Here is a 140830-nt window from a genome sequence, read left to right as displayed (position 1 = left end):
AGGCCTCGGTGCCAAGACCCAGAGCGGGCTGCTCCGGCTCCAGGATCCAGCAGGGCAGGCCTCCTGGCCTGGCCTTCAAGAGGCCGTGTGCACGGCCTCTCCCCCGACGGGGGCTGGGCTGTGGGATATGGCTTCCCACCCACCTGGTCTCACCCTCCCTCAGCCCCATCACCAAAGCCAAATGGCTTAGGAAATTACAAATAAGAAGTGAGGCAGAGACTCTGGGGGCTGGAAGGGACTTGACCATCAGAAGGTCCCACTCACTCATGATACACGTGGGGAAACCGAGGCCAGAACCCGGAGACTGCAGAGCCAGGACTGCAGCCGGGATTTTGGCTGTTGAAGAAACACCAACTCAGTGGTTCTCAGGAGGGTGGGAGCCAGCCAGGCTGGGGTCACATCCCATCTCTGTCGCTTGCTAACTCTGCAACTCCGGGCAAGTTGCTTCACCTCTCTGTGCGCTGGTTTTCCCACCCACAAAGTGAGTGTCACGCAGCACCCGCTTCCCAGGGGAGCCATCAGGATAATGGAGTCAATCTGTGCGTGAGGAGAGGCAGGCCCCGCCTCCTGGTCAGTGTCACCCACGAGTGGGATGTGGAACCCTGGATGTAGGGGGTCCCTGAGGAAGGCCAGTCCGCCCCTGTGGCAGGGAAAAGAAAAGGCAATGCCTGGGCGGCTCAGCCAGTGACACCAGCACCGGCATTGCTCATGCACCAAGCCACTATTAAGGGCCATGTGTATCCGAGCATCCCGGGAAGGTCTGCAGTTCCTGACTTGTAGGCACCGGCGATGGAATGGCAGAGCTGGAGGGGACATCGAGCCCCAGAGAGGAGATGCGACCAGCTCAAGGACCCGGACCCCAGCCCAGCCACAAGTCCTCAACACCACAGCGGGTGGGTCAGGCTCCAAAGGGCAAAGTTCCCTCCCCCTGCCTGCCTCCCATGAAGCTTAAGACCTGTCTTATCACCCCCTGAATGTCCCTTGAACGCTGTCCTCCAAGAGATGAGCATCTCAGGTGAGCCAGCGGCCACCCAGGTCATAGGGAAGGAGACCCAGACAGGTAAGGGCAGGACACAGACGCTGTCCAGACCAGCGCCACCACTACGGCAGCCTCTGGTCACGTGTGGCCACTGGACACTTGGCATGTCACTGTTGAGACCGACAAAATGCGTTTTTAGATTTTATTTCACTTCGATTAATTTAAATTTAAAAACTGAAGCAACGTAATGTGGTTTTCTGTTAAACACAACTTTATGGCTTTGGCAGGATGTTAAACGTGGAGCACCTGAATTGAGATGTACTGTCAGTGTAAAACTAACAAGGGATTTTGGAGAATTAAGTGCGTGCAAAAGAATGCAAAATACTAATAATTTTGATGTTGATTATATGCTAAAGTAATATTTTGGATAGATTGGGTTAAATAAATTGTTATTCAAACGTATTTCACCTGTTTTGTCCTACTCTTTTTTTTTTTTTTTTAATGCTATTCTTGTCTGCTTACGTTCTTTTTATTTATGTATGTATGTATGTATGTATGGCTGTGTTGGGTCTTCGTTTCTGTGCGAGGGCTCTCTCTAGTTGTGGCAAGCGGGGGCCACTCTTCATCGCGGTGCGGGGGCCACTCTTCATCGCGGTGCGCGGGCCTCTCACTATCGCGGCCTCTCTTGTCGCGGAGCACAGGCTCCAGACGCGCAGGCTCAGTAACTGTGGCTCACGGGCCTAGTCGCTCCGCGGCATGTGGGATCTTCCCAGACCACGGCTCGAACACGCGTCCCCTGCATTGGCAGGCAGATTCTCAACCACTGTGCCACCAGGGAAGCCCTGTCCTACTCTTTTAATGAGGCGACTAAAACTTTTTAAGTTACCTACCTGCGAGGTTCGTACTCTATTTCTATCAGGCAAGGCTGGTCCAGAGAGAAGAAAAGGAACCCGCTGGACCCACAAGGGTGCAGGCAAAAGGAGGCAGGCAGCCCGCTGCTGGGCTCAGCACAGCCTTTCCAGCATTTACTGGTCTGCCCCTTTTGAGGACACTTATAAAGGCAGTAATATTGAACAAGAGTAGAACCCTCTCCCAGCACCAGGTTCATTGCAAAGTTCTGACCAGGTCTCCTGAACTCTCCCAGCACCCTGACAAAATAGGTCCCGTTGTTCCACTCTCAGGGCCCAGAGAGATTAAGTAACTTGCCCTGGGTCACACAGCCAGCAGCCAAGACCTCTAATCCAACCTCACGTTTCAAGTGGAATGCTTGCAGAATCTGGGATCAGGAAATCCAGAGTTCAAATCCCCACTGCAGCCCAACCTTGAACCTGGGCTAGATTGGGGCGCAGAAGGTCAGCATGGGGAGTGATCTCGAAGATCATGGGGAACTCTGGGAGTTTCCCTCTGGTGATGATTCTGGGGCCCCTGCTCTGCTCTCCGCCCCCCACAGATTCACCAGAGCATCCCTCCTCTGCCTGTCTAGGTCGGGGCCCCACAGAAGGGTTTGTCGGCAGGCAGGGCTCCGTGGCCATCATTTCTGTCAACCACTGATGTTAAGGTGACCCGATTCGCCCCAGGTCACTGAGGCAGCAGGAGCAGATAGCGGACGGGACCCAGGTGTTCTGGCTCCATCAGGTGTCTCGGCCCCACCAAGGGTCTGGCTAAGATTGAAGGAGAGCTTCCTCTGGACACCCAGAGATGCACCAGCAGCATTTTTGAGGTCACAGACACAGGAGCCTGCTGTTGCCATGGAAAGACACAGGGAGAGTGATGGAAGCTTGTCGGGGGACCCAAATGCCTCCTGCTTAGGGTACAGGGCGCTGCCCTGTCATCCGCCAACTCAGAGAGCCTTGCTGCAGGGCGAGGGTTCCGGAATGTTTGCAGGACGCATAGCAGAGCCATGAGTCAGCCGGAGCCACGAGGAGGTGGGGTCAGCAGGCCAGTGGGTGGGGAGCGGGCGTGAGGTCAAACCCTCCATGCGGAACCGGGGTAAACGGCAGCCCGGAACCAGCCCTCGGGCATCATCGTCCGGGCCCAGCCAGATACGGTCTGAGCTGCCACCACGGAGGACGCGCGCCCTCCAGGAGAGGAAGGCACTGCCCAAGGTCACTAGGGGCGCAGGCCGGGGATCAGCGCCCTGCACGGTGCTCTCGGCAGCCAGCGCCACCTGGGCTCAGCCATCCTCGAACGTAAACTGAACTTTGTTCGTTACACAGCGTTGTAACTGCCCAGGAGGCCCGGCTGCTCAGAGGCAGTATCGGTCCACACAACGAGGCCCACCAAACGTGGGGTCAGAGAAACCCACTTCAAGACCTGGCTCTGTGACCAAGGGCAGCCGCTTACCTGCCTGAGCCTCAGTATCCCCATCTGGAAAAAGGGAGAGTAATTCCTACCTCCCTGGGCCCACAGTCAAGGGAGATAAGAATTATAGCGCCCTCTGTGTGCCTGGCACCAGGTAGGGGCTTTGTGAGAGTCACCTGATTTAAGATCCAGGTGATGGATGTGGAAACTGGCCAGCTCGCCCGAGGCCACAGCAGGAGGAAGTGACACAGCCAGAGCCTGCAGGCTGGACCCGCCGGGCATGTGGACCCACCCGACCACCAACCCACTTCGGAGCCCCTGGGAGCCCCTCGGGGCCAGCGGAGGGCGTGGGAGAGTAAATCCGCAGAGAGGGTTAGGTCTCCTCCATCGAGTTGGGAGAGGGGGCGCGGGGAACGCTCAACCAGAGACCCACCAAAGGGGAGGCAGGTGCTGAGATGAAGTGCCTGCAGATTCTGGAGTCAGGGCTCTGAATCCCAGCTGGGGTCCTTCACCTCCTCAAGCCTCAGTGTCCCCATCTGTAAAGTGGGGACGGTGTCCACGGCACAGGGTTGTGATGAGGCTTCCAAAGGAGAGCTGACACGCACCTGGCACACAAGGCACGCAAAGTAACCGCCGTCATCATTGTGGCAACAATAGACGTGACACACACCAAGGCTTGTTACAATTTACAGAACGCTCTTACGTGAGCAACGCACACAAGCTCACCCACATGCATGCACGTGAAGAGACTCACACACATGCTCACACATGCATGAGACACCTGTACAAACTCACACGCAGTCTTGTGCATATGCACAAGCACACACACGAACACGCGTGCACACGTGTGCACCACACGCCCTACCATGCTCACTCACACATGCACACACTCACACACTGACACGCCACCTGTGTGCCTGTGGTCTGAATCTTGAGTTTCACTTGTCACGTGTGCTCCCAGTGGGGCCACCTGGAGGCCCTGGTGGCCACGGGAGGAGGAGGCAGAGGCATCCAGGGCAGACAGGGGAGCTGAAGGTGCCCAAATCCACACAAGACCGAGTGTCTGAACCCTGCTCGAGGATAGCCAAGGACTGTCCCTCCTACCCTGATCTGCCAGTGAGAAGATGGGCCCAAAGAGGGGAGCCAAGGATAGGAAGAAAGTCACTGGCTGCTTTGGGGAGGGCAGTGTCCAGGGCCCACCAGGTTGGAAATCCTTTTGCCTCTGCAGGGCTCCAAGAGGGCCCCAGAACCATTCCTCCATCTGCTCCCTAAACCCTCCTCTAGTCTCTCTGGTGAACTCCTACTTACTCCTCAAAGCCTCAAAGCCTCCTCCTCCCAGGAGTCTTCCCTGATCGCCTGCCTTCACATAAGCCCAGGCAGAATCAGGTGCTGCGTCCTCTGGTGTCCTGGGCACTTTGCACTTGACTCCAAGTTCTCTTGGAATCACCTTCTTGTATGACAGTCCAAGGACTGTCGGATCCAAGGATGTCCCTCTGAGCATTGCCGGCCATCCTCACCACCACCACCCCCCCAGGGTCTCTGGTGATTTGGTTGAGATGGATGGGTCGGGAGGGGTGGGGGGCACACCGCCCACCAGCTGCCTTTTGGCTCCTGCTGTGGCCACACCTCTCTTGGCCCACTTTTGCCCACTTGGAACAAAGGCCAAGACCAGCAAAAGCCAAGCGCAAAGGGCAGAGGCCAAGGGCAGGAAGCAGGCAGAGCTGGAACAAGAAGCCAAGGACATGGAGAGAAGCTGGCAGGGGGGTGGTGCGTGCAGGGGCTTGGGAAAGATCAGGGCACGGGGACCCGAGACATGAAAGTCCCTGAATGTCCCCAAGGAGGACAGAGATGTGATTGTGAGGACCAGCCGGCACACCTTGGGGGAGAAGCCCAGAGGTGGCCACTCCTTGGGAGACACTTTGGGCCTGAGACGGGCAAGACCAGGAGATGGGGTGAGGGTGGGGCTGCCTGCGACCCAGTGACAGGGCAGAAGCCGGTGCCAGGGACACCAGCCGAGCCCCTGGCCGCCCGGAGAAGAGGCCCCACAGCCTCGGACCAGCCGCATCACCTGTCCAGGCCTCAGTCTCCCCACCAATTAAGCAGTGGGAAGAGCAGACCCTCCGGTCCATCTACAGTGTTCCTTTGAGGGTCAGGAAGATAAATATGAAATACGTCTTTGCTGGGTAAAACCCGAAGTAATTACACAGGGGTCTGGAGACTGGATAACGGCCACTTCACTCACCACTGAGCTCCCTGAGGGCAGGCCACATCCTGAGACCTTGATACATCCCCTCATCCAACCCTGCAAGCCTCCACCGTGACTCACTGGACAGATGAGGAAACCGAGGCAAAGGGACTTAAGGAATTTATCATTCATGCAGAGCCAACAAACAGCTGCCCGGGACTGAACCTGGAGTTGTGGCTCCCGAGGCCCCACCTGGACCGCTGTGCATACTCCGGCCTGCAGGCAGGTCCTGTCCCACTCTCGGGTCTGACCCCCACGGGGTCACTGAGCGCACCCCCAGCACGTGGCAGAAGTACGTGGCAGGGATTCAAGGAATATCTGGTGAGTCCACAAGTGGGAATAATGCTACTTGAGAAATCCTCTGCCCTTAGCTTTAGCCCGTTACTTCCCTAAGCGGGACCCACAACCCCAGAGGGGCTCCGGCTTATGCAGGCACTTTTGTTCCTGGGCACGTGGAGGTGGTGGGAGCCGCACACAGCTCACCCCCCACCCTGTGAGCGGCCAGTGGAGGCCTTCCAGACCACGTTTCCAGAGCAAGTGTCTCCCTTTCTGAATCCCGACACCTTCTCCCCCAAAACACACATTCTGGGCTGAATTGGGTCCCCCCCCACCAAATTAGTGGCTAGAATCTAACCCCCAGGACCTCAGAATGTGACTGCATTTGGAGATGAGGCTTTTAAAGAAGTAATTAAGGTAAAACGGGGTCACAAGGGTGGGGCCCTAAACCTATGTGACTAGTGTCCTTATAAGAAGAGGAGATCAGGACACAGACACACCCATGAGGACACAGGGAGAAGACGGCCATCTACACGCCGAGGAGAGAGGCCTCAGGAGGCACCAGCCCCACCGGCACCTGGATCTCGGATTCCAGCCTCCAGGACTGGGAGACAGTGAATGTCTGTTGGAACTTGGTTAGAGCAGCCGAGGAGACTCACACAGGGCACGCGAGGCAAACCCCCCTCCATGGTGCTATTCCGGCCATAAGGGGACTCCTGCCAGCTGCCCTCCAATGGGCAGCCCAGTCCCCGCAGCCCCGTGCCAGCCAGGCACCCAGGCCTCGGCCATCGGAAAACCCCAAGTGGCCCGGCAGCCCTGCCAGCTCAGGTGGCTCCCACCTCGTCCTCCCACCCCGCCTGGTGCACCAGGGACCTAGTGGCCGAGAGGGTGTGGTCACCTGACCAAGGGCCCTGTGGCAGAGGGGCCTTGAGGGTGTCTGCTGGACCCTGAGCTGTCCTCGTGGCCGGCCTCAGGGACCTGGCCAGTGCACCCAGCCTGTTTTCCACCTGGCCTTGTTCTTTCTCACCCCTGCCCACTGACCAGGCATTGATAGGACCTGGGAAAGTGACAGGGACACAGACAGAGCCGCTTCCTGGTCTCTTCCCTCAGCTGGAAGCCAATTCGTGTCACCCTGAGGAGAAAGCCAGGCCAAGACTGGGGACCAGCCCATCCTCACACCGGCACCAAGCCAGGCACCAGTGTCCCCACTGTACAAATGAGGAAACTGAGGCCTGGAGGGCCCAGCACCCCTGCTCAAGAGTACACGGCTGACAAGTTGCTCCTGGGTTGCAAACCCAGCCCGCGTGCTTTCCCTGGGGACACGCTGCCCCTGGGGAACCCACAGACCCTCCCAGCTAGGCTGTCCTCCCCTGACCCTGCTTCTGGGCTGAGTGCTCCTATGAGGGTTTTGCTAATGGATGTGTCCCCAGTCCCGTGAGAATGTAGCCACAAGGACAGAACTCGGTCTGTCCTGTTCATGCCATCCCCAGCACGAGAAGCAGTGCCTGGCCCGTGGGAGACGTTCAAATGAATGAATGAATGTGTATGTGGTTGAGCGATTGAATGAATGAATGAATGAATGGGCTGGTTCAGTGGCTCCAGACTGGCTGCCCCAGCCCCCCACAACCTGCAACCAAGTCCTGGAGGCTCAGAGCCAGGGTTCTGCAGTCTTGCTCTGTGCTTTTGAATCTTAGCTCCACGGCTGGGTGGAATGACCTTGTATGAGTCTCCTAAGGCCCCGGCAACTCCAGCAGTAAAGTCGGAATAACGACAGAGCTACTGCAGAGGGCTGCTGGGGTGTTTAATGGGCGAGACCCATGTGGGCACAGCAGTACTGGCTGCACCCTCCCCATCTGACCCTCAGCCTTCAACACCAGTCTTCCCTAGGTCCTGCCCCTAGTGCACAGACCCAGACGTACCCCCAGATCGTCTGCCCCAGGAGGTCCTTGGTTAGCTCTTCCAGGCCCCTTAGAAGCATCTGACCTGCTCTCTTCATTTGCTTCAAGCTCATCCCTATACCACCCACAGGGTGTTGAGAGCCTGCCCAGATCCTCACATTCTGAGACAGGAGCCTTTGCCAAATGTATCAGTTCAGATGAAATTTGACCACAAAGAACTTTCCTATCATGTAAAAGAAGTCCAGGGACAGGCAGTCCAAGGCTCCAAGGAGTCAGCAGGATCCCAGCCTCCTTCCAGCTTACTGATTCACCACCCCCAGGGTGTAGCTCTCATCCTCATGGTCTAAGATGGCTGCAGGAGCTCCAGCTCTCACATCCACATTCCAAGCAGTAGGATGGAGAAAGGGAGGAAGGGAGGTATGCCTGCTCCCTTTAAGGACACTTCCTGGAAGAACCATTCTGCTTAGACCTCCTTGTCCGGAACTGAGTCACATACTCATTGATAGATCACGGCAGTAATGACCTCTAATTTGTTCAAGCTTCCCTGTATGCATGGAAGTTTGACTTTTTCTATTTCTCCACTCTTGAACCTGGGCTTAGCCCTGGGACTTGCTTTGTCCAAAGGGACAAGGGCAAGGATGCAAGCAGAGGCTTAAAAAGTGCTTGTGCATCAGCCTTGCGCTCTTGGTGCTGGGAACCCTCTGTCACACAAACAGGCCCAGGCTAGCCTTCTGGGTGGTGAGAGCGCCCACACAGCCCCTGTACACACGTTGCCCCCGATGCCCTGAGCCCCCGCCCCTGCCTGCCCTGCACGCCCACCCATGCAGCCTCTGCCTCTCGGGCAGCACATGCCAACCAGCTCCAGGGTCCCCTAATGCTGCAGAGGCCCAGAGGCAGAGACCCTTCCTGACTTCTCTCTCCCCCGACCCATTGCCCAGCTCAAGGTCAAGCATGACAGGTGCACAAAAACCGGGTAAACTCAATGGAAGCTTCTAAGGATGCTTCAAACACAACTTAAGAGAAAGACATTTCATCATTATTAACAGTAATAGCAGTTTCTTCCCCCTGTGTGCTGCTCTCCGGTTTATGAAAGGTTTCTACGTGCTCTCACGTAGCCCTCAAATTAAGGCAGCTCAGAAACACTGCAGGCAAGCATCGTTCAGCTCTGTAGGCAAAAAGTGTAAGTGTAAACAGCTGCTTGTCCCAAAAGACATGGGCCCATATTTGGTCATTCTGAGGGGTTACCAGCCTAACGCCAGCTGGCCTTGGGGACGGGGAGAAGAGACAGCACCACAGGAACCCTGCAGTGGCTCCATGGGACAAGAAAGGCCCCTGTAGCCCACCCACCTCCCGTGGTTAGGAGTCGGCATCCTGGGTCTGGACAAGCTGTTTGTCCCAGGGCCTGGCAGCAACCCGCCCCTGAGCCAGGGCCCCTCTGCGTCCCCTTCTCCACCTCAGTTTACCTGGGTATGAAGTGGGATGGTTAGACCAGATCAGGGGCCCCAGGCAGGGTCGGAGGGGAGGGGTGCCGTGGTGGTGCATGAGCCCCATCTAAAGGGCATGCACTTCTGCGGTCCGGCAACCTCCCACTGTGAAGGAATATCGGCCAGGTCCTCCGATCCTTTTCAAAAGAAATAGAAATCTAGACTAATTTGTAAAATCTCCAGCGGTGGGCTTCCCTGGTGGCGCAGTGGTTGAGAATCTGCCTGCCAATGCAGGGCACACGGGTTCGAGCCCTGGTCTGGGAAGATCCCACATGCCGTGGAGCAACTGGGCCTGTGAGCCACGATTACTGAGCCTGCGTGTCTGGAGCCTGTGCTCCGCAACAAGAGAGGCCGCGATAGTGAGGCCCGCGCACCGCGATGAAGATTGGTCCCCGCTCGCCCCAACTGGAGAAAGCCCTCGCACAGAAACGAAGACCCAACACAGCCATAAGTAAATAAATAAATAAATTTAAAAAATAATCTGTTAAAAAAAAAAAAAAAATCTCCAGCGGTGATTGAACGGTGGCCCCCCAAAAGGTATGTCTGAGTCTTAAGCCCAGAACCTGTAAACGTGACCTTATTTGGAAAAAAAGTCTCAGCAGATGTAAAGAAGTTAAGGGTCTTGAGATGAGACCACCCTGGAAGGCCCAGAATCTGGTGGCAGGTGTCCTTATGAGAGACAGAAGCAAGGGAGGCCACATGACGATGGTGGCAGGGATTAGAGGGATGAGGCCGCAAAGTCCAGAACACCTGCAGCCATCAGGAGCTGAAGAGGCAGGAAGGAGCCTCCTCCAGGGCCTCCAGAGCCAGCTCAGCCCCGCCCACACCTTGCTTTCTGACTTCCGGGAGAGACTTGATTTCTGTTTTGTTTTTTTATTTTATTTTATTTATTTATTTATTTATATTTATGGCTGTGTTGGGTCTTCGTTTCTGTGCGAGGGCTTTCTCTAGTTACGGCGAGCGGGGGCCACTCTTCATTGCAGCGTGCGGGCCTCTATCGCGGCCTCTCTTGTTGCGGAGCACAGGCTCCAGACGCGCAGCAATTGTGGCTCACGGGCTTAGTTGCTCCGCAGCACGTGGGATCTTCCCAGACCAGGGCTCGAACCCGTGTCCCCTGCATTGGCGGGCAGACTCTCAACCACTGCGCTACCAGGGAAGCCCGATTTCTGTTATTTTAAGCCACCCAGTTTGTGGTCACTTGGTACAGCCAGCCCAGGACAGTCCTATGTCTCCCAACTTTTATATATATATATATATGTGCGGGCTCACTGCTTTTCTTCTGTTATTTCTAAAAGACCAAAGCACACACCTCGGCAGCCCCAGGCCCTGGAAGCCCGGGCATCAAGGCCAGGACTCCAAACCGCAGTCCCGGAGGGGAGCCCGCCCAGTAAACTGTGCGACCCCGCGAGGTAACTCAAGCCCAAAGCCTTGGCTGCGGCCTTGTATCCACTTTATGGAGACAGTAACTGAGCCTCCTCCGTGGGGCCGCTTTCGGGCGGCTAGAAGTGGCCCAGCTTGGGAAGCTGTAAAGTGCCTTTCCCGTTAAGCGGAGGGAGTTGAAAGGCCCTTGGGTACCTATCTCCTAAGTGTGATGGGGCCACGAGCTCCTCTCTCACGCCACTTCCCCCATCTCCCTCGGCCAGAGATGGCAAGTGTGTGGGCACCGGGGCCTTAGGCTGCACCGACCTGCCCCGAAGGAGGGGCTGTCACGTGGCCGAGGTGCCAAGCTGGTGAAAGGCCACCCTCCTGCCCCTGGCACCGCCGCCCACTGCAAACGCCCGGCCTGAGTTGGTGCCAGCGGCTTTCGGGGCTGTCATGTGCCTGGGCTGCTGGCGGCCAGCCGGTCAAGGGGCCCTGCCCTCCCTCTCCCCTTGGCATACCTCTGATTCACAGGAATGTGTGTGTGTGTGTGCTTTTTATTCCTTCAAGGGGAAAAAGCTCTCTCTAGGCAGAATTCTTCCTGGGACCCCGGCTGCTGGCTGGCGGATGGGATCCCGGGCAGGCGGGGCCTCTGCGGGGACCCCACCCCAAGGTGTTCCCACAGCAGGGCCTTCGGAGGCCCCTCTCGTTTGGGAAGGACTTGTGGGCTGAGGTTACAGGGCAGGCTGGAGAGTCAGCCCCCCCTGGCTTCAGAGCCCACCTCTGAGACTGGAAGTCAACGATCACCTCGGGCCAATTCACCCACCCGCCGACCCTCGGGGGCCTCGTTCACCAAATGGGGAAACTGCACACACGAAACCACGGTCTTTATCATTCACACAGGGACACTTCCGAGTTTTCACTTTTCAGGGGGACAGTTCACCATGACGCCAGGTGACAGGCGTCAAGCAGGAGTGTGGGGCAGACTGGGGTGTTTGGCAGCCTCTAAGTTCAATAAGATAACGTACATGAATAAGATAACGCCCTTGGCTCGGCCTCCTGGTAAGAGCACTCCGTAAACACAGGCGATCGGCACTCTTATTTTCTCCAGATCATGGCTCCCTGCCCAGCTGCCCCTCGGTCCAGTCTGTGGAGAGCGGGGCTGGTCCCGGCTTCATCCAGTGTCACCTGGAGGTGAGCGTCCTATGGCCAGGACTTGCACAGGGTACTTTGCTCTGCTCTGTTTTTGCTTTTTTTTTTTTTTTTTTTTAATGCCACAGTCTTGCAGGGTCTCGCGGCTGGGGATCCCCAAGTTGAATCACCCCCGAAGAGAGCCGAGTATGTGAATATTGACAGAATTGTCCTTTAACACGAGTCCTCAGTTACAAATCCACTCCACCCGTCAGCGTGAATGTGAAGAAAATAAATCATTAAGATATGAATTTTGGTATGTGTTTCTAACTAAAAGTAATGTTTCGAGGTTGGAAACCAGGAAGGGCCCTCAAATCCTGTTTGAGGGCTCTTCTGACGTGAGCCTTTTTGTTTAGGGTGTTTTATCTCTTAACCACAGTTTGGTGCCGACAAAAGGAAATGATGTTTTGGGTCTGCCTTGGCACCGTTGATTCTTGATGGAGACCATGTTTCCGGGTTAGGGAGGCTTCAGTAATCAGGGCCATTGGTTCCAGAGGAGCTGGCAGTCATGAGTGACGCCTGCAGATTTTGCTGTGGTCACCAAGTGGCCCGAGGGACTGCCCAGCCCAGGGCCATAGAAGGCCCCAGTGCACCACCAAGGGCATCTCCTAGGGAACCTCCCCAAGAGCTCAGAGACAGCCCCCTCACACACATGAAAAGTGGGGACAGAGGCCCAGAGGGGCCAGGTTCTGGCCCCAAGGCACCCAGCAAGAGGCGAGGAGAGCCAAAGGGGAACCCCACGCCTGACACAGATCCCTCCCTGTCCTGTGTAAGGGCCAAGGAGGAGCAAAACAGCGTCTTCCTATAACACCCCTGCTGGGTGTCAGGTTCGCCTTTTTACTCCTGATCTGGGCACCCCCTCCACCGTCTGGGTCACCACTTTCAAACCCCATTCGCTGAGCACTCACCAGGTGCCGGGCAGGCTTGTGATTTGCACGCCCCTCCGGGAGTGCCACTGTATCTCCTGCTTCCACGAGGAAAAAGCTGGGCACAGAGAGGTTAGGTAACTTGCTTGAGGTCACACAGCACAGGTCTGGCTACTCCCTTGCCCTTGCTCTCGGCCGCCCCAGCCCACCTCTGCCTATGCGCCCTCGGCTCCTGGAGTCGTCTTCCCATGGGAGGGGGTGTGTGTGCTGTCCACACCACTTGCGCCACGAGCCTGAGGACGGGGCCCCGCACGCCCCCTCCCGCGCCTGCGCTCACCCTTTCTCAACAGCAGTGCTCAGAGCCAACTCTGGCCCTGAAACTCACAGAAAAGTGGAAGGACGTCAGGGACCCCCCCATATAACAGGAGGATCCATGGAAAGAGCCTAAGGCGTGGTGAGCGCAGGGCTGCAGGTGTGAAGGGCCAGGAGGCCGAGGCATCAGAGCAGGCTTCCCCAAGACGGGGCGTCTGGCTCAGCAAGGTGGGAACAGAGGAGGGACGGTGCTGCCACGCCCAGGGATGTCCTCGGAGCCATGCTGGGGACAGGACAGGGAAAGGAGGGGCAGGCTGCGAAGGACCGTTTAGGATCAAACCAGGAGCTGAGACTTTTCTTAGACTTTCATCCTGTGGAAACATAAAAAGTTTCAAGCACAGGGTAAGTGATGAAATCCACCCTTTAGAAGTGTCCCTGGAGGCCACGGTGCCCCAGAAGAAGAGGTGGGGATGGGGGCCCAAGGCCGGGAGGGGAGGCAGAGCAGGGAGCTGAATGGGGGTGCTGGTCTTAGGAGGTGCGGTTGGCAGACGAGCCGGCATGTTTCACGACCTCGCTCACCGTAGCGCGTTTTTTAACGTCTTGCGGTGCCTTTGGATTCTGCGAGGAAAGGACATCTCTGGAAGGTTGTTAGAAAATTCAGTGAATGCAAGAAATGAGCATCTGATTACAAGTGTGGTCCGCTAACACCCACGGCCCCCCCAAGCTGCCCGACTCTTGGTATGCAAGAAGCCGATTTGGGAGACTTTCAACACGACCGAAGCTGCCCTTTGGCGGGAATTTTTTGCAGGGAGAGAACGTCGAAAACGGTCTACAAGGAAGATACAGCAACGTCCCAGGCCAGGCCTGGAGGCTGAGCTTTTGAAGAGAGAGCGCCAGCCCCATCGTGGTCCAGGACGCAATGAGCAGAAGTGGGGACCACTAGAACCAGATCGTTTGTGCTTTCCCGGGGTGGGTGCTCACAGCCTTGGGCAGACAATGGGGGGTGGAGGGTTCATGGGGCAGCGGGACTGCCAAAAGGGACAATTACGCATTTATGCCAGAGCCCGAGGGAGCCGGGAAGGGCACAGCCAGGGCCCAGGCCCCTGGCATCAGGGGAATTTGCCCCGCCCGCTTCAGGAAGGCAGGTCCGCCCAGCCATGGCCCAATGGGTAGGCGGAATCAGCACGCTGGACTGAGCTATCTTGGACCAGAATTTGGAATGCCACACGTAGCGAACAGTTAATGATCAACCGGTCACCCCTCTCCAAAAGACCGAGAACTAATAGGGCCATAAAATGTGTGAAATATCTGCCCCCGACCAGACTAGACATGACAGCGAGGGAGTGGACATTTATTGGTCTCCCCTTTCGATAACGTTGTTCTAGAAGCAGCCCATGGGGAACCATCCCTGGGGGCAGACCACTTATCTGGAGAAGATTCCCACGCCCTCGGCTCCCACTTCCCCTTGCTGGCCGAGACCCCCCTCCCCTGCAGCACTGCTCGGGGGACAGGTATCCGTTCCCAGGCTGTCATTTGGGGAGACGGCCTGGAGTCGTTTAAACCGAGCGTGTGCCAGTCCCTCAAAGGGAAGCGGCGGGAGTGGGGGGCTTGGACAGTTGGGCATCATCTCGGGCCTCCGGTTCTGCAGCTGACACCTGGGGAAAGGGCTTTCTGCAGAGCTGCTGACCTGTGCCAGTTTATATGCTAATTCCAGAAATGATTCTTCCTACATTAAATAAAAGCTGAGGAATGTTCCAAAGGTCTGAACAGATTGTACCATTAACAAACAGGGGAGCTTTGAGCGTGTGAACCCAGTTCAGCACAGACTTGCCTAAATTTAGGCCCACGTGCTCCTTCAGCTGACTTGGCCCAAATGAAACTGCTTCGGCATCTAAAGCATCCAAGTGCCCATCTTGACCTTGAGGTCCCCTTTCAAAGCAACTTTCTGAGAAAGCAAAAGACTGCGAAACAGACCTGGAACAGCCCACGCCACCAGAGTGACTGACGGACACCGAGGAAGTCGGAGGCATCAGGAGGTGCGGGAGGTGGCTCCCCCGATCCGAGGCAGGGCCGGTCCCCCACTCCCCTCCCCCCTACACACTGGTTTTCTCTCTGTTCTTCCCACCTCCCCAAGGCCTTCCTGCTTCAGCGGCTTTGCACGTTCTGTTCCCCCTGCGCCACTCTCTTGACCTGTTTCCCCGACTCATCCCACTTTCAGGTCTCTTCCTCAGAGAAGCCCACCCTGACCACCAGAGGAGGCAAGTCCGTGGTTATACACTCAGTGGGAGCTGCAGCTTCCCTCCTGGTGATCCTCACAATTCTAGTGCAATTATTATTCGTGCAATAATTTGTTCAGTGTCTTTGGCTACCATTCGGTGGTGAGAGAAGGGACCAGGTCTGTCGTGTATCCCCAGGGTCTAGAAGATGTTTGCCATAGAAAGCAGAGGGAGGGGGAGAGGGAGGGATAGATGGATGGATGATTAAATGAATGGACAGGTGGATGGATGGATGGATGTTTGATAGATGGATGGATGGATGGATGGATGGATGGATGGATGGATGGATGGATGGAAATAATGATTGGGTGTTGGATGGATGAATGGATGGGTGGATGATAGATGAATGAGTGGATGGTCCTCTCTGAGCCTCCATTTCCTCATCTGTAAGAAGGGCATACCATGGGGAAGTGGCAAGGATTAAGTTTGGTAGCGTGCAATGCCAGTGCAGTGCCTGGTACACAGGAGATGTTCAACAGTCAACACGCATGTCGATTGATTGATTGATCTGAGACTCTGAAGGGACTGATGTTCTTCAGGGAAGCCCGGTCAGAGATTCCTTTAAACATGGCAGAGCCCTGTAAACAGAACTACCCTGGTCCCAGCACTACCTCTCGGCTCCTGGTTGGTGCTGAGCCTGACCCTGCCTTTAAGTAAACAAGGAAATGGCCACCCCTCCCAGCTTTGGTTTCAATCGTTTGTGGTGCCTGGTTAAAGGGATTGTCCTGACATCTCAGAAACGTTCTGGAGCCCAGGGTCATGAGCGGCCCCTGTGGACACTCACCTCCAGACTGCCCAGCTCACAGGTAACGGATGTCCCAGCCATCAGGGAGAGCATTAAAAATGTGCATCGGCCCCCATCCCTTCTCCGCTCGAACCCTGGAGGGGCTCCCTGTCTCCCTTTCCCACAAAGTCCCTGTGTCAGCCTGTGATCCCTCACACCCCAGAGTACCTCTGTCGCCCAGGCAGCCTCCTTGGTGAGCCTGGACACACCAAGCAAGCCCCCCTCAGGGCCTTTGCACATGCTGCTCGCTCTGGCTCTTCCCCCAGATCTCCACCAGGCTCCCTCCCTTCCTTCCTACAGGCCTCTGCTGAGATGGCCCTTCATCAGAGAGGCCTTCCCTGACCCACTGAAAACGGCAGCACCCCGGCCTGGCCTGAATCCCCAACACTGTCGGACACACCAAACAGCTCCTCTGCTTCTCTCCACCCACTCAGCCCTACTAGAACGCCCGCAGAGGCAGGCGCTCCTGTCTGTCCTGTTGTCAGCTGTACCCGCAGCCCTGGTACCCAGCGGGCACTTCAGTGGATGAATGGGTGGGTGGGTGGATGGATGGATAGATGGATGAGGAGTCATTCACTCACTCATTCATTGGATAATAATCAGACTAATAATAGTGGTCAGTAAGTGACTCCACATGGATCCATCGGTGATAGGAAAGTGCCTGGTCGCAGGTTGGCGTGGGGTTCCTAGGTGGGCGCTCAGAGGGCAGCAGGGCGCCCCTCTCTCCGGAAGTGGGGCGACACTGAGACCCAAAAGGTGCATGAGAGGGTGCATGTCAGCCAGAGGTAGTGTGTGCGTGTCCTGGGGCGACAGTCACAAGGGACCACAAAGCGGGGGCTCAGAACAGCAGAAACCAATTCCCTCCCAGTCTGGAGGCCAGAGTCTGAGATCAAGGTCCATGCTCCGCCCCCTAGGGGAGGATCCTTCCTGCCTCTTCCAGCTTCCGGGGGCTTCTGGAGGCTCCGGGCATCCCTGGGCTGTGGCCGTGTCCCTCCAGCCTCTGCTTCTTCTCCACAGGGCTCCTCCCTCTCTGCATTCTCCCCTCTTCTGTCTCTTCTGAGGATGCCTGTGATCCCTGAACTTGGTTACATCTGCAGAGACACTTTTCCAAATGAGGTCACATTCACAGGTTCCTGGGGGGCAGGGGGACTCAGGCACATCTTTCTGGGGTCACTACAAACATCCTAGACAAAAGCCCCAGTGGGGAAGGTGAGCGTGACCAGGTGTGACCCTCCCGCAGGGCTGAGGGGTGGGGACCGCAGGAACCCTGTCCCCTGGATGCGACCTGATGTGGAAGAGGCCGAGTTGCCCAGAGCAGCATCTGGGCAGGAGCCGCACCTGCCATGCTCACCACAGCATCCCAGGAGGGTGCAGTGCTGATGTGGTGCTTAGCAAACCCCGGGCTCAGCAAACACTTGCAGAGTCAATGGCAGGGCCTTCCTTGAAGTTCCAGCACAAACACAGTATCCCAGGCCCTGGGGCACCCACTGTGAGGGGCCTGAGGACCCTCCCAAACGAGCTCTTGGCATGGGGGCTGGGGGTCCTCCCCACGTGGTGTGCCCTGGGCTGCTCCCTGCGTCCCTGGGTTTCGGCGTCCCCAGTATCGGAGATCTGAGGCAGAGGTCCGCAACGGCCCTTCCTGCGTTAAAGTTCTCCTGTTCCAAGAAGGTGCGGGCCTTGCCTGTCTGGAAACCCACTCACCTGAGGTATCACCCACCACCCAGCAGCTCACTGAGCAGAGAGCTCACGCCCTGGGCATCAGCCGCCAGGCCTCCCCGTACCCCCTCCCCAGCCACACGTCCCCTCCTTCCCCTCCGCCTGGACCCGCCCTTTGACCAATCAATGGGGTTCTCCTTCTGCCGCCCAGGGGCTGCGGTCCTTGAAAATCCCGTCGCCGCTGGTTGCCGTCCCCCCGTCTTTCTGTGGCCGGGCCCCCCGCCAGCCAGATGCTGTCACTGCCCCATTCGTGAGCAAGGGCTGGCCCGGTAGCTGTGGCCGCCGGGTGGCCCCAGGCAGGATGACGGTGAGAAGGAGACCTGTGTCCACGGGCGGGGCGGGCAGGAGGCTCAAACAGGCTCAGAGAACCGCCCAGGGGCGCCTTCCCACAGAGGCCTCCCTCGGAGGCCAGGCCAGCAGGCCTCGGGGGAACTGGACAGTTCGGTTTGCTCTGCGGATCTGGACGGACTGCAAATGCGCAGCTGCGTACCGGGCGCGCCGAGCCGGGCGACCTGGAGATGCTTCAGAGGGCTGGGAGCTGGGCCGGGCGGCCAGTTCACACGGCCATGGTCACTCACGCCACCTGCCAGCCGGTGGTCCCCCCCCCCCCAGACCCTGCACACAGAGCGGGGCCTCCGAGCGCCAGCTCCTTGGCCATGGGACGCGCCCGCCAGCCAAGCGCCGGCCTCTCTCAACGTCAGATATTAATCAAACACATCCTGATAGTGATCAATGGAGGCGGCTTGGCAGAGCGGTTCTGGCAGGGCTCCAGGCCCACCTCCAGCCACAGGAAAGTTGAGGATGGCAAAAGGGATCCTTGGCAAGGGACGGCACATTGTCCCCGGGCTGTGGGAAAGCGCTCTGTGCGCGAACGTTTCCTTAAAGCCAGCTTACAAGGAAACATTTGCGATGGCCTTATTAACCACTGCCAGCCTGGCTGAACGGGACACAAATCAATTAAGGCCCCATCCGCGGCCCAGACGCTGAGAGCCTGTAAGTGGCCCGACGGAGCCTCGCTGCCCCGGAGCAGGTGGTGGTATTTCTTTTGGTTTTCACACACGTTTCCAGGTTGCCACCGGGGAAGCCCAGCCCCCTCCCACCCCAAGCGCACTAAAGCTCCAGAGGGCTCTGGCTGGCATAGATGGGCAGCGGCTGCACACGGTGGGGGGCCTCGGGGCCGCCACGCAGGAATGTCGGGGCCTGGCGCAGGTTCTGAACCTGCCAGATGGCCCTGCATCCTGGGACCCAGGCTGGTAGCCAAGGAGGAGCCCTGGGGCTGGGTCCACAGCCCTCCAGGCCTCTGCACAAAGCCATTTGTCAAAGGTGTTTCCCAAACGTCTCTCGAAGGAGCTGCCCTTTGAGAGGCTGGCTTGGGCTCAAGCCAGGCAGAGCCGTCTGGGGCTCTTGGCAAGAGTACCAGCCATCCTGAGATCCAAAGCCCCTCTCTCTTGCTTGTCCCCGCTTCTCTGGGCCAGGTGAGCAAGCCGCAGGGCACCAGGGGCCAGCGAGGCCAGGGTTGTCTGACCCAGACGACCACACGGGGGTGGGGCCCCCCCGAGCCAAGCGACCCCCCGTCACACAAGCTCCACGGAGGGGCCCCCTCAAACAGGAGCTTTCCCAGCACCCCACTCCGTGTGGGATCGTTAGCTATTTGGCAGAGAGGCCCGGAGCGAGGGGGTGTGAAGCCAGAGGGAAGGGAGACCCTGCCGGCTGACGTGGCGTCGGCATCGAGAAGGAAAGACGGTCATGCAGGCACGAGGGGGTACCGTAAAACCAACAAAATGTGAATTCCTCTCCATGGGGGCCCGTTTCTGAACAAGGAGACTAGGTGCAAACAGATGCATGCTTTTCGCCATGCGGCAGGGACGCTGGCAGCCTGGTGGTCACACGGCCCACATTTGTCTTCTGGTGGTGGCCACACTTCCACATGGCCCAGTATCCTAGCAGCCCAGCATCCGAGGAAAGACTCCGGGATGTCGCTGATGCCGGGAAAGCCTGCATTTCCCACTCCCGACGTCACCTGTGCCACCCTGCTAGGACAATTCATCTCTAAAGGTGTCTGATAATTATAATAGTTTCCCAGGTTCGTCCTGTTGGCACTCACCATTAATAATGCCAATAAAACCTATGTTGGACCAAAGTATTCGGGAGAGAGACAAGGTCCGCAAGACTCTCCTTGACCACCTCCAGGGGCTGGGACCCAAGCCACACACTCAGCGAGGCTGGTCTGTGGTGAGCGCCGGCCCTGGGCCAGGCACTGGGGGCCATGGCGGGGAGGGGGCTTCCGGCTGGTCTCCGGTCCGTCCTCACTGCAGGCCGGCCAGGTGGGCACGATCGTTATCCCAGCCTGCAGATAAGACAACCGAGGTACAAGGGGTTTGTGCAGCCACCAGGCGGCAGGACCGGGGCCCTCGGCCATTCCCCAGGACTCCGCTCCTGGCCCCACACTAACCGTCTCTTCTCTGTCCTCTCCATTTCCTTCAGAGAAGCAGGCACTGACGTCAGTGTGGTGGTGACGTCAGCAGACCCATTTTACAGACACAGACACTAAGGCCAAGCAGGCTCAGTAACTCACCAAGACCAAACAGCTACCAAACGGCAAGGCCGGCGTTGGAACCCAAATTGGGCACCAAACTCCAGCCCTGATTCCTGCAGCCCCTCCACGTTGAGTCCCCTTGTGTCCAGCACGCGGCCACTGGAAGTTCTGCTGGGTTCATTGACGTCCCCCCACCCCCGAACCTCAGCACGTGACCTTACGTGAAAACAGGGCCTTCGCGGATGTGACTAAGATGAGGTCACCTGGGTTAGGGTGGGCCCTAAAGCCCGTGAGTAGCATCCTTATAAGAAGAGAGAACCCAGACAAGGGACAGCCACGTGAAGACAAGGCAGAGGCTAGAGGGATGCAGCCACAAGCCAAGGATTGCCAGTGCGGCCCCAGAAGCTAGAGAAGGCAGGAAGGATCATCCCTCAGCGCCTTCGGGGGGAGAGTGGCCACGACAACACCTTGATCTAGGACTTCTGGCCTCCGGGCTGTGAGAGGAGAAACCGCTGTTGTTTAAAGCCACCCAGTTGTGATGCTTTGCTCCAGCCCCCCGGGAAGTTAGTACTTCACCCCAGCACCCTGTGTTCCGGGAGGAGGAGTCATGCAGGTCAGCTTCCGCCCTGCCACGTGACCTTTCTCTTCCTGCCACGTTACCAGTTGACTGGGGATGTGGGTGAGCTTGGTTCTGGAAAAAGAGAAACAGGTGCCAGAACTCTCCACCAAGGAGCACGGGTCCCAGGCCACGAAGGACGGCCGATCCTCCCGCCAGGACCCAGGAGGGGCCCTTCTCCAGCCTGGGTGGCCTCACCCCCACCCCCAGCCCCCCTCCCCCGCTGCGGTCCACCCAACAGGCAGGGGCAGAGCTCCGTACTGCACACCTTCGCTGCCATGTGGTCAAGCGGTCACTGCCCTTTAGTCACGCGGCAGGATTATGTACCCGGTGGAAAGCGAGACCATCCAGTCCCAAGCGCCCCCAAACACGTTCCTCGTGTCTCAAAACAGTGCCAAAGGCATCTGATCAGGGTGAGGGCGTTCCCAGAGCGGGGTCTCCCAGCCCTGCGAAACCCTCCTCGAGGCCCCAGTGCCGGCCGGTCTCTTGCCCCTGCCAGCCCGCGTCGGGCTCTGCAAGGGACTCGGCCCGTTTCCCTCAAGCCCCTCACCCCACGACACCTCTGGACGCCTCTGACGGTAACAATATCCCCCTCATTCTGAGCTAAAATCAGTCTCACCGGGGTGACCTCTAACCCTGGACAATCCCCAGCATAAGCGGCCAACACTTTGGTTTCCGGAAGCAGCCAGCCAGGCACGCACAGGGGGTGGGGTGTTGATGCTGGGGGGGAGGTGTTCTGGAATGTTCTCAGCCCCAGTTCCCTCCTCTGTAAGACAGAAATGAGAACGCATGAGCCTCTGGGGGCAAAAAGAGATGCCCTCGGCAGGCACCCGTCTGCCCTGATGCTGGCAGAGCCCCCAGAGGTTTCTTTAACCGTTTTTCCAAGGATGTGAGCTCGGGTCCCTTTCACTCCCCTCCTTGTTGATTTCCCTGGAGCACAGATGGCGAGCCAGAATCTCTTCCAGCCTCCGGGGTGGGAGGTTGCTGGCCCTGGACAGAGAAGAGTTGGGATCTGTCCCCCTGTTACCTCGTGGTCCATCGTCTTAGCTACACCCTGGTACCTCCCAGGCACCACTGAGCCACGCCTCCAGGGCCTGGGCCCACCTCACGGAGCCCCGTCCTTTGTTCCAGGGGGCAGGAACAGAGACAGTCAGCCCCCAGGGGTCTCTGGGCCCAGAGTAGACAGACTTGAGTCCCTCTGCCAACCAGGTGTGACTCAGCCCCGGTGCAGGTGACAACAAGCCTCTCCAGCGAGAGGCAGAGCAGATCCCACATCTGAGCACAGGACACACAGCCCTGGCAGCCGACCAGGGACCCCTCCCCGCCTGACCCCGCCTGACCCCACCCGGGCCAAGTGGCCACACCTCCCACAGTGGGGGACCCGGGCAGGACAACGGGGTGCAAGGAGGGGGCTTGGTCCTCTCACCTCACCTTGCCCCCCTCCACCCAGCCCCGCGGCTGCTCAGAAGTGGGGCGGGGCAGCCCTGGGGGCGGGGCACGGGGTCAGGCCGCCATTCATTCATTCAGTCAACAGATGCTTACAGAGCACCCACTACGTACCTAGCAGTATTCTGGACACCGGGGACTTGGCAGAGGATACAGTAAAGTCCTCGCCCTTGTGGAGTTTACATTCCGGTAAGGAAGGCAAACAACAGACAGAAACCACACTCAAGGCACCGTGGGGAGGGGTCACACTGAAGAGACCTGGGGAGGCGGCGAGGGGGGAGCCCGCCCGAGACCCAGGTTCCTGGGAAATATGGCCGCAAGAACCGAGCATCCATAGAAGCGCGAGGTCTTTCCAGCCACGACGGAGGGGCCCTCACTGCCCACCCCCAGCACCCAGACTCTCCCTCCAGGCAGCTGAGGCGGACACCTCCGGTGCCCCTGTGGGGGAGACGGGGCTCCACGGTGCCACTGCAGCGGCCGGCAGGCGGGCCCGGCGCCGGGGTCAATCCAGACCCACCCAGAGGGGTTCCTGCGGCCAGAGAGGCCTGGGCCACCACCCTGCCCGCCAGACGGCGCAGCCCGCCGAGTGTGGTCACGCCATCCCCCCGCTTTCAGGCCAGGTTGCCCTCAGTCACATAGCCTGCAGTTCAGCAGGTGTTTACTGTCGGCCCAGACACATCACTGCCACCACTCCTGTCCCCTGGCGTCCCTCAGACCACCTAAAGCAGTGACAAGTGAGCCCTAAAGGGGGGAGTGCCCACCAGAGGACGTTCCCAGCACAGGCCTGGGAGCCAGGAAGGCTGCAGGAGGAGGAGACCCTTTGCAGAGAAGGAAGGGGGCAAAGTTCCAGACTGGGGCACCTGGCCCCGGGCTGAGCGGGGCGGCGCTGGAGTTGGGGTGGGAATGGGGGTGGTCTAGGCCAGGCCTCCGGGGACCCCCGTCGCTGGAGCTCTGCTGCCCTCTGCTGGCCAGCTCTGGTACTACGTACATGCCAGGGAGCGTCTCCGGGCGTGTCCTACCTGGCCCTCTACAGGGCCCTGCCTCTGGATGCCCAGGGCCTCTGTCTCCAGCCCCCACCTGTATGCAAATCACCTGTGGGACCCCCAGCCCACTGCCAGCAGGGGCAGCAGGAAGAACCTGCATTTCCTGTCACCTGAGTGTCTGGTGGATTGACAAGGTGCCCGCTCCAGGCTCACAGGCAGCCCTTCCGTCCTATCTCGCACACCGGGCAACTAAGGCCAGAGGAGAGAAGGGGCCCCGTCACAGAGCAGGGTCCTACTGGGCTGGGGTCAAGCCCTGGCCTGTGTGACCTCCAAGCCATATGGTCACCTGTGCTCTGCTGTGGCTCAGCAAATCTCCCACTCAGTCAGTGGGCCTCCTGGGAGGTCCCCTAGATCCCCTGTGGCTTACGGGGCCACACTAGGACGGCTGGTAGCCCACGGGTGGCTGGAACGCCCACCTCCACCGCGCAGCCGCAGGCCTGACACGTGGACCCATGCCTTAGGGCCCAGGGCAGGCTGTTTGGATTGCTCCCGTGGTACCTGGACCCCGAAAGTCACCACATGCATCTTCTTCCCGGCTCACCCAGGCTCACCCTTGGGGCCACCACTTAGGAGGTCCCCAGACCCAGGCTGCTTGGGCCTAGATGTGTCCCAGAAGTTGCTTTGGGTCACCTCACTAAGAACAGCGGGAAACAGGACAGAGTATCATCTGTTTTGCTTTTTTTTCCCTTGAGCACTGGCCCCACTGGACGGGTCTGCGCCACCTGGAGCTTGTGATCTGAGGTCTCAACAAGCTTAGCAAAAAAGAAAAGCCGCAGCCGCTTCACATGTTGTCAGGGGCTGCGCGAGTGCCCTGGGGTGGCCGTGACGAGGGATCACGAACGGCGCTTTGGGCACTCCTCCCAAAGTCTCTAGGGGAGGGTCCTTCTTCCAGGGGCTCCAGGCGCCCTGTGCTTGTGGCCACATCCCTCCAGCCTTGCTTCCGTGGCCACGTGGCCACATGGCCTCTCCTCCGTGTGTCTCTGCGTCCTCTCCTCTTCCTGTACAGACACCTCACCCTGTTCAGGGTCCACCTTCAATCCAGGGTGACTTCGTCTCAAGATTCTTAACATATCACATCTGCAGAGACTATTTCCATATAAGCGCACATTCACAGGTACCAGGGGTAAGGACTCGGACATATATTTTGGGAGGGGTCGCCACTGATTTCCCTACGGTGGTGCCAGGGAAGGGAACACCCCAGCGGCTCCCAGAGTCCTGCCCCCAGCCAGCAGCAAGAGCATCCCCTAGGAACTGGTTAGAAATGCAAATTCCCAGGCCGATCTCCCCAGGCCTGCTGAATCAGAAACTCCAGGGTGGAGCCCAGCAAGCTGTGTTCCGTAAGCCCTCCAGGCATCCTGAGATGTGCTCAAGTTTGGGGACCACCTAAATGATACCAGAAAACATCCCTTCCTGCCTCACTAACCCATACGCACAAGAGTCCTGCTTGGGGTTGCACCGGGTGCCACGTTTACTGGGACTCATTTTATTTATTGGGATTGAGGAGGCATGAGACATCTCGTTCCCAGGCCCACACCCACCTGTGACTCAGGGGTGCGGTCAGTGGTGGAACAGAGAGAAAGGGCAGTAGGAACTGGGGAGGGGGTTCATTCCTGCAGGGGGACCAGAGAGGCCTCCTGGCAGAGGGGGCTGGGCCAGCCCCCCCACCCCCCCAGCCACGGCCGACATCAGAACTGAGCTACTTTCACCATGCTAATTCAGCGACCACGGGGAAGAATCCTGCCACGGTTCCGGCCTGTGAGCATGCATGGGAAAAATCAAACTCTGAGGGCTTCCCTGGTGGTGCAGTGGTTAAGAATCCGCCTGCCAATGCAGGGGACGTGGGTTCGATCCCTGGTCCGGGAAGATCCCACATGCCGTGGAGCAACTAAGCCCATACGCCACAACTACCGAGCCTGTGCTCTAGAGCCCGCGAGCCACAACTACTGAGCCCACATGCCACAGCTACTGAAGCCCGCGTGCCTAGAGCCCGTGCTCCACAACAAGAGAAGCCACCGCAATGAGAAGCCCGGGCACCGCAACGAAGAGTAGCCCCCGCTCGCCGCAACTAGAGAAAGCCCGCGTGCAGCAACAAAGACAATGAATAAATTTATTTTTTTTTTAAAAATCAAACTCCATTGCGTCATTCCCTTCTATATGAACACAGGCCACAAGCCAGGGTGACAGTAGGACCACTGGCCCGTCATCAGCAGAAATCACAGGCACATTTCTCACTGTGGCCACTGTCGCCCATGTCTCAAAACAGGCTGTGGGGCCTGCTCCGTCACACATGCGGGTCTGTGGCTGTTTTGTTGACAACTTTTCAATATCATTTCCTTGCACCCCGTGTTTTTTAGGTTATGTTTTTGGCAGGTGCCCAAGGGTCACTGGCATCACGAGGGCTATAGGCTTTAACCCTCTGTCCAATCTAGAACTTTCTAGTTCATTTTAAAGCAGTTTGCACCTACTTTTTCCACAATCAGGACATAGTATGGAGGGAAGGGTGGGCATTCAGTCCTTTCTTTAAACATCTCTCACGTTCCCGCCATCCAGAGGAAAGACCCACCGGCCCGAGAATTTCTGGGTTTGCGTCTGTGCAGACACACCAGCGGGGGATGCTACAGATGATGTTTCCACCTGCGCCCGAGAGGCGTGACATCCCAAGGTCGGAGCCGTTTGGACGTAAAAAGTATCGACAAAGGAGAGGGATTAAAAACCAGCTCCCCGATTCTTAAGCCCCCTTGTCCACTTGAGACTAGAAAGCGCCCAGAGAGGGAGTAGGTAGGATTTGCACCGCTGTGCTGCACCCCTTCCCCACATCTGACAACACCACACTGTACTGGGCTCAGGGTCCCCTGGAGGGCTGTAGCCCACAACTGGGGACCATGCACCGAGGCCAAAGCCGCACGGCAGCACCCCCAGACTCCAGTCAGTGGGGCCAGGACCACCTGAGGCTTCCTGGGGCCAGGTGTGGGTGATGCGGGAAGGGGAGAGGATGCTGGATGGAGCCGTTTGAAGACCTGTCCAAAGGGACCCCTGGGAGGACAAGGGTCTCCAGCGGCGAGTGTCATCCCCGGGGACAGGCATGGCACCTGTCACAAGAGGCACTGGACGGGTAGGAGGGACCCAGCAGAGCCCCAAGGAGTCAGCTCTGAACTTGTGCCACCTTCATCCACCCGGGAAACCGTGCCCTTCACCCGGCGCCTCCTCTCCCCTGAGCCCACTGCGGGGCAGGGCCTCCGTCCGCAAATCAGGAAGGAAGAGCCGGGAGGGAGAAAGCAGTGACCACATGCCGGAGCTCCGGCCATGGCCCGCGGGGCGTGTCCGGTGGAGCTGGGAGCACCCCAGCCTCCTCCCTCCCCCTTCCCTCTGCTGTGCACTTCTCCAGGTGCTGCTGTGAGGCAGGAGAAAGGAGGGCACGCGAGCCTGTGCTCGTCCACATCCTTGGACACAAGGTCCTTCGTGCCTCCCTCCCTTGAATGGTGGGACACCTGTATGGACTTCGGAAACTTGACTATCAGAGCCAGAGTTTTACTTTCTTTTCGGTTTTTTTTCTGTTTGGTTGGTTGGTTTTTTCTTTTTCTTTACCTTTTTCTTTTTCTTTTTTTTTTCTTTTCTTTTGGCCGTACCACGCGGCATGTGGGATCTTCCCCGACCAGGGATCAAACCCATGCCCCCTGCAGTGGAAGCACGGAGTCTGAACCACTGGACCGCCAGAGAAGTCCTATTTCTTTTTGTCTTACGTTAAGGACCTGTGAAATTTTGGAGAGGCTAAATTGACCGTGTGCCCTGGGTGTGCCTCACAACCCCGTCTATGTCCAGGGCTGGACCCTGCCTTTCTCCTAAGTGAGAAAGGGAGCTCGTGAAAGCTCACAGGTGGGGCGGGTGAAACTCCCAGACAGAGGGAGCCCACTGGCCTCAGTGACCCAGCCCAGGGGCCTGGACTCTGTCCCCAGGTGGAGGAGGTGGGGCTGACGGGGCCTCTGAGGATGTACCTAAACATTCAAGTACAGGTGATACGCTAGGTATCACCGGGTACCCGGCACTGGGCGGGGGGAGGGGAGGGGGATCCCCAACGGAAGGTTCAGCCCTTCCAGGTGGAGCCCACCCAGAGCCCCTCCCTGCCTCAGCCACTGCCAAGCTCAGGGTGACAAGGTGCTCGCCGAGTGGCCCGTTGACAGCTGAGGACATGAGTACAGAGAAGCCAGTGGTCCACTAAGACCCACAGTCATTGTGGCCGAGCCAAGGGCTGGAAACCCAGGAGCCAGCACATGGGAAATTCAGGGCCACAGCCGTGAGGACAGCAGGCTGAGAGCACCTGGCCTCCGAGACAGCCCTGGGCTCGTACTCTGCCTTGCCACCTGTGGGCTTGGGCCCCTGAATCCCTTGTGCCTCAGTTTCCCCACTTGCAAGACGGGGACAATGAACCCCACCTACAAAGAGCTCAGAAGTGCTATTTGCTCGTGTCTGAAGTGCAAGTACTGCACCTGAGCCAGCACAAGGGCTTCCTAGACGTCATTTCTGCAGCCGCCTACCCATCTCCTTTTCCAGTGAGGGAACCAGTGCCCAGGAAGGCCAGCCACGTGTCCCGGCATGCAGAAGGCAGGGTGCAGACCCAGGCCTAGATTCCGGGTGCCCTGGGCTACTTTGGATAGTGGCTAAGACGGGAGAAAGTCACAAGGAGCCCAGCCTGCGCCCTGAAGGTCACCTCATCATGCGTGCCACCTCCCACCTCCTGTGGTGACACAAGGAGCCCACCAGGGCCTCAGGGACTCTGCCAGTCCTGCAAGTTACACCTGACGCTCCAGCATTTGCTCTGTGAATTCTCCCACTGATGCACAGCGGGATGGAAACAGAGACAAGCCTGGGCCAGGAGAGGAGGCAACGCCATCACCAGCTGTGTGGCCATGAGCAAGTCACCCAACCTCTCTGTTGCCTCAGTTTCCCCACCTGTCAGGGGTGCCACAGCTGGGGACTTCTCAGGATTAAACAAGCCAGTGTAAAGTGCTCAGAAAAGCATCCGCAGAGAGCAAGCACTCAAACCGTGGTTTTTATTGTGACTAGTTATCACTGTAACTATTATTCTCCTGAGGGTTCCCTGAAGGGAAATAAAATGCTGACACCTTCTGTGTCAGACTTGAAAGGAGGTGTTTTCACATCCTTACCTCGTGGGGCCCCCATAGTGAGCCCTGAAACACGCGATGACAAAACCAAGGCTGGGGAGGCTGCAGTGGGTAGGGGCTCGTTTCCCTTTTCCCAGAGGCTGCCAGGAAGCTCGGAGCTGGCCTGCAGCAGCAGCAGGTCCTCAGGTGTGTTTGCAGCCCCTTCTCTTCCTCCTGGCCCCACCTCTTCTGTTTTCACCCCCTTTCACTTCTCTCTCCCACTTCTCTTGTTGGCTGCCGGCTTGAGTGTGGCTGCCCAGGTTCCCTGCTGCTCCGTGTGTCTTCTGGTACACAGTGGGCCCCAGGACGTATTTGTAGAGCAAATGCTAGTGTTTGACGCGGGACTCCTTGTGTCCTCTCCGGCATTAGATGGTGTGAATAGCTGCGGATTCTTTCACGCACAGATATTGGCTGCGCGCCAGCTACACGCTAAGCACCGCAGGCCCTGGGGACAGAGGAGGGAGTGGAAACACCCCACTGTGGGCAGGGGTAGTCCAGGGGGGCAGCGTGAGAACACAGGACTGTGGACCTGGGAGCGGGTGGCTGGACCCCCATCTCTCCCCACTTCTAGCCCGGGGGCCCTTGGCGCTGTCCCAGCCCACTCCACCCAGCCCACCCGAGACTGGGCGGGGCCCTCAGCGTCCAGCCGGCTCTCCACGGCCAGTCACGCAGTTAGGGCACAGACCCTGAGCCAAGGATGGGCGGCACCGTCTGCCTGGACCCTGCTGACCAAGACGTGCGTCCTGTTGAGCTGACATCTTTCCCTGAATCCTCTGCCCAGAGCGGACAGTTTGGGCAATTCTGACCACCCAGAAAGGGGTCCTTTCTGTAATAGCTCCCTCCCAAAATGTTGTTTTTTAAAAATTTACCACCAGCAGCTGTGTGTGCTCGTTACATACTTGCTAACAGAAAGCAAACAAGGGAAGGGGTGGGAAGTTCTCTACCTGTGGTCTCCGGACCGGCAGCTGCATCACCTGGGAACTATTAGGAATGCAGGTTCCCAGGCCCCGGATGCTGTGTGCTTGGGGCCCAGGACTGGTGTTAACAAGCCCTCCTCCAGGGGATCCTGAGGCTCCTGCAGGTCAGAGCCAATGGCAGAGACTCCTGCCCAACGCTCAGCCCTCAGCCGGCGCCAGGCTTCAGCAACGGGTGCGGCTGTAGAATGGCCTTGGCCATGGATTCTGGTGTCGGCAGCTCCCGTATCCCCACACATCTTCCTGCCCGTTAAACTGCGATGAAAAAGCAAAGGCCAGGCAGGTCTGGCTCACCTGGCGACAGGTGTTGCAGGGCCCAGGCACGGATTAGCCAACTGCTGTTGGACCCAGGGCAGCAGCCGGGCCGCCCGGGTCCCGCAGGTGTGGGCCAGCCGCCCTGGTGCGGCTCCGATTGTGTTTCCCAGAAGAATAGCTCGGCCAAACGTGATCAGAGGGCCGGGGGGACGCAGCATCTGCTGGCCACTTTGATGTGAGGGGCGTTGTGAGCCCCACGCCCCCTTCTTTGGTTTTTAAGAGTGGCGCAGCGTGCCTGCCTTCCACTTGTTTGTTTTAAGCGAGGAATTGTTCTCATGTTTTAATAAGAACCACCAATTATCAGCAAGGCAGGAAACCAAACCCTGGCTGTTTTGGTGAAAGACAAGATTCGGAGGAGACCACATGAAAGACCCACACCCGCTTGCTGGGACTCCGCTCCGAGGTTCCACCGACAGATCGGGCCCCGGGCCTGGACCCCGCCCGGCTGCCAAGATGGGTGGCGGCGCGTGGGAGGGGGCCCGGGAAGGGACCTCGGTGGCCACTGTTGCTCCCACGAGGAACCTGGGCCTGCTGGGCTGGCAGAAACCCCACACACAGATGCTGCTGGCCACCTCTAGGGCGCACAGAGCCCCCCAGCCCGCCCCACGCCCCCGTTGCTGCCCACTGCCCTCGTCCAGGGGGCCACGCTTGTCCCCCACTCAAAGCCAAGGCTACAGCCACTCCCCTTCTCACCCCTGCGTCCCTGGATCTTCCCCAGAGTCCACACAATTTCTCCCACGTAAATAACCGACGTTGTCTTGACCCCCCTGCCTTCCAACCATCGCTCCCATGTCTCTGCTCCCCTTGGCAACAAAATTCCCAGGGGGAGCTGCCCATACCCTGTGTCTTCAACTCCCCTCCTTTTGTGCTCTTCCGTTATTATATTTTAATATATTACATTTTCGTATGTACAAAAGAATATACAGTAAGTCCCCTACATACGAACGAGTTCCATTACGAGAGCGCGTTCATAAGTCCAATTTGTTAAGTCCAACGAAGTTAGCCTAGGTACCCAACTAACACAGTCGGCTATATACCGCTGCTTTTACACTTGCTTCTGGACATCTTGGGCTTGAAATAAAAATACTGTACTACTGTACTCTATAAAGTACACAAAAGCACAGCCACTTGTAGAGGATGCATGCACGTGACAACGTACGCCAGACACATGAACTAACTCATGTGATTGGACATGCGAACGCATATTCACTTCTTTGAAAGTTCGCAACTTGAAGGTTCGTTAGTAGGGGACTTACTGTATGTAAATGTGTGTCCATTATAAAGTTTAATTACACACCCATATCACCCAGATGGTCCTTCTCACTCTGCCCCCATCTCCCCAGCACTGACCCCTCTGCTGGATTACAGGCTGCCCCTGTGTTTCACTTTTAAGTAATCCTACTGCCAGTGTGTACATGCCCACACTATAGGGTTTAACTGTGGTTTTGAATTTTATAAATAATATGGTGCCACATGGAGTCTTCTGGAACTTGCTTTGTTCACTTGACATTGTGTTTCTAAGACTTGGTCACGTAGTTGTTTGTGGCTGGAGATCATCCATGTTCACTGCTGCATAATATTCCACTGCATGAATAAACCTCAGCGTATGTGCATTCTGTTGGGGACATCTAGGTTGTGTCCATCTCTCTGCAGGGCTCACTTTGCTCTTTTGGACATTTTACCACCTGGCACACGTGGGCAGGGGTTCTCTTGAGTGTGTACCTTGCAGGAGAATAAGGTATGTCATATTCAACTACAATAAATAAAGCCAAATTGTTTTCTAGAGAGATTGAGTCCATTTAAACTTCCTCCAAGTATATATAAAAGTTCTAATCATTCAGTTGGTTAGACTTCAATTCTGACCTTGTAGTGATAGTGAAATTATTGCCATGTGGTTTTACTCTGCGTGTCACTAATTACTGGTGAGATCGAGCATCTTTTCACATACTTGCTGGACTTGGGAGTTTGCTTTTCTGTGAAAAGCCAGTTCAAGCCCATTTTTTAAATTGGTTTGTTTGTCTTTTCCTTGCTAATTTGTAGGCACTCTATATGTGGTCTAGATACAAGTCCTTCATCAGTTGTATCTGTTACAAATATCTTCTCCCAGGTTGTGCCTTGCCTACCTTATGGCATCTTTCCTTTTTATTTTATTTATTTGGCTGCGTCAGGTCTTAGTTGCGGCACGCGGTTTCTTTAGTTGCAGCATGCAGGATCTTAGCTGCTTTTCTCTGGTGTGGGCAGCCCCGGGCCCAAGGTCCAGGCCATGGGCACCCACAGCACCCTGCCCCACCAGTGCCCCTGTGCTGCCCCACAGCCCTGCCCTCCCGCTCCAGCCATACTCCCAGGTGGGTGCCAACCCCTTCCCCCTCCCCCCGGGCCTGTCCCCCCCACCAGGCCGGCTGTCTCCAACCTATCTCCTGCCAACACCCAGCCCAGGGCTCCCCAGTCCCTGGAGACACAGGCCCCGCCTCACACCCTAACCCAGGCACCAGGGCTCCTCCAGCCACAGCCACCTCCCAGCCCGCTTCCTTCTGTCTTCATCAGGGCAGACACAGCAGCTCCCGGTGTCCTCGACTCCTGCCGCTGTGCTGGGCAATCCCAGGGTCCTACAGGGCTGAGCCCCCTGCACCTGACACTCAGCCAGAGCGCTGGGGGATGACCAGGGCCGCTGCAGCACAGGAAACAACAGGAGACCTCACCAGGGCCGCAAGGGTGTAGTGAGAAATGCGAGCACATGTTCTTTGTCAAACGCATCTTTGGTGCGGCCGTGATATCCTCCTGAGCTCCACGGAGTGCCTGGCTGGGGACAGAGGACACCGGGAGCACTGCAAACCGGGTGACCCCCACCCGCCCTGCCCCCCTTAACGAGCAGCCAAGCCCCAGCGCAGCCCTGAATTCGGCCCTAGTTCTCGTTCAGACAAAGGCTCAGAGGCTGACGTCACTTGACACAGGGAAATGACGCAGGGACGGGTGCCCCCAGCTTGTGTTCAGAAGGCACTGGCACAGCAGGCACCAGCACCGGCTTCAGTCGTGCCCCCCACCCCCCGAGGGCAGAGCCCGCGTCTCCCAGAGCCCAGCATGGGCTGTCCGGAATTATCTGCCGCAGGACAGCATAATCAGAGGGGGCCTCTTTGCACACAAGACATGGAACGTGGACCCTCTGAGGTGGACCCTCAGCTGGGACCGGCACAAGGGCAGGGCAGAGGGCACATAGCCCACGAGAACCAGGCTCTCTCTGGGTGGACAAGCTTGCAGTGAGGCCGGGCTCCCAGCCTCGGATCACAGGCGGGTCACAGAGGAAGCAGGCCTCCAGGGGGCCTGGGAAAAGCAAGGAGCTATCCCCTGGGGATCACGGGGTCCAGCTTACACTGAGTCAGGTCAACTGAACCTGAATCTACCACTAGATGGCGCTCAGACCTGGATGGGGGGTGGAAATACAGCCAGAAGGCACAGCAGCTGACCAGACAGGCCTCACCCTTGTCCCCAAAAGAGCAGGGCCTTGCTGAGGCAAGCTGGGTATCGACTTCTAAACCATGCTCCATGAGGGCCTCCCCACCCAAAAACAGTCTTCCAGGAAGGCAGCCTGCACAGGGGGGCAGATCTGGGAGAGTCCTGTCTACCTCCAAAGGTCCCCAAAACCTGAGGAATATTGGGTGAATGCCCACAATTTCAGAAAAACTCCAGGATCAGAAACCACAATGTGCTTGGATACACAAAACGTTACCAGCAGTTAGAAAACCTCAAGCAGTTGGATTTCGTGACATTTTAGAAGTGCCGTTTTTTAGTTAAGCTTTCCTCTCATCCCACTTCCCAGACAAGCTGGGGAAGATTGACATCACTTCCTGCAGCAGAGTCAGCATCTGTATCCTGATTTCCCCTTCGGTGCCCACAGCAGACATCACTAATAGATCCCAGCACCCCTTCCCATGAAGATTCCAATCCTTCTCAACAGAACCGCCAGGAGCTACCACCAACCCCTCGAACTGGCCCTTGAAATGAGAAACCCATTTATCAACCTGGATCGATGGCAGACCAACTGGCAACGTGGCCTGCCATGCACTGCTCACTTTCCCCTCCTACCCACCCCAGCCCCCTCTGTCACACACCCTGAGGACACACAAAGTAGGGCCACCGCTGACTTATACATGTCTTTATGCAAATTAGAAAAAGGTGTCCCCCTCCTGGGGTAGACAGTCAATGCCAGGACACACCCTTGCAGCCAGGTACCCTTGTGCAGTGCACAACCTACACAACCATACCTGGGGGAGTGTTAAGCCCCGACAGTTGTTTTCTTCTTTTCTGTAATGCAAGTGCCTGTCTTAAGCTTTGATTGCAGAGGCGTCCACTTCAAACACGGCTATCTCAAATAAACACATTGGCAGCCGCTCAATGAGATAAAGAGCCAGGCCACCTTCCTCCACTGAGGCGCCTTTATTTTAGAAATCTTGGTTGATTTTGATAACTGACCATTTGGACCACTTTTTTTTTTTCTTCCTTGGCTTTAAATTCCTGCTCTTATGTTTCAAATTCACCAATAAAGAGTGAGCCCCTGAAACCCTCGATCCCAAAAGCATAACCTCAGGCCCACACTCTCTCTCTCTCTACCCGAGACCTCACTGTGTGGCCCCAGGCGTACTATGTAATTTCCAGGTCTTGTAAGTAATAAACCTTTATTTTTTCAAAGTTTCCTGACGGTGGTTGCTGAAAGGCATCTTGCTAACACAGTACGAACCACAAGGGCTGGTCCAACCACAGCACTGGCTTCTGACAGGCTGAGACCTGGTGGCCCCGTTCCAGAGAAGCACAGTCGTGTCGGAATAAGGATGACAATCTCATTCTGTGCAAGACTTATTGATGGAGATGATTGGCATTCTCACCCATAAAGAAACGCACGCAATCACACTCACACGAGCCATACAATAATAAGAAGTCCAGATTCTTATCATGTAAAACCAGGATCCCAAGCTTAATGCCCTGGAAAGCTGCCGGTTGGCCTGTGCGGGCCTCACGCGGGCCTCTGGTCCCTGAAGGCCACCAGCAGTGAAGGCACCACGGAAATCACAGGGCACAGGGGGAGGGCCGCTGCCTCTCCCTTTCACACTGTCTCAAAGGTCCCTGTGGAGTCACCCTCTTTCCATATTTAGAAAAATAAGTCTCAGGGAAGCAGCTTATAAAAGAAAGTGGTGTGGCCAGCACCCGAGGGGCTGCGGAGGCGGCCCAGCTCGGCTGCAAAGCAGGGCCTGCGTCTGTCCCAGCCTCGGCGCGCACGGTGGTTCTGCCCAAGGGAAAAGCCTCGCCAGTGGGCCACAGCCGCCTCCTCCCCCGACCGGCGCCCCTCCAGAGGCTGCATCACCTGCCGCCGTCCCAGCCAGGAAGGCGCCTGGACGTCACCTGCACAGCTGCAGGTGCGGGTGGTGGCTCAGCTTCTCTATCAGCTCCTCCTCCGTGGGTTCCTCCAGGACATCCCTGCGGAATCGGGGACAGCATGGACGGGGAGCCCTGGGCACCTCCAGAGGAGCAGGTGAGCACAGCTGACGCAGAAGCCCTGTCAGCGCTCGGGACGAGGGGCCCCTCGGAACCACCCCCCAGGGACTCGGGTCCGTCTCTGGGATGCGTACGTGGCGTCCCTCAAAGCCCGGGAGGACGGCTCTCCGCGTGGCTGTAACAACACAGCAAACGCTCAGAGACGGCAGTCTGACCACCCGGGGCTGACTCTGGGACGACTGCCACTTCTCTGAACCAGCAGAGGGACACTCTCCAGGTTACCATGGAGAAGAGAAGGGCGAGGCTTCCTCGGGCCACCTGGCTACACCCACCAACAGGATCACCTGGAGACCACCGGAACCTGAGGGTGCTTCCCTAAATATGCTCACTGGAGAGCAGGACAGAGTCCCGGCCCCGCACAGGAGCGGAGGCAGACCCCGGGCTCGTGGGAACCAACCGCCCGCCCACCGCCTCCCCCCTCCACGCACCTGAACAAGAGCTCCACGGTCACCTCAGAGGTGGCCTCTAGGTCCCCTGTGAGGGACTGCAGGTGACTGCGGCGGTCCCACTTGTGAAGGAAGTTCTGGCAAGAGGGAGGGAGGGACGGGTGGCCAGTAGGCGTGGGCCCTGCGTGGAACCAGCCTTGTCCCCCTACCCCAACCCCCCAGTGTCGGCCTGGCTGAGAAGCCCACCCTGGACATCGGGACCCAAGGCCACCAGCTCCTACGGGAGCAGCTGCCTGAGAGCCCTCCTCCGGCCCCCCTCCCACAGGTCAAAGGTCAGGAGCATTCCAAGAGGCCCCCAGCAGCCAGGGCGAGCAGCCCTAAGGGAGGACGAAGCCCGAACCCACCAGGGCTGCCCGAACCCAGCACGGCCTCTTTGGACCAAGTTCCAGGTGGGCCCCCATCAGCAAGTTAGCAACTCCGACTGAGAAGAGCCCGGGCAGGGTCGCCGATACCTCCAGAATCAGAGCCAGGAACAGGTTGACCCAGATGACGGACGACACCAGCCACCACAGCACAAAATAGATCTTGGACCACCTGCGGAGAACGAGGAGGCCGCCGGGGCCGCCCGTGAGCCGAGCGCGGCTGCTCCCGCGACGTCGCCGTTCCCGCCCTCGACCTGGCCCAGCCTGGCCTTTAGGGGCACTCGGCCGGCGAGAGCAGGGGCCGGTCTGAGCTCTGCCAGCTCCAGGCTGAGCCCCTTCACCCCACGAGCCCCGCCGTCGCGGCCCCCAGCGGCCACCTGCTCCTGCACACGCCCCGCCGTCCCCGGGAGGTGTAGACCCTGACGCGCACCCCACGCAGAGCCGCGGTCGGGGCCGCCAGGACGGGTCACTCACGGGCCCGCGTAGCGCCGGAAGGCGTCCAGGAACACCTGCCAGTTGTTCACGACCATCACGTCCCACAGAGTGACCAGGGCGGCCTGTGGGGCGGCAGACGCAGGGTCCAGGAGGCCGCGGGAGGCGGAGGCAGGGGTCCCGAGGGGCGGGGGTCCCGAGGGGCGGGGGGCGCAGGACTCACGGCAAAGTCGTCGAAGTTGTTGGTCCAGTACTCCAGCTGCTCGAAGCTCCCGCAGGGCGCGGAGCCGTTGTCAGGGGCCAGGCTGGGGGGGGGGCACAAGCCGGGTCGCTGTGAGGCGGGGGCAGGACACACACCCGGGCGCCCTGGCACCGCCGCGGCCCCTGCTCGGCGTGGACCCAGCTGGGCTCCTGAGGAAGCGGGGGAAAGAGGAGACGGCCCCCGACCTCGGAGGCGCTGAGGGCAGCGAGAAGGCAAGCGCTGTGGACACACACGGCCAGCGGCCGGCCCGGGGGAGCCCTCGGCCCTACAGTTCAGGCCTGGCCCTGGACGCCCCCTCTGCCGGCGCACGGCCTGGCCTGCAGGTCCAGAAAGGGGCACGGCTGGGGGCTCTGAGCCGGCACGGGAAACACCCTCAGGGCAGGTTCTAGGGAGGGCTTCGGTGAGGGGCGGGCGGTGGAGAGGCCAAGGAAGAAAGAGGAGCCAGGAGGCCCCTCCTGGGAGCTGAGCCTCACCCCTCCACCCCCCGCCCCGCCCCGTCACCCCGGCTCCAGCGCCCCCAGAGGCGAGGCGCTCTCCGCACCTAGGAGCCCCCCTCACCTGCTGTTTCCAGGAGCCACGATGACGCCTCGGAACAGGATGATGCCGATGACGGCAAAGACGTAGTAGACCACCTAGGGAGGCAGGCGGGGCCTGTCAGCACCCCCCAGAGGGACCCCCGCAAAGCCAGGCTGAGGCCTGCGAGGGCGGCATGCCAGCAGGGATCCCCAGCTGCGGGCACTGCCGGCCTCCCCGGGAACACTGGGGCTCCCAGGCACCTGCGCCAGAGGGAAGCGGGGAGGAGCCACCGTGGGGAGCCCCAGGATAAACCGGGGGCCCAGGCGTTAAGAACTGAGGCTGTCCACCCCTCCTCCAGGGCTGGTATGGCAGGAAGAGGGTTCCACCGAGAACAGGGCAGCAAGGGCCAGGGGACGGCGTGCCGTGGAAGGGTGGCCGGGAGCTGGCCAGGTCCCTCCGGAGAAGTCCCACCACTCTCCCCACGTCCATCAGGAGACGTCTGAGTGAACCACTGGGCAGCCTTGTGCCACAGTCAGAGAAGAGGCTGCTGGCCGCCCCCGACCTGTCCCCAGCATGCCCGGTGGGGGGGGGGGAGGGGTGCAGGGGAGAGGCGCACACCCCAGGCTAACCCAGCCCCCCTCTGGGCCTGTTTCCTCCACTGTGCAAATAGGGGTCTGGGGGGCAGTGCCCGAAGCAAGGTGCCACCTCTAGCATCCCATGACAGCCCAGAGCGCCACAGGAGCCCCCTTATTGTCCAAAACAAGCAGCAGCAGGGCTCTGTCACCTTCTCTCCTGCCCTCCAAGCCTCGTGCCTGGGGCAGCGCCCCGGGTCCCTGCTCACGGGGCCCTGCCCCGCCTGGGCCACAGGGTAGAGTCAACAGCGGGCGGGAAGGGCTGACCCCAGGGTGGGGGACATCGCGGCTCTCTGAGCAAAAGTGACTGTGAGTTCTCGAAATCTCTCTGAGCAAGGATGGTTGACCAAACCCCACTGGGGGCTCTGGGGGCCCTGAGGGGTCCCTGGTGCCTCTTCCATCTTTCATCTTCTCAGTGTGGCCCCTGGCCCAGGACACAGGAGGGATTCAGAAGTGACCAAGAGGATCTCTGGCTCGGGAAGGGGTGTGGTCAGGTAATGCCTCCAGCCAGACCAGCCCCGAGCTCCTCTCTCTGGCTTCCTGCCCCGCCCTGTGCTTCCTGGGCCCTGGTCACCCGCTCCCCTAACACAGGGACCCTCCTTCCGAAAGCCGCCAGCTTCCTGTTGAGCTCTGGCTCCCCATCCAATGGTCCAGCTCCACTCCCCCGAGGGGCCAGCGCAGGCAGCCAGACTCACCACCAGGATCCCGCCGAAAGCCCGCATGTTTTTGATCAGGTCCAGGATGGTACTAGCCACCACGGCCATCAGCTGAGACAGGGAGAAAGCACAGACCCGATTCCTCCTGGTCCCACTGAGGTGACACCAACCCGCCCACCACCCAACGCTGACCTGGAAAGGCAGGAGGAGACTGGTGACTTCCCAACCCACACACCTGTACACACACCCCTCAGGCATCCAGACACACCTCACCTGTACATGCACCTGTACACACCCACAGGCCCCCATACACACCTGTACACACACACCCAAGGCCTCACGCACACACCTGTACAAACACCCACAGCCACCCATACACGCCTCACCTGTACACATACCTGTACACACACCCACAGGCCCCCATACACACCTGTATACACATACCTGTACACACACCCCACAGCTACCCATACATGCCTCACCTGTACACACACCTGTACACACACCCATACACACCTCACCTGTACACACACCTGTACACACACCCACAGGCACCCATACACACCTGTATACCCATACCTGTACACACACACGCTCATACCTCCATGCCCACCCATACATACTCACACTTGCATACACCCACCCACGCAGATGCATATACCCCCTTCCCTGCAGATACCTCCACCCACCCAGCCTCAGATGGGTCTAAGTCCAAGCCCCTTGGTGAAGCCATGGTGTGCAGGGCCGAGGCCCACACTGCCCACCAACCCACTCAGGCCGGGTCAGCTCCTTCCTGGTCTGGAGGCTCCTAAGAAATGCCGACCTGGAGACGGCCGGTCAGCCCCGGGTGACAGGGTTTGAGATGCGGCCTCAGAGACCCCGTCAGGAACCCTGGCTACAGGCCACCCTGAGCCCCGGAGAAGGGCTTTCCGAGCAGCCTGGTTACCCCACCTGGTAAGTCAGGAGGACACAGCGCTGGATGGTAGCAGGCGGGGACCATGCTGCACGTGTGTGCACGTGTGATTATGTGCATGTGTGTACATGCGTGTGCGCATGTGTGTACAGGCGTGTACAGGTGATCACGCGTGTGTACGAACGCACACGTGTGATTATTTGTGTATGTATATACAGTTGTGCTTGTATAAGCGTATATTGTGTGTGCTCTAGTGTATGATTATGTGTATGTGTGTGATTACATGCACGTGTGTATACAATTGTGTGTGGTTACACGTATACACGTGTTGGTGTATGCACGTGTATAATCACATGTATGTGTGAGGTGACGCATGTGATTGTGTGGATGTGTGATTACGTGTGCGTGTGTATAACTGTATGTGTGCTTGTGGGTCTGTGTGTGATCACATGCCTGTGTACACTATGTGTATGCGCGTGTATAATCGCACAGGGGTGTGTGTGTGTGTGTGTGTGTGTATGAAGGCCTAAGGGCAGCAGCCCCCCTCTGCACCCGGGACCCCCGAGCCCCCTTCAGATGGGAAATACCCCTGGGTGACAGGTCACTCCCCTGACAGGCCAGGAGTGCAGCTTGGTAGGAAGGACAGACATGCCCAGGGGAAGGACCTGGACACTTAGAAAGGGGTCAGATGTCCTCGCTTTCTTTTCTCCTGAAAAGTGCTTAGGAAAGCAGACGGGAGCCTCCGGGCCGGGCGGGAGCCGGGCCTGAGCACGCGACTCCCGCCTCCCCTCCCCTCAAGGTGGGTGTTACTCCGGGTGGGAACATTAAGAGAAACCGAGGCTCAGAGACGGTCACAGGCCGCCCCACTCCTGCTCTGGGGGTCCTGGAAATGAGCACCAGTAGCCACCAGCAGCCCGTGCCGAAGGCCTTCCAGAAACGCAGGATGGCTGGGAGCACAGCAGGTCCTCGCAAAGGCCAGGGACCCCAAGGAGCACGAGGCCACCCCTGCAACCGGCCGAGGGGCCTCACACGGGTCCGCCGCACCCCTCACTGTCCTCACCCACAAAGCAGGGCTGGGCACTCATACTTCCAACCGCCGCCAGCATGGCCCAGCCGCAGTGCAGGGCGGGGCCGCAGCCCGAAGGGCCCCAGGTGGCGGGGGCAGTGCTCGGCCCGTTCCCTGCCCGCCAGGCGCACCCGCTCCCAGAGCAAGGCCACGGCGTGCGCAGGCGGGGGCGGTACCTCCATGCTGGGAATGACGCGCAGGAAGCGGAAGACTACAAGCATGTTCACCAGCCGGGTCACGTCCCACAGCGACAGCAGGCCCAGCACCTCCGGCTTCCTGCGGAGACACGTGCAGACGGGTTGGGGGAGGCCGGAGGCCAGCGAGGAGCAGACGGGAGACACGGGGTCCAGAGACAGAGACGCAGAGGCTCAGAGAGAGCCACAGAAGTGCCGGGAGCGCGCCCCGCAGCCAACCCCAGCCGGACCAGCTCCATCGTGACAAGAGGGCAGAGCCTGAGCCGCCCACGCCTGCAGCCCCTGGCGGTCACGGCAACACCTTCCAGGGCACAGCCCCCCGCAGTGCCGCGGGGCTACCCGACCCCCGTCCTACACGGGAGAACACTGAGGTTCCGGACGCCCAGCTCGGGTCCCAGCAGAGCCGGGAGAGACGGGGCCCTGACCCATCCCCTATCCTCTGACCCCGTTCCCTAACCTCTGAGCCATCCTCTGAGCCCTGACCCTGTCCCCTTGGTGTCCCTCATGGCCTTGCCGGCCTCTCATTTCTATTTAAATTTAAACCCATTCTCACCCAAGATGTCACCCCCCCACCCCCACCCCAGCCCACCCCGCCTCCCCAGTGCGGGTTTTAGCGCACTTGAGAAACAAGGTGAGCCGGCCCCAAGGTGCCGGGCGGTGCAGCAGCCCCACCGCTCCCAGGGCGCAGGTCCCCGCCGAGGACCGCACAGCCCCCGTCTTCCGGACACAGACCCTTCCCGGGACCCTAAGGAGCTGCAGCCTTCCAGCTCCATCCCCATCTTGGGCAACTCCCAGCCGCTCCACTGAGACGGAAGCAGCCCAGCAGCGGAACCAAGACACCAGGGCTGCCCGAGGGCCCGAGGTCGGCACGCGTGCTTGCTGGCGGCTGTACTCTGGGCAGCGAGACCCCAAGGCTGCCACAAGCCACACTGCGAGGCGCCCTGGGACCCCTGGCCAGATGTCCATCGCTCTGCGTGGCTAGAACACGTGGCAGCGTGAGTTCAGCGAGCCCCGGGCCATCCCTGCCATCTACGGGGAGGTGAACTGACACCCAGGGTGGGAGGTGACAACCCCGGGTCCCAGGGCCTCCAACCAGAGGAGGGCCCCAGCCCGATTCCAGTGCCCCCAGGACCTCCCTGCTTCTGGCCCCCAGCACACCTGGGCCCCGCGTCCCATCCCGGGGTGGGGGTCAGGGGGCGCTGAGCCGGGGCACTGCAGGCGGCACCTCCACAGCTCCCCGTCCCGGCTCTGGGAACGCTACCCTTCTGAAGGCAGCTACGAAGCACAAGCACAGAGTCCCCAAGAGCGATGAGCCGGGGCCTGTCCCCATAGGCCTCAGCAGGGCAGGAGCCGCGGCCGCTCCCCCGACAGTCGGGCGTTTGGCTCTAGAGCTGCCCGGGCCAGCGGCCGGAAGCCGGGCGCACACCCTTCCCCGGGGCGCTAGCCAGGCCTCCCTGGGTCCTCCACGGTCACATACCAGCCCGGGTGTGGGAAGCGGTACACAGCCAGAGTTGAGATCTCCAAAACCTTTAATCACAAAAGAAAAGAAGCTCGCTACGGCAAGGCTCACTGGCAGCTCTCACACGCTGCCCCCAAAGGGGGTTCCAGGGAGAAATCAGGACCAGGGGGGCCCTATCCCTACGGTGGGTGCCACGTGGGGAAATCCTGCAGCTGAGCAAGACACCTGGTCTCAGGAGTCGGGCTGCACACATGAAGGGCAGGACTCGGGAAGGGCCGGCAGAGTCCCGGGCACGGGAGGAGCTACTCGGTCAGCTGTCTCCCTCCTGCTCCCAGGGGCCCACGGCTCTAATCCCTCATATACGCATACGTGTCATGCCAATATCGCCGCTGTGAGACGCCCACCGGGCGTGGCCCCTCACTCCCCCAGGCCCTGGGGAAGGGTGTCCCGAGACCCGCGGTGCCTGAGAACCCCTGTCCCTCCCTCGCCCACGTCGAGGCCCCACTGGCCAGCGGGGACTGCGGGTTCCCTCCGGGCCTCCCTCAGGGGTCAGGAGAGGCAGCCTGCCACCGCAGCACACTCCCACCCACGATGCGCAGATGCAGCAGAAACCAGCCTCCTGAAGCCGCCCGCCAAGCAGCTCAGCCGGGGGGAAGCCAGCCCCTGTGTCACCGGAGGCAGCCAGACGCCGAGCGCTCCCCGCCCGCCCCAGAGCGCGCCTCGGCCCGTCTCAGACTTTACCAGCAGGACGACGGTGAGGAGCCCGTCGAACACGTTGCTGGAGGAGACCAGGTACCCCTGCAGGCCCAGAGCAAACACCTTGAGCAGCATCTCCAGCAGGTAGTACAGGATGAAGACGCAGTTGAGAATCTGAAAAGGGAGAAACGGGACCCGGCGTTCAGTCCCGGTGCCGCCCGGCTCCCCATCCGCCCCTGCCCCCCGCCGCCCCCCCCCCACCGCAGCGGGGCCCAGGAGGGATCCACGCGGCTTGGACGCCACAGGGCCCCTTGCATCCTGCCCTGCTGCACACGGCGAAACCCACCACGGGAGCTGCACACGGCGAAATCCCGCCCCTGCCGGAGCCACGTGACCCTCTCCTCCCACTTCTCTGCTGCCCCTCGGCCCCTCTGGGCTGCTCTTCCCGAGCCCCCCGCACCCCCAGACACGGGCATCTTCAGCGCCCCCTTCTTGCTCCATACCCTCTCCTCGGGTGACCTGCACCCCGTGCACGGCTTCAACAACAATTCGCACGTCTGCATCCCCCGACCCAGACTCCCCCCACCATCCGACGGGCCCTCAACCCCCCAGGCCTGGTGTCTCCCAACCCCACATCATTTCTATGCTGGCAGGGCCTGGGTCACCCACACCTGCCCCGTCCTGTTCTGCCCCATGGCTCCCTCCCCACGGCCACAGCCGGAGCCCCACCCCCAGGCCTCGCTCCCCTGGCCTCCTCGGGGGTCTCCGCCTCCAACCTGGCCCCTCTGGTCCAATCTCCTGGGGACACCGGGCAGTGTCCTTCCCTCACGGAAACTCCTGGCTCTCAGCAGCCTCCTCCCAGTCGCGGGGGTGGATGTGTTTAGGAGGCCTCGTCATCAAAGCTGGTCTCAGGCTATGGGGTCACTGTCTTTTTTGAAGCCACTAAGTAAAGTATCAAGTAGCTCTTCCCTTAGAGGGGGCTACGTCGGGGTGGGGTGAGGGGGGTCATGGGGTCAGCCGAGCACGGCAGTCACCTTGCCCGGCGTCCAGGCTAAATTCTATATTCTTAGCCAATGCTGTCTCATTCACACCTACACAGAGATCACCGTTAGAGGCAGAAGAACAAACATTTCTGACCCTGCATTATGAGCAGTTATCAAGGGGCATAAAATGATGGAATTCTGCAAAGTCACCCCAAGAACCCTACGTGGCATTGATCTGACCAGAAGTCTCTCATAAGCAATCAAGCTGACTCGAGTGCTCAAAAAAACTATTGTTAAAAAAGATAAGATACAGGTCAACTGTATCCAACTTGACATTTGTCAGGAATAAAAACCAGCCACCTCTGCAATATGTTATTCACACAGAGGAGACTGAACAATTCCTGTCGAATCCAGGAAAAAAAAAAAATTAGGAAAGTAGAAAATTTGTTTTTCTTTAAGTGTAAAATAGAGGAATTTCAAATAGCAGGTCAAGAAGCCACTTCTTCAACTTTGATGCTGTAAGTTTAACTCTATGTTTAATATACATGACCTAATGTGTCATTTTTTAATTGGACAAATCAAGCTTTTCTTATATAATTAGAGAACATTCAATGGTTTTCATCAACTTAATATCATTCATAATATATTTCATTAAAATAGACTTTAAAATACACGCTTTGTGAAAGTCTGGCATTAAGTAATATGGGGGGGTGGGGGGCGTGTACAGCTTTTTGCTTAAAATCCAAAATGGAAAAATTGTTTTTAAGTTCCTAAGGAGTTTGACAAGACCTCAGAATGTTAGGAAAGGAATTCTCTCTACACAACTCTCCCTCCGCCGTCCGGCCCGCATGCCGGCTCACCCGGGGCTCCGCACGGGCTCCCGGCTGCCCTCCCATGGCCGGCACCCCAACCCCTGGGCCATCCCTGTGATGCACTAGAACAGCCCAGCCTCCCAGGGACCTGGGGCCCCAGGTGGGGAGGCTGTGCCCTCTACCCCCCTAACTCCCCATCACCTCGCACGGCTGGAGAGCTCACCCCCAGCACGAAGTCATCACGGTCCTCAGGCAGCACATCTGCATCCAACACCAGGAACACCTGCGGAGCCAGAGCGGACGGCAACTCAGCCCCGAAGCCGGGAGGAAGGGCAGGTGAGAGATCTAGGGGGTGGGAGAGACGCCAGGGCAAATCCTCACTCACACAGATGGTCACGAGGTTTCCAAGGGCCATGAGGTTGCCCAGGTAGTCAAAGTAGCGGTGGCCGAAGAGGAACTGCGCGCTCTGCAGAAACGGAGACCGGTACTCGGGCCGCGGCGGGTGCTGGGGGGACACACATGCTCAGAAACATGCCGGAGGTGGCCATGGCCACAGGGGCCCAACGATGCCTGTACCCCCTTATCCTGGGGTTTGACCTCTTCCTACCTTACTTCCTATCCCAGGCTCTCCAGCCTAAGGAAATCGTCTCAAACACAGTAACGGTGTTATGCGCAAAGATGTTCATCACGGTCTTTCTAACACCGAGAGAGGTGGAAATAACCCAGATGGCCATTGATGCTGTTAAGTAACCCGTGACGGACTATCACACAGTCGTCTTAAATGTATGCAAAGCGCCATGTGAAAATACATGTATAAATTACAAGCTAATAACTATGAAAACTCAGCACAGAATGAAGGAACCCCACACACTGTGGCCACGCTGGAGTGGAACTCAAAGGAGGGCAATTAGGCAACAAATACTAACGTGAAGACACCCGTCAGACCCAGCACTCCCATGCTCAGCACACCCCAGAGCCAGGACAGAGGCGCAGGGCGGTCACCGCAGCATGAGACGGACCACGCCTGCGCTGTCCCACGCAGGGGCCGCTCACTGCACGTGGCCACTTGATTTAAATTTAAATCCGATCAAATTAAACACTCGGCTTCTCTGTCACGATAGCCACATCTCAAGTGGGATGAGGACACCCATGGAGCTCTGACCCAGCCCCACACTCAGATGCATGGTCCCTCGGTGACAGACAGCCACAGCCTGACCCGGTAAGAATGTTCCCAATCTTCCCACAGTCCTCCACGTGGGAACTGGTGCCCAGGGGCCACCTGCCCACACTAGTACGGTGCGGGTGCAGAGGGAATTAGGTACCAATTCCCTCTGCACCCGCACCCATCCCTGCTGCACCCCAGAGGGTGGCTTCCTGCTTGCCCAGTGACTGCAGACCAGCTCCAGGCCAGGCAAACTGGCAAACGTCTCTGTCACCCTGTAGGCTGGACCACAACTTCTCCAAGGGAGTGTGAACCCTGGCCTTGGGGAAGGCGCCCCCTCCCAGCTCTGCTCTTCCTCAGGCATCTCCCTCACCCCTCAGGTACCGCAGAGATTCCTCGTATCTTACAGTTACTCTTTTATCACAGTTGACACTTCTTAATGTTAAACTTCCCCTGCTAAAGCCACTGTCTGGTTTCTGTCTCCCGCTTGGACCCAGACTGATGTATTGGCCAAGAGAGATTTCAGCATTATCCATGGTGTTTAAATGGTTACAAGAAGTATGGACTCATAGATTACCTTGCTATCAAGAAATAACAAACCTTGAAATGATTTCAGTGGTTGTCTCTGGGAAGGGGGACAGCTGGGTGGGTTTTTCTATTTTTCTCTACTACCTATAATGAATGACTGCTATGCTTTTAACCCAAAAAGCTTCTTATTAAAAGAAAAACAGACTTTCAGAAGCTGGCACAGTACCTTCTCTACAACCAGTTAGCAAGAACTGACCAGCACCGGAGGCCAGGCTGATGCACAGGGGGTGACGGCACACGGGAGGGCTCTCGTGAAAGGCTCATGTTTTCCTGGTATCAGCCTGCCTGGAGAACGCCTCTCTTCAGCAGCGATTCCAAATTCACAGGCTGCCAGGGCACCTGGGACAAGCCCCCACATGCTAACAATCCGTGAAGCACCTGCCTGCCCCCTTGCAATCAGCATTTCGGGGTAAGAGGCTGTCATAAAACCAAGGCAAGGACACCACAGCTCCCCAAACCTCTAGGACCCAAACTCCCACCTCAAATCACAATTCTGGACTTTAGACCCAGGTAGCTGTGGGAAGAGAGAACATCCCATGGACCACACTAGGAAAGGTGTGGCCAGAGCAGGGGTGTGGTTAGGGCAGGGGCGTGGCCTGCGTGTTAGACCATCCCTCAGTCTGTGCCCAGCATGTGCCCTGCTCCGCCAGTCACAACCACAGCACCTCCTTTTTGATATCATCAGATCCTGATGCCAGAAGAGGAAGGGAGAGTCGGTTTTGGAAGACCCGGACCCAGCAGCATCCTACAGGCCAGCAGGCAAGTGCCCAGGGAGAGCCTGGCTGGCCCAGTGGACCCCACCGAGCGAACCCTGAGAAAGGAGCCCGCCTTCCCAGACGTCTTCCTGCCCAGGTCAGCCTGCACCCAGAAAAGGGCTGGATCACATGACAGCTGCCAAGAGCTGCGTCCTGGGCCCAGCAAAACCTCCTGCCCCAGGATGAGGACCATCATCTAGAAAGGTGCTTCCTGATTTTCTATCGTTTGAGGACCACTGTCACAGTTTCTGCAAAATCTGCATCTGATGGCACGTACTTACTATTTCCTTCGAGTCACCTGGAAGCAGACACTGTTGCCTAGCCTCTTCCCAAGAGAGGTACGATGTGCACTAACATACAAAGTGTCCGCCTGCGTGTCCCTACAACCATCACCCGTGCCCTGAGGGTGCCGCAACGAGTCTGCTGCTGACAACAGACATGCCACGTACGCACCACCCGGAGCTCCAGGCCCAGCAGGGCCTGCCTCCAGGTGACCTGGAAAGACCTCAGGAAAACATGTTCTTAGGAAAACCACCTCTGACCGGGGCCTGAGGCCACAGAGGCTGACCACAAGACCTGGAGAAGCTGGCATTTGTTGTGGGCTAAGATGTATCCCCCAAAATTGTATTTTGACATCCTGACCCACAGAACCTCGGATGTGACTATATTTGGAGTCAGAGTCTCCTAAGAGGAAATTAGGGGGAAATGAGGTCACTGGGGTGGGGCCCTAGTCCAACGTGACTGGGGTGCTTATAAGAGGAGGAGACTGGGACACAGACACACACAGAGGGACGACCCTGTGAGGACACAGGGAGAACACGGCCATTTACACGCCAGGGAGAGAGGCCTCAGGAGGACCCAGCCCTGCCCACACCGGGATCTCAGACTTCCAGCCTCCGGGACTGGGAGGTAATAAGCCCTGTTACTTAAGCACCTCCAGGCTGTGGTATTTGTTACAGAAGCTGAGCTGACTGACTCAACGGTGACACAGAGCTGCTAGGAGGCCAATCAGCAGGAGATGTCCGATTCCACCTCTTCACTCCAATCCCCGTTCGAGTCCGGCTTGGCCCTCTGAAGGCCAAGTGGCTGCAGTGGCAGCCCCCGCCGCTGCCCCCACAGTCTGCCTGTGAACAGCTCGGCTGTCTCTCAGCACCTCTGCCACCCACCTCACCCACCCCACCCCACCCCCCCGCCTCCCACAAACCTGCTACGTAAAATGCAGGCGGTCCAGGGTCTTATGGACACAGCACTGAGCTAGATGCTGAGGCCCACTTGGTAACTTTAAAACTCAGTGTCAAGGACAACAAACAAAGGTTTTAGACAAACTCAGGAACCTCCCAGGTTAGAACACATGGAAAGAGGATAAAAGTCTATCACAGAGACGGAGAAAACTGTCTGGAAAGTTCCTCTGGGTCAAGACAACAGTCCCTGTGGTCTGTGAATTTCATGAGGTCAACAAAATCTCCCCAAGAGCCACACCATCTCTGTTCCCACGTACCATCCTAGGGACCAGAATCCCTGGGAAGGCAAGTCCTGGCATTGGTCACTAAGCGTGACCCAGATGATCAATGCCAACAGACACCAAGGACTTCCCCCTAACCCCGGGTGGCCCTGGCACTGGGCAGGTGACTCCGGTCTGGCCCGTTACCTCTTTAATCACCCTTTTGTCAAACTCATCGAAGAGTTTCTGAAACTCGTCGGCTGACAGCAGGTCCCCACTGCGGGAATGCAGCTTCTGCAAAGCAGGAAAGCACTGGTCAACCGAGAAGCTGGGCTGAGGGCAGGAGGGGGGAGCTGCCCCTGGCCCCACCCGGACTGGGCCAGCCCGGCTGATCCGCAATGACACCCACTTGACGCCCGGAGCCCAGAGGCGCTGGCAGGGGAAGGCGGGGGCGGGGGGACCGGTACCTCCGTGATGGCCTGTTTGCGGTCACTACCCAGCTGGACTTTCTGAAGCACCTGCAGGAAGTCCTGAGGCTTCACCCCGACTCTGTGGGGAAAACGCCCCCCCGTGAGCCCAGCCAGATCAGCACCCTTGGGCGCCCCAACCTCTGGCCTGAGCAGCCCCGGGCGATGACAGGGCCTCCAAGGACCGTCTCATGATCCTCCTGTCTCCAAAACCCCGAGACCTCATCTTCCGCCTTAGAGAGGAGCAGCTGAAGCTGGGAAGGGGGTGCAATCCGACAGGCCCCGCAGCTAACGAGCAGGGGGCACTGAAGCTTCCCCGGTGACACGGCCTCTCCAAGCCAGGCGGCAGAGTCGACGTGTGTCCCAGGCCCCTCTGGTCCCAACACACGAGTCACAGCACCAGGGCGTGGGAAGGGTGCCCCTGGAGGGGGACAGGTCAGAGCACACGGCCCCTCACCAGCCAGGGATCTCCAGCGGGTCACGAGGACACACGAGTTAACTCAGACGCAAGGACCATGGAAAGAAACCCTGGAGCCCAGGGACGTCTTCGTGATCACAAAGGAGGCTTGCAACCCGCTGCCAGCAGGGAGCTCAGCACAGACTGGGTGCTCAGGAAACATCCCCCCCGTGAACACCCCCTCCCAGAGCAGCCCCAGGGGAAGAGGGCCGGAGCCCCACACTCACCCCTCGGGGTGGGCTTCTCCCTCTGCCGTCATGGACGAGAGGACCTTGTAGGCAGCCCGGATCCCCAGGCGCCTCCGCAACAGTGAGGTCTGCAGAGACTTCTGCAAAGAGTATGGCTCTGAGGGGCTCAGCTCAGCCCTCTCCCCAGCCGCCCAGCCCCTTGTCCTCGGGCAGCCCCCGCCCACCGGCAGCCTGGGGAGCAGCTCCTTGCCCCGTGGGCAGCAGGGGACAACAAGGGCTGGTCCTGCCGATAGCCACTCGCTGTGTAATTCACTAAGGTATGCGTTTCTTCTCGGCAGATTTGGGGTCCCTGGCCCCCCTGCAAGGTGGGTTTGGGGTCACTGCAAGAAGACTGCAGCTCCCTCTAGAGGAGGCGGGGCAGGGGAGGGACCCCAGAGTGGCGTTGGGGACAGCACCGCCTGGGGGGCAGGGAGGGAGGACAGGCCCAGTCCTCCTCCCCCACAAGAGGGAGCCGGGGCAGTGCTGAGACCACTGCGGACCCTGTCCCCCCTGCCCCCCGCTGGTCAGCTCCCCGCCAGGCCTCCAGGGACAGCTCCCCTCACAGCCGGGCAGGGTGGGCAGCTCAGCTCACCATCAGGTAGCCCCGGAACTGATTGTAGATGATGGCCGTCAGCAGGTTCATCAAAAACAAGCTCCCTTGGAGAGGAAAAGGCCATGGTCAGTGGGGACCCGTCAGTGGGGACCACACGGGCAGGGGCAGAGTCTGGAAGGAGCACCAGCGTTGGGGGCCTAGAGGGTCGACACGGCATAGCAAGAAGGTGAGCAGCAAGAAGGGCCCAGATGGGCAGAGACAGGGCCTGGGGCCTGGGGGCCTCGTCTGCGGATGGGGGCACCACCCGGCCTGCCCAGCAGGGTCACTGAGGACAAGTCATCGGTGGTCACAGAATGAAAACCACGGACGGGCCACAGAGAGATGAAGTCACGGGACTGGGGAGGTCAGGCCGAGGTGCGGTCACAGGGTTAGGGGGTCCACTGAAGTGAAGTTGCGGGATCTGGGGAGCACACCCAGCCCCGAGTTTTCGGGATCTTGTCTGCCCCACGTGACCCTGCAGACCTGCCCAGACTCACCTATCAGGGTGAAGGCTATGAAGAAGATGGCGTAGAGCCGGTTCTTGGAATAGGCAGGAATCATCACTGAAAGAAATTAAAGGAAATAAAACACACCCACAGAGCCAGCGTCCAGTGATTCCCTTCATTGTCTCACACCGCTGCCTTCTCAACAGAAAGGCGGGCCCCGTGTTAGGAGAGCTGGGAGGTGTTCTCGTCCAACTCTGCCCCTCACGCCTCTGCGTGCACACCCACGGGGACAGGGGACTCTCTACCTCTCAAGGATGCTCATCCTCTAGGCTTCCCCATGACCACGCCTCCCAGACTGGAAGTTCAGCTCTCCCTTGGGTGACTCGAGGACTCACAGGACACGTGGGGACAGTGCTCAGGGTCCCGAGCGCAGCTCTCCCCAGGTATGAAAGCCAGTGGCTACCCTCCTGGGAGGGTCTCTATGGTCAGTGACCATCTGAGCCCAAGAAGAAAGGCCTCAGCCAGGGCGGCCAGGCCACAGCTGAGCCCCAGAGGACCGTGACCACCCCATCCTGGCCACATCCCCAGCCCGAGCAAACAGAGGCCCCCTCAGCAACCCTGACACAGTGAGAGTCACAGCCACCGGAGACCCCAGGGCCTCTCCCACGCGGTGCGGCCAAGCCTCACCCCATGGCTGGGCCGCAAAGAGGAGACCACCAGGGGCCCCGCTGAGCACAGCTTGATCCGTCACCACACAAAGAACACCGTCCATCTCTAGCTTCTCAGGACGCAGAAAACGAGGGGAAGAGGAGAAAGGAACAGAGAAAAAAAATTGGAAAGGAAAGGGAAGAAAAAGGGAAAAAGTAGGAGAGAGAAGGGAAACTAGAAAAAGAGAAAAAGAAAATCAAGAAGGAAAGGAAGGTAGGAGGGAGGGCTCCAACATCACACTTTGATTCCCCAGCTCTGGACAAAAAGGCTTTAGGGGCTCCCACCCCGAGCTGGGCCCTCAGGCTCAGCACTGACTCCGCCCCCCCCCGCCCCGCCCCGCCCCCGCCCCGCCCAACAGGGCCCCCAGCCCAGCCCCACCCTCCCGCGTCCCGCACCGTCAGGGTTGTTGGCGGTGGTCAGCAGCACCAGGAGGGAGGTCAGAGCCTCGGGCAGGCTGCGGAAGTGGGCCAGTCGCTCCCTGTCCTGCAGAAGCAGACGTGGCAGCGCTGAGGTGCTGGCTGGGCCTTAGGCCACCAAAGCCCAGGCCCCGGACCCAGCAAGCCAGGACCACCCACCGAGGCTCAGCAGCCCCAGACCCGCACCTCCCCATCACCTCCCAGCGGGCTCCGAGCTGGAGGCCGGACAGGACCTAACTCAGGACCTCCAGGCCCAAGGGCCAGCGTCCGGGGATGCCACACACCCACACGGACACCAGCCACCAGAGCAGGTGAACAGCTCTCGGCCAGCCCTGCAGAGAGCATCACAGCCCAGACACAGAGAGGGCCCCCACGCCAGCCAGCCCGCTCTCAGCCAGACTCTCCACATGCTGTGCCGTGTGCCTTACACCCAGTGTGGATGGAAGGCATGGCGCCCAGACACACATGACCACCTGATCACTTAGGGAGCCTGGCAAAGCCGCTTTCCCAGCTGCCGCCCGAGGGCCAGCCCTCCAGCAGACACCCTGGAACCCTCAGCGTCCCCAGGTCAGAGGCCCACCCCAGCCCCCCTCGCCCAGTGCACCCACCCCCCCTGTCCTGGGCTCCGCGAACAGCAGGGTCACTGGACAGACACGCGGGGCCTGAGAGTCTGTTAGCCAGTCCCACCTCACAGCCTAGGTGCCCCCGACACGCAGACACGCACACACACACACACACACAGCACCCACAGAGATATACAGAGACACACACACGCGCGCAGACACACACACACGCGCGCACACACACACACACACACACGCACGCGCGAAGCGGAACTCCTCCCGGGGGTCTGAGGGATGGTCTTCGTCTTCCCTCACGGGCAGCAGAGCCACAACCCCCGAGTGTTGCCACGAACTCACTGCAGACCGGCCCTGGCCAAGCACCGGGCACGATCCCAGGACAGAGGCGCACGACAGCCCCGCCGGGACATGAGGAAAGAACACGGGGCGGCAGATGCAAGGCAGGCCCCACGGATGACACCTCCGCACAGCAACAAGCTGCCGGGGGCCGGGCAGCAGGGCGGGGCTGGGAGGGAAGGGGGCCCACGCGGGGAGGGGAGGAAGTGGTGGGAGGTGCCCTCTGGAGAGGCGAGGGGCCATCCTGATGGCTAGTCTGAGGGGCCTCCGTCTCAGTGAGGTACGGAGAAGGCGGGTCAGCAACCGGCCCAGGAGAGAGGGGACCTGGGAAGGGGAGGAAGAGGCAGCCGGGCAGAGCCGAGTAGCCAGAGCCCAGGAGGCCCGGGGCAGACACCCTGGAGATGTGGCCGCTTGAAGAAAGATGCCTGGAGTCCAGGTGGGCCACTACTGACCTCCTGGTGACCAGGCGGGCGGGTAGCCTAACCTGGTCCCCATCTCTGCCGGCCCGAGAGCTACCTGGCGGATTAACCAGGGGCCGCGCTGTCGATCGCCCTGCAGGGAGCCTGCCCGGCTGGGAACAGGGCAGAGCGCAGAGCGCACGGTACCTTCTCGCCGGGGAAGAGCAGCATCCCAAACACGGTGAAGAGACACAGGTGGATGGCCAGCAGCAGCCCAACGCTGGCGGCGAGAGCGGCACTCAGCGCCGGGCAGACGGGGCTCCAGGACAGCCGACCTGGCCGCGCAGGGAGCTCCCGCAGCCGAGGCCCTGGGCCAGGTCCCTCCTCCGCCCCAGACCTGCCGCCCTCCCGCCCAGGGGTCCCGCTCAGCGGAAAAGCGCAACCCCAGGGGAGTGTCCCAGGACCCCCGGCCTCTCAGAGGGGGATAGGCCGCTTCCATTAACCTGGGCCGGACGGGGAAGGGTCATCCACGTGAGTCATGGGGGTGGGGTGGGCGATGGCGGGGAGGGGAGGGGTCAGAGACAAGGTGGGAAGTGCCCGCAGGATGCAGCAGGGGGCGGGGCTCAAAGCAAGGTCATTTAGGGGAACGCCCTGAGTGTGAGACACAGACCCCCAAATGCCCACCCACCGGCCTCCCCAGCTCAGGGGAGGGGAGCCCCTCCCAGCTCTGCCAGCCCACCTGACACCAGAGCCCACCTGGCCATCTCTGGCAGCGACCACCTGATGCACTTGAGCGTCTTCTTCATCATGGAGGAGTTCTGCATCAGGAAGAAGGGGCGCAGGAGGCGGCGCACCCGCACGGGCTGGAAGAGACCAGGAGCCGGGACCCTGAGAACAGCCACTGCGGGCTGGCAGACGGCACGCGGGCCCAGAGGCCCCACGCTCTGCACGAGGACGGCCACGGCCCCCGGTCTGCGGGCTCCCAGCGCGCCCGGCCTTGACCTCACAGGCTCAACACACTCCCCGCTCCCTCCTGGGGCCCAGCTGGGAACCCCCGCCCCCAGACCTGCCAGCACCGGGAAAGGGGGGCGACCAGTGTGCCCCTCCAGCACCCCACTCCTGCTCTGGCCGCGGCCGGGCGCCCTGCACTTGTCTGTGAAGCCGGCTGTCCTGCCCTCTGGGGGCTCTTCAGGCCTCCTCTCCGCGGCCCCCAGCCCCTCTGCTCGGCTCCGGGCCTCGGCCTCCAGCACAGATGGACAGAAACGGAGCAGGAACCCCACACCTCCACTCACACACACACGTCAACACACACACGTCAACACACACACACGTGAACACACACACATGAACACTCACACACGCGTGGACACGCGCGCGCACGTGAACACACACGTGAACACACTCACACACGTGAACACACACACATGAACACACACACACACACACTCTCCTTCCTCTCCTCCCTCCTGTCACAACCCAACAGCCCTCCTCCCCGTGCTCAGGACCCCGGCCCCTCAGAGTCTCCCCTCAGGGGCCCTTCCTCCCTCCCCGACGTGGACACAAACACCACGTGTTTTCACAACAAAAACGACACTCGCCCCTTTGTTCGCCCGTTTCCCGCTCCCACCCCAGCCAATCTGTCCTCCTGTCCAAGGGCAGGGGACCCACCTGCGGTGACCGCCAGGCCTCTGAGCCCAAGGTCACCTCCCGTCCTCCTGCCTGGATTGGCGGCTGCCTCGCCCCCCGCCCGGCGCCCTGGCCGCCTCCTCTGTGCCCGACCATGTGCTGGACGCCCTGAGCCCCCGCCTGCCCGCTCTCTGGCCTCACGCCTCAGGGGACATATGCGTCCTTGGGATTTTAAGGGTCACAACACGTTCAATCTCCAACCCAAGCTGTCAACACCAGACACGTCCTAATGGACATCTTGTCTCAGAAACATGAGGCTGACGGAAACATGAGGCCTGCCTGGAGGCCCAGGGCACCCACCCCTCCCCGTCCCACTGGCTGCCGCGCTCGGCACCCCCATTCCCCCCACCCCCGCTCAGCGGGCTGCTTGCACCCAGCCCTTCCATCCCGCCGTCAATGCCACCTCCGGCGCTGCGTGGGCGACCTGCCTTCTCGCCACCCGCCTCGATTTTTTTTTCCCCGCACACATCTGGTGCTTCCTGGTACCGTCAGCCCCTCTCACAACAGAACGAGGCCCCGCCAGCAGCAGCGCACAGTAGGCCCTCAGAATGTCTGCAGCGTGCGAGCCCCAAGGACTCACTCGGCCTCCCCGGGCTGCACTCGCCCTCAGAAAGGGCCCCGGCTGCCGACAGGACTAAGAAGGGAGAAGGAAACAGCGGTGAACAGGCGAGGCTCAGGGGTCTGCCCCACTCCCAGGCTGAGGGACCAGTGCCCCAGCTCACCCACGACCCGCTCGCTGCCCCTGGGCGAAAGCTCCAGTCTCGGGGCCCATATCGGGAGTCTTTCAGCCCGTCCCCCAGGCCGAGCAGGAGCTAGAGGTCCAGCCGCACCCACTCCCTGGGTTCTGGGCCCTCGCCTGTAGTCAAACACAGACCAGAGCACGGCTTCTTCCAGACGCAGTAACCCCACCCAACCCAACCCACCGAGGGCCTTCCCGATGGCTGGGGCCACATCACTGCCACGGATGCAGGGAACACATGTGAAGGGTGGGAAGACGTTCCCACGTGACCTGCCTGCAAGGAGAGCCAGCCCAGTGCCAGCTAAGCCCCTGGCGAGGCTTAAATCACACGGAGAATCACAGCCTAGGCCTCTGAGCCTTTAGAAAGAAGCTACCAACTGATCTGCAGAGAACTAGTCTCTTATGAGAAACAGCCACGGCAGTCGTGACTACGGCCTATCAGCTGACCAGCAGACCATGTGTGACCTGACCCTCCAGCCACAAGGCTGGGGAAGCAGGACTCCATCAGGTGCAAAAGGACAGGAAAGACCAGACTGGAGCAGGTCAGAGGCCCCCGTCCTCCTGCAGGCCCCAAGGCCGGGGGAGCTCTTTAAGACGAGCCAGCTGGCCACGGAGAAGCACCTTGGGCTTGGTGTGCAGACCGTTCTGGGTGATGGGCCAGTCCCAGACAGAAGTGGATGGCGTGTGGCGTTACAACCTCCACGGGAAAGTCCCCGAGAGACGGTCCCACAGGGGGAGCTTTACAGAGGGCAGGGTCCACCCTGTACGGACCAGAAAGGTAATGACTCCCAGGGGGTCAGGGCCGTGGAAAGAACAGCCTGGGCGCCTGGGGACGAGACCGTCCGAGAGGACACGTGTGGATGGGCAGAGAGTGCCCCCACCACGAGGCAGCAGGAGGAGGCTCTCTGGACAGATGACACGTCTGTGGATGTCCTCAGCCTCTCCCCTGGCCACCCCGCACCGATCTCCACAGGCCACAGGCAAAGTGGCCACAGAGCAGGGACGGGGGTGACGCCCGGGGACAGCCACATGGACCCCCCCCACCCAGGCCACTACTGGGGGCCCACCCTGCCAGAAGCAGAGCCCAGAGCCGGCCCCCAGGCGGCCCCCGCGGGGACCCACCAGCTCCTCCCCAAGCAAGGCCCTCAGCTGTCCTCAGCGCACATGCAGGCAGTCGGGTATGGGCTCTGCCTGCCCCGCCCTCCATGCCTCTCCCAGGACCATCTGAGCCTCAGGACCAATGCTGCATCCAACCGGGGCACGGCCCACAGCTCCCACCGGCCTTACCACGGCCCTACCCGAAGCAGCTGGCCTGTGGGAGGGCCTGGTGGCCCTGGGGCGGGGCAGGGGGGAGAGGGGGACAGCCCTTGTGGGGTGGGAAAACCAGCAGGGGCTCTGAGCACTAGGACAGAATGGGAGCAGCTACACCTCCACCCCCCACCCCACAATCCCGGGCCCTGCTGCTCTGGAAGCATCCGCTCCCGAGATGCTTCTACCAGGGACGCACGCTGGGCCCACTGGGCTGGACCACAACTGTTCATCAGAAGAGGGCTGGGGGCCAGTGTGGGCAAAAAAGCTCCGATCACCAAGGACAGATTGGGGTGTTGCTGCCCAGAGGGGCAGGGAGGTCTGCGTCCAACATGAAAACTTATCACAAAACTCCAGTAATAAAAAGGCAGGACCACCGAGGACCCAGGCCACTCGGGAAGGAAAGTCTGGGTCCCCGTACGAGGGGACCCAAGGCATGTGGGGCTGGGGCAGGGGGCAGCTGGGCTCCTGGGCCACGAACCAAACAAGGCCTGCGGGTCTTCATGGCCAGTTACACAGACACAGGTTTGTATACAGCCAGCCATGGCCCTCTTTCCCCTCCCCCTCCCCCTAATCGCACGCAAGGCCCCTCGGTGGTGGTGAGGGTCACAATCCAGCCTTAAAGTGACAAATGCTCAGGTGACATGAGACGGTCACTCAGAAGTGGAGCCGGCGGTGGTTAGGCTGGCGTCTGTCCCCTTTCTGGGGGCGGGTGAGGGCCTCCTCCGTGGTACGAAGGAGGCAGCACCTTCTCAGGGAGAAGCACGTGCCGTCGCGCTCCTACGGGGCCATGGCGGAGGCACGGGGGCTGCAGGGGGCACTGCGCCCTCCACCCGCCCTGCGGCCCTGCTGTGAGCTGGGCCAGGACCCACCACTGACACCTCTCCTTCATCGGCCGCCCCGGCCCAGCGGGAAGGAGGCAGGAGGCACGGGCTGGGGACCCGCTGGCTCCCGTCCTCTTGCTGCTCCCGCCGGCAGCACCCAGGGCGTCCAGCCTCCCCCTCCTCCAGCACCCCCAGAACCAGCATCATGGTCGCGCCTCCTGGAGGAGCCAGCACCCCGTCCCCAGAGGGCAGGGTCCCAGCTCTCGGAGCCCCTCCCGTGAGCTTCCAGGTTCCATAACCCCAATCTGCTTCCTTTCCTCCCCTAGCCCCAGGTTAGGGGGCCGGGGGGTTGCTGCCTGCAGTTCTGTGTTCACCGGGCCCCCTTCTCGATTTCTTGCTTACTCAAACCCTGTCTGAGGCCCTATGTTAAATTCTCTTGACTAAAGCACCTGATGGGTTTCTGTGTCCCCAACCAGCCCTGATGGCTAAGGATGTCCCCAAACCAACCGCTCCCAGCTCTGCTCTATCAAATCACAGGGCGACGCTTCTGGGTGTTCGGGGGGAACAAAGATGCTGTCGTCAGCAAGGCTGGGGGCTGCCAGCTCGTCTGAGGCAGGGCAGGAACCCCGGAACTCGCCCCCAGGGCCCCGCGCCTCCCCCAGGCCTCAGTGTCTTCATCTGCAAGATGGGAACAAGGCTCCCTGGCCCGTGGGTGACTGACGTGCTCTGGAGGGCGGGCAGAGCCGGGCAGGTGGGCCGGACGGATGCAGGGCCTCGGGACTCCCGCCCACCGTTCACCTGGGCAGCTGCGTCCCCCCAACCCCCAGAGCTCCCCGCCTCCCCCCCTCACAGCCGCCTCGCCACCTACCTCCTGACAAACGAGGCTCAGCGACACGATCCAGTCCACGAGAGACACGAGTAGCACCACGAGGTAGGCCAGCAGCCAGGGGTTCTTCCGAAACTGGGCCCACCCAACCAGGTAGCTCTGCAAGAGGGGCGCTGCTGAGCCGGGGGGTGGCCACACAGACCCCGGCCGGGCAGCCGGTCTGAGGCCCGCGATGCACGCGGGCGAGGCTAGGCAGCCTCAGCGAGCAGCACGGTCCCCGCGTGACTCAGAGCAGGAAGCTGAGCAACGGTCAGAAGGCCCACGGTCCTCGCCCAGCCTGCTCGTGACCCCGGGCAGCTCGTGACCCCGGGCAGCCCATGACCTCGGGCTCCGCACTGACCTGCTCCAGCCCGTGTCCTCGTGGGTAACGGGATCCCTGCCTGTCCTGCCTACCCAACCACCACTGTAGCTTGTGCGTAGGAGTCGTTCCGGAAAAGACTAGGAATCTGAGCAGATGCTCGGGGATGTGCCTTGGGAAGGCGGAATTTTTGTCACCTGTTCGGCTGCACCTAACCGCCCTTTCCCATCACTGACCCCCATCACTGATCCCCGCCAGAGGTCACAGCTTGCAGATAAAAACATGTGCTCTCTCTCACCTTTTGAGACTTCCCAAATGGACCAACCATTCCAAACAGGCTAACGAGAACTTCTAACCAGTTTCAGTTCCAGTTTAAAAACCCCCAGACCTCCTGACCACCTTATAGGCTAAAAAAGAAGAAATAAGAAACTGCGGGGGCCCTCAGTCACACACACATGCACCAACGTTCACCCACGTCCCTCGGGGTCAGGCCACAGAGGCCAAACCACCCTGCAAGGGGGTGCCCTGCAGGCAGGGTGTGGCCGTGCACGTGGGCCCGGGCCAGAGCGATGGAATCGCTGTTATTTGTTAGAAGTGACAGAAGGCGTGGCCAGTGGCACACCCTGCATCTCAATGGGAAGTCGCTACAGCTCTGAAGCCCTGACACAGCTCAGCTCAGCAAGCAAGGCAGGGCCCACCTCCAGCTTCTAGAAGGACCCAGAGCTGCACACGGCCGGGGGCGGGACAGCAGCCCCTCCGCCCCAGGCCAGCTCCACCCCTCCGGGCTTCTCGTCTGTCATCAGGGCGGGAACGTGGGCCATGGGGAGACGCCCGGTCCCCTCTTGTTCATTGGGGGTCCCTCCCCACAGCGGCAATGCCAGACCCTCGGCCACTCTCTCCCGGGGTCCTGCGAGGCTGTGCGCCCCCGAGGGCTCGGCCGTCCCCCGTCGATGGTCTGGGAGGGGGGAAGAGCTGTCCAAGAGGCAGCCTAGGCCTCTGCTCCGTGGGTCGAAGCGCACAGTGGGACAGGCAGCTTGCTCCAGGAGCGCGAAAAGTAAACCCAGGAAGCAGCAGCCGGGCCAGGAGGGCACGGGTCCCAACCTCAGCACCTGGGCAGCCCCCTCACCTTCACGGAGACGTCGGCCGCGAAGACCAGCAGGCAGAGTGCCTCGACGCCCTGGGTCAGGCCGCAGGGCGGCTCCCAGGGGGCCGGGCGGTAGCGCACATCAGAGGTGCTGGTGAGCGAGGAGGGGGTCTCAATAAAAGCCAAAGCCAGGATCAAGAAAATGGTGAAGCTCAGAATCCTGGAAAAGGGACCAAAACTGGTCAAAAGGCAAGAACCAGCCACACTCTGGGGCCAAAAAAGCAGATAAGCAGGCGGGACGCCAGGAAGGCAGCAGGGCAGGCGCCTCGGGTCCAAAGGCCGGAGCCCACACTGCCTGCTCCGTGGCCACTCGTGTGTGTGGTCAGATAACACGTATCGGCGCAAAACTCAATTGCCATGGCTGGCCGGAAGGTTCTGGAAAGGAACCCTCACCGCAGAGGGGCCGGGCTCTGCTCCGATAAGGAGGGGAGACGGCGGGGAGGGGAGCCTGCCTGCCCCCCGAGACCAGCCCCCTCCCCAGGCCCGGCTGCGGGGGCCCCGCGGCGCGCGCGTGCGTTCTCACCACTGGCTCATGCTGGAGTAGTACCGTCGGTACAGCCACAGAGACCTGGCGTCCACGCGGTGGTTGATGGAGCGATACTGGAAGTGAAGGTCACGCGGGGCGCGTGAGGGTCCCGTCCGTGCCACACGGCACAGCCAGCCCCGTGCAGGGCACCCCTCTCGCCCACGACAGGCCCGAGGCGGGGACACAGGCTGGGGATCGCAGGGTCCACCTCCACTCAGCACAGGGACCAGGGGCTCGTCGGGACCCTGCAGGGTCAGACCCTCCCAAGCTGCAAGGTTTCCCCAGGGCCGGCAGGTGGACAGACACGTGCTGGCTGGATGCACAGTTGTGCCCTGTCTGTGAGGCTCTCCCCTCCTCTGTGCAAGGCTGACCACCCCCCCCACCTCAGCTGTGTCACCACGCAGGACGCCCCCAGCCTCATCCCCCACGTGGGGCACTGGTGGCTTCTACAGTCTGTTTCCCTAATTAAGCCTGCGTGTCGTCTGCAGGCGGGGGAAGGTCTTGCCACCTTTGGGCATCTTTCACGGGACCGAGATCAGGGCAGCACACAACAGGCCCTCGGCAGGTGGTGAATCAGTGAAACGAGGGACGAGGGACCCAGAAGAGCACCCAGCACGTGTCTCCTTAAGGCGGACTCAAGGGGACCATGCCCCAAAGCCCAGTCACCGCAGCTACAATGACCACACGGTCCAGCAACCGCAGCCCTGGCCCCAGGATGGCAGGAGTGAAGGGGCCAGTGGGGCAGCCATCGCGCGGTCCCCACGAGCCCCAGGGACAAGCCGCTGGGAGCAGGCACCGCCCACCTGGATGGCGTCTTCGATGAAGACCACAGCCTGGTCCAAGCACAGATCCCGCCTGGCCATGGCACCTGCGGGCGGAGGGGACACGTAGGGTGAGGAGGGGGCTCGGGAGGCGCTCACCCGCTACAGGGCCACTGAGAGCAAGGCAAGAACCCGGCTGCATTCTTCCCAAGGCTCTGGAACGAGACGCCTCTTGCCTCTTGCCGGGCAGCGCGTGTGTGCACGCCCACAGGGCAGGACCCCCGAGGGCTGGGCCCCAGGTGGGGCAGGGTCTGAGCGTGGGCTCCGGGCCCAGAGGAGAAGCAGTCCCCACCCCCTGGGGTGGAGTGGCAGAGGGCACAAAGCAGCCAGTGAGACGGAACCAGGCTCAGGGGGCTCAGACCCTGCTTCCCCACCTACTGGCTCAAAGGCTGAGGGCCGTGGGCTTAAGCTCACTGTGCCCATCTCCCCCTGTCAAATGTGGGTGTTAACAGCCACACAGCTTGGCCCCCAGTGCAAGTGCAGGACTCCCCAGGGCCGGCCCGGCACACAGAACGTGCTCAGGGCCACCCTTCTGCCCCGTCCCACCACCGGCCTCCAGGTGACCTTTGTCAGGACGCTGCACCCCAGCTTACGCGACTGTAAGACGGGGCAGCGCTACCGGCCTACCCCCTCACCAAACAAGATCCCAGATTTAACACTCACACAGGAAGACGATATCTAGAAGCTTGAGGTGCTGCGTGACCCTCCATCAAATACTGAGCACTAAGAAGGACCTTCTGAGGCCATCGTGGCCCCCTGCTTGTGTCACGGGCCCACGGGGCCAGGCGACCGCAACCGAGCCACCCCGAGGGTGGGAGCCGAGGGAACCTTCACCAACCAGGGACTGGGGTCCTCGGGGCCAGGGAGGCTGCGGTGGTGCAGGTGCCTGACTACGAGGGGCCTTCAGGACAAGTCACGTGGCTCAAACCTCTGGTCTGCCACCTTGGCCTAGGGTTCTGCCCACCGCATGGTGGGCAGCTCTGCACAGAAGCCTGATGTAAAGGGCCAAGAAAGGCATGAGGAGCCGCAGCTCACAGGACAAAGGACCCCCCCAGAGAGGCCCCGGAGAGGGTGCAGCCCAGGCCCCTGGGGGAGCAGAGCCCGCACACAGCCCCCAGCAGCTCCCAGATCCGGGCTTGGAAACGAGGTGAACGGGCCTGTCACCATTTCTGTTGAAGATTCTACTTTCACATCTGCCCTTGAGCCCAGCAGCTGCCCAAACCACCCTTAACCGGTACCGAGAGATGCAGAGAGGCTGAGGCCAGAGGCGGGGGAGGCCGGGCACCTGGGCAGAGCTCCGGGCCCCTGCCCACTCTGCCTGCCAACCCCAGGGACGCAGCTGCCCCTGTCCTCAAGGCCCGGGGACCCACCGGGGACGTGGGGGACCCTGGACAGAGACGGGGGGCTGGACTCTGTCCTGTCTCTGCCATCACCTTGCTGTGTCACCAGAACCAGCACCCTCCTCTGTCTGGGCCTCAGATTCCTCCCATGGACGACCTCCATGCTCACGTGAGGGGCCGAGAAGTTCTCCCACGGAGGCTCTGAGGGTGGCGACTGCCTGCTTCCCCTGGAAGCGTCCCGGGAACGCTGTGATGTGAAGGCACCCTGTTTTGTTCCCTGCTGTACCCACAGAGCCCAGGACAGCGTGGGGCTCGGCACACAGCAGCCCGCAAGTCCCACTGATCGACTGAGTGAACAGCCGAGGGGAGCCTGGGAGGGCAGGGTGGTCTGAGGGGCCGCAAGAGGCCCCATGTCACCAAATCCCCGGGTGAGAATGGAACTCAGCCTGGAGAGATCCAAGGAGACAAGCTTCCTGGATAAGCAGAGACAGGCAGCCAGGGCCCCCAGAGCTCGCTCCGGGACCAGGACTGGGTGCGGCGGAAGGGGCTCCCTCTGGCCACCCGGCCCTCAAGGCACCAAACCTCAGGAAAGCCATCCCACGCCGCTCTGCGGCCCCGACACCGGCCTCCCTTTCCCATCCTGCAGTGGCCAGAGGGATCCTGTCACAAACCCTCAGATGGCAATCACAGCTTCCCGTGGGTCCCCACTGCTCCAGGAGAAAGTCCACACTCCGCCCACCTGCCCGCCTCCTCCCCTGCTGCTTCCTCCACCCTGTGCCCTCCGTGCCACTCACCATGAACTTGGCTCCACCAAGGCCAAGCTCTCCAAAGCCTCCCAGGCTGTCAGCCCTACCAGGAGCACTGTCCCCCAGCTTGGCGTCTAGGGACTCATTGCCTCAGGTGGCGATCAGCTGTCAGCACCCCCCCACCACTGTAGAATGTCGGAGCACAGAGGACATGGGGGCTCGAACACCTCAGCCCTGCGCTGGTCCCCCTGCCCCAAGCCTGCCCTCCCCAACATCCCAGAATAAACCCCCCTGCCCCTCTGGCTCCAGCCCCTGCCCACTCCCCACTACGTGGGTGGGGTCCTGACCAGCTGCCTCTGTGACCCTGGGCAAGACCCTTAACCTCTCTGCGCCTCAGTTCCTGCGGGCCCTACACAACAGGACTGATGGGCAGGCTGAATGGGTTACTGTAGCTAAAGTGCATGCACAGTAAGCTCTTCATAAACATTTGCTATTATCGTTATTCTCAAAGCCCCTTCTATGGCACAGCGACCCCTCGTCCTCTGACTTTTCCATAACCAGTAAGAGGGTAATTCCCTGACCAGGACCAGGAAGAGAAAACGACTACCCCCACCCTGTGGTCACGGCCCATGAGGTGGGGCTGGGTCTGGACCTGACCACCGGGCCCACCGGGGTCCACGGGGCACCCAGCAGCAGCCCTCCCCCACCCTTGTCGGTAGGAGAGTCCAGCTAGCTGCGGACAGGCGGACCCTGAGCTCAGGGCCCCATCCAGGAGCCCCGCACGGGAGCTGGGCAGAAACTGAATGAGGCTCTGCAGAGCCTGGCTGGACAGCCTGACCAGGGAAATCCAGAACACAGAGTGTCCTGTCCATGTTCTCAGAAGCCCCCACCAAGGCCACGGCGTCGGGACAGAAAGCCGTCCCCAGGGTCCCCCCTCACCAGCCACGCTGCCTGCCCCGGCTCCTGTCTCTAGCGTGGGTCTCATCTGCCCTCCATGCACTCTCCCGGGGCTGGACCTGCAGTGATCACGGTTCTCCGCCCAGAATGGCCATCAGCACTGACGCGCACCAGCTCTGCCACCCGGCCGGGCACCTGGACTCTCTCTGAATCCTCACAACGCCCCGACCACCCCCCTTTTATTGAGGCTCAGAAAGGTTAGGCAACCTGCCAAGGTCACACAGCCGGGAAGTGGCCTCCCGACACAAAGGCTGCATCCCCTGAATGCCACCACGTCCAGGGCCCCCGGAGATCTGGCACGGACTGGACGGAGAACTTTCCCAGGACAGCCTCTGAGATGGGCAGGTGGGCATGTTTTCCATCTCCTGCCAGGGACCCGCCCCAATAATCCCAGGACAGGCACACACTGCGGACCCCTCCCCAACAGAGGAGGAAAGTGAGCCCAGAGACAGAAGGTGGCCCGGAAGGAGCACCCAGTGTGGGTGGCTGAGACAGATCCCAGGGCTATGTTCTTGGACAGGTCCTGGACACTCTCTGGGCCTCAGTTTCCCCTCTGAAAACGAGGCTGAGGCCCTTCCATCCCTAACCCAGCACCCAGTGCCCTTGGGGTCTGCCAGGGACAGAAGGACTTCACCCTCCCCGCCCTCCTTGGGATTCAGCAATCTCTCTGCGGGTAAACAGGAAGAGCAGGATGGAGCTGCAGAGAAGGAAGGAAGGAAGCCGCCCCAGTCTGGGGAGGCCTGCCCCAAGCCGACGCTGAAGGAGGAGCCTCACAATTCACTCCCAGCTGGGTTCGAATCCCACCTCGGCCACTTCCTGGCTGTGCGACCTTGGGTAGGGGAACGCCCCTCTCTGTGCCTCACTTTCCCCCGTAAGAACTGGGGAAAACTGAAGTGCTTCCTCCTAGGAGTCACCAAGGCGATCCACGGAAAGCACGAGGGCCTGGGCGCACCGAGGGGGCTGCAGGGGGCTGGCTGCCCCTGGGCTGAGCGAGGCGTCTCAGCCCGACCGGTCGGGGCCAGGGCGCGACCCCGCAGAACCTGGCTGAAGCCCGCGCCCTGGCCGGGGCCGGGGTCCGCACGGCACAGCCGTCCCGCCCTCGGGAAGGCGGCTCCCTGGCGCGCAGCGCCGCCCGGGTCCGCTCGGACCCCGGCCCGGGGAGCGGGGCGCGCCCGCAGGGACAGCAGTGACGCGGTGCGGGCCGGCGGGACCTCCACGCGCCACCCCTGCGCGGCCCGACCCCTCCCCAGGCCGCGGCTCACCAGGGCCGACTTGGACGCTGTGACAGGAGGGTACGTCCGCCGGGGAATCGCGGCCACTGCCGCCGCGGGTCCGGCTCAGAAGGGGCTCCGATTCCTCCCGGGGGTCCGCCATGGGGTCACAGCCGGCCACCCGGACCTCACAGAAGCACAAGACGCGCGCGCCGAGCTCCACTGCGCAGGCGCAGTGTCCCCGCCCCCGGGGTTCGGGAGGAGGCGGGGACAGCCCTGTGATGTACGGGACGCTCCTTCCTACCAGCCAATGAAGACGGAGGTCTTGCTCTTGGAGGCGGGGGCTTAGCCGACCACGCCTCCTGGTGGGTGGGGCTCAGCTTCCTTCCATCAGGGAGGGGCTCTAAGGACCCTCCTAGGGCTGGAAGGAAGGCCTTCTCAAGGGGTGGTCCCCGGCCAGCTCCGTCGGCATCACGTGGACACGGATTAGAAATGCACATTCTTGGGCCCCCTGAGACCCGCTGAATCGGAAACTCGGGGCAGGGCCCAGGAATCTGTGTTTTGCATGTGACTTTTGGGTACATGGGAGTGAGGCCAAAGGTCATCCCCCAAAATGGAATTTGAGTTTACCCTCTGATAATGAAATTAGGGAGGTTAAAGTTTATAATGACAAATGACACATTTGAAAAAAATATTTACACTATATATAAAAAGTATTTCCAACATTAATATGTAAAGAGCTTTTTTTCTATTGCTGCAGTGACACATTACCACAAATTTAGCTTAAAACGACTCCCACTTATTATCTCTAAGTCCTGGAGGTCAGATGTCCAGTGGCTGGGCAGGGTTCTCATCTCAAGGCCTCAGGAGGCCAAAGTCAAGGTTTCAGCCCACCTGGGCTAGGCTCATCCAGGTGGGTGGCAGATTCACTGCCATGCGGCTAGGACTGAGGTACCCATTTCTTCTCTTTTTTATAAATTTATTTTATTTATTTATTTTTGGCTGCGTTGGGTCTTCGTTGCTGCGCACAGGCTTTCTCTAGTTGCGGCGAGCGGGGGCTACTCTTCTTTGCGGCACACGGGCTTCTCCTTGCGGTGGCTTCTCTTGTTGTGGAGCACGGGCTCTAGGTGCATGAACTTCAGTAGTTCTGGCGCGTGGGCTCAGTAGTTGTGGTGCACAGGCTTAGTTGCTCCATGGCATGTGGGATCTTCCTGGACCTGGGCTCAAACCCGTGTCCCCGGAAGTGACAGGCGGATTCTTAACCACTGCAGCACCAGGGAAGCCCTGAGGTACCCATTTCTTGCTGGATGTTGGCTGGGGGTCATTCTCGGCTCCTAGAGGCTACTGCATTCCTTTATTTATGGTCCCCTCCATCATCGGAGCCAGGAAGAGAGCACTGAATCCTCCCATGCTTTGAATGAGATGCTTCGAGATGCAGCAAGGTGCTTCCAATCCTTCTGACCTCCCCCTCTGCAGCATCTCTTTGCATTTAAGGGCTCATGTAATTACACTGGACATATGGGATAATCCAGGATAATCTCCTTAGTTTAAAATTAGCTGATTAGTACCCTTAATTACATCTGCAAAATCTCTTTTGCCATCTAACTGACCATAACCACAAGCATGATGGGGAGGGGGAGGTCATGGGGCCCATAATTCTGCCTCCCATAGGGCTCTTAAAAATCAGTAAGAGATTATAAAGCAGAAACTAACACACCATTGTAAAGCAATTATACTCCAATAAAGATGTTAAAAAAAAGAGAAAAAAATCGGTAAGAGGGACCTCCCTGGTGGTGCAGTGGTTAAGAATCCACCTGCCAATGCAGGGGACGCAGGTTCGAGCCCTGGTCCGGGAACTAAGATGCCGCGGGGCAACTAAGCCCGCCCGCCACAACTATGGAGCCCACGCACTCTGGAGCCCGGGCACCACAACTAGAGAAGGCTGCATGCCGCAACAAAGTTCCTGCGTGCCACAACTAAAAGACCTGAGGCAGCCAAATAAATCAATTAATTTTTTTTAAAAATCAGTAAGAAAAAGACTAAATTCCCCCTAGGTGGGAAAGGGGCAAAGGGTAAGAACCAGAAGTACACAAAAGAAGAAATATGAATAATGAATGCTCGAAGCAAAGCTCCACCTCATTAGAATACAGGCATGCAAATTAAAATAACAATGAAATCCTTGAGCCCATCACTTGGCAAGTATTTAAAAGATGATACAGCTCTGGAGGGCAAGAGTGTGGTTATCCCAGGAGGGTAGAGAGAAATCACAGGATGCGTTCATGGGTTTGGTTTGTTTTTTTCTTAAACAGTCTGCATGCATTTTAAAACCTAGAAAAGTCTCCCGCCCTGTCTCCATCTTGGAATTGGGTGGAAGAGGGAGAGGGACACTGGGACAAGACCAGGGCTGTGGTGAGGAGAGAGGCCGAGACTGAGAAGAGGAGAGGGGCAGAGGGCATCGGGACCGCCCTCAGCTACAATCTTTCAGCTGTCCTCGGGAGAGAGAAAGGGAAAGGGAGGGGGCCGGGGTGGGAGTGGGAGCTCTCACCCTCGGACTCTGGCGTGAGAGGGGCTGTGCCGTCGGAAGTCCTCGGGGTAGGCCCCCTATCAGTGGCCAAAGACCTGGGGCTCAGTCCCCTCCGTCCCGAATTTCCGGGCTTGACCCCATGCCTCTCAAATATCCGGGTCTCAGCTCCTGAGATTCCAGATATCTGGGACTCCTCTCTAAACCCGGGGCTCTGTTTCACAGGATTTCAAATATCTGGGGTTCAGGACACTGCGTGCACCAGTATCCGGGTTTCATTCCCCACGAGTTCAAATATCAGATTCGGCCTCCCCCCCGTTCAGATATCTGGGGTTCAGACCCCACAATCAGAAATCCGGGATTTAGCAACCGGCACCCTCGAGGAGGAGGAGGACGACAGGACCGCGAGGTCAGACCAGGTTGTCACCCCCTCCCCTCCAAGGGAAGCTTCCCGCCGGCCCCTCAGGAAGGGGAGGATGGGGGAAGAGGTGGCAAGGGGAAAGCTCTCCTTGCCCCTCTCCCTGCTTGGCAGAGCCGATGGTGGACCCCAGGAGAAGGTGGAGGCTCTGGGCACCAGAGTGACCCCTGCCAGGTCAAGCCCCACTCTCTGGGCCCCCAGGGGCCACCATGCCGGGCCGGGAGCCTGAAGGACCCCGACGTGGCTGAGCTCTACTTCAAGGACGACCCGGAAAAGCTCTTCTCTGACCTCCGGGAAATTGGCCATGGCAGCTCTGAAGCCATGTACTTTGCCCGGGATGTCCAGAATAGTGAGATGGTGGCCATCAGGAAGGTGTCCTACAGTGGGAAGCAGTCACATGAGAAACGGCAGGACATCATCAAGGAGGTGCGGTTCCTGCAGAAGTTCCGGCATCCCGATGCCATTCAGTACCGGGGCTGTTACCTGAGGAAGCACATGGCTTGGGTGGTGGTGGAGTATCGTCTGGGCTCAGCTTCTGACCTTCTAGAAGTGCACAAGAAGCCCCTTCAGGAGGTGGGGATTGCAGCTGTGAACCACGGGGCCCTTCACGGCCTGGCTTATGTGCAATTCCCACAGCGTGATCCGTAGGGATGTGAGGCTGGAAACATCCTGCTGTCAGAGCCAGGCTTGTTGAAACTGGGGCACTTTGGCTCTGCATCCGTCATGGCACCTGCCACCTCCTTCGCGGGCACCCCGTACTGGATGGCTCCAGAAGTGATCCTGGCAATGGATGAGGGGGCAGTACGATGGCAAGGTGGACGTCTCGGTCCTTAGGCATAACCTGCACCGAGCTGGCGGAATGGAAACCACCGCTGTTTCACATGAATGTGATGAGTGCCTTACACCACACTGCACACAGCGAGTCCCCCGCGCTCCAGTCAGGACACTGGTCTGAGTACTTCCGGAATTTTGTCGACTCCTGCCTTCAGAAAATCCCTCAAGACAGACCAACCTCAGAGGTTCTTCTGAAGCACCGCTTTGTGCTCTGGCAGCAGCTACCCGCAGTCATCACGGACTTAATCCAGAGGACCAAGAATGCTGTTTGGGAGCTAGGCAACCTGCAGAACCGCAAGATGAAGAAGATACTGTTGCGAGAGGCGCCCAGTGGCCCTGGCGCTGAGGCCCCAGAGGAGGAGGAGGAGGAGGAGGCCGAGCCCTACATGCAGCGGGCCGAGACACGGGCCGGTCTAGGAGCCCTCCAGCCAGGGCAGCTCAGTCGACAGCCTGGCAGACACCTCTGGCAAGGAGGCACAAGGCCCTGAAGCCCGGGAGACAGCCACGATGCAGGAGGGCGAGCGGGCCGTCATCTCCCACGGCTCCATCATCCACCGGCTGCCGGGCTCTGACAGCCTCCGTGACGACCCCTGCCCGCCAGAGGTGACCCCGGGCCCTCTCCAGCCCCCTGCAGCCCCGGGTCCCACACCCACCACCTCTTCTGCCTGCCGACGGGGCTGCTGCCGCAGCTGGGACCGCTCTGCCACCACCCGTACTGCCTGCCTGGTCAGCCGTCAGACCCAGCAGCGTGAGCAGGGCTGAGCCCTGCGGGAGCAGCTGTAGGCAGAGGCGACAACAGCACCAGAAACAGCTGCCGGCGTTGGAGCTGAGGTTGAGGGTTAAGCCTCAGGAGCGGGAGCTCGAGAGGCAGCGCGCTGGCTTTGGGGCTGAGGCCGAAAAGCTGTCCGGGCGGCACCAGGCTACCGGTGAGAAGGCGGCGCGAGCTGCCCAGGCTGAGGAGGGTAAGTTCCAGCGGCACGTCCTCGGGCAGCAGAAGAGGCAGCTGGCCGCCCTGCCGGAGGCGCAGAAGCGAACCTACAAGCTTCGGAAGGAGCCGCTGAAGGAGGTGAGATAGGCTGCAGCGGTGGGTGGGGTTGATGGAGGGTCAGGCGGCCCTGCCCTCCTGGCTGTCCCGCTGCCCTTTGCTAGGAGCTCCAGGAGAAGCCCAGCACACCCAAGCAGGAGAAGGCCGGGTGGTTTTGCGGCAGAAGGAGAAGCTACAGCAGTGCCAGGCGGAGGAGGAGGCTGGGCAGGGGCGGCGGCAGCGCCAGTACTTTGAGCTGCAGTGTCGCCAGTACAAGCGCGAGGTGCTGCCGGCTCGTCACAGCCTGGACCAGGACCTGCTTCGAGAGGTAGGCCACCCCCTCCCCTGTTCCCCTCCCAGATCCCAGACACCTACATCCTTTTCCACTTGCCTCACTTGTGGTTGCCTTTCCCCTCTGCCCTCACTCGTGTTACAGCTCGGCTTCTTTTCAACACCTGTTTCGCTTCTCATGCCCACCAGACCCTGCTAGAGTTCCCAGGCCCGCCAGGAGCTTGGCTCCCTTTCACCTCTCACCTGCACCCCGCATCTCCCCACCCTCAGCTCCCTCTGCCGAGGAGTCCTGGGGCTCTCACTTCCTTGACACCAACAAGGCTTTCGGACCAGTTTCTGGGCCCTGCCTCTCTTTTGCCTCAGGACTTGAACAAGAAACAGACACAGAAGGACTTGGAGCGTGCATTGCTGCTACGGCAGCATGAGGCCCCACGGGAGCCGAAGCTACGGCAGCTCCAAGCCGTACAGTGCACACGGGCTGCGCTCACCCGCCTGCAGCAGCAGACGGAGCTGGGCAACCAGCTGGAGTACAGTAAGCGGCGTGAGCAAGACTGCAGCAGAGCACGGGGCCCAGGTTCGCCAGCAGCCCGAGAGCCTCAAAGTACGTGCAGGCCAGTGTTCTGCGGGCCTCCCGCTCCCTGCTCCTGGGGCTCTGGGACCACCTAACACAGGCACCCTTAAAGAAGAGCAGCCCTGCTAATTTGGCCAGGAGGCAGACCAAAGAATCCTGGGAGGGCTTCCCTGGTGGCACAGTGGTTGGGAATCTGCCTGCCAATGCAGGGGACACGGGTTCGAGCCCTGGTCCGGGAAGATCCCACATGCCGCAGAGCAACTAAGCCCGTGCGCCACAACTACTGAGCTTGCTCTCTAGAGCCCACGAGCCACAACTACTGAAGCCCGTGCACCTAGAGCCTGTGCTCCGCAACAAGAGAAGCCACCGCAGTGAGAAGCCCACACACCGCAACGAAGAGTAGCCCGCGCTCGCCATGACTAGAGAAAGCCTGAGTGCAGCAACGAAGACCCAATGCAGCCAAAAATAAAAATAAGTAAATTTTTTAAAAAAGGAGAAGAATCCTGGGAGAGGAGGAGGAAGCAGTTCCAGAGAGGAGGATTCTGGGGAAAGAAGGGGCTGCCTTGGAGCCAGGAGAGCAGAGGATGTTGGGGAAAGAGTCAGGAGCCCCTCGTCCCAGCCCACAGAAACAGAGGAGTTTGGTTGATGAGGAAGTTTGGGGGCCACCTGAGGAGGAGATAGAGGAGCTTAGAGTTCCGTCCCCAGCACCCCAGGATGGAATGTCTGGTGAGGGACAGCCATCTCCAGGATCCCTCGGGGTCCTAAACGGAGCCCCCTCCTCCTCTTCCTCCTCCTCCTCAGGGACTGGGGCCACTGTTGGACCCTGGACCCAGCCAAGCTCAAACTCCTCATCCAAGAGGCTACCATCCTCCTTCCCCCACAACCTCCATTTCCCCAGATGCCTCCTGGCCCACGGCGCTCTGTGGCTGGCTTTTTTTTTGCTTAACATTATGTCTGAGAGAGCCATCTCTTCTGCTGTGAGTATCAATAGTTCATTCTTTTTTTATTGCTCTATATAAATATGCCACAATTTGTCCATTTTAATGACAATGGTCATTTGAGTTCTTTCCAGTTTTGAACTTTTGTAAATAAAGCTACTGGAAGCTTAAAAAAAAAAAAAAAAAAAAACAGACATCCCCCCCGGACCCCCTCCCACACATCTGAGGCCCAGGCCTACTAGCCAACCCCCTGGACTCCTGTCCCATGGCCTCTCGGCTGGACTCTCCTTTGCGGTGGGGTCCTCCTCCGGCCTCCTGCCCCTGCTACTTCTACTGACGCTCCCACTGCTGGCGGCCGGGGGCGGGGGTGGCCTGCAGGCAGCCCTGCTGGCCCTCGAGGTGCGGGGCTCCTACCTACTTCTTTGTACAGCTCTGCACCTGACCCCTGTCTATTCCTACTCCTGGCTCAGGGCACCGCACTGGAGGCCGTCCTCAGTCTGAGCTGGCGCCGAGGCCTCACGGGTGTCCCTCTGGGCCTTGGGGCTGCCTGGCTCCTAGCCTGGCCAGGCCTGGCTCTACCTCTGGCAGCTCTGGCAGCTGCGGGCAAATGGGTGCGGCGGCAGGGCCCCCGGATGCGCCGGGGCATCTCTCGACTCTGGTTGCGCGCCCTGCTGCGTCTGTCGCCCGCGACCTTCAGGGCCCTACGGGGCCGGGGGGTACCTGGGCCTATTTGCACTCTACCCCAAGACCAACAAGGACGGATGGCTTCTGCAGCCATCTGCCTGTCCCTGGGCCCCGGCGGGGTAATCCTCTCACTGCCCAACACCCACTAGCCCTGTTGGCAAAGTTTTGGGCCCCGTGCAAGGGCTGGAACTGGCGCCTGGCACAGGCCAGCCAGGGTTTAGCCACCCGCCTGCCCCCCTGGGCCATCCACACACTGGCCAGTTGGCCGTGAGCGGCCCAGCCGTATCCCGCCGCTGCTACCACGCAGCCAGCGCCGGCTAAGCGCCCCTGCTTCGCACCAGGCACCACCAGGGACTCTAGCTGCGCAGAGATCCCGAGCCCGCCGGGGGCCCTGCCTCCCTGCAGGTGACCAACTCTAGCTCCTCCCCAGCCCAAATCTAGAGCGCTGAAAATGCGCTTTATCTCCCACTACTCAGTGAAGCTTCTCCAGTCCCAGTCCTCTCCTCCCCTTCACCACTCCTTCCTCGGGATGCTTCCCCACCTCACCCCTAGCCCTTTGGGCCTCTAGACAGGCAGCGTCCTCTGCCGTGGAGTCCGGAGATTATATTTGGGGGTTCTCCTGATGCTCCCCCCACACCCTAAGTTATTGCTGTTCTCCCCCCATGTGCGCCCATTCTCACCCTCATCGACTCAGTCCCAGGGCCAGGGGTGGCAGTGGGTGGGAAGAGTCATGTGTTTTTTTTTCTCTCTCTCTTTGGTTTTGTTTTTCTGTCTCCCTTCCAACCTTTCCCCCACCAAAAAAAGAAAAAAAACAAACGCAAATAAAATACCTGAGCAGAAATGTAAAAAAAAATAAATTAAATAAATAAATAAAACCTAGAAAAAAGTAAGACATTTTTGTTCTGAAAAAGGAAATAATAGATGCACACAGCCCTTTGCAAAAATGGCCCATCCCCCAAGGACTTGTCTTTACTGCAATTAAAGAATTCCTTTGATGTTCATACAGACTCATGAGGCCTGAGTGAAATGCAGTGCCGTGTAAGCATTTACATGGACTTTATGGAGTCAGTCAAGGCTGGTTTGGATGCAGGTGGGGTTACCAGAAGGAGTGCTCATAAAAGGGGAGAGAGAAACAAGGTTTCTCAGATGCCAGTGTATGCCCCTGTACAACCAAACTGACCCTGGGGTGCAGACAGATGGCCTCTGCGCCATGTCTACTACTAGCTTTCAGTAAGTAAGTCAACCTCGCGCTTGGAGGTGCCCGTGGGGAGAGAAAGGGCTGGCGGGGCCCTCTGGGTAGCCGGGTCCTCACGACAGCCTGGTGGTCCCATGTGTGAGTCTCCTGGAGCCCAGGGCACCGACTGAGGGGGACAGGGCCAAGGAAGCAGAGCTGGCCTGGGAGTGAAACCAGAGGGGCACCAGCCTGGCCTCGATGTGACCTCAGGCAAGTCACAGCCCCTCTGCGTGCCTCAGTTTCCTCTTCTGTGTAGTGGGATCATAACAAACCCAAGACCGCTGTGAGGCATGAAGGGGATGGCACTGGCCCTCAGGACTCTCTGGGCATACACAGCCCCCCCCTAGCGGCAATGTCACCTCTGCTGAGGTCCAACCCCCGGGTGAGCTGCCTGCTCAAGGTCCAGCCGCTCTGTGAGGTTGACCAGGAGCCATCACTCAGCCAGTCCTGCCCAGCAAGTGTCTACTGAGCACCTGCTGCGTGCCAGACGCCAGTCTGGGTGCTGGGATACAGCAGTGAACAAAACAGGTGCTTTGGGATGCCGGCATCCTGACTCTGCTACTTCTTTTCCTAGGCTGGCCCAGCTCTGAGGCCGCAGGCATGTCATGCCCCTCTCTGAGCCTGTTTCCCCATCTGTAAAGTGGGGGGAGAATTACACCAGCCTCACACGGCTGTTGGGAGGATACAAGCAAGGTGACACATGTCAGGCGCTGGGCAGAGGGAGGCACTCGGTGACAGGGGCCAGGTGGCCCTCGGAGCTCCTCGTCTGTCTGGTCCGGTGGAGGACACAGACGGAACTGGGAAAGGGGATGCTGTGACAGGCTTGGAGGAAGGGACGCAGACTCAGTGGGCTCTGGCCACACCCCCCAAAAGGCCATGGGATGGGGAAACTGAGACCAGAGGTGACAAAGGCTCTGCCAACGTCTCCCCTTGTCTGCGGCTGACGTTGGATGAGGTCACCAGGCCTCCTCCCAGCTCTGCCCATGGGTCTTTATGGTGCCCCAGACCAGGAGGCAGGCCTGCAGGAAACCCGGGGTGTGACAGTGACATCACCTGACACCCCTACCCCCATCTTCCTCTCTCCTTCCCCTTCCTCCCGTGGACCTACTGTCCCTCCTCCTCAGCCCACAGGCAGGTGACGGCCACAGTCAGAAGCTGCCCTAGGGACTTCCCTGGCGGTCCAGTGGTTAGGACTCTGTGCTCTCACGGCCGAGGGCGTGGGTTCAATCCCTGGTCGGGGAACTAAGATCCCACAAGCCGCGTGGTGTGGCCAAAAAAATTTTTTTAATAAAATAAAATTTAAAAAAAAAAAAAAGAAGCTGTCCTAGAACCAGGGTTCCCAGATCCTCGGTCCCCTCAACCCACTGGATACTGGGCAACAACAAAGAGGCCACAGAGCCACTCCTCCCGCCTTGGGGATGCTACACTCTGCCTAGGCTGTGGAAGGGGGCGGTAACCGGGGTGATCTGCGCAGCCTCAGCCCCGTCAGCAGAGCAGAGCTCAGCCTGGGAGGAGGCAGCCCTTGCTGCACCCTGTAGACAGCTGCACCCAGACACAACCCAGAATCATCTCTGAACACACCTGCTGTGGCGTCAGCGACCCTCCCGTCAATATCTCAGTGCTCACAGGACTTCAGTCAGTCATCTTCTTCCTCCTCCCGATTTCTGCCGCCCCACACCCATCTGTACGTTTATTTATCCTATCGGTCTCTTCAAACTGATTTAAATGGATTGCTTTTCCCTGCTTAGTGTCACTGCAAGCAATAAATGTCCCAAACCCAATTTCACGTGCTACTTATGTTTTTCCTAAGACACATTCAATGAAATCTTTGTATTGGTTATCTATGGCTGCATAACAAGTAACCCCAAAACATTATGGTTTAAAATGACATTTGCTGTCTCCCAGTTTCTCCCAGACTGGAATCCGAATACAGCTTAGCTGGATGGCTGCCTGTGTCTCTCCAGGCTGCAGTCAAGGTGTGGCAGGGGCTGCAGGCACCTCCAGGTACCGGGCTCACTCAGCCCCAGCGGCTGTGGGCTGGGTGCAGTTCCTCACGGGCTGATAGACCAAGGGTCTCAGTTCCCTGCCCCATGGCCTCTCCATAAGGCAGCTCACAACAGGGCAGCCAGCTTCATCGGAACAAGAAAGTGAGAAAAGTCGGAGAGGACTAATGCGATGCAAATCACGGTCCTCTAGAACCTAATCTTGGAAGCAACATCCATCACTCCTGCAACGGGGCAGTCACAGAGCCTCTGGTTTACAAAGCAGATGAGAAAGGGCATCCTTGGCACAAACTCTGTTCCCTGCCCTGCGCCCAGGCAAGGAAACAGACCTGAGATTCATAAGGGGCCAGCGTCGTCCTGTCTCCTGCCACCCCCTACCCCACACACACCGTAAATGAACGAGGAATCCACCCACCACCCCCCGCAGCTGCCTTTCCAGCGTGGCTCTTGTGGTCCTTGTCCCCCGGAACCTGCAGTGGAGGAAGATGTCCTCTTGGTGGGGACACTGGCTTTGAGTCAGCCTGGGCATCCTTCATGCCATACCAGGGCCACTGTTGGCGGCTCGCAGCATCAACAGAGAGCTTTCTCTCCCAAGATACCCGCCCGCAGGACGCACCAAACGTGGTTCGAACGACAGAGATGCCCCCACGGCTCCCGAATGCTGGCCCCCAGCAGTGTTATTTTGGGCAACGTGCCAACCGTGTTGGCACATTTCTGCATCGTTTCTTAGGGTTATAGGGTTAGAGGCTGCCAGGGCATGGAGGAGGCCCCAGAGGGGCCCAAACGTCTTCCCAGCCTGGGCCCATGACCGTCAGAGGTCGGGCACCCTGGGCCTGCTTCTGACGCTTTTTGATCTCATCCATTTCCTTCCTGGTCAGTTCAGGCCAACGCCCACCATGGGGCTGGGTCTCCCCTGTCACCTGCAGGAGCAGAAAACATGTGCCCATGGTTTATGTGCCCATAAAGCCAACGTAGCTTTATGGTTTAATTCATTCACTCACTCATTCGTCCACGCATCTATTGAGGGCCTCCTGCATGCCAGGGACTGGCCTAGGTACTACTGAATAAGACAAAAGATGCTCCTCGTTAACAGTTTCAAATGATTTCTAAAAGCACATGGAAAAAAACATTTAAATCACCCGTCCTCATGGTTACAAGGGAGAATCATGGGCCTGGAATCATGCAGATCTGAATTCATATCCCTGCCCACGACCACCTTCCTGGGCTTGGGCAGCCCCACCCCCTTGCTGAGCCACGGTCTCTGCCTGCATAAAACGCGGATAATGATGGCGGCAACTCCCATCTGCAGCGACAAGGGACACGCAACAGGGCCTCAGACCCTGTTCCTCCTCTCCTGCCCCCTCCCTTCTATACCATCTCCGGGAGAAACATGACGCAGTGTTTTAAGATCACCAAGAACTCTCAAGTCCCTTGTCACACTTCAGCCTTGAAATGACCACCAAGATTAGTGCAGCAACGATCCTCCTGTTGCACTTGGGGAAACTGAGGCTGAGAGAGGCCACGTGCTTTGTCCACAGTCACACAGCGAGTGAGGGACAGAGTGGACATCAAGCCTGCCCAAGCGTGGGAAGAGAGCACGTCGGCTGAGCACGGGGCCAAAAGCAGGGGCGTTGGTGAGCAAGACCTCGTCTGTGCCCTGGGGACCAACCCCTGGGAAAACCAGATCCTTCCCAGGCAGGGCACAGGCCACACTGGCTATTCTGAGTTCTCCCACACATGACACAAGCAACAGGAATCTGGGGAGACCCGGATCACTGGTCGCATCGGGAACCGAGCTGCTCGGGTGGCGGCCAAGGGAAGGGCTGAGGGTGACAAGGGTCTGCGGGGCGGGGGCTGGAGAGCAGAGCCCAGATGCCTTCAGGGCTGGGGTACCTGCTGCAGAGAAGGCCCGTGGGGAGCTAGAGTGAGAGCCTGGGAGAGGCGGGGGCCGTGTCAGGCTGGGGAGGAATCTGGGGCCTTTCCAGGTCAGGCAGGCACACCCGTGTCCTCCTGGGCTGGGATCCTGAGACAAGGTTTGAGCAGTGTGTGTGGGTGGCAATCCCAGAAGCAGGTCAGGGAAGGGAAGGAAGCCATAGAAGTTGCCCCATCAACCCGTAGCAGCCAGGCTCAGTCCCCGGGGGGGACCTCAGAGAAGAAACCTCAGGGTGTCCCCACCGCCTCGGGGCGAGGAAGCCTAGGTGCTCCCCCAACTCCCCTGCGACAAGGCCATTGGCTGGAGCCATTCCTAGGATGTGAGTTTCCCAGCGCAGAAAGGCACAGGTGCTGGCGGGAGGGTATCGTTGGCCTGGCCTGGATCCGTGGGTCCACAGCGCTACCCAGCCGGCACCAAAAGCATCCACTGAGACAAGGCTGGGCGGAGCTCAGACCATCCCACTCGGGGCGCCCTATTCACCGAGCACCCCGGTGCACCCAGCCCTGGCCACGCACCGAGGCACAGCCAGGAGCACAGAGTCAGGGCCTCCCTCTCGGAGCCCGTGTCTCATCAAAGAGACCAAAAGTGAGAAGAGCACCACAGGGAAATGAAAAGCATACACTGGATTCGTGCACAAAGGGAGTGAGGGACGGATAAACAGAACGTGGCAGATCCATACAAGGGCATATTATTCAGCCATAAAAACAAATGAGGGGGCTTCCCTGGTGGCGCAGTGGTTGAGAATCCGCCTGCTAATGCAGGGGACACGGGTTCGAGCCCTGGTCTGGGAAGATCCCACATGCCAGGGAGCAACTAAGCCCGTGTGCCACAACTACTGAGCCTGCGCGTCTGGAGCCTGTGCTCCGCAACAAGAGAGGCCACGATATTGAGAGGCCCGCGCACCGTGATGAAGAGTGGCCCCCGCTTGCCGCAACTAGAGAAAGCCCTCGCACAGAAACGAAGACCCAATATAGCCAAAAATAAGATAAATAAAAATAAATTAAAAACTAATTCCTTAAAAAAAAAAAGGAATGAGGTGCTGAATCTTGACGGTAATTATGCTAAGTGGAAGAATCAGATACAAAAGGCCACGTAACGTAGGATTCCATTAATACGAAGTGTCCAGAAGAGGTAGATCCATGGAGACAGAAGGCAGGTTGGTGGTGGCCAGGGCCTGGGGGAGGGGAGGGTCGGAGAGACTGCTAAGGGGTACAAGGTTTCTTCTCTGGGTGATTAGAGTATTCTGAAGTTAGAGAGTGGTGATGGTTGCACAACCTGGTGAATATACTGAAAATCATTGAATTTTATACTTTAAAGGGGTGAAGTTTATAGTAAGAGAATTCATTAAATCTCGATCCTAAAAAGCACACCCGGGGACTTCCCTGGCAGCTCAGTGGTTAAGACTCCACGCTTCCACTGCAGGGGGCCCGAGTTCGATCCCTGGTTGGGGAACTAAGATCCCACATGCCGTATGGCATGGCCAAAAAAAAAAAAGGAATAAATAAAAATTTTTTAAATGAAAAACACACACAGAGGGGTCCTCTTTACGTGAGATGGTCAGGGAGGGCCTCTGGGAGGAGGTGACATTTTAGCTGAGGTCTGAAGGGTGAGGAGGAGCTGGCCATGGGGCAGGGCAGGAGGGGGCATGGCGTGTAGGGGGAGTGACGGGGGGGCTGAGGGCAGTGAGCTTGAGGGGAGGGGGCCGAGGTGCGGGGAGGGGGCGGCAGCAGACCCCATAGGGTTTGGCATCTGTGCTGAGGGGTAGCTCATTCTGACAGCAGCTGGAGGCAGCTGGAGGGTCTCAAGCTTGGGAGAGAAACATGATGGGATTTATGCTTTTAAAGTGTGGTGGCTGGACTAGAGGGGACAGGAGAACCCCCGCAGGAGACCACATGCCTCCGGGGAATCCCTTGGGACTGGGGCTTACCCGGTACAAACCAGTTCTCACCCCCATGCCCTAAGAGGGACTGTGGGTGGGGACACTTTGCTCCCTTGTGGCCATTTGTATCCTGCAGTATCTTTTTTTTTTTTTAACATCTTTATTGGAGTATAATTGCTTTACAATGGTGTGTTAGTTTCTGCTTTATAACAAAGTGAATCAGTTATATATATACATATGTTCCCATATCTCTTCCCTCTTGCATCTCCCTCCCTCCCACCCTCCCTGTCCCACCCCTCTAGGTGGTCACAAAGCACAGAGCTGATCTCCCTGTGCTATGCAGCTGCTTCCCATTAGCTATCTATTTTATATTTGGTAGTGTATATATGTCCATGCCACTCTCTCACTTCGTCCCAGCTTACCCTTCCCCCTCCCCGTATCCTCAAGTCCATTCTCTAGTAGGTCTGTGTCTTTATTCCCGTCTTGCCACTAGGTTCTTCATGACCTTTTTTTTTTTTTTTTTTCCTTAGATTCCATATATATGTGTTAGCATACGGTATTTGTTTTTCTCTTTCTGACTTACTTCACTCTGTATCACAGACTCTAACTCCATCCACCTCACTACAAATAACTCAATTTCATTTCGTTTTATGGCTGAGTAATATTCCATCGTATATACTGCCACATCTTCTTTATCCATTCATCCGATGATGGACACTTAGGTTGCTTCCATGTCCTGGCTATTGTAAATAGAGCTGCCATGAACATTTTGGTACATGACTCTTTTTGAATTATGGTTTTCTCAGGGTATATGCCCAGTAGTGGGATTGCTGGGTCATATGGTAGTTCTATTTTTAGTTTTTTAAGGAACCTCCATACAGTTCTCCATAGTGGCTGTATCAATTTACATTCCCACCAACAGTGCAAGAGGGTTTCCTGTTCTCCACACCCTCTCCAGCATTTATTGTTTACAGATTTTCTGATGATGGCCATTCTGACCGGTGTGAGGTGATACCTCAATGTAGTTTTGATTTGCATTTCTCTAATGATTAGTGATATTGAGCATTCTTTCACGTGTTTGTTGGCAATCTGTATATCTTCTTTGGAGAAATGTCTATTTAGGTCTTCTGCCCATTTTTGGATTGGGTTGTTTGTTTTTTGTTATTGAGCTGCATGAACTGCTTGTAAATCTTGGAGATTAATCCTTTGTCAGTTGCTTCATTTGCAAATATTTTCTCCCATTCTGAGGGTTGTCTTTTGGTCTTGTTTATGGTTTCCTTTGCTGTGCAAAAGCTTTGAAGTTTCATTAGGTCCCATTTGTTTATTTTTGTTTTTATTTCCATTTCTCTAGGAGCTGGGTCAAAAAGGATCTTGCTGTGAAAAGGCACCCTTGCCCTGAGATGATAAACCCCAGGGTGTGGGAGAAAAGGCCACAGCACAGAAAAGGGGCTGAGTGGGTGACCACCTCGGGCCGCAGGGAAGGTGAGCGCGAGGCAGCAGGGCAGGGACAGAAGCAGACCCCGGGGTGGGGGTGGGGGGCCGCCTGGAAGGCAACGCAGACTTTGAGCTTGCTGCCCGGCCAGCTGCTCAGGCTCCTCGGGGCGGGGAAGGGGGTTTGGGGGAAGCACGGGCCCAAGGGGCAGAGTCCACCAGCACCAGGAAACCTGACGGGGAGGGACTGGTGGTCTTCCGGGCCGGGGACGGCGGTCCTGCCAAGGATCGAAGCCAGGCCAGAGGATCTGGCAGGTCACAGTCAAGGTTTGTTCTGAGGGCGGAGGGGAAGTCCCCACACGACTCAGGAACACGTGAGCTCCTCAGAGAGCCAGTGACGTCCCAGCAGCTGGAACAGGGAAGCATCTTGGAGAAGGATGTCAAGGGAACTTCGCTGCCCTTCAGAGCTGGCTGAGGGAGCCACACTGGACCCATTCATCTCTCATCAAGTGTCTTCTGTGTGCCAACTCCTGGCAGGGCTTCATGGGAAGGCTTCCTGGAGGAGGTGACATTTGAATCGGGCCCTGAAGGATAGTGGGAGTTTTCCAAGGAACAGCAGGTAGAGAGAACACACGAGCACAGACCTAGAGGTTGGAAAGGGCTTGCACCAACCAGGGAACCGAGCAGCCCTTGCCTGGGGCAGGGGTTGGAAAGTTGGGGGGACTCCTCCAGGAGGGGGTAACCCTGGGGTCTCTCTGCCAGGAGCCCCCTCGAGCTGGGCCGAGCTAGGATGGGCCAGCGACTCCCTACCTGGTTGATTCCTTTGACTCTCCCGGCTTTGCTTGTCCTCTTGCCCCCCATCCCTGAGACCCTTCCCCAGGTGGGGATGCAGGTGGCACGGTGACCACAGAGGTGAGGGAACCCCACACTTCTACTGGGAGGGATTTGGTACAGTTCAGAGCCAAGAGGGCGTGCATTCACCTCGGCAACGGCTCCCACCATCTCAGGGAGAGGCCACTTTGCTGACCCCCTTGTAGGGAATCCCACCGCGGAAAGAGGCGTTAAAGACAGGCAGTCACGCCCTCCCTATGGTCAGGGAAACCACCAGCACATAGGGTGCATTCTCAGGGTGGAGGCTGCAGCCCCGGGACGGGACCCAGGGCTCGTGCATGAGCTGGAATTCAGTCGCACTTGCCCTCTCAGCCAAGTGCACCAAGGACATGTGACCCAAGGACAGTGCACGGTGGCCCCGCTTGCAGCTCTCTCCGCCAGGCCTCAAGGTCTGGTGACAGGGGCCTGGAAAGGCCCAGATCCCCATAGGTGTCATGCTCTGCTCTTTGGTACTGCTTGTTTCTATTGACAAACAGCCCACCTCGAGCTGCCATCAAGCCTGGGACTTTCAGAACAGACACTTCTGCTGCTATTTCATGCTATTTCAAGAGAGCCTGAAGGCAGTTTGGGGAAGTTGGAAGAGTGATGCATCTTTTTCGATCTCTCCAAATTCCCCTATAAAAATGGACAGAGCACCTAGGATAGCAAAACCCAAAACTCATGGGTTGCAGCCAGGATGGAACTAGACGGCCAGGCGGCCACGGCAGGCAAGCAGGTGGAGACGAATCCCCAACAGGTGCAAGAGCCACGTGGTGTCAGCCTCTGCAAGAGAAGACGGGGAGGCAAGTCAACAGGGCTCTGATGGTCCTGAGAACTGAGGACCCCCCACCCCAGTTGCCAACAGTTCTCACTGCAAAGCGTGGTGGTCCCATCCGAGAGCAGACGTCAGTACCTCACGTGCAGGCTTCTATCTGTGGTGACCGCAGGAGGACAGCAGTGAGGTCACACGGTGCTGGGGCAGTCTGGACCCTGAACCCACGACCAAGTTATTAAAGTACCAGAAAACTTCCATGACTGCCCTTCAAAAGCCCACATCTCTTGTAATCACAGGGTCAAGGTTTTAGAAAACCAGATCCAAACTCTGACCCCGTGGGATCAGCACGGCCGTTTGAAATCGTGGCCACACGGGTTCCCTGGGGTGAAGTCAGGGTATCGATGGGAAAGAGGGGAACCCCAAACGTTGGAACGGATCCCATTTGGAAAGATTGTGGTGCTGCTGGACCTCCAAATCCCTCAGACACTCTGTTGCCTGCAGAAGCCGTCCCAAGTCCCCCCTCCATCACTCCTAAGGGAGACGCTTCCTCTAGGGCCTGCCACCACCTCTTGCTTCTGGATCTGAACTCGAATCGCAGGAGCAGGGGTATAAAATCTGACCCAGGGGGACTTCCCTGGCGGTCCAGTGGTTAGGACTCCTCGCTTTCACTGCCAAGGGCACGGGTTCAATCCCTGGTCGGGAACTAAGATCCCGCAAGCTGCATGGCACAGCCAAAAAAAAAAATCTGACCCAGGAAGATGTACTGCATACAACAAAAGAAATGACAGGCATTACCAGTTTCCATTGGCAGAAACCTCGGGAATAAGCATGACAATGGCCCTGCGGGTGTCAGACCAGCATGGAAGAAACATAATGTTTTCTGATACGGATGCAATCGCCCATCCCAGACTCAGAGTGTTAACCCAGAGCTGGACGTGGCTCTAACAGAATGCTCATGTCATTGACTGAAGTCTGGACCCAGCAGTGGCTCCTCTTTTTTTTTTCCAAAATCAAAATTTAACTTTTTTTTTTTTAATTGAAAGAAAGATTCTTTAAATTCTACAGTGCTTTACAATTTTCAAAAATTTCACACACATACTCAGCCATAAAAAAGAACGAAGTAATGCCATTTGCAGCAACATGGATGCAACTAGAGATTACCATACTAAGTGAGGTCAGTCAGAAAGACAAAGACAAATACCATATGATATCCCTCTCCCCACTGGTAATCACTAGTTTGTTCTCTATCTCTGTGAGTCTGCTTCTTTTTTGTTTCATTCACTAGTTTGTTGTATTTTTTAGATTCCACATATAGGTGATATCGTACAGTATTTGTTTTTGTCTGGCTTATTTCTCTTAGTATAATGCCTTCCAAGTCCATCCACGTTTCTGCAAATGGCAAAATTCCGGTGGTTTTTTTTTTTTTTTTAATGGCTGAGTAGTATACATTGTATGTATATACCACACCTTCTTTATCCATTCATCTGTTGATGGACGCTTAGGTTGCTTCTGTACCTTGGCTATTGTAAATAACGCTGCTGTGAACATTGGGGTGCGTGTATCTTTTTGAATTAGTGTTCTTCTTTTTTTCAGATATATTCCCAGGAGTGGAATTACTGGGTCATATGGTAGTTCTATTTTTGGTTTTCCACAGTGGCTGCACCAATTTACATTCAGTGGTGGCCCATTTGAGATGGAGATGAGATTATGGGATTCCCTTGGTAAACTGTAAAGGACAGTTTTTTAACTTTGGCACTTTTTATATTTGGGACGAGATAATTCTTTTTTGGGGGGGAGGCTCTTAGGGGGGGTGTTTAGTGGCATCCCTGGTCCACTAGATGCTAGCAACACACCCTTCCCAGTTGTAACAACCAAAAATGTCTCTAGACATTGCTAAATGTCCCCAGGTTGGCAGGCGTTGTGTGGTAGCAAAATCCTCCCTAATTGAGAACACCTGCTGTAGAGAAAGTTCTCCAAAGACTTGGGGAAATAGGAATATTGGAGTGGATTCATTATATACAACCCACTCGCCCATGCCCTAACCATGCCCCAAGAGGGCCCTTCACCAAAGCTTTGAGAAATACAGTGGGGAGGGGAACACAGCACGTGGAAAGTCTTCGTGGCTGTTCTCTGCGGGCTAGGAATGACCTTGGGAGATGCTGCCATTGAAACAGGCTTCCTGAATTCCATGAGGATGAAGGAATCCCAACACAGCAGGGGCCAAGGAGACAAGAAGGGTGTAGTTACCATCATGGAAACATGAATAACCAGAGTAGCTCTTTGGTAGTGGCTAATTGCTCAGGAAGTACCTGGGACTGAAATGTTTGGTTTAACCCCATAAAATTGGTGATAGGCAACCATTTTTGACCTGAACTACCATTTAACATGGTTCAGACTCATAAAGGAGCAGCTAACTGAGATTTACTTGATTGGAATAAGCAAAGAAAACCCTCTAGATCTGATTCACAGGACAACAAACTGACCCACCATATCGATGACATCTGGCAGATTGGACCCAATGAGCCAGAAATATAAACCCTCCAGAAATCTTGGTCAGACACATGCATGTCAGGGGGTGGGAACTGATCCCCACAAAATGCAATGAAATTTCTAGAAGGACAATGGTCTGGGGCGTGTTGAGATAACCTCGCCAAAAGAAAATACAAGTTGCTAGACCAGCAAGCTCTTACTGCTAGGAAAGTCCCACAATGCCTGGTGAGCCTCTTTAGATTTTGGACACAACATACATCTTATAAAGTGTGCTCATCCAACTGGTCTACCTGTAAGGCTGCCTGTGACCTGTAAGGCAGGTGTGAGTAGATGCCAGGACAAGAGAAGGCTCTGGGATGCGTCCAGGATGCAGTGAAAGCTATTCTGCTGCTCAGACCAAATGACCCAGCAGAGCTGATGGAACATGAGGTGTCAGAAGATGGGGGAATTCTGTGGGAAGTCTTTAGCAGGCTCCTACTGGGGTATTGCAGAACAGACCGTTCAAATTTTGGAGCAAAGCACATCCTCTTCTGAAGAGAATTCTTCTCCTTTTGAGAAGACAGTTCCTGGCTTGCCTCTGGGCCCTAATAGAGACTAAACGTGTGAACAGAGGTTGCAAAGTCACCATCGATCTGAGCTGCCCATCCTGAACTAGGTGTTACCCAACCCAGCAAGATAGACACTGAGATGCCCACCACGGCACTCCATGGTCAAGGGGAAGTGAGACACAGCGGATCAGACCTGAAGGCACAAGTCATTGCAGAAGCAGATGCTAGACTCCCATGGTACCTCCTTTGCTGTGTCAGCCCCTCTCCCTCCATCCATGCAAATGATCTCCCGGGAGTTCCTTAGGACCAGTTGACCGGAAGAAAGACTTCAGGCCTGCACGATAAGCTGGCATCGTCTGAGGGTGGAGAGCTGAAGCTCTGCAGCTCCAGGGAGGTGGTCCTGAAGGGTCTGGGGCCAAATTTTCAGACATGTGCCTGGTTGTCCCTTTTACCTGGAAAGAGAGAGGGTCAGAGGTATGGGTCTACACTGAGACGTCGGTAGGGCCTAATGGATGGTCAGGGACCCAAAAGGAACAGGCTTAGGGGACCTCCCTGGTGGTCCAGTGGTTAGGACTCCACGCTTCCACTGCAGGGGGCATGGGTTCGATCCCTGGTCAGGGAGCTAAGATCCCGCGTGCTGCACGGCGCAACCAAAAAATAAAAAGAAAGAAAAGAAAGGAACAGGATTGGATGATTGGTCACAGGAGGTCAGGAGAAGAGGCCTGAGGGAGAACCTCTCGGAGTAGGCGCAAGGTAGCCAGATAGAGATTAACATCCCATGTAAATACCCACCAGAGGCCAACTTCGCAGAGGAGGCTCAGTGTCATCAGATGGACAAGATGACCTGTCTGATGGCATCAGCCAGCCTGTGTCCCCAGCCACCCTGCTTTGCATGGGCTCAGCAACCCAAGCTTCCCTACTCCAAAGCTGACCCAGCTCAGTCACTGCTGCGAGCCGGGGTACCCCCGGGGGACACCATTCCCCAGGGGACAGCCAGCCACCTGGTTGTGGGTTGATTTCACTGGACCACTTCCATCATGAAAGGGACAGTGATTTGATTTTCCTGGAATTATGACTTTGCTCTGAACGTGAATTTGCCTTCCCCGCCTGGAAGTCTTCTGCCAAAGCCACCACCCATGGACATACGGAATCTCCTTGGTCGTTATTACACCCCACAACGCTGCTTCTCACCAAGGAGCTCATTTCTCTACAAATGAAGGCGCATCACCAGGCTTGAGCCCACTGGCTCCTCGGTCTCACCATGTTCCCCATCGTCCTAAGCATCTTTGAATGAAGGGATGGCCTTTTAATGGCTGGGTGATGATCCTTTGCTGTTTCTATGATACGGCCTAGGCTCTGAACCAAGAGACGAAGAAGGGGGTTATTGTACCCGCTGGCATGACTGGTCCTGGTTCAGAGGGGGAATGCAGTGGAGAGACCATGCCCGGAGTCCAGAAGATTCTCTGGGGCTCTAGGCACGCGGGGTTCAGTAGTTGTGGCGCACGGGCTGAGTTGCTCCCTAGCGCGTGGGATCTTCCCGGACCAGGGCTCGAACCCATGTTCCCAGCATTGTCAGGCAGATTCTTAATCCCTGCACCACCAGGGAAGTCCCATGCATCTCCGTTTTTGGAGAGAGGATTAGTGTGTCTTTGGTTGAACAGGGGAAAATGGGGTTCTGTTAGGTATAGAAAGATATTATTGTTTTCTTTTTTTTTCATTGGAGTATGATTGCTTTACAACATTGTGTTAGTTTCTGCTGTACGACAAAGTGAATCAGCTATATGTATACATATATCCCCCCCCCCCTTGAGTCTCCTTCCCACCCCCTCCCCGTCCCACCCCTCTAAGTCATCACAGAGCACTGAGCTGAGCTCCCTGTGCTATACAGCTGCTTCCCACTAGCTATCTATTTTACACACGGTAGTGTATACATGTCAGTGCTACTCTCTCAGTTCATCCCACCCTCCCCTCCCCCCCACTGTGTCCACAAGTCCATTCTCTACATCTGTGTCTCTTCTCCTGCGCTGGAAATAGGTTCATCAGTACCATTTTTCTAGATTCCACACACATGTGATAATATATGATATTTGTTTTTCTCTTTGACTTACTTCACTCTGCATGACAGACTCTAGGTTCATCCACATCACTACAAATGACCCAGTTTCATTCCTAGAAAGACATTATTTTTTCTTTATTTAAAAGTTAAGTGAAGAGACCCCCTCACACCCATTAGGATGGCTACTGTGAAAAAAGTATAGAAAATAACCGGTGTTGGTGAGGGTGTGGAGAAATTGGAACCTTTGTGCACTGTTGATGGGAATGTAAAATGGGGAATGAAAACAGTATGATGGTTCCTCAAAAAAATTAGAAAGAGAACAACCATACGATCCAGCAATTCTGATTCTGGGTACAACCCCAAAAGAACTGAAAGCAAGGTCTCAAAGAGGGATTTGCAACGGAAACACAGAAGCAACCCAAGTGTCCATCAACGGATGAATGGATAAACAAAATGTGGTCCATCCGTACAATGGAATATCATTCAGCCTTAAAAAGGAAGGAAATTCTGACACATGCTACCATATGGATGAAGCTTGAGGGCATTATGCTCAGTGAAATAAGCCGGTCGCAAAAGGACAAATACTGTGTGATTCCACTCAAAGGAGGTCCCTAGAGTCATCACATTGATAGAGACAGAAAGTAGGATGGTGGTTGCCAGGGGCTGGGGGAGGGGAAGAGGAGTGTTTAACGGGGACAGAGCTTCAGTGTCACTAGATAAAAAGAGTTTTGGAGATGGATGGTGGTGACGGTTGCACAACAATGTGAATGTAATTATTGCCACAGAACTTAGAAATGGTTAAAATGGCAAGTTTTCTGTTAGGTGTATTTCACCACAATTTATTTGAAAAGATCCTGGAATTTAAAAAAAAAAAATTTTTTTTTAAATGAGTTGAAAGACACACACACATACCAATCAGTATAATCTGTTCAGCTGGCCCAGGCCTTGGGGGAAAATTCCAGCTCCAACAGCTGAGGGGCTAAACAATTCTGAGTTTTATCTGGAAAACAGCTACTTCTGCCAGAAAGTTTAGGAAACACGGCCTCCCACAAACAGGAGACAACAGAGCTCTCAGACTGGAGAACAACTCTGCAATTTTGCACTAGTTTCATGGAAAACTGTGACTAATTCATGTGGGGAACAAGGCATATTTTTTTGTTGTTGTTTTGGGTTTTTTGGTTTGTTTGTTTTTGAATTTTATTTTATTCTTTTATACAGCAGGTTCTTATTAGTTATCCACTTAATACATATTAGTGTATATATGTCAATCCCAATCTCCCAATTCATCACACCACCGCCACACCCGCCCCCACCCCCCCCGCCACTTTCCCCCTGTGGTGTCCACACATTTGTCCTCTACATCTGTGTCTCTATTTCTGCCCTGCAAACTGGTTCATCTGTACCATTTTTCTAGGTTCCACATATATGCATTAATATACGATATTTGTTTTTCTCTTTCTGACTTACTTCACTCTGTGTGACAGTCTCTAGATCCATCCACGTCTCTACAAATGACCCAATTTCATTCCTATTTATGGCTGAGTAATATCCCATTGTATATATGTACCACATCTTCTTTATGCGTTCATCTGTCGATGGGCATTTAGGTTAATTCCATGACCTGGTTATTGTAAATAATGCTACAGTGAGCATTGGGGTGCATGTGTCTTTTTGAATCATGGTTTTCTCTGGGTATATGCCCAGTAGTGGGATTGCTGGGTCATATGGTAATTCTATTTTTAGTTTTTTTAGGAACCTCCATACTGTTCTCCATAGTGGCTGCATCAATTTACATTCCCACCAACAGTGTAAGAGGGTTCCCTTTTCTCCACACCCTCTCCAGCATTTGTTGTTTGTAGATTTTCTGATGATGCCCATTCTAACTGGTGTGAGGTGATACCTCACTGTAGTTTTGATTTGCATTTCTCTAATAATCAGTGATGTTGAGCAGTTTTCATGTGCTTCTTGGCCATCTGCATGTCTTCTTCGGAGAAGTGTCTATTTAGGTCTTCTGCCCATTTTTGGATTGGGTTTTTTTTTTTTTTAACGTTAAGCTGCATGAGCTGTTTATATATTTTGGAGATTAATCCTTTGTCCGTTGATTCATTTGCAAATATTTTCTCCCATTCTGAGGGTTGTCTTTTCATCTTGTTTATGGTTTCCTTTGCTGTGCAAAAGCTTTTAAGTTTCATTAGGTCCCATTTGTTTATTTTTGTTTTTATTTCCATTACTCTAGGAGGTGGATCAAAAAAGACCTTGCTGTGATTTAGGTCAAAGAGTGTTCTTCCTATGTTTTCCTCTAAGAGTTTTATAGTGTCCAGTCTTATATTTAGGTCTCTAATCCATTTTGAGTTTATTTTTGTGTATGGTGTTAGGGAGTGTTCTAATTTCATTCTTTTACATGTAGCTGTCCAGTTCTCCCAGCACCACTTATTGAAGAGACTGTCTTTTCTCCATTGTATATCCTTGCCTCCTTTGTCATAGATTAGTTGACCATAGGTACGTGGATTTATCTCTGGGCTTTCTATCCTGTTCCATTGATCTATATTTCTGTTTTTGTGCCAGTACCATACTATCTTGATTATTGTAGCTTTGTAGTATAGTCTGAAATGCAGTGGCCTGATTCCTCCAGCTCTGTTTTTTCCCATCAAGACTGCTTTGGCTATTCGGGGTCTTTTGTGTCTCCATACAAATTTTAAGATTTTTTGTTCTAGTTCTGTAAAAAATGCCATTGATGATTTGGTAGGGATTGCAATGAATCTGTAGATTGCTTTGGGTAGTATAGTCATTTTCACAATATTGATTCTTCCAATCCAAGAACATGGTATATCTCTCCATCTGTTTGTATCATCTTTAATTTCTTTCATCAGTGTCTTATAGTTTTCTGCATACAGGTCTTCTGTCTCACTAGGTAGGTTTATTCCTAGGTATTTTATTCCTTTTGTTGCAATGGTAAATGGGAGTGTTTCCTTAATTTCTCTTTCAGATTTTTCATCAGTAGTGTATGGGAATGCAAGAGATTTCTGTGCATTAATTTTGTATCCTGCAACTTTGGCAAATTCATTGATTAGCTCTAGTAGTTTTCTGGTGGCATATTTAGGATTCTCTACGTATAGTATCATGTCATCTGCAAACAGTGACAGTTTTACTTCTTCTTTTCCAATTTGTATTCCTTTTATTTCTTTTTCTTCTCTGATTGCCGTGGCTAAGACTTCCAAAACTATGTTGAATAATAGTGGCGAGAGTGGACATCCTTGTCTTGTTCCTGATCTTAGAGGAAATGCTTTCAGTTTTTCACCATTGAGAATGATGTTTGCTGTGGGTTTGTCATATATGGCCTTTATTATGTTGAGGTAGGATCCCTCTATGCCCACTTTCTGGAGAGTTTTTATCATAAATCGGTGTTGACTTTTGTCAAAAGCTTTTTCTGCATCTATTGAGATGATCATATGGTTTTTATTCTTCAGTTTGTTAATATGGTGTATCACATTGATTGATTTGCGTATATTGAAGAATCCTTGCATCCCTGGGATAAATCCCACTTGATCGTGGTGTATGATCCTTTTAATGTGTTGTTGGATTCTGTTTGCTAGTATTTTGTTGAGGATTTTTGCATCTTTATTCATCAGTGATATATTGGTCTGTAATTTTCTTTTTTTGTCGTATCTTTGTCTGGTTTTGGTATCAGGGTGATGGTGGCCTCATAGAATGAGTTTGGGAGTGTTCTTTCCTCTGCAATTTTTTGGAAGAGCTTGAGAAGGATGGGTGTTAACTCTTCTCTAAATATTTGATAGAATTCACCTGTGAAGCCATCTGGTCCTGGACTTTTGTTTGTTGGAAGATTTTGAATCACAGTTTCAATTTCATTACTTGTGATTGGTCTGTTCATATTTTCTATTTCTTCCTGGTTCAGTCTTGGAAGGTTATACCTTTCTAAGAATTTGTCCATTTCTTCCAGGTTGTCCATTTTATTGGCATAGAGTTGCTTGTAGTAGTCTCCTAGGATGCTTTGTATTTTTGTGCTGTCTGTTGTAACTTCTCCTTTTTCATTTCTAATTTTATTGATTTGAGTCCTCTCCCTCTTTTTCTTGATGAGTCTGGCTAATGGTTTATCAATTTTGTTTATCTTCTCAAAGAACCAGCTTTTAGTTTTATTGATCTTTGCTATCGCTTTCTTTGTTTCTATTTCATTTATTTCTGCTCTGATCTTTATGATTTCTTTCCTTCTGCTAACTTTGGGTTTTGTTTGTTCTTCTTTCTCTAGTTCCTTTAGGTGTAAGGTTAGATTGTTTATTTGAAACTTTTCTTGTTTCTTGAGGTAGGCTTGTATTGCTATAAACTTCCCTCTTAGAACTGCTTTTGCTGCATCCCATAGGTTTTGGATCATTGTGCTTTCATTGTCATTTGTTTCTAGGTATTTTTTTATTTCCCCTTTGATTTCTTCAGTGATCTCTTGGTTATTTAGTAATGTATTGTTTAGCCTCCATTAGTTTGTATTTTTTACAGATTTTTTCCTGTGATTGATATCTAGTCTCATAGTGTTGTGGTTGGAAAAGGTACTTGATACGATTTCAATTTTCTTAAATTTACCAAGGCTTGATTTGTGACCCAAGGTATGATCTATCCTGGAAAATGTTCCATGAGCACTTGAGAAAAATGTGTAATCTGCTGTTTCTGGATGGAATGTCCTATATATATCAATTAAATCTATCTGGTCTATTGTGTCATTTAAAGCTTGTGTTTCCTTATTAATTTTCTGTCTGGATGATCTGTCCATTGGTGTAAGTGAGGTGTTAAAGTCCCCCACTATTATTGTGTTACTGTCGATTTCCTGTTTTAGAGCTGTTAGCAGTTGCTTTATGTATTGAGGTGCTCCTATACTGGGTGCATATATATTTATGTTTATTTTTATTTTTTAAAATGTATTTATTTTTGGCTGTGTTGGGTCTTCGTTTCTGTACGAGGGCTTTCTGTAGTTGCAGCAAGCGGGGGCCACTCTTCAACGCGGTGCGCGGGCCTCTCACTATCGCGGCCTCTCTTGTTGCGGAGCACAGGCTCCAGACGTGCAGGCTCAGTAGTTGTGGCTCACGGGCCTAGTTGCTCCGCGGCATGTGGGATCTTCCCAGACCAGGGCTCGAACCCGTGTCCCCTGCATTGGCAGGCAGATTCTCAACTACTGCGCCACCAGGGAAGCCCTATATTTATAATTGTTATATCTTTTTCTTGGATTGATCCCTTGATCATTACATAGTGTCCTTCCTTGTCTCTTGTAACATTCTTTATTTTAAAGTCTATTTTATCTGATATGAGTATTGCTACTCCAGCTTTCTTTTGATTTCCATTTGCACGGAATATCTTTTTCCATCCCCTCACTTTCAGTCTGTATGTGTCTCTAGGTCTGAAGTGGGTCTCTCTGGGTTTTATCTTGTTCCTTCATCTGGTACATAGCCCTCTCCCTTCTCATCTTGTCTATCTTTCTGTGAATGTGGTTTTTGTTCCACAGGCTGCAGGACTGTAGTTCTTCTTGCTTCTGCTGTCTGCCCTCTGGTGGATGAGGCTATCTAAGAGGCTTGTGCAAGTTTCCTGATGGGAGGGACTGGTGGTGGGTAGAGCTGGGTGTTGCTCTGTGGGCAGAGCTCAGTAAAACTTTAATCCGCTTGTCTGATGATGGGTGGGGCTGGGTTCCCTCCCTGTTGGTTGTGTGGCCTGAGGCGACCCAACACTGGAGCCTCCCCAGCTCTCTGGTGGGGCTAATGGCAGACTCTGGGAGGGCTCACCCCAAGGAGTACTTCCCAGAACGTCTGTTGCCAGTTTCCTTGTCCTCACGGTGAGACACAGCCACCCCCTGCCTCTGCAGGACACCCTCCAACACTATCAGGTAGGTCTGCTTCAGTCTCCTATGGGATCACTGCTCCTTCCCCTGAGTCCCAATGCGCACACTATTTTGTGTGTGCCCTCCAAGAGTGGAGTCTCTGTTTCCCCCAGTCCTTTTGAAGTCCTGCAATCACATCCCTCTAGCCTTCAAAGTCTGATTCTCTAGGAATTCCTCCTCCCGTTGCCAGACCCCCAGGTTGGGAAGCCTGACGTGGGGCTCAGAACCTTCACTCCAGTGGGTGGACTTCTGTGGTATAAGTGTTCTCCAGTCTGTGAGTCACCCACCCAGCAGTTATGGGATTGATTTTATTGTGATTGCGCCCCTCGTACCATCTCATTGTGGCTTCTCCTTTGTCTTTGGATGTGGGGTATCTTTTTTGGTGAGTTCCAGTGTCTTCCCATCGACGACTGTTCAGCAGTTAGGTGATTCCGGTGCTCTCGCGAGAGGGAGTGAGCGCACGCCCTTCTTCTCTGCCATCTTGAACCAGTCCTCCAAGGCACATTTTTATCTTATGTGTCCACATGCACCCGTGGCAGGCCCAGCGGAAACACAGAACCTAGTGCAACATCACCCCTTGCCTACCTCCCTCCTGTCCCCCCAAATCAGGAGTGGGTTTACACCAGTCTCCCCCCAACAACTGGACTCAGCCTGTCTCTTCCCGCTCAAGCCACCCGCCCTGGGGGACCTGCCTATGTCTTGCAGTTGTCACAATGGCACACTGATGGCGGCTGGGGCGCTGGTAAGCTGAGGACCAGACCTCTCAAAGCCAGGCAGGAGCGAATTCTCAGGATTTTTTTCCTTCCCTGCCTCACTTCTCCATCTTTGTGTAGTGTTTCCTGGGATCATCTCCCAAATAAATGACTTGCAGCCCCCCAAGAAGTTAAGAATAGTTAAAGGGGTGGGGAGTGGGCTGGGCTGGACTCTCTGCCCCCCCACCATGTCCTCTCTGAGTGATACTGGGTCAGCGCTTCCCCAGCTTCTGCCCCGGCACTGGTGGGTGAGTGGCCAGTATCCTGGAAGCTAGTGACTGCTTCTCCCATCCTCTGGTTCCAGGCTTCCAGACTTCCATGGCCCAGCCCCACCCACATTCCTGTATGAAACCCCTTATTTCCCTGATAGTGTGGTGTGTCTGTTTCCTGATCCAACTCAGAGAGAGAGAGAGAGAGACAAAGACAGAGAGAGATGTTGCAGGGGAACCTATAGTTTAAAATAGGGGAAAAGAAGCATATCAACCAGTGCATCTAGTTGGATCCTGATTCACACACACAATCCTGTAAATAAACCAATAAATAAATGAATGTGGACACTGCATATTTGTTGATTTTAAGGAATTATTGTTCATGACTTTTAGAAATGATCATGGTGGACTTCTAAAATGAAAATGTAGCCTTTGAAAAGTTTCCTTATTTTTCAATCCCATGATGAAACAGTCACGGATCAAATGATGTGATAACTGGGATTTGGTCCCAGGATGCAGACGTGGAGGGAAGGGAGCAGGGACGGACCACAGCTGGTGTCAAGGCTGATCGAGGAGTTTAAGGTGGGCAGGGCGGCGGGGCAACGATGCTGGGGTCCCTACGGGCTGAGTGACCCACATTAAGGAGTCTGATGAGTGAGCAGAACGCACAGTGGGACAGTGCAGTGGTCGTGGTGCAGCAAGGAGTCCAGGTGGGAGGTACAACAGGCCCGCACCAGCGTAGCGGCCGTGGGAAGGGAGAGAAGTGGACACGGCTGGAAAATGTCTGGGCAGCAGGAAAGTGAGGAATTGGAAGCTGGGCAGAGAGCCTCAAACTAGGAAGATGGGACACCAGCCAAGGCCCTGCTGCTGGGACATCCCATCTCAGGCGCCAGGAGATGGCTCTGCCCCTGGGCTTGCAGGGGCTGGGGGCCCCGCCCACCTCCCCAGCCTCATCACACACACCCTCCCATTCCTGCCCTCCTACCTCCCTTTCTGTTCTTCTTCTTTTTTTTTAATTTATTTTTTGGCTTCAGTGGGTCTTCATTGCTGTGCGCGGGCTTTCTCTAGTTGTGGCAAGCGGGGGCTACTCTGCATCATGGTGCACGGGCTTCTCATTGCAGTGGCTTCTCTTGTTGTGGAGCACAGGCTTTAGGCATGCAGGCCTCAGTAGTTGCAGCACGCGGGCTCAGTAGTTGCGGCATGCAGGCCCTAGAGTGCCCGGGCTTCAGTAGTTGTGGCATGGGCTCAGTAGTTGTGGCTCACGGGCTGCAGAGCACAGGCTCAGTAGCTGTAGCGTATGGGCTTAGTTGCTCCGCAGCATGTGAGATCCTCCCAGATCAGGGATTGAACCCGTGTCCCCTGCATTGGCAGGTGGATTCTCAACCACTGCACCACCAGAGAAGTCCCCCTTTCTGTTCTTCTAACACACCAAATCCTTTCCTACCTCAGGGCCTTTGCACCTGCTGTTCTTTATCCTGGACTATTCCTGTGAGCTCAGTGGGTATCTGGAGCCTCTCCTTTCCCTCCTCAGGCCTCAGCTCAAGCAGAAAGAGCTTTCAGCCTGGTCTTGCTGAAAAGGCTTATCTACCATTCTTAGTTTTTCTATTGCTGCTGTAACAAATGACCACAACCTTGGTGGCTTAAGACAACACACATTTATTCCCTCTCTTTTCTTTTTTTTTTTCTTTTTTTTTCTTTGTTTTGGCTGCGGTGCGGCCTGCATGTGGGAACTTAGTTCCCCGACCAGGGATCAAACACGTACCCCCTGCAATGGGAGTGCCAGGGAAGTCCCTACACATTTATTCTCTTGTAGTCCTAGAGATCAGAAGCCTAAAATCAAGGTGTAGTCAGGGCTGGAGCCCCTAGGGTACAATCCATTTCCCTGTCTTTTTCAGCTTCTAGAGGATACTGCATCCTTGGCCCACGGCCACTTTTTCACATCCCTCCAACCTCTTTCTTCACTCATCACGTCACCTGACTGATCTCCTGATCATCTTCCATCATCACATCTCACGCTGACCCTCCTGCCTCCCTCTTGTAAGGACCATTGCAATTATACAGGGCCCACCCAGATAACCCTGGATAATCTCTCCTTCTCAGGATCCTTAACTTCAGCACATCTGCAGTCTCTTTTGCCACATAAGTTCCTATAGTCTCAGGATCTGGGGATTAGGATTTCAGCATCTTTAGGGAGCCATTATTCCACCTACATCACACCCTCTCTTCTTCTACCACATAATTTTCTATCACCACACCTGTTCATTATCTTCACTGCACTGATTCCAGTTGGAATTCTTATGTTCATTTGTTTCTATTTATCACCTGTTCTTCTCTTCCTTCATGTCTGATTCCTCCACAATTCTTTCCCCAGCACCAACAGTGTTGGTGTTCAGTAAGTACGTGTGGAATGAAGGTAAGAACGGATGGATAGATGGATGGATGGATGGATGGACGGAGGGATGGATGGTGGATGGATGGATGGATGGATGATGGATGGATGGGTGGTGGATGAATGGATGTTGGATGGATTATGGATAGAAGGATAGATGGATGTAAGATGGATGATGGATGGATGATGCATGGTTGGATGATGGATGGATGAAAGGATGGAGGTAAAATGGATGATGGATGGATGGATGATGGATGATGGATGGATGGATGGATGATGGATGAATGGCTGTTGGATGGATGATGGATGGATGAAAGGATGGATGTAAGATGGATGATGGATGGATGGATGGGTGAGGGATGGATTGATGATGGATGATGGATGAATGGACGGGTGATGGGTGGATGGATGAGGGATGATGGATGAATGGCTGTTGGATGGATGATGGATGGATGATGGATGGATGGATGGATGATGGATGAATGGATGGATGGATGGATGGATGGATGATGGATGGATGGATGATGGATGAATGGCTGTTGGATGGATGATGGATGGAAGGGATGGATGGATGTAAGATGGATGATGGATGGATGGATGATGGATGGATGAAAGGATGGATGTAAAATGGATGATGGATGGATGGATGGGTGAGGGATGGATGGATGATGGATGATGGATGAATGGACGGGTGATGGGTGGATGGATGAGGGATGATGGATGAATGGCTGTTGGATGGATGATGGATGGATGGATGGATGATGGATGAATGGATGGATGGATGGATGGATGGATGATGGATGAATGAATGTTGGATGGATGAAGGATGGATGGATGAAAGATGGATTATGGATGGATGGATACTGGATGGATTGATGGATGGATGATGGATGGATGGATAAATGAACAAATGAATAGTCTTCCACATGCAGGACCAAGGAGAATGTAGGCTTCTGCAGAGATTCCTAAGATGCACATTCCATCACAGATGCTCCGTCCTGGCTGGAGGAGAGGAGGAAGGAGGGAGGAGGTGTCCTACTCACTCTTCCCCATCAGGAAAACCAGCTAGACCTTGGAGAGACCTTTTTAATCTCAAGGGTTGAAACCAAATGGCCTCAGGAATTAACCTGGGAGACCCAGACCATGTACACATTTGCCTTGTCTCCTGGAGGACCTTAGCCAAGCAGAAGAGAAAGAGGTTTTGGACCCTAAAGAACTAGCCTATCACCATAAAAAGGAATGCTGCACTGATATGTGAATTCACAACATGTAAGAACCTTGAAAACTTTATGCTGAGTGAAAGAATCAAGACACAAAAGACCTGTGTGATTCCATTTCTATGAAATGTCCAGAACAGGTAAATCCACAGAGACAGAAATTAGATGAGTAGTGACCAGGGGCTAGGGAGGCTGCTAATGAGTATGGAGTCCTTTTAGGGGGTGAAAACAACATTCTATAATTAGATAGTGGTCATGGTTGCACAACTCTCCGAATACACTGAAACCATTGAATCGTACACTTTTTTTTTTTTTTTTTTTTTTTTGGCCGCACCACGCAGCATGCGGGATCTTCGTTCCCCGACCTGGGATCAAACCCATGTCCACTGCACTGGGAGCACGGAGTCTTAACCACTGGACCACCAGGGAAGTCCCAGTAATTGTGTGTTGAATGAAGGTGCAAAATGGGCGATGTTGTGAGTATGAAATGATCCCATTTATGCAGCCCTGGCTCAGAGGACACAGCAAGAGGCAGATGTAATTGTCATCATCCTTACTGCACTTGTCCCCTGAGCAGAGGGGACAAAGGTCAACAGAGAGGTGAGAACAGGACACAGAGGGCGAGATCCTGGGTCAGGAAGGGCCAATCAGAGCTGCCCACTTGGGGGCCTCATCCAGGCCTCTGCCCTTTCTGCCTCCCCCCGGCCTCATCCAGCCCCCCATTCACTGGTGAAGCATGCCTCCTGCCTCAGGGCCTTTGCTCATGCAGTCTCCTCTGCTGGGGATGCCTTCCTTACCCTTCTCACCTGAGTTGCTCCTGCCCAACTTTCCCCACCGGCTCCCTCATCACCTCCTCCAGGAAGCCGTCTTGATCTCCCTGGCATGCTGGTGCCTTCTGTTCAGCTGTGGTTTTCCACGTGTCTGGGTCACCTGATTCTGGTCTGCCTCCCAGCTTGATGGCAGCTCCGGGAGGGCAGAGACCTCATCTGCCTGTTCATCAGCCCAGGGCACAGGGCGCGGTACCCGGCAGGCGTTCTGCAGTGTGTGCGGGTCTGCCTAGGAGGCTCTGCGCCCTCCCTGCTGGCCCGCAGGGTCCGACTCGGAGCAGCTGGGCAACGAGGGACCACAGGAGGGCCCAGCAGAGGAGGGTCCTGGTCTGCATGCTTGTAGGGGGCCTGGGGTGGGTGTGAGACCAGAGTCCACCTGTGAGGCCCACGGCACTGGACCACTAAAAATAAACTTCCCTTCTCCTAGGAGGGGTGGAGGAGGACCACTGATGGCAGGGTTGTGGCTGTTCAGGGCGTGAGGACAGAACATGAGGGCTGGAAGTGCAGGGACAGTGTCTTACGTGGCCAGCACTGGGCCGGCCCCCTCCAAGTCGCCCTAAGCCTTGTGAAGGGAGAGGGGGAATGAATGACACAGTGCTTCTGGGGTCACAAAGAGCTTTCTTACCTGGGACCTGATTCCTTTCTCACTGCTACTCCGAGAGTCGTTATTTTTCCCACCAGACAGATGAGGAACCGAGTCCCAGGGTCACCCAAGATTGGAGGCAGCCATGGGAGCCATGTCCCTTCAGAAGCCTGGCCTCCAGGCCGGAGGACAGTGGGTGGCAATGGGCGCAGCAAACCCACGCAAAGAATGGCTTTCCCATTTACAAGCACCTCTCATTAGCTTTGAAAGAAACAGATTTCCATACCAAATAAGGCGGTGGACTTCAGAGCCGCTGCCCACTTCACGCAATTCCTTTTAAGAGTCCAGATGCAATTACACTTGGAACTTGCCTGGACTGGCCTCCCCCGGCCTCCCCACGTAAACAAGCAGCCCAGCTGGGCCCCAGCTGGCCGGCCTGGGAGAGGAGGGGAGGGTCCCCACCTCTGCCTGCTGCCAGCCCAGCCTCGGGCGTGGCCGTGACCTTCAGCATCCTCAAGCCCTCCCCCAACCCCTCCCTAAAAAACAAAGGCCCCAGGAGGCCAGCCGGACCCAGCAGGGAACAATCTGATCCCCTTCTGAGGTTCGCAGGTGGCCAGGGACCTCGAGCTCCTCCCGGCACAGGAGGGCTGCAGCTCCAGGGCAGGTGCAGGGGAAGCTCTATTTCTGGCTTCTCTTTAAGATGCCCACAGAGGCACCCCCCCAACCCCAATCTGGGCATCATGTGCTCCCACAGGGAAAACATTGCTCAGAATTCCCTCAGGCTCCCTGGGCCATGAGAAAGTTGGTCCAGGGCAGGGAGCTTTCCCTGGTGGCTCCTGGGAAGCCACTCCTCACCACCCCCGTCCTCACGGCCACCCCTCTGGCCCCTGCACCGCCCCCCAGGCTTTGGCTCGGAGCCCCAGGACCCTGTGGGGACTCGCCGGGGTTGGGGGAGGCTGACTCATCCTCGCGCTGAGCGGCGCACACACAGCCCGCCAATTTCCCCGCTCGGGCCAGGCCCCAGGCGAGCGCTGTGATTTTCCACTTGCGCCATCTGACTGCTATTAGGGCTGGGGAAAAGGGAATTCCTGGCTCCAGAAGCCCGCAAGGGACCCTGGGCAGATTCCGGGGTGGAAGGGGGCGCGGGGTACCAGCTGGGTGGCACCGCTGTCCGGCCACCCGTTCTGCCCTCCAAAGTGCCTGCACCACCCCCTCACTGGAGCCCTCACTCTGCCGCCTCCAGGCTTCTCCATAACAGCCCCTGGGTACAATTAAAAAAACAGGTGGGGATGCGCCCCTCCCAGGCCTCCGCGCCCCGAAGTGCCCAGTGGGGGCCGAGGGAAAGCAACGGGCAGGTGGACAGCCTGACACTCCCTCTCCCGGGCACTGGGCAGCCCCGCGGAGCCGCAGATTCACAGCCGGACTCGGGCCGCAGTGCTCGGGCCAACATGACGTCATCAGGCGGAGAGCTGAGTTCCCAGCGGGGCTCCGGGGGGGGCTCCTGAGCGGGGCATTCCTTCCCAAAGCCTCATCCCGGCTCAGCCCCTCCCCCTCCTCTTCCCCGTCCCCGCCCCCCTCCTGCCGGGCCTGGAATTGGGCTTGGGGCGGGTTCCACCGCCAAAGCCGTCTCCTCCAGCAGGCAGGCGAGGGCTCTCCTCCACCCTGAGCTCGCGTTTCCTGAGGCTCCGGGCAGTGCTCTGCGCTGGCCTGCTGCCCTGCTGGTGGGTGACCAGAGGTGGGCATCACGGGAAGAGCCCTCCACGAAGGGGCAGCCTCTGAGGATCAGGCCAGCAGCTGCAGGTAGCTCCACGGCGCCCAGGGCCCAGGGGAGGGCGTCCCGCGAGCCGGGGCTGCAGGGTGAAAGCCGGGCAGGGAAGGATTGGAAGGCAGGCACCCTCGAGGCTGGCAGCCCCCGGAAATCACATGGCCCCAAGCAGGAGCTTGGGACCGCAGAGCAGCGCTCTCCCCGCCACAGGAGCCCTCCCGAGGCCCCAGAGTCCCAGGGTCACCGGGCCGCTTTGAGAGTCCCCCTCCTGTGTGGCAGGCCCGGGCACCCTGGTGATTGCTCACCCCCCAGCTGTCCTCTGCTTCCAGCTCCTGCTCTGTCCTCCTGTGGGTGGGGGCTCCCCCTCTACCCCTCCCCACCCTCGCCAGCCCTCCAGGCGTGCTTTCTGGAAGGGCAGGAAGGGGAACACCCAGCAGGCAGCATCCCAAGTGCAACGGCTCCCAGCGCCGTCACGCACGCTGAGTGCACCCCCTCCTTCCACGGGGCCGAGCTCCGGCGGCTTGGGGCCAGCCCTGGGACGGACACCGAGGGGTCAGCCTCGGCAGCCTCCGGAGGCTGGGTGGCTGCGTCCCACCTCCTCCCCGGTGTGCGGTGCCCGGTGGGGTGCTGGCGTTGGGCGAAGGCTGTCCATGAGACATTTTGAAAGGTGTCCCCCGTGTCTGGGGGGGAATGACAGCCACAAGCCCACCCCGTGGCCAGTGCTCTCCGATCCAGCCCAGGTGGCAGCCCCGGGACAAGGAGAGGGGCTGGGAAGACCGACGGGAGAATTGGAGTCTGACGGTTCCCACCAAGGCCTCTTGGTGTAAAGTCCTGTCTAGCGGGGACCCAGGTGGGTTTGGAGCTGGGCGTGGTGGGTGGCAGTGAAAGATGAGGAGCTTCCTGAGGCCGGGGCCGACAGGTGGCTGGGGGCCCATTCTCGGTCTTGTGCTTTGAGGGGAGGGTCAGCAGTGAGCTGAGCTGGCAGATTTTTTTGTCTGCTTTAGCCCAAGATAGTCCTGTCATACGCCAGATCCTGACATGAGGGGCACACACGCTCACACACACTCACACGCACTCACGTACGTCCCATACACATGTCACACACACGTCTTTCTATGGCCCACGTGGGGTCCAACTTGGCTTCCAGATCTCTCTGCACGGAAGTGCAGTAGCTTTTCAGATGGCCCGTGACAGGACAGCGAGGGCTCAGACACACAGGGACACCCACAGCTCGAATCAACCACTACATGCCCAGCCCCAGTCGGATCTCATGGGCAGGCCCCAGCCAGCTGTCCTGGGGGCATGTGTGTCCTTGGGGGTCTAGCCTGGCAGAGGTGAACGGAAGAGGCTCTCAGAGTCAGGACATTCCTGGGGGCCAAGCCTGGGGCCCAGACCTAGGGGTGATGTGTGTCTGGAAGGGCGACCAAGAAGAGCGAGAACAGTGCAGGAGGAGGAGGAGAGTGGAAGGGGGAGTACCCCAGGCCAGGAAGGGTGAGGGCGAGGCAGGCAGTTTGGGGGTTGCAGGCACCCGGAGAGCTTGGACAAGCCCCAGAGTGTGGAGAAGCATGAGGTGTGTCCGTGGCAATGGGGACAGTGGCCCAACTAGAGTCAAGACTGTCACGGGGGAGGGGTGGGAGGTACACAGTAATATGCACATCTCCTAGCCCCCCCGCTGTCTGCAAACCCACACTGCACACGCCTCACGAGTTGGCTCACTTGTTCTCACGCATAAGGGCCTCCCCCCGCCCCACGCACAGCCACCTGGGGCCCCGGCGCGAGCCCCACGCCCTGCGGGGCTGCGGTCCGGGGCCGCGCCGTCCGCGCCCCCGGCTCCGCCCGCTGCCCCTCCGGGCGGCCCTGTGCCGCGGGCTCCGGGGGGCCGAGGGTTAAAGAGGGGCGGGCAGCTCGCGGGGACCGCCTTCCCGCGCAGCCAATGACCGGCGCCTGCCCGGCCCCGCCCTCCCGGCCAGGGGCTGAGGGGCGCGCGCGTGGCGGCCTAGGATGGAATTACGGGGGAGTCAGGAGGAGGAGGGGCAAGGCAGCCTGCAGCCAGGCTGTGCCCCCGCAAGGCTCCTCCTCCGCTGACAGCCTCAGTTTCCCGCCTGCACAGTGGGAGGGATGGGTGCTTGCGGGCCGGGGCCGAGGTCAGGTTGGGGGACCGGAGTCAATTCGAGGAGTGCACCCGGGGCGGGCGGACCAATGAGCTCTGCCGGAGGAGGGCGGACAGGTCTCAGGCAGGGACGCCCCCTCCCCGGCCTGTCACTACTTCTCCCAGGCCTCCAACCTGCAGTCCTGGCCGAGTCCAGCTGCCCCTGCTCCAGCCTGGAGCCGGGGCCGCCATAGCCGACTCGAGGCTGGTGCCGCCTCCAGCCCTCCTGTCTCTGCAGCCGCTCTGGTCCTGCAGGTACACAGATCTGCAAAGCTGCAGTGTGTGCGGCGGTTATGGGGTGCGCCCTGGGCAGGTGACCTCACCTCCCTGCCCTCATCATAGGGGAGTGACTACACCTGCCTCGTAGCTGGTACCCAGGACCACACAGGAGGAGGGGGTGTAAGCGAGCAGGCACTCACTGACCCGGGGTTGATGGTGGTGACAGCAATGCCGATGTTGATGCGCGGGGTGCCCTGCCTTCCAGGCGTGTGTAGGGGAAAGACCAGACACCTTAATACGTTACAAACACAAGGCCCAGGCAAAAGTCTCCTCCTCCAGGAAGCCTCCTTGCGGGAAATGATCTTTCCTCCCCCACTCTCCGGTCTGGGACTGAACCCCTGTCCCACCCCTGGCTGGACACAAAGGTGGTGTCCAAGAAACGTGTGCAGGTAAATAAAATATATCTCCAGAAGCCATCTGGCTCCAGAAGTCTCAGAACAAGCGGGGAAGGAGAGGGGCTTCTTCCCCAGGAGGTGTCCCTAGGGTGTCAGCAGTGGGGTGAATGAGGGCCCCGGAGAAGGAGGGAGTGGTGCACACAGACGCCACCTGCTCTGGACTCAGCAGGAAGCCCGGTGCCTCCCACAAGGCCCTGCCTCTAAGGCGGCCAGGGGCTGGCTCATCAGCCTGCCCTCCAAGGGGAGAGCCCTGCGGGCCTGGGGAGGGGTCTGCGAGGGAGGGGAGAACACTGCCGCCCTGATGTGACTCTTTCTGCCTGGCCAGGTGGGTTGTGCACGCTGGTGAGCTGTGAGGGGAGCCGTAAGGAATCTGGACTCACCAGGCCTGGGGATGGCTGGAAACTGCTCCTGGGAGGCCCATCCCACCAACAGGAACAAGGCAAGTGCCACCATCGGCTCCCGAAAGAGGGGGCTCCCCGACCCGGGTCTGCAGGATGGTGTGGTGGGAGGGGGCAGACCCTGCCCAGCATCCCCTTCTCACACACACTCTGCCGCCCAGGACCCATCCTCTAGCTCGGGACAGACAGGCGGGCAGCAGGGCCCCTCTGGGCCACGTGGCCTGGCACTGGTTACCGGTCACCTCGGATCCCCAGTGTCATCACCGGACGCCCCCGAATCCCATCCTGTGCAGACCTTGGGGCATCTGTTACCAATCTCCAGAGGCCTTGTCATCTCTACCCTGGGGAGATGGGGCGGTCAGCTATTTCCCATGGCCAGGCCCTGCCAGGAGGCCCTGCGAGGCTGGCTCCAAGGGGGCCCTGGTGTCACGTGCTCCGTGGGGCTCTGGGCCACCCTGCCAGCGTCGCCCAAGGCCAGGGTCCGTTAGTCCCAGTTTACCACTTGCCTCCAGGCACTAGCCATGGCTGAGACTCTGACGACCCATCAGGCTGACCCACCCCTTCTGCCCTCCCCCCTCCTGCCCCCTACTTCTCTGAGGCCTTTGCAAACCCTGGAATTCCCTCCTGAATCCCGGGAAAAACCCTCTCAAGTTGGAAGGGCCCCCTGAGTTTACCAAGTGCAACCTTTGAGGAAACTGAAGCTCACGCCAGTGTAGTAGCTTGACAGCGGTGAGTCCGGTGGTCGGGGCAGAGCCAGGACCCCAGCCCCCGGCATTTCCCCACCATGCCTGCAGCCCTGATGGTGACCACTACGAGACGGCAGCCACAGGAGACAGAGAAGGAACTGGCTTGGGAGTCCCCAGAAATCCCCGGAGAAAAGGCAGAGCCCAGGGAGGGCACCAGACTCCAGAGCAGGCATTTCACAAGGTGCTGTGTGGCCGGGATGGCAGCCACACGTCCAGTGACTCCCCGGCCCTCCCGCTCTGACTCTGAGGGGAGGATGGCAGACTTCTTCCAGCCTGCGAGAGGCACGGAGGGATCTGACCTGGCAGATGCAGCCCCTGCCACCCAGTTCCCTCCGGCGCTAGAGCTGGTCCTCCATGGACTTGTTTAGGCACTGGGTCTGCTCCCCAGCTGAGAAGAGGAAAGGCTGAGTAAAGAGTGAGCTAAGGGGTTCGAGAGCTGACAGACAGACAGACAGACGTGGGGTCAATAAATATATTTAGAGGATGCCGGGTCGTGACCGGGACCCCCATGCCCTGACCTCCCGGAGTTTCCCCAAAGTTTGCCGGCACACACCAGTCCCTGCTTGCAGGGTCCCCTTGACCGGAGCCAGGCCAGAGGTCCCTCCCTTTGTTATGGGGTGTCAGGCCCAGAGAGCAGTCTTTCGGGACCCAGCTTTCTGCCGGAGCTGGCGCCCATCTGGAAAGTGGCAGAATAGTCCTACCTCAAGAACCTTCTGGTTTGTTTTTCAGTTTTGTTTTGGGTTTTGGAGGGAGAGTCATGAGCAATGGGTACTGACGCCCGGCCTTAGATTAGGGGGAGGTTCAGGCTCTGTGGGAAAGAGTGCCGGGATGGATTAGTGATGTCTGCCGGGGTGTGGGCAGGGCAGTGACAGTGCTCTGGGCAGCCTCGGCCACTGGGGATGAGAGGTCAAAATCCGCAGCCTGAGAACCGAATCCAGCTTGTCGATGTGTTATGTTTGGCCCACACCGTGTTTTTGAAATGTGAACATTTAGAGATCAGGATAGTTTACATTACCATCTCGAGTTCTGGCTTCTCTGGGGAGAGAGAAAAGGATGATCAGCCACTCAGCCCGCCGGTCCCACTGGCGCCCACCGGCCGGAGCAGGGCACCGCCGACTTGCTCAGGACGGGTGCCCTCCGGTTTGCAACTGCCCCCCCACCACTTGCCAGCTTCTTGCACATGACCCACGTTCATGCATTTAGATGCCAGCCCAGACCCTGCAGGCAAGACTGGCATTTAGCCAGATGGACTCTCACAGCCAGACCAATTGTCAAAATACACAGCTCTATAAATAGCCACTGCCTCAAGTGTCTCGCCCTCTAGGGACCCCCTTGGGCCAGATCCAGATCCCTCATGGTCCAGAAACCCAGAGTCTCACCCTGGCCCAGCAGGGAACCACCTCTGATTCCCCAGGTCTCTCTGATTCCACTATAGGTCAGGGTCCACTTTGGTTTTGTTTTGGTAACTTACAAGTGATTTTGTTTTTTTAAATAAATATTTTCGTGTTTCAGTGTGAAAAATTGCAAGTTTTGTAAATTTGCATACACCTTCACCGATTCATTAATTGTTAGCCTGTTGCCACATGTGCTTTCTCTCTAGTATCTCTTTTTTTTTTAAATAAATCTTGATAGATACTTTCTTTCCCAGAGCTACTTGAAAGTAAATTGCAGACACCAAACCCCTTTGCACCCAAACAGTTTGTATCTTCTAAGAACGAGGACACTCCCATACATAGCCACGGTGCATTTTCCTATTCAGAAAGTGTAACACTGCTACAATACATAGTCCACGTTCACATTTCCCAGTCATCCCCCTAATAGCCTCTATAGTGATGGTTAGATCCACTCTGCAATCCAGGCTTACAGCCCTGCATTAATTGGTCATGTCTCTTTAGTTTCCTTCAATATGGAAAGCTTCCTCAGTTTTTCTTTATCTTGCACAACATGTACATTTTCTGGCCGGTGGACCACCAGGTGCCTTTATGAGGGACCGATTATTTTCACCATTTTTACTATCACTCCTGTAGGCTGCCAGCTCCAGACTCTGGGGCACAGAGTGGCAGCACTATGTCAGATCAAGGGTGTCTTCTGCTCCAGTTGGAGCCCATTCATTGCTCCAGAGCCACGTCTGTAATCAGGACCAACACACCTGGGCTCAGGTGCAGGTTTGGGGGTGGAGCCCAGCACACCTGGATGCAGGTGCAGGTTTGGGGATGGAGCCCAGCCAGCATCACCGCGTGTCTCCCCTCCACGCCTGCGCAGATGTGTCCGGGAGTGAGCGAGGCCCCGGAGCTCTACAGCCGCGGCTTCCTGACCATTGAGCAGATCACCATGCTGCCGCCGCCAGCCGTCATGAACTACATCTTCCTGCTTCTCTGTCTGTGCGGCCTGGTGGGCAACGGGCTGGTCCTCTGGTTTTTCGGCTTCTCCATCAAGAGGAGCCCCTTCTCCACCTACTTTCTGCACTTGGCCGGCGCGGACGTCGGCTACCTCTTTAGCAAGGCCGTGTTCTCCATCCTGAACACGGGGGGCTTCCTGGGCTCGTTTGCCGACTACGTCCGCGCGGTGTCCCGGATCCTGGGGCTCTGCATGTTCGTCACCAGCGTGAGCCTCCTGCCAGCCATCAGCTCAGAGCGCTGCCTGTCGGTCATCTTTCCCTCTTGGTTCTGGCGCCGTCGGCCCAAGCGCCTGTCGGCCGTGGTGTGCTCCGTGCTCTGGACCCTGTCGCTGCTGGTCACCAGCATACACAACTACTTCTGCATGTTCCTGGGCCGCCAGGCGCCCGGGACGGGCTGCAGGCACATGGACGCCTTCCTGGGCATCCTGTTCTTCCTGGTCTTCTGTCCGCTCATGGTGCTGCCCTGCCTGGCGCTCATCCTGCACGTGGAATGCCGGGCCCGGCGGCGCCAGCGCTCGGCCAAGCTCAACCACGTCATCCTGGCCATGGTCTCGGTTTTCCTCGTGTCCTCCATCTACTTGGGGATCGACTGGTTCCTCTTCTGGGTCTTCCAGATCCCGGCCCCCTTCCCCGAGTACGTCACCGACCTGTGTATCTGCATCAACAGCAGCGCCAAGCCTGTCGTCTACTTCCTGGCCGGCAGGGACAAGTCACAGCGGCTGTGGGAGCCCCTCAGGGTGGTCTTCCAGCGGGCCCTGCGAGACGGGGCCGAGCCGGGGGAGGCGGGGGGCAGCACACCCAACACGGTCACCATGGAGATGCAGTGCTCCTCGGGGAATGCCTCGTGAGAGGCCAGCACCTGGAGGGGAGGCGGGGGCCAGCTGGAGTGGCCTCCAGAGACCCTTCGCGGAGGGACAGGATCTGGGCAGCAGCCCTGGGGCCCGAGCGCAAGGAGAAAACTCTGCTCCCCGTCCGCGTGCCGCCGTCTCCCGGGGCCGAGGCTCTGGGGGTGGCCGGCAGACAGAAGAGCCACTTCCAAACAGACCCCGTGGCCTCACCAGGCTCCCCCCAGCTACACCTCCTTCCATGACCCACTGTGCAGAAGTTGCCCCTGGGCGGTGGGCCAGGTGTGGGGCTCCTCTCCGCCCCAGGATGGCCAGGAAAGGAGAGGAGGGGGTCACGCAGCCCATCCACCTCCTGCCCCATCAGCCAGCCCATCGCCCGTCGGGGCCAGCAGCTTTGTCCTGCTGTTGGGACACCTGCTCTCTCCTTTCTGCCCGGTCAGGGCAACACTGTGAGCAGACCTCCAGGAAAGAGTGCCACCTGGGAGACGCTTCTCCTTAACCCGCCTGGGGGCCCAGTCTTTCTGCACATGACGTCCCCCTTGGTGGCCGAAATGGGGGAGCCTCTGGCACGGCGAGAGCCTGGATGCAGGAAAGACCGCGTCGGCTGGCTTGAGTGTCTCGCTCTCGTCTCTGACTCCATGCCAGCCGGCGTGTCTGGGCTGCCGTCCGCCCGGTCTGAGGGGCTCCGGAAGGCCGTCCAGGCAGTCTCTGGGCCATAGCCCCACCCAGAAGTGGGCACTGGCTCTAGCTGGCCACCTCAGCCACCTACAAGCACGGTGGCCCAGTTTGATGAAAGATAACACATGTATATCAATAAACGTTTTCTATCTTGCAACGAGGAAGGCTTCCTGCCCTCTGTGCTGTCTGTGATCTTGTTCCCACAGGGAGGATCCCAGTGGCATCCAAAGCCCAGATGGGCAGCCTTTCCACGCCGCCCTCTGTGCTGTCTGTGATCTTGTTCCCACAGGGAGGATCCCAGTGGCATCCAAAGCCCAGATGGGCAGCCTTTCCACGCCGCCCCCCGTGCAGCCCGCGCTGTACCCCAGCTCCCGTGCCGCCTCTCCCGGCTGGCCGGTCTACACACCCGGCGTGCTCCCTCTCCTGGTAGGGTGTCCACTCCTCTGCCGGAGGGAGCTTGGTCCCCACGCTACCCTCTGTTGGCTAACCCCCATGCACTTTTCACCCACCCAGGGCCCCCCCCGGCTCCCCCTGGGAACCTTAGTTTTCATCACACCTACTGGGTTCTAGGCTCTCTGCTGGCTACTAATACAGTCCCTGCCCAAGAAGAACACAGTGTGCGGGCTTCCCTGGTGGCGCAGTGGTTGAGAATCCGCCTGCCAATGCAGGGGACACGGGTTCGAGCCCTGGTCCGGGAAGATCCCACATGCCGCAGAGCAACTAAGCCCGTGCGCCACAACTACTGAGCTTGCGCTCTAGAGACCGCGAGCCACAACTACTGAGCCCTCGAGCCACAGCTACTGAAGCCCGCGCGCCTAGAGCCCGTGCTCCACAAGAGAAGCCACCGCCATGAGAAGCCCGCGCACCGCAACGAAGAGTGGCCCCCGCTCGCCGCAACTAGAGAAAGCTCGCGTGTAGCAATGAAGGCCCAACACAGCCAAAAATAAATAAATAAATAAGTTTAAATAATAATAATAAAAAAAGAACACAGTGTGTCCACACAGAGACCCGCGGGGTGGCTGCTGCATCCTCGGCAATACTGCACCCCCTGCCCCATCCAGAACTCTCTGTCCTAAGCTCTCTGAGGCAGGGCTGGCGTCCCTGTGCCTGGCACCTCCCGAGCCCCCAGCAACAGGCTGAAGCCCCTCCCAGGAGACAGCCTCCACTAGAGCCGGGCCGGACGGCTCCCTGACCAGCCCCTTGCCTCCGGCAGCCCCAGGAACAGGCCCGTCTTGGGCTCCTTGTGTCCAGCCTGGGACCCCAGCCACTTTGGGGGAAGATCTGGGAAAACTGCTCACTGCATAGGCCCGGGGAGAGACCAGGGCAGGGGCGTCCGGGGTCCAGGGCAGGAGCAGGGCGCCCCTCTTCTGTGGAGAGCCAGGAGATGGCGGGGCGGGCAGGGAGGCTGACGGAGGGAACTGCCCGTCCAGGAGGCAGTACCGCCTGGTGGCTGGCATTCTCTGCCCTGCCCTGGTGATCCCGGAGAAGGGCTGCAGCACCGCCCTCGGGCCGGCTGGCCCCCAAGTGCGTTGCCCTGACGACCAGCCCCCCGCAGCCCGGCTCCCTTTTCTCCCAGCCCCAGCCGCCACTCCAGCGAGGCCACCGCTCTGTGTGGTCCAGTGACGAAGTTTCCAGGAGCTTCGGGTGATGAAGCGGGGGTGCCCACCCGCCCCTTTCCCAGCCCCTGGGGTGCACCCTCCCCAGCCTCTCCTCCACACACCAGTCAGAGAATCCCGGGAGAGCAGAGCTGGAGGCCACCACAGCTGACGCTTCTGGGGACTCAGGGAAACCAGGTGGGGTCCTGACGACGTGCGTCAGGAGGTGGGGTCGGGACCGTCGGCTGGAAAGCTCCCAGTGGCGCAGGCCTCCACGCCTCCCAGGCCTGCAGGTGCCCCAGGGGGCCGTGCAGGGCCTGGTTCCTCGGGGAGCAATGCATCCCAGCCCCTGGGGTTCCCCTCTTCCTCAGGAGCCCCGAGCCCCCCGTGGGAGCTGCCCCCCACCCGGGAGCTCGACGGCGCCTTCCTGCCTCTGCCACGGCTCAGAACCCAGGCCCGGTGGGTGGGTGGGCAGCCCTCACCAACTAGCAGGGCCTGGAGGTCAGGACAGGGCTGGGCCTGTGTATGAACGTACACGTGCCCTTGGCAGACGCTAAGCCGAGAAGGGTGGGGAGCGAACTCCAGGAATGGGGGCTCTCCCAGCCCCGGGACCTTTCTCCCTGCAGTCTTGCTAGGGAGTCTTCTCCTTTCTGCCACTCCAGCCCCCGGGAAGCGTCCAGGCACAACCTGCCCACGCCCTGACCACCTCACTTCTGTGCTAGTGGTTCTGTGCTGATGGTGGGGAAAAGGCCCAGATGCCCATAAGCAGAAGCCTCAGGCCCTCGACCACTTTCCTCCTCCCTCCTTTGGTATTTAATTACTGAAGGGGCCACGGAGCCCACTGCAGGGGTGGGGTGATGCGCCTCTGCTATCCCCACCCCCCTAAAACAGCATATCCTGGCCCCCCCGTGGTGACAAAAAGCCTCCTTCTTTCTGGGTGTCTCACAGAGGCAGGAAGTCAAGGGTCCCCAGACATCACAGATTTCCACCCTGAAACTGCCTGGGGCAAGGGGTCTGGCCATTCCGCTTTGACAACTGCTGGTCAACAGGGTCATAGAATTACGATTCGGGGAGTGAAGTCCCGTACCTACCAGGCAGCTTCTAGGTGGCTGACAAAGAAAGAAGACTTGTTCCCCCGTCTCCCCAACAGGATATGAGGGAGGGGAGGGCCACGGGCAGGACAGAGCTCTCCACTTTTTCATACTTCCTGTCACCGCTGTCTCTACAAACGTGAGCAAGTGGGAAAACACACTCTAGGTACACACGGGATACACACGGCCAAATTTGGAAAGCCAGAGCAAGCCTCAGGGAGGCCGGGGACTGCCACCCGTGAGCCGTGGGACCTCGGTCTGCAGTGGCTCAGTGTCCCCACACACTACAGTCAGGGCGCAGGGCGGCCACTGAAGGAGGGACATTCTCGGGAACAGCCAGTGCCAGCGCTGCTGGCCAGGGCAATGACTGTCATTTCTTGAGGACCTACTATGCGCAGTGGGCCCTGGGCTGAGAGTTCCATGTGCGAATCTCATTTGATCTTCAGGACAGGGCTCTGCAGTACAGACTACCAGCGGCCGTGGCGGACACCAGTGCTTACAAATGGCATCCCTCGTCCAAGGTCAGTCCCGCCAGGTGGACGGCCCTGGCTGGAGCCCCAGTCATCAGCAGCCACAGTGGTTTTCTGGTTTCCCTAGAAGCTCAGGCCTCTGACCTCTGTGTTTCCCATCAGCAAAGCACTGGGAGTTGGGGTTCTGGGGTGATGCATGAAGTAGACAGGGCAAGCCCATCGCCGCCCAAGGACACCCTGGACCGGCCTTGCTGGATTACACAGTCAGTAGAGACCAAAGGAGAGGACAGCCCGGTTTTAGGCTGTAGATGTCTGGAATGGATTGGGGGATGGGAAGGGATGCGTGTTCAACAGACGGCACAGTGAACAGCCTGGAAGCTGATGCCTCTTCTGTCTCATCTTCCATCCTAGTAAGAAGAAATGGAATGCCTCTCTGGCATCCGCCCAGCTTTCCTGAATATCCTGCCAGTATGGTTTTGAGATAACTTGGGGTTTATATTCTATGCCAGAATTTTGAAGCCCAAGATCTTTTCTGCACGGCTTGGTTCAGAACCCTCCACGAAGAGGATTCCTCTGTCCAGGGAACCAAAGGCTTCCTTTAGAAGGCGAGACAGAGGGATGGGTCCATTTATGGTCCAGTCCCTCAATGCTTGGGAAGAAGCTTCAGCCCAAGGAAGTGTGCCCTTAAGCAGGTTGGCTACAAGGCTGGGGAGCTCTGCAAATGTATTGCAGAATCTTCCAGAACCAGGACAGCTGAGAACATGAGTACAAAAATATTACATTCTCAGCCAGTGGGGGCTGGAGAGTAGCCAGCAGGGGTTTGGAGAAAACAACAGGACACAGTTCACAAAATTAAAACTCATGGAAAACTCTGCTTCAGTGAGTCAGAATGCCAGCACCAAGTTTCCTGGCAACTCAGGAGAAGGCTTCCCTAATCAGGCAGATTTTTTTTTTTTAATCTTTGTAATTGATTTAATGGCGGTCTAATTGGCATACAATAAGATACATCCATTTAATATGTAGTTCAATGATCTTTGACACATGTGTATATGCTCATGTCATCACCAAATCAATATACAGAATGCTTCCAACCCCCAGAAAAGAACATTTCCATCACCTCCCCCAAAGTTTCCTAGGGCATCCAGCCCATCATCCCGCCTCTGCCCCCACCCTGAGGCAACCACTCATCTCTGCTTTATGCCACTCTAAATTCTAGATTACAGATTAGTTTCATAAGCAGATTTTTTTAATCAGCCAGGACTTTTGGTGACAAGTCACAGAAACCCCAGTTTAATCTAGTTTTGGTGGAGGGGTGGGTGGTATAGGTGGAGCGTGTGCATGTGTTTAAGGGAATTCACTGACTCACATACCAGGAAAGTTCCAGCGAGCATGGGCTACTCTTCATTGCGGTGTGTGGGCTTCTCATTGCGGTGGCTTCTCTTGCTGTGGAGCACAGGCTCTAGGCACGTGGGCTTCAGTAGTTGTGGCACATGGGCTTCAGTAGTTGTGGCACGTGGGCTCAGTAGTTGTGGTTCGAGGGCTCTAGAGCGCAGGCTCAGTAGTTGCGGCGCACGGGCTTAGTTGCTCTGCGGCATGTGGGATCTTCCCGGACCAGGGATGGAATCCCTGTCCCTTGCATTGGCAGGCAGATTCTTAACCACTGCGTCACCAGGGAAGTCCCAGAAGTGATATTCAATTCAGACATAGCTGGATCCGGGCCTCAAATGATGTTCCCTGGGTTACTTTTCTTTTTTCCCTGTTTCTCATCTCTGCTTTTATCTGCATTGCCTTTATTCCCAATGAATCAACTCAACAGCAGGTGACTAGCAGTTCCTAGTTTATATTCGAGAAATTCAGCAATCCCAGCAGAAAGAGAGCATCCCTTTCCTGATAATTCTGGCAGAGGCCCCAACCATCACGCTCACTGGCCAGGCCCCAGGCCCCAGGCACCAGCCCTCTCCTGGAGCAGGGGGCAGACTGGGGAGAAAGCAGGATGCCCACCTCACCAAAACCCAACAGGCTTAGAGCAGGGAAGAGGTGAGCTCAAACAAAAAACACGAAAAGGAGGTGCTAGCAGGCAAAGTGGCAAATGTGGGCCACATTCCACCACCCACACACCCACTTCTTTCCATGTATTGATATGATTTTATAACGTTCCTACCCCAAATCTGTAGCTATATTATTCACAGCAGAAAATGCACTTCCCTCTCTCCCCGAGAAGAGAGACAGTCCAAAGTCAATTCTGGGGACTGATACCCCAGCACCGAGCCCAGGATCTGTGGGCCATTTGCATCTCTCTCCATCAGATCCAGAGGCACTTCCTCAAGGACTGGTACCCAATCCTAGTGATGGGTACCATCCCTCCAACCCAAATGATGATGGCCACTCTCAAGACACACAATTCACAGCGGACAGGACAAAGGTAATAACTATGATTTTTTTTTAATCCCATTTGGGAGAGGAGAGAACAGAAACAACACACAATGGTAGTGGTCCCTAGCATATTCTACGCTGGACAGGAATTAGTAAGGACTGGCAACGAGGGGGGTTCTTGATCGGCCAATAAACATGGTCGCCAGAATCCAAGATGGCCCCCAACAATCCACCTCCTGTATCCACAGCCTTGTGTAGTCCCAGCTCCATGAGTGTGGGCTGGACCAGGTAACTTGCTTCTAACCAACAGAATGGAGCAAAGATGATTAGGCTACATGAGATTGTGACTCCCATCTTGTGAACAGACGCTCCCCCGAGCTGGCTTTGAGGAAGCAAGCTGCTTTGTTGCAAGCTGCCATACTGGGGAGACCCCAACAGCAAGGAGCTGAGGGCAGCTTCTGGCCAACAGCCAGCAACACACTGAGGCCTTCAGTCCAACAGTCCGCAAGGAACTTCATCCCGCCAACACCTGTGGAAGTTTGGAAGCAGGTAAGACATCTCCAGAGACCACTTCCTGATGGTCCCACAGGACGAGCCATTGCTGCCAGATTCGGTCAATGCTGCCCTCTGGACGCCTTCATGGCGTTTGGTTTCTTTGCTTTCGGTCAGTTCCACGAGCTGGTAACCAGGACCAGATTCCTTGTTGAGTCCTTGAATCTCAACTCAGGTCCATGGTATTCTAGCCCTTGGGCACAGCTCTGGAGGACTCAGCCATCCCTCTGGCCTCAGCTGAATGGCCTCTGTGAGACCTCAGAGCCGTGAAAACAATCGCCCTGGGAGTAGGGAGCAGAGCTGATCTGCCTCCCGGGCAGAAAGTGGGGCTTCCTCATGGCCATCCCACCGGGACACTCAGGTCACCTCGGGAAACTGCCCAAGTCTCCAGCTAACAGGTGGCAGAACTCGGACTTGAAACAAGGTCCTGGAGGCCAGGCCCGGTGCTCCCTCCCCCCCCCCCCCCCCCAGCCTTCCCCGAGCAGAGCACTGGGAGAGAACGTCAGCCAGAGCACCTCCACGTGGATGGAATGGCCTCTCTCGGCCCACAAGGGCCCCCATTCCCTCCAGAGCCCCACCCTACCCCCCACCGATGGGGCCCGCTGATGCTCTGAGGTCGCCCCGGCCATCCCAGTCGGCCTTCAGGAGGCGGGGCATTGCCGGGATGGCGTAGGAGAGGGGTGACCCTCCCATCGCTCCTCGTGGGTGCCCAGTCTCATGCTCCATTCCCCTGCAACCCAGCCGTCCCCCAGGTGGGGAGCCGGGGAGGCCACGCCTGGCCGGGCCCATTAGCCCCCAGCTGGCTCTCCTGCAGGCCTCCCAGGGGGTGCCATTCGTGCATTTATACCTCAAGCTCCCCTTCCCGCTTCTGAGAGGGAGCCGGGGGAAGGTTCTCTGAGGGCCCTAGGGACCGGGTGCCTCTGAGGCCAGGGTGGGGGGCAGCAGAAGACAGTTCAGAGCATCCCTGCTGAGCCAGGACGGGGCAGGAGAGACTTGGGGCCTTGGGGCAAAGGGGTGCTGCCGAGACTCCAAGCACCAGAGCGAGGAGGGGGCTGCCCCCTTCCCTGAAGGACTGAGCATCACGCCGGGGAGCAGGGAAGCAGCCCCTGGTTTCTACTCTCTGGGTGGAAGCAGGAGGGCATGCCGGTGACAGGTGATCCCCTGCTAGCCCCAGGTAAGGGTGCAGCCCCGCCAAGTGCAGCTGGATGACGTGGGCAAGTGTTTCAGCTTCTCCAAGCCCTCATCTCCTAAATAAAACGAACTAGTGAAGACTACCTTTAAAGTATTTAAAGGGGTGACGAGTTCTCATCACCCTCTGGGGTGCCTGCCACTTGGAGAGCCCCCAGCAATGGTGATAGCAGAGCCCGGACAAAGGTGAGACAGGCAGGTACCATGGGGAACACAATTTAAGGAGAAGACATACCATTCGTTTTTGAAGAATCAGCTTATGAAACAACCAGGTGATTTATTCTCATTTATGTAAAAGAATGTATATGTAAATGCACAGAAAAAAACCTTCAAGGATATAATCACACAGTAAATGGTGATACCCAGGGTGAAGGCAGGGCAAAACCTTCTTTCTTCTTTACCATTTGAATCTTTAAACATAAGACTGCTTGGGTATCTAATCTATGCAAATTTTTTTATAGGCTTAAAGTACAGGAAGAAATGGACAACAGCATAATAGTGGTGGGAAATAACGCATTTCCGTAAGTCTTTCGTGGAATAGATAAAAATTCACACAAGGCTTTCGAGGGCAGGAAGATTAGCGCTAACTCGTAGATTCTATATTTTAAACCATCACCCATCAACAAGCCATGAGTGAGCATTTACTCCTGCAGGCATTGTGCTGGGGACCAGGAGGCCGTGGAGAGGGATCAAGCAGACTCAGGCCGGCCTCGGGAGCAGACACGCCAGCTGAACTAGTGTGTAAGGGAAGGAGGGCGAGGGTGTCGGGGGAGCACACAGCATAGCACTGAGTCTAGGGGCCACTCCACATTTATTGAGTGCCCACTGTGTGCCAGGACCTGACTCAGGGGTAACCAAGACACAAACTCCCCCCGCTGTACAGGGGACCTCACTGCGGTGAAGCCAGGCGTTAACAACCACCTGGTCCATTTTCTTTTTTTTTTTTTTTTAACATCTTTATTGGAGTATAATTGCTTTACAATGGTGTGTTAGTTTCTGCTTTATAACAAAGTGAATCAGTTATACATATACATATGTCCCCATATCTCTTCCCTCTTGCAACTCCCTCCCTCGCACCCTCCCTATCCCACCCCCCCATCCCACCCCTCTAGGTGGTCACAAAGCACCGAGCTGATCTCCCTGTGCTATGCGGCTGCTTCCCACTAGCTATCTATTTTACATTTGGTAGTGTATATATGTCCATGCCACTCTCTCACTTCATCCCAGCTTACCCTTCCCCCTCCCTGTATCTTCAAGTCCATTCTCTAGTAGGTCTGTGTCTTTATTCCCGTCTTACCACTAGGTTCTTCATGACCTTTTTTTTTTTTTTTCTTAGTTTCCATATATATGTGTTAGCATACGGTATTTGTTTTTCTCTTTCTGACGGTCCATTTTTCATGCCGTGTACATGTTGTTTACTTTTATTTGGAAGTATTCACCATTCATTATTTCCTTTCATTGGTGCATTAGTCTGCTCGGCTGCCATAACAAAATACTTCAAACAGAGGGCATTAAAAAAACAGACATTTATTTTCTAACAGTTCTGGAGGTTGGAAGCCTGAGATCAAGATGCCAGACAATTCCGTGCCAAGTGATGGCTCTCTTCTTGGCTTGCAGACCGCCGCCTTCTCACTGTCTTCACGTGGCAGAGGGGTGGGGGACAGGGAGGTGGGGGAGAGAGAGAGAGAGAGAGTGCTCTGGCATCTCTTCTTAAAAGGACACCACTCTTACTGGATTAGGGTCCCACCCTTATGACCTCATTTAACCTTCATTATCTCCCTAAAGGCCCAGCTCCAAATACAGTCACATTGGGGTTTAGGGTTTCAACAGATGAATTTGGGGGGCAACACCATTCAGCCCTCTTCTTTTCCCTCAGTCCCAATATTTGATCTCCCTTCTATTTTCGCTGAAAGAGAAGATACCTAGAAAAGAGCAGCCGCATCTTCCCACCTCGTGTCCTGCACCCATGGCTGGACTCTCCGCTTCCCTCTGGGCTGACGCCCCAGCTCCTAGCCGGGCCAACCCCTGGGCCGTACCCGGTCCTATGGGCTCTCACCTCCCCCAGGACCCCTTCCTGCAGCTTTCCTATCATCAGCTTCCCCCTTTCTGCTGAATCACACCCATCTGCATACAAACAGGCAATAATATCCTGCTTTTAAAATAAGTAAAACCAGGGACTCCCCTGGCGGTCCAGTGGTTAAGACTCTGCGCTTCCACTGCAGGGGGCACGGGTTCCATCCCTGGTCGGGGAACTGAGATCCCGCATGCTGTGCGGCACAGCCAAAATAATAATAATAAAACAAAGTGAATAAAACGTCTGCCTCCAAATCTCATTTCTCTGCCCTCCCCACCCACCTACCCATTATGACAAATTCCTTCAAAAAGCCACCCGCACTCCCTGACTCCACAACTGGCTCCTCAGTGCATTTGTGGGGGTCTCTGCTGCTGACTGCCGCCCCCTTGGAGGGGTCTTCTGGAACCACCAGCCCCTCCCACCCCTGCCCACTCTATCCCTTCCTCCTGCTCTGTTATCTGTATGTTGTCTGTATGTATATATGCTATTATATGTGTTTGCTATATGTATGTATATATGTATATGTGCCTAAATATATGTGCTATTGTATATGTATATGTAGTATGTTTATATTGATATATATATGACACATGCTGTGTGTGCTATATGTAGGTATACGTTGTGTGTGTACGTATATGTATATATGCTATTATGTATGTATATGTGTTCTCTCTCTATAGCACTATGTAACTGGCACATAGTATAAATTTGTTAAATGTTATTTACACTTGTGTTGAACCTAAAGGAAAGACTTCTGACTGTAGCCACAAGGCACCTTTGGAAGTTGGTATCTGTGTGACATGGTACCACACTCCCACTGTGACTACAAAGAAACGTGGGAGGAAACAATCTCTTCCCACCCACCCAAATAGAATACAGAGCTGAAAGATGAAAGACGGGAAGGGAAATCTCCAGGTGCCCCAGGAAACTTGCAACTAGAGCTGGTGCCAATGGCCCAAGCTACGTCAGACAGGTAGAGGCTCCAAGGGGCAGGGGCTAGGTGGGGCTGGGGCGAGGAAGGGGAGAGGGGCTGAGAGGTAGCCTTGGAGCAAAATAAGGAGGAGAGAGCTTGATCAGGGGGAACTCCATGAGGCCAGAACCTGGGAGGACCCTGCTGCTTAAAGAAAGCAATGTTCATCCCGATGTCTTTAGGACCTTCTCCCTGCCTTAGGGAGAAGGGGAAGGGAAGGGGGCTAGGGGGAGGGTGAGTGGAGTTGGACACCAATTCGAGTAACCAAAGCCCCAAATTTGTACCATTCACAGGTGTAGAATCTGAATTTACACCAAATCTCCAAGCCAAGAAATTCAGGGGCTTCCCAGGTGGCGCAGTGGTTAAGAACCTGCCTGCCAATGCAGGGGACATGGGTTCAAGTCCTGGTCCAGGAAGATCCCACATGGCGTGGAGCAACTAAGCCCGTGCACCACAACTACTGAAGCCCTGCGCTCTAGAGCCCGCGAGTCACAACTACTGAAGCCCGCACGCCTAGAGCCTGTGTTCCGCAACAAGAGAAGCCACTGCAATGAGAAGCCCACGTACCACAACGAAGAGTAGCCCCCGCTCGCCACAATTAGAGAAAGCCCTCATGCAGCAACGAAGACCCGACGCAGCCAAAAATAAATAAATAAACTAATTAGTTAAATTAAAATTGAAAAATGTATAGGACATTACCAATAATGAATTGTGGAGCTAAGAAACATTTTTAAACTATTAATATTACAAAATAAATGTTGATCAGCCATGCTAAAAAAAAAAAAGGATTGAATTACCTTTCAGCTCTCTCTGTGGGAAATATTCAACACTATTGACGTATGAAAAGGCTATCAAAGAATGTGCAGCCAAAAAAGGTAGGAAAAAACACTGCAGATATTTTTCTCTATTTTGTATTATTTGTGGTATTTGTCAGCTTTTAAAAATCTGTGATTTGCTGTGATTTCTTTTCCCATTCTAAACAAATACTCGTTGTATGTAACTTTGTTGTTATAATTTTGTATTCTTTTTCTTAAAGAGCACCCCCTTCTTTTTTAAAATTAATTAATTTATTTATTTTGAATTTTATTTTATTTATTTTTTTATACAGCAGGTTCTTTTTTTTTTTTTTTTGCCAAAATAAGATTTTATTTTAACGTCATTTGAAAAACACGGAACAAGGAAAGAGACCTAAGACTGAATGGATGTGGATTCCAAATTCATATTCTTTCCTACCTCCACCAGTGGTCTTTTGTCATGCCAAAAAGTTGCTTTCTTTGGTAATTCCTATTTATTTTTAGCTTCCTGGAGAAGAGATCTTTTCCCGTAAGCCATCTTCATTTTTTTTGTAGAGTAGAGCCTTATTTCCAGGAAACAGCGTGTTAGCCGGAGAAGGGTATTTCTTTAAAAACATCAAGGTAGATCTAATATGTTCAACAAAGTGGGGGGGCTCAGCCAGAGGTGACGTGGAAAGGTTCTCTAGTATTTGCTTATCATCTTGCTGCAACCAGAAATCCACATGGGGATATGGCATCCAGGAATATGGTCCTATACGAAGTTGTTCTGTCTTTGCATCGTAAATACTAATCATTGGTCCTCCCGTTAAAGCTCATTCGGCACGTAGCTCCTCCTCCGGACCTCGGTCCTGGAAGGAGGCTCTGTAGATCTCCGCGGTTTTGATGTTGACAGCAATGCCATAAATTACTGGAAAGTGGTTTTCATTTTCTTCCCGGTCATTTAATTCTGTCACACATAATGTCACCAAGTGAATGTCATCTTCCTGCTGTCAAATTCACTAAGAAGCTGATGAGTGCACCACGAGGTGCACTTCCAGCCTTCCACACTGAGTGTGGTCGGAAAAGGATTTTATGGAGTTCATGATCAAGGGGACCTCAGCTTTGGTGTCAGTTCCGTCACAGTGTGTCAGGCAGGTAGCCCCATTACCTCCAGAAACGGGTGGGCTCGGACGAGGTCCCCAGCGGACCGCGGCAGCCTCACTCGCCGCCCCTCCACGAGCAGCGGCATGGCGGAGGCGGCCGCCCCGGCAGGCCCAGGGAGGCGGCGGCCTCCTCAGCCGCGGGCCGCCCACCGCCCCTGCCCCCGCCCTCGCCCTCGCCTTCGCCCTCGCCCCCCCAGCAGGTTCTTATTAGTCATCCATTTTATACATATTAGTGTATACATGTCAATCCCAATCTCCCAATTCATCCCACCACCACCACACCCACCACTTTCCCCCCTTGGTGTCCATACGTTTGTTCTCTACATCTGTGTCTCTATTTCTGCCTTGCAAACCAGTTCATCTGTACCATTTTTCTAGATTCCACACACATGCATTAATATACGATATTTGTTTTTCTCTTTCTGACTTACTTCACTCTGTATGACAGTCTCTAGATCCATCCACGTCTCTACAAATGACCCAAGTTCGTTCCTTTTTTATGGCTGAGTAATATTCCATTGTATATATGTACCACATCTTCTCCATCCATTCGTCTGTCGATGGGCACTGAGGTTGCTTCCGTGACCTGGCAAGAGCAGCACCTTCTTGTTGATAAGCTTTGGGCCCCACAGAATTTTTCCCTGGATGGAAGGCAGAGGAATTCCCGTTCAGACTCTGGGATGGTTAGCAGAACCCCTGGGTCAGTGGAGGACAGCCTGAGGGGTGACCGCAGAGCTATTTTCATGGAGCCCCGTGAAAAGCGGGAGGAGCCCCCATGAAGAGTGGGAGGAGCCCCAGGACTCCTACTGGGGCTCGGGGAGCTGGGGGGCTGGAGGGCTGCTTCTGACAGCCCAGGTTACCTTAAGTCAACAGAATGACCGCTCAAATCCCTAATTTCTTGTTTTGAAATCCGGACTAAAACTCGGGGAGTTTCTATGCCCATGCTGAAAAAAACCACCTTTTTTTTTTTTTTTTAAGTAGTCTGGAGGCTGAGACTGATTTGGAAAACAAACAAACAAACAAACAAACAAAACGAACTCACAATGTGCTTCTGTAATTTGCTGAATTAGAACCTCTGTTGAATTCACCACGTCATGTGTCTGTTATTCATTCAACAAACATTTATGATCATCTACTCTGAGCCAGGCATTGCTCCTAAGAGGCTGCACTCCCATCCCCTTAGAAGGACAACCCGGAAGTGTTAAATGTCCCGTATCTATAAGTGTATTTTGTAGCAGCCACGCTAACCTTAGTAAGTCATCCTACAGCTTTGGACAGAGGCATTTTCACCTTAGCGGTGGAGTGATTTTAGAGTATAAATCCATTCAGGTGACAACCTATCATCAAAATCACGAATTCTGATTGAACTCCTCATCTGAATCACCAGTTCCTTGGTGGAGGGAGAGAAGGGGATGGCATTTGTCTAGTAACCCCAAATGGAATACAAGTAGCCTTTGTTTTCCTGCATAAATGGACGTGTTGAATGCGAACAAATATATGCAATTCATATACTTTCGGAGATGAACGTAGACGCGAGTGTCGGCTTTCAGATGATGTGTCCTGGATTAATACTTTGTCTCCCAATATCACAGAAAAATACATACCAGTGACTCTTGAGGTTAGCATAGTAGGGATGAAATGGCCTCAAGCAACTTCAGGTTCCCAGTTTACACGGAAAGTTCGACTGTTATGAATATGCAGCTAACTTCTGTGACCGTCAAAAGTGCATCAGCCTTCTGGAATCTGAGGTCCAGTGTGTGAAGATTCAGTTTTGATCTGATAATGTATACCAAAATCCAGCCAACATACTGCCATTTTTCATAATCGGAGTGGCTGCCTTGCTTATTCTAAGCTATGGTTGCAGAAACTGTGGCCATTTATATAAGCTATAACATCAAATCAGGGAAAAATGGGGGAAAAAAAAAAGATTCCAAACCTTATACTGTTGGATAAGTAGAGAAAATCATCAATAAATATTTATTACATTCTGACAGGGTGTATGGCATTGTATTCTCATAACTATGCCAGAGTGACAAAGTTAATTCACCCCTTTTTGGGGACTTTAATATATTTTTAAAGGGATGTGCCTATGCATTGATGCCTGAAAAAATATGTATAAAGACATGAGGTTGAATCTCTGAGTGGGTTTTCTTTCCCCGGAGGTCAGGGCAGGAGACCAACTTCAGGTGCTGTATCCAGCCCCAAGAATGGATCCTGCCCTAGTGAGCTCAGATGCTAAGTCATGCTCAGATGCTAAATCCTTAGGCAGCATTAAGCTGTCCCCCTGCACCAAATCAAGTAGCTTCACCATGTGTTCGCTGGCCCCAAATTATTTTTAACAACCTTAAGAATGAAATGTTTTGGTGTGTTTTCAAAAGTTATTTTAAAGAAAAGTTATGCTCACTACACTGCTGGTGTGTGTTTTTGAGACCTCTTGTATTCAATCTGTGAAGGATATGTGTATTAATCCATACACACTTATAGCCTCAATATTTGTCTGAAGACACTTAAATTCTGACAAGTAAAAGAAAGTTCTAGAAGCGATATTTTCACTTCTTTAACATTCTCCAAACAACATCAAGCATTGGTACACACTGAAGAGTGCATTTATTTTTTGTATCACTCCAAGCATGTTGGAATATGCAAGGACTGTGGTTAAACTTAGAATGTATAAGGCGTATTATAATTTAGTTCATACTGAAGAAGAAATTAACAGAACAATGCTTGGTTCAGACATGTTCCAAAATTTGAGCAATCTCTTGAGTTAGACATAGAGATTTTTCTATTTTGTTTTAATTTGTCAAGGTATTTTTCTTCCCTTCATGAACTTTAGGTACACATAACTTATGTCATTTATTTATGGTCTTTTATACCTAGTTTGTAAAATTGTAAAATAGCAAACTAAATGCAAAGAGTTTGCATTTGAAAATAATAAAGTAGTTGCCGTATACAAAAAAAAAAAAAAAAAAGAGGCTGCACTTCTGTCCATGGAGATGTTGAGAAGGTTCCAGAAGACACGGGGCAGATCCCGACCCTGAAGAGCCAAACTCCCTGGAACCACCCATAGGCATCTCTTGCTGGAAGGTTTCCCCTCCTCCTTGTCTGAGGCCACCCCTCCCTTCCCTCAGGAGCTGCTGCCTTCCCGGGGGAGCCCTGCTAAGGAACTAGCTCGTAATCCCCTCCGCATCGACCCCCGTAGTCATCCTTACCTTGAACCAGATCCCACCCGAGCCAGGGTGGGTGGAGAGAAGGGCGGGAATTCCACACCCCAAATGAGTAAACATCTGGGTGATTGTTCTGGGGATGGGTTTGGGGGAGTGCTTCACAGACAAGGGTGCAAAGTTACTTAAGACCAAGTGAAACGGGTCGGTATGCGTGTGTTTATAGAAACTGCACAAGGTTGGACGTGGTCCTGGGAGTCTGAGGGCCGTTAACACGAATCTGAAACTCACCCGGGCGGGGTGGGGAGGGACCTCGAATGACACAGCCCTCGGCTTAATGTAGATGGACGGACCCAAAGACTGCAGAAAATGGGGGGAATCTGGCGTGGGAGTCCCACCCTGCCCCCACCACGGCCCCAGAGAGGACCCAGAGGGACGCGAGACACCCACGGAAAAGGCAGTGCCGGGACGTTCCAAGATGCTGGGCGTGAGGGGAACGTGTGAATGGGGGGGGGGGGGGCGTGTGCCCATGGCCTTGCTCTCCGGGGTGGTCTCACATCCAATCCCTTTTCTCCATGAACCAGGATTCCCTTGTAGGAATGGCCTCCCAGTCTTTTTTTTTTCAGGTTGTACCATGGGATTTTTTTAAAGGTGTACAACGTGGTGATTTAATACACGCATACACCGTGAAATGATTACCGCAATGAGCTTAATACATCCCTCACCTCCTTACCACATGGCGTGTGTGGTGGCAGCACATACGATCCTCTCTCTTAGCGACTTTCCAGCGTGCAGGACAATATTGTTAACTGCAGTCACCGTGCTGGGCAGTCGATCCCCAGAACTTATCCATCTATAACAGGAAGTTTGTTCCCTTCGTCCAGCGTTGACCCCATTTCCCCACCCCCCGCCCCTGGCAACCGCAGTTCTACTCTCTGCTTCTGTGAGTTTGGTTTTTCTAGATTCCACATTCAGGTCAGATGGTCCAGGATTTGTCCTTCTGTGTCCGGCTTAATCTCAATTAGCACAATGTCCTCCAGGTTCATCCAAGTTGTGGTAAAAGGCAGGATTTCCCTCTTTTGATGGCTGAATAATATTCCACTTTATGCCTACACCACATCTTTATCCATTCGTCCATCCAGACACTTCGCTTGTTTCCATATCTCGGCTATTGTGAGTGATGTGGTGATGAACATGGGGGTGCAGATCTCTTCAAGAGGCTGGTTTCATTTCCTTGGGATAGATGTTCAGAAGAGGTCATTCTGTTTCTAATTTTTTGAGGCACCTCATCCCTGTTTTCCATAACTCCTGTACCAACGCCCCAGTCTTGATGGGTGGGTAAATCTGGTACCTTCTGCCACAGAAACCAAAGGGGCCCCTTTCTATAAACACCTCTTCCCATCACTTCATACAGCTAAGGGGGGTGAATGGCCTGTGCCGGGTCGAATAGCGTTCCCCCCGCAAAATTCATGTTCACCCGGAACCTCCAGATGTGACCTTATTTGGAAATAGGGTCTTCGCAGATGTGTCTAGCTGAGATGAGGACATACAGGATTGAGATGGGCCCTAAATCCAATGACTGGTGCCCTTACATGAAGGTCACGGGAAGAGACAGACACAGAGGGATGAAGGCCACGTGGCAATGGAGGCAGCGCTTGGGATGATGCAGGCAAGGACCACCCAGGGCTGCCAGGAGTCGCCAGAAGCCAGGATTCTCCCTCAGAGCCTCCAGAGGGAACCAACACTGCCAGCACCTTGGTTTCAGACTTCTGGCCTCCAGACTGTGAGAGACTGTGTTGCTGTGGTTGCAGCCCCCAGCTGGTGGTCTTTGTTATAGCAGCCACAGGAACCTCATACCCGGCCTCAGGTTGCCCATCGTACGCACTTCCAGAGAACTGAACCTTGAGACAAGTAACCCCCAGAGATGTGCCCCCAGCTCGGCCGGCCACTTCTGACCCTTGAGTGGCTCCTGTATCTTTCCAGCGCCATCTCCAGGCACCAAGCAATCCGTCAGCTCCCTAACCTTCTGCTGATGAGCGTCTCTCTTTCTTCTCTTTTTCTCTTAAGTCAGACAGGGTTGAGGATGACCATCCCAACCAAAGAATCTGAACAGACGTGTATCGTTGTCATTCAGGTAATTGCCTAAGTGAAGATGCTTTAGGCAGCAAGTGAATGAAACCGAGGTCAAACTGGATAAAGGGGAAACGGAATTCGCTGGCTCTTGTAACTAAACACTCCAAACAATATTGTGGCTTCAGGTGTGGCTGGATGCAGGTGTCACCGGGAACCTGTTTCTCTCGTCGGCTCTGATACCCACTGTGAACGTCACTCTGGGGCAGGGTCTCTCTGATGCTGGTACAATGGGCCCCAACCGCTCAGACTTCCATCCCACCTGCTCACCACGCCAGGGGGAGAGTGCCTCTTCTTCAGTGTTTCCCATAAAACCCTGGAATGGACTCTTGTTGGATAAACTGGATTCCAGTCTTTTAAGTACCTTTTTCCCAAACTAATCGTGTAACCAAGGGGATGGAATCTGTTGACTCTCCGAGTCTGGAGGATGTCACACTCCTGTGGAGCCAGATGCGAAGTCAGGACTCCCCCCCGAAAACCACCCGCAGCTCCTCTTAGGGAGCGAGAGCTTGCAGATGCTAGCTGGCCTGGCTTGGGATTCGGCCGGCTGCCAACTCCCTTAAAAGCGTGGTTGCCCCGCGGACCATGCGCATTCCAGCACCTCCGTGGTTCCAATCCAAGCCGAGGCGTGGTACTTCGGATGACACCACAGGCCGTGATCCCTTCCAACCCCCCCAGCCCTAGGCTTCCCGGCCACGTCTGGCTCTGTGCCCCCAACCCCCGTGCGACATTCTAGGGTGGAGCAGAGCGGAGGACGGAACTGAGCCTAACCTTCCCGGGAATTCCAAGGAACGGGATAAACCATACAAACTATCACAGATGCGCTGCCCAGGCAACCGCGGAGGGACGGAGAAAGAATCATGAAAATCGAGGACGTCGCATAAGTTCACTGGAACTACGGACACAAGTGCATCTGTTCACTCACAATAAGACGACACACAGCAGCTGGAGCGTTAGTTCTGTGTACACGGAGCTGGAAATCCACGACAGCTTGGCTGCCACGTGGGACCACCTCCCCACAGTCTGGGTTATGTGGTGGTTGCTGAATAATAAGAAGCACTAATTCTGTATTTGTGAATTGGTGAGTTCCTTTGGGACTTGACTTCCGTTTCCCCAGGAGGGCTCACCTGGTCACTGCCCCCAGGTCACAGCTGAGGGAACAGATGGCGTCCAGCTTCTCGGGTGGGAAGCGTGCTCTGGGGGGCTTCCCTTGGTCAGCTGGCAGGACCCCTGCCTTTGCTGGAACCTGGGCCTGAAGCAGGGGACTCAGTGCTCCCTACGGGCTCTGGTCACGTGACTCTCAGCCCCCTGGATGTTAACCCCTGGTGGAAAGGACCTCTCTCTGCACAGCTGTATGATTCTTGTTTTCAGATAATTCAGCTTCCAGGATGCTGGTTTTGCTCTTGTGACACCTTACTCAAGACCCCCAGAAGCCTCTGAAATCCCGACCTTTTCTACCCGTTCTTCCAAGGCTCCATGACGGGCTGAACTGTGTCCCCCGCAAAATTCCTATGTTGAAGTCCTAACCCACAGCAACTCAGGATGTGACTGTATTTGGAGTCAGGGTCTCCTAAGAGGAAATCAGGGGAAAATGAGGTCACTGGGGTGGGGCCTTAGTCCAACATGACTGGTGTCCTTATAAGAAGAGGAGCCAGGACACAGACACACACAGAGGGACGACCCCGTGAGGACACAGGGAGAAGACGGCCATCTACACGCCGAGGAGAGAGGTCTCAGGAGGAACCAACCGCGCTGGCACCCTGATCTTGGGCTTCTGGTCTCCAGGACTGGGAGACAATAAATTCCTATTGTTTAAGCCACTCAGGCTGTGGTATTTGTCATGGCCGCCCAAGCAAACTCACACAGGCTCCTTCCCCAGGCAACATGCAGTGTGAGCAAAACACGCAAATGGAGTTTCGCAAGAAGGTTTTCACAACAGCTTGCCATCTTGCATCAGGGATTGCTGATGTCCAGCTGGGCATGGGGGAAAGCTCCCTGCCCACGGCCCACACAGACCCCACCAACCCCGTGCATGAGGCTGGCCACGTGCAGCATTCCACTCCCGGGTAGCCGTTTCTGCACCAGCGAGGAATCTCTCGGTTCCCAGTGGCAGGACCCACGCAAACTAGATCAAGCCCACTCCTTCCAGAGGTTCACTGGCACCCACAGTCAGAACGTGCCGGGCAAGCTTGCTTCAGGCACAGCTGGATCTTGGCACGATCAGGAGTCTGTTTCTCCTGGTCTCTCCTCTTTGCCTTCCTTGGTGGACTACCTTTTAGGCCAACTCCAGATGTGAGGGTAAGCATGCCGCCAGCACCTCTAGCCTCGGTTTCCTGCTCAGAACCAAGCACTTTCCCAATGCCCCGGAAAAAGGTGGGCCACCGTTGACTTGAGCCGCACTCCCGAGACCTTGACCTTGCAGTGGGCTGTGGCTGGCCTGGGACACGTGTCAACCCATGAACCCACCTGAAACCCAGAGGAAAGGGGAAACCCAGGTGGCCATCTCAGAGGAAGAGGGCCTCAGTCCTGAGCAGGAAAAATAAACCCATTTCCCCACAGGGACGGGGGTTAACGGGACCACCTCGGTCTCCAAGGATCCACATTACTGGTGCCACATCATCACAGCTCTTCCTCCTCTGCACATTCTCGTCAATGCTTACCACCCAGCCTTTAACACCACTTGGTGTCGGCATGCTTCCCACCCTCCCACGCTTGCCGCTTCTCCAGCCGTGGACCAGGACCTGGAGAACTCACACCCACAGACTTCAAGATTCTCAATCATCTGCCAGCCAGTGATATCAGGATATGGAACACTGTTAGTTTCCTACGGCTGCTGTAACGAGTAACCACAAACTCAGTGGCTTAAAACAACCCAAATTTATTATCTTATGGTTCTGGAGGTCAGATGTCTGAAAGGGGTCTTCAGGGCTAAAGTCAAAGACTGTGTTCCTTTCTGGAGGCTCTAGGGGGAAGTCCATTTCCTTGCCTTTTCCAGCTTCTAGACGCCGCTCACATTCCTTGGCTTGTGGCCCTGCATCACCCCAACCTCTGCTTCTGGCATCACATCTCCTCCAACTCTGACCCTCCTGCTTCCCTCTTATGAGGACCCTTGTGATTACATTTGGGACCCACCTGGATAATCTCCATCTCATGACCCTTAATTCAATTGCACCTGCAGAGTCCCTTTTGCTATGTAAGATAACATTCACAGGTTCTGGGAATCAGGACATTGTATTTGTTTCCGAGGGCTGCCATAACAAAGCACTACAAACTGGGGGTGCTTAAAAAACAGAAATGCACCATTCCCATAGCTCTGGAGGCAGGAAGTCTGAGATCAGGTGTCATCCTGGCAGAGCTCCCTCTGGAGGTGCTAGGAAAGCGTCTGCTCCAGGCCTCTCTCCCTGCTTCTGGTGGTTATCTGCGATCTTTGGCATTCCATGGCTTGCAGGTGTATCACTTCAGTCCTCTGCCTTCACAGCATCTTCCTTCCGTGTACGTGTGTCCAAATTTCCCCTTTTTATAAGGACACCAGTCATGTTGGATTAAGGCCCACCCTAATGAGCTCATCTTCACTTGGTTAAAGTTGCAAAGACTCTGTTCCAAATAAGGTCACATTCTGAGGTCCTGGGGTTAAGATTCCAATGTATCTTCTTTTGGAGGACATGATTCAACCCATAACAGAAATGGACATCTTTGGGGCCATGATTCTGCCTCTTCCATCTCCACCCCTAAGGACTGGCCGGTATTTAAGGCGGGAGAAGGGCCAGGCACTTCAAGCAGATGCTGTATGCCATCCCAGTGCCTTTCATGGCATGACCTCAACCACCGATTCCCACGGGAGGTGATGGAACGAAGGGAGTGATGGTCAGACCCAGCGGAAGGCGAGCAAAAGTCACTAAGCCAAGGTTAGACCGCTGGCAGAACTGGCACGTGGTCTCTGTGCTCTGGGCCGCAGCTTAAAAGGGATTCCAGAGAACCATAAATATCCACAATCAGGAGCCCTTCGGCTCCACCAGCCCAGCCACACACCCCGAGCTGCAGCCTGTGATGTTCTTGGGGGCTGGGTATTCAACTTCCTGGGCAAGGGGACCCCTGCTCTGTTCCTCCAAGTCCCTGCAAATCTCGCCCTCCCCCGGACAGGAGCTGGTGAGTCTGTGGCCCGGGTCAGCCCGCCTCCAGACTCTGCACATTTGACCTTTGCAGCCCTCTTCCCGCTTCTCGCTTCTCGGAAGACACAGATTCTGGTCCCAGTGATAGGACTTCCAGGAACATCAGGAGACCACGCCCAAGTTGGCCCTGCCTGGGGTGGGGCGGGGCGGGGGGTGGGGGAGGGTGGGGATCCAGGCCAAGGGCAGCAGCTGAGGCCCCAGGTTCCAGCTGGTGGGTGAGTTGGGTCCCCTCACCCAAAGGACAGGACACGGCAGCCAGCAGCAGGTGAGGGGACTCGGAGTGGGAGCCACAGTCCCGGGTCCGAGGCTGGACTCGGCCACCTACTCTCCCCACCCGGTGCCCCCAGGCCGCAGCCCTGACCTCTGTCAGCATCCCCCTTCTCTTCTGCCCGTGGGGACAAACAGCCACTCACTTCATCCCTGAGGACCAGTTGCCCCATCCAGGTCACCCACGTGTGGGACGTGCCGGCCTGAACGTCTCCCCTGCCCGTTCGCTTCCATCCCGAGGGCACAACAAGCTCCCATTCATTCAAAGGAAAAAATGCAAAGTGGAAAGAGTACAACATTTTTCCTTCGTCTACTTTAATGGAAAAAAAGCACGTGGAAAAAAACTGATTAGTGAAAAATGGGAAAAAAAGCTGATTTCTGACAATTTTTGTTCTCCTTTTAGACGTCGCTACATCACTAGTACCAGCAACGGACATAAAATCCCTTCCACCTCATGGGCTTTCCTGAGGTGGTTGTGAAACTAAGCAGGACCCAGCGGGGCTCCAGGGCATGGGAGCCTTTCCGAGTCCCCCCACCCCCTCCTTGTTTCCTTGTTTGTAGGGCGCAGACTCCAGCCTCCACGACCTTCCCTGAGTCCCAAAGGGCAGATTCGAACAAGGAAGGGAGGGGATGCAGAGACAAGGGAGAAGCAGCCAAGAAACAATGGTGCAGCCTCGGGGCAGGGTCCTGGTTCCCCCTCAAGGGATACACAGAACAATGTCTTTTTAGCTTTTTATAGAACTAAAACCCCCAATGAATAGAAGATGTCAGCATTCTTCATTCAGAGAAGACCACCTGAGGCCAGATTAAAGGAACCAGAGATTACCCGAGACCAGATTAAAGGAGTTCAGGCCCTGCCCACACCCTAATCTTATCAGCAACCCCGCCCTTGAACCATGGCTATAAAACTCCTTACCAAATCCTTCCAGGTTGGGACACACAGTTTTTGAGGGCAGGATCCCGCTGGGTCCCCCTTTGCCTGGCAAAGCAATGAAGATATTCTTTTCTACTTCATCCAAAACTTTGTCTCCGAGTTTCGATTCAGCACCGGTGCACAGAGGCCGAGCTTTCAGCATCCGTTGCTTATGTTGGAAGCAAGGGAAAGGTGTGAAGCCAGCTTCCCGGGCCCGGGAGGGTGGGGAGCCAGGAACATCCCTTCAAAGCCAGCCCCAGGGGTGGGAAGGGGCTCTCCTGGCAGGTGACCCACAATCTGGTCCAGGCCTGGATCATGATCGACCAACTGGGGCAGCGGGATGTGGTACTAGCAGGTGCCTCTGCCCCATCCTCCTCATACATCATGGATCAGAGGTGCACATGTCCCCTGCTTCATCAAGGGTGATGCTTATTGCAACAGGCTGAGTGGTGGTCCCCAAAAACATGTCCACATCCTGACCCCCAGTTCATGTAAATGTCACCTTATTTGGAAAAAGGATCTTTGCAGACATAATCAAGAGAAGGAGATCATCTTGGATTATCCGGGGGGGCCCTAAATCCAATGATAGTTGTCCTTATAAGAGACACACAGGGGAGAGACCCAAGGAGCGGAGGTGGAGGCCATGTGACCACAGAGACAGAGATTGCGGTGATGTGGCCACAAGCCAAGGAAAGCCTGGAGCCCTCAGCAGCTGGAAGAGGTGAGAGGGATCCTCCCTGGAGCCTTGGGAGGGAGCGCGGCCCTGCCAACCTGTTGATTTTGGACGTGTCGACTCCAGAACCGTGAGAATCAATTACTGTTGTTTCATCACCCCGTTGGCAGTGATCTGTTATGGCAGCCAAAGGAAACTCCTACACTTACATCTCTGTTTTTCATTCCACTTGTTTGTCGGTGGTTTTCAAAGGAGGCAGCAGTGGGAAGAGGACGGAGATGGGGGTGCGGGGGGCGGGTGGAGATGGAGATGGGGGGATGGGAGCACGGAGAAGGCTTTCAGGGAATTTGCTGGAAGAGCTGGAAAGAAAATGAAGTGGCGGCTGAAGGTCAGCAATCCAGTGAGGATTTTTGTATCCTCACTACACGCATGCTGCATCCTGGTGGCAGTGGTGCATTGCGGGGAGATGGGATGTTCAGGGAGAGGGGTGCTGATGGCAGGACCGACGTCTTTGAGTTGGGGGTGATGGGCCAGTGCTGGGGCGTGGGTGGGGTCAGCAGGGCAGCTCCCAGCTCCTGGCGCAGGGCAGTGAGTAGACTTCAGGCGGGAAGAGGTGCTGATGGGCTCCTGTCACTGTCACATCCCGAGTGACTTTTCTCGGTGGTACCTGGGTTGTCAGAGCGGGTGGGGCGGTGGAGGTTTGAAACAAGAGCAGAGGGTGGGAGAAGGTGTGAAGCAGCCGTCTGAAGAGCACCCGGGAGAGACCCGAAGGGGCATGTGGGCTTCTGGGCGGCCAGCCCCATGTGCGGGGGTCCGGATTAGGCAGAAAGCAAGAGGGGCCCAGGCGCTGGGACGCCCATGAACCTGGAGGACACTGTGCTGAGAAATAAGCCGTCGCAGAAGGACGGTTACTGTGTGATCCCACGGGTCTCTAGAGTCAGCGAATTCAGAGACAGACAGTAGCCCAGTGAGGGCCAGGGGCTGGGGGAGGGGAGGGGGAATGAGTGTTTATAGGGACAGAGTTTCAGTTTGGGAAGATAGGAAGTTCTAGAAATGGATGAGGGTGAGAGTTGCACAACAATGACAATGTGCTTAATGCCACTGAGCTGTACACTTAAAAATGGTTACAATGGTAAATTTCATGCTATGTGTACTTTACCATGGGGAATGAATGAATGAATGAATGAAAGCAGGAGGGGTCAACCGCAAGAAGAAGAAGGGGGAAAAGACGCCGTCCCCTCCACTCCTCCACTTCCATTAGGAGCAACCTTGGAGGTTCTGGATCTGGGTGACCACAGTGGGTCCCCTGCGCCATCTCCAGCTCAAGCCCACCACCCCCTGGCATCACCGCGACCTCTCTCCTGCCAGCTAACCCTCTGCTTCTGCTGCTACGGCTGTGAACGGTGGTCGAGGGAGCACATGTGCAAACGTGGTGCCCGCACCCACCTCACCGAGGCTGGCCAAGTCTCTGGGCTCCTGCGTGGTCGGCTGGCTAACGACCCTCACGATGACCACTGAGGGGTTTCAGTGCCCAGCCGCCCTCCTGAAAGCTCCCGCCAGGCAGGCGTGTTACGCTGGGCTTGGAGAGGGGCTCAGCCCAGGGCCGGGCAACAGCCCCGGGGTCCCCAAGGACCAGGCACGCCCAGCACATCTCTCTGCTTCCCAAGCTGCTTCCGGGCCAGGGCCAGCGCTTGGACGGGAGGTCAGTCCCCGGTGCTGTTCCTGTGGGAATGCTGGCCGCTCGGCATCCTCTCAGCCTCAGCTGCTCACCTGTGAAATGGGCATAACGGTTCCTCCCCAGACTGCACGGCTCCAACACCCAGTTCACAGAACTTCCCCTGCTCCCTCACCACAGCCAGGCCCTGGGGAAGCAGGATGGACTAAATCAACAGAAGCCCCAGCTCCCGGGGGCTTCCAAGTGCCTGGAAGCCACAACATAAACTCAGTGACAAATATCTCTGTAACCAAGTGTGGAGCTAAGCCTCCGCAGGTGGGGATGGAAACACAGTCTTATTTTTTTTTCTGCACTGCCCTGTGAACTTGATCCAGTAGCTAGGCCTTGGCATTTTCTGCTCATTTTTCACTGACAGTCTTCGGGTCATTTGAGGTTGAAAACTCAGTTTTGATTCCAACATTAAGATGTGCAGTCCCAGGTAACAATCAAAAGGGCAGCTTGACGTGGCATCTGGCTCCAGCCCTCCCATCACAGCCCTGTGGGGTCAGGGGAGGGGAGGCAGGGGACCGGGGTTTGGGTGGCTTGGCTGGCAGCCTGAAGCTCCCTGGCCCTGGCGATCATTAAAGCAGCAGCGCTTCGTGGATGGCACGGCCCAGGCCTCAGCCTGCAAACCCTGACACTGGCCCTGGTCCTCCTCCCAGCAGGCCTGGGGACAATGAACACGGACTCTGTATCCCCAAGACCTTCCTGAGTGGGCAGCCCTCCATCCAGGACTCTCCCCAGCCTCAAGCCTCCTGCTGAGCGGCCCAGCTGGATGGAACCAAGGTGACCCCACGCTGCCCACCTGCCCTCCTGTGGCCACATCTGGGCCACGGGAGACAGTTGCCCCAACGCAGCAGCCTCCCCTGGTTGACGGCCAAAGCCTCAGGGAGCCTTTTTCTGGCCCTCTGAGTTCCCCAGCGTGAGTCACGCCCTGGCCACAGTCACTCTGGCTCCCCCGGCATGAGTGACAACGGGTCAACAGGTGATCCCAGTACCTGACGGCCGATGCCGTGGGCACTGCTGCTGGGCTCCGTCCCTGAGCTTGGTTAGCAGTCGAATTCTCGGCCCCCAGAGGAAGAAGTTGTACGGCCCATGTTACAGATGAGGAAACTGAGGCAGGAGGGGCTTTGTGGCTTCCCACGGGGACACACCAAGTAAGGGTCAGAGCTGGGGAGAGTTCGTGTTTACTGGGAAGCAGAGTTAAGAGCTGCGGAAGTATGAGCAAGTTAGGACGCCATCCATCTGCAGCTCCTAATGGAATGATGGATCCAGCAAGGATGGTCAGAGGCTGTGGAAACCACTCGGGGAAGAGCAGAGTGAAAGAGGCGGCTGGCCTCAAGGGAGGGTGGGCCTTGCTGGGGTCCCAGCTCCATCCCTCAGGGCAGTGGGACCAGGTGGGGAAGCAGGAGGCTGGATGTTGAGAAGGAATTAGCGTTCCTTCTGTTGGATGTGATACTGCGTCGAGTGGTGCATAAAAACATCTTCATATTTAGGAGTGAAATGATACGATATTTGGGATTTGCTTTAGAATATTCCAGAAGAGAAGACCAAACAGAGGGTGCTGGGACTGAATAAACAAAAACAGCAGAGTGGTGACAGCTGCTGAACCTGGGAGATGGGAACTTGAGCGTTTGTTACACTGGTCTCTCTATTGTTGTGTATGGTTTTAAATTTCTATAGTAAAAATGTAGCATGAGAAAAGAAGGAGAATAGATGGAGGTCCAGAGGGTGGCTTGGATGGACGAGAGAGGGCGTCCAGGGCCTGGACGGTGGGAAGACACACAGAGATGAGAGCCTGTGGCAGAGGGGCAACGCTGTCCCCAGGCCCAGGAGCCACCTAAGGGCCAGGCAGCACCCACAGCCCATCCGGGTGCCATATGAGTGGGGCAGAGCCATGTGTGCCCGGATGCCCCCGGGGAGGATGGCTCCTACGCGTTGAGAACTCAGGTCTCCAGGGTCAGCTTCAGGGTAAAGCCAGGCACTGTCCCCCAGCCCACTCACCTTGGCCTCCGAGCCCACCCCCTGTCACGCTGCCCAGGAGGGACATGGTGGGCAGACCTGACAGCCCTTTGCAAGGCAGCCCATGCGCTAGGACGTCTCCCAGTGGGTGGGGCGGGTGCCCTTCCCTCATTTATAACTCAAGCCCCGCTTCCCACTCCTCAGAGGTAGGTGAGCTTTCTCTGGCAGGTTCCAAGGACAGGCAGAGGGGAAATAAAACAGGGGAAGAAGGGCGAGTCAAATTCAGCTCAAGATGCACCTCCCACCCGAGAGAATTGAAACACAGGTCCACACAAAAACTTGCACATGGATGTTCATAGCGGCAAGCTTCATACTAGCCACGCTCCATATGCGTAATTCATAAATCCATAATGCAGAAACAACCCAATGTCCATCAACAGATGAATGGATAAACTGCGGTTCCTCCACACTGTGGAATATTACTCAGCCATAAAAAAGGAATGGCGCTCTGACACAGGCCATGGCATGGATGAGCCTTGAAGATGGTGTGCTCAGTAAATGAGGCCAGACACAAAAGGCCACACATTGTATGATGCCATGTATATGAAATGTCCAGAACAGGCAACTCCATCGAGACAGAAAGCAGAGGGAGAGGGGATTGTTACTGGGTAGGGGTTTCTTTTGGGGGTGATGAAATGTTCTGAAATTGGATGGTGGTAATTGCACGGCACTGTGAATTAACTAAAAACTACTGAACTGTACACTTTTAGGGATGAATTTTATGGTATGTGAATTACAGCTCAATTTTTTACAAAAACAAGCCCAGTGTGAACAGGTGCCCAGGAAGCCCACCCTGGTGCTGGGGTCTGGCGGTCACAGGAATGAGACCCTGCCCCCTTACCCGGAATACAACCCGGCTCCTGCCACTCTGAGGGCCTGCCTGACCCATCCCGAGGACTTTATCGTCTTAGCCTCGACTCTCCTCCCCTCCCACCATCCATCATCCTGCTGGTCAAACACACCCAGTACATTTCTGACCCAGAGCTTTTCACTCACTGTTTTCTCAGCCCGGAACTCACTTCTCCCTGATCTCGGTATAATTGGCTCCATCTCAGCATTAGGATCTCAGCGCAGATCCCGTGCCAGGGAGGCCTGCCCCGCCGTGCACTCGACAGCAGCACCGCCCCGAGCTCTCCTTACCACCTGGCAGCACTCAGCATCTTCTTGTTTCTTTGCTCATTTATTGCCTGGAGCTTGTCCACAGCTGGATTCCCAGCACCCAGCATGGTCCCTGGAGGCCAGCGGGTGCTTCATAAATGTGTATTGATGAATGAATGAACATTGAAAGTATTGATATTCAGTATATGATATGGTCACTATTGAATATTGATTCACATTGAAGGGGTGTTTTGTTTTGTTTTTTTCTTTTTTTTTGGCTTGTGGGATCTTAGTTCCTTGACCAGGGATCGAACCCAGGCCCTCGGCACTGAAAGCACAGAGTCCTAACCACTGGACTGCCATGGAATTCCCGAAAGGATGCCTCTTTATCCTGGAGAAGACTTGATTACATTCAGAACTCCCATTTCCTGAAGCAGAAGACAGCCCTGAGAGGAAGATTTTTCAATAACCTTATTACAAGTCAAACGGGATCAAATCCCTTCTCTCTTTCCATGCAGTCCTCAAGGTTAAGGGCGCCCCCAGGGGGATTTTGGCCCCATGTGATTTGTGACAAGTGGGATCCCCAGGGCACGATCAGAAAAACCATCTTCTGTTCTCTTCTGGCTCTTCAGCATTTACTTAGAGGGGTCAGTTCTTCCCCAGCTTTGGATGAAAACTTGGCCAGGCCCCACGACTTGCCTGGTCAAACGACAAAGTCCCGATTCAGAAAGGAGATGGCAGGTCACGCGTCACAGACCTGGTGGGCAGTCAGGGACTCGGGCGTGGACCCCTCTTGGGCTGTGGGCTTCCGCCCTCAGGCCTCCCCGCCTCCTGCCTCCTTCTTCGTGGTAATTCTCCTTTCAGAGCAGTGGGAGGGAGGGGCTTCTGGAACGTTCTGGCTGGATGGGCACCACCATTGGTGGATTCACCCTCTCTGGGCCTGACCCCTCCTCTGAGGGATGCTCACCTGATTTCTTCAGAGGCTGCCTTTGGGACCGTGGCAGGTGGTCCATCTGCTTGGCAGACACTGCAATTCCGGCAACACGCAGGTGCTGACTGTCCTACAAGGCGGGCCGGTGCCACCACGAGGAAATGGCGGCACAGAGAGTTAGTAACTCGCCAAGGTCCCCCTGGGGTGCGTGTCAACTGGGTGGGCTGGCTCCTGACGGCCTCCCTCACCCCCAGGGACCCGTGTCTGGGGCTCCCACGTGCCATGCTGACAGGCACCCCCATCCCAACACGCAGGACCCCCTTCTGGAGCAGAGCCGGCCTCTGGGCTTCCCAGGTGAGAGGCAGGGGCTCCGGCTGGGGTCACTGCCCATCAGCAGTTCACCTCAAAGAAATCCTCTTCACCATCTCCCCCCACCCCCGCCTCCCCAGCAAATCTGCCACCTTCCCCGGACCCTCATCTCTGCTGCACCATCTCTTGAAGCCTCTGTTGAAACTTCCTGTTACACATAAAGGAACAAACCGAGGTGACACAACAGCCGTGGCTGACCCGGGCCTTAAACCGTCTTGGGGTTCCCACTCCAGAGGCCCCTACTGGGAGGAGCTTCAGAGATCCAGAAGTTTCCATGCAGACGCTCTGCTCGTGCTGGCCCTGCAGGGTGAGCCTCATGGTGTTCCCAGCTTCTGGAGGCACCAACACCTCTGGACCCCAGAGCTGCCACCCGGAGACCCTCCCAAAGCCCGGTGGCCCCTGTGCCCTGGGCGACCTTCCTCTGGGGAGGCCAGGTGGGATGAACTGTTGGCCGCCGGTACTTCCCCTGTCCCCCCACCCTCCTATGGGACCGGGAAGCCAGGGGAGCTTCCTGGGGAGGCCCATTAGCCCGCAGGCTCTGGCTCCTGCAGGGACAGGTCGAATGCAGCTGGTCTCTCTTGCTCGGGGCCACCACCGTCTCCCAAGGGCCATGCTTCCCGTAGATGGATTGGCGTCTCTCCTCCGAGGAGGAGGCAGCATCTGGGGCAGATCCGGGGCACAGGCCCCTCTGAGCTCAGCAAGCCTCAGCAGCCGGAGCAGCGCAGGGGCCAGGCCTGCAGCCGGAGCAGCGCAGGGGCCAGGCCCGGGAAGCTGCCCAGGCCTCCAGGACCCGGGTCCTTCTCCAGGAGCGGACGGCGCAGGCAGGCCAGGTGAGGGGCCGCGGCTTCAAGCCCAAGGTCAGACACGGCTCCCACACAGCAAGTGCGCCCTTAGCAAGGCCGCTCCTGCTTGGCAGCCCCGCCTTCCGGGCCCAGGGGTCAGCCCAGACCCGAGGCCTGAACGGTTCTAAGTCTCCTCTTTTGTGGGAGAGACAGGTGGGAAAGCGGCCAGCAGGTCCGATGAGTTTCTCCCCCCTGCAGGGCCGGCGGTGCAGCGAGCCCCTGACGGGAACAGCCCCCCCCCCCGGTGCCTGCGCTGCGCTGTCTGTCGTCTGTCAGGCCCCCAGCAGGTCCCCCCAGGTCAAGGCGAGCACAGACGGTCCTCTCAGTGCCCTGAGCGTGCTGGGGACAGCAGGGACCCTAGTGGCCTGGGCTCCTCCCTTGGTTGGACAGACAGCGATTGGATACCCCGGACCACCAGGTGCCCGGCTCTGCCGTCCAGGGGTGAGCGTCCAGGCTGAGAAGTGCTCTCGGGGAGCTGAGG

At 56.5% G+C, this 140830-nt stretch overlaps 2 protein-coding genes and 2 pseudogenes across 4 annotated transcripts; 2 read left to right on the top strand and 2 right to left on the bottom strand.

Moving 5' to 3' along the window:
* Window positions 1–34429: 34429 nt before the first annotated feature.
* TPCN2 (two pore segment channel 2) lies at window positions 34430–66026 on the bottom strand. Of its 3 annotated transcripts, XM_068555615.1 has the most exons (25): window positions 65861–66026; window positions 61538–61602; window positions 60732–60808; window positions 60191–60368; window positions 58749–58865; window positions 54080–54186; window positions 53531–53603; window positions 51988–52075; window positions 50936–51001; window positions 50439–50503; window positions 49847–49947; window positions 49163–49244; window positions 48903–48989; window positions 45135–45254; window positions 44973–45032; window positions 43000–43128; window positions 42277–42326; window positions 40782–40881; window positions 38666–38737; window positions 37381–37454; window positions 36784–36865; window positions 36603–36685; window positions 36219–36300; window positions 35749–35843; window positions 34430–35242 (listed from the first exon to the last, which is right to left on the bottom strand). In XM_068555615.1, exons 1-25 carry the CDS (start codon window positions 65970–65972, stop codon window positions 35164–35166), a joined length of 2244 nt encoding a protein of 747 aa, XP_068411716.1. In that variant the 5' UTR covers window positions 65973–66026; the 3' UTR covers window positions 34430–35163. The 3 variants fall into 3 exon arrangements, with proteins under 3 accessions (XP_068411716.1, XP_068411717.1, XP_068411718.1); XM_068555616.1 differs by lacking the exon at window positions 61538–61602 and having other exon boundaries at window positions 65861–65942; XM_068555617.1 differs by lacking the exons at window positions 34430–35242; window positions 35749–35843 and having other exon boundaries at window positions 36224–36300; window positions 36559–36685.
* On the top strand, window positions 65971–105099 carry LOC137772307 (serine/threonine-protein kinase TAO2-like; annotated as a pseudogene).
* On the top strand, window positions 101765–109968 carry LOC137772323 (mas-related G-protein coupled receptor member F). The gene is made up of 3 exons (XM_068556181.1): window positions 101765–101958; window positions 105072–105185; window positions 108153–109968. Exons 2-3 carry the CDS (start codon window positions 105138–105140, stop codon window positions 109134–109136), a joined length of 1032 nt encoding a protein of 343 aa, XP_068412282.1. The 5' UTR covers window positions 101765–101958; window positions 105072–105137; the 3' UTR covers window positions 109137–109968.
* An 11287-nt stretch (window positions 109969–121255) lies between these two features.
* LOC137772019 (protein N-terminal asparagine amidohydrolase pseudogene) lies at window positions 121256–122146 on the bottom strand (annotated as a pseudogene).
* Between the last annotated feature and the right edge of the window lie 18684 nt (window positions 122147–140830).

Source organism: Eschrichtius robustus, chromosome 11 (assembly GCF_028021215.1).
Source record: "Eschrichtius robustus isolate mEscRob2 chromosome 11, mEscRob2.pri, whole genome shotgun sequence".
NCBI classification, from domain to species: domain Eukaryota; kingdom Metazoa; phylum Chordata; class Mammalia; order Artiodactyla; family Eschrichtiidae; genus Eschrichtius; species Eschrichtius robustus.
The sequence above is the reverse complement of the archived record's forward strand: the minus strand, read 5'-3'. Positions and strand labels throughout refer to the sequence as shown.

Bases quoted from the DNA above. Each gene is read 5' to 3' on its own strand.
- TPCN2 (XM_068555615.1), bottom strand. From the start codon at position 65,972: ATGGCGGACCCCCGGGAGGAATCGGAGCCCCTTCTGAGCCGGACCCGC. The intron at 53,604-54,079 runs GTGGGCTCTGGT...TCTCGCCGCCAG, and splicing joins TCGCTGCCAGAGATGGCCAG to CGTTGGGCTGCTGCTGGCCA. The intron at 40,882-42,276 runs GTATGTGACCGT...GTGTCTCCGCAG, and splicing joins CGCTTCCCACACCCGGGCTG to GAAGCCGGAGGTGCTGGGCC.
- LOC137772323 (XM_068556181.1), top strand. From the start codon at position 105,138: ATGGCTGGAAACTGCTCCTGGGAGGCCCATCCCACCAACAGGAACAAG. The intron at 105,186-108,152 runs GCAAGTGCCACC...ACGCCTGCGCAG, and splicing joins ATCCCACCAACAGGAACAAG to ATGTGTCCGGGAGTGAGCGA.